The 144,179-nt window shown below is 43.3% G+C and overlaps 1 protein-coding gene across 1 annotated transcript; it reads right to left on the bottom strand.

Moving 5' to 3' along the window:
- Nucleotides 1–42,445: 42,445 nt before the first annotated feature.
- LOC147438080 (ribosomal RNA small subunit methyltransferase-like) lies at nucleotides 42,446–82,416 on the bottom strand. Its single transcript, XM_086487441.1, has 2 exons — nucleotides 81,780–82,416; nucleotides 42,446–43,569 (listed from the first exon to the last, which is right to left on the bottom strand). The coding sequence occupies exons 1-2, from the start codon at nucleotides 82,296–82,298 to the stop codon at nucleotides 42,835–42,837; spliced, it is 1,254 nt and encodes a 417-aa protein (XP_086343567.1). The 5' UTR covers nucleotides 82,299–82,416; the 3' UTR covers nucleotides 42,446–42,834.
- Between the last annotated feature and the right edge of the window lie 61,763 nt (nucleotides 82,417–144,179).

Raw genomic sequence — 144,179 nt, forward strand, 5'->3', positions numbered from 1 at the left:
CCAAAATCATTTGAGGAAGACCAAAGAAGGGAAACGAATCCGCATACACACCGCTATGCGATGAAGAAAATGCAGCAATCCCAAGGAAGCTTTACACGCTCAATGTCCTGATGCAGATGCTTAAGAAACTCTTTCGAAGCACAGTCTTTATCCACAAAGGCTCGTTGACGAGCACACATCTGCCATTTGTCAAGTTTCCGCTTGTCATTAAGTTGTATGCATACTCGAGCTGCACATAACTTCGACAATTCAGAGTCAGAGAACATCGCGGGTCAACCAGTTTCTCCAATTGTTGACGGACCTACTTGGCATCGTTAACATTGCTTCGAATCCGATGCATGTACTGTTTATCTCAATAGCACATTGCACTCGCATAACAAAGCAACACCAAGCAATATCAATATCAAGATGCATGTGAGCAAGCAAAGGGGGAACAAGTCCGTAGATCAAATCTCGAAAGGCTAAGATAAGCATTGTTAATATGCAACAGAAGCTTTCGAGAAAGAGGTCTATTACAAAGAGATTGCCCAAAGTACAAATTCAACAATACAAGGTGATGATCCAATAACTGCAAAGTGTAATCCATTCTCATATCACATACAAAATCCTCATACTACTGTGAGTTTAGTACCATCTATCCAATCGTGCGCGATAAGAGCAATGAGCAACATGTTGAAAAGTAAATCCCGAAACATGAGATCAAGCGTGTGCACACAACCGACGAGATGATCCCATGCTTGTTTCTCCACGAGCAACATATGTAAATTGCATGTTGTGCTATCATGCATATCAAGAGTATTATTAGCACTAGTTCTAGAATCGTACACTCAAGTGTCCTATTTTTCGAGCAACTTATCATAATTATTGGGTAAAGCTAGAAAAAACATTTATAGGTCACGCTCATACCTTAGGTCAGTTATGACGTGAAGAACATAGCCGAAATTTAATTTGCCAAAATTAATACCAAATTAAGATTATGGTGATAAGTTTTAAGATGAAAAAAACATAAAGTTTATTGCAATTTTAACAAAATTTCCATAAATTGAATATAACTTCTCAACAAAATAATATTTTTCATAGATTTCAGGTGTATGGATAGGAAAAAACTTATTATAACAAACAATCAAGCTTGATAACTTAGTTATGAGATTAGATTTTTTCATAATTCAAAAACGAAAATCATGAAAATGCTAACAAAGAGGAAAATTTTGGTCTTTCAAGGCCTCTTTCATTAAAATGATGAAGTTATGGGGTAAAACTTAAAGTCTATAATGTATCTATAGACATCAACTAAGCATTTTTCAAGGTTTCAAAGTCACAAACATCTTGTAATTTAAGCTCATTTTAAAAAAAAATTAGTGCGTAATTTCTTGCAAAAAAGCATTGCTATGAAAAACTAATGAAAGTGTGTATATAAATTTCCCGATTGTGTCCATACGAGTTATTGTATAGAAATAAGTGAGATGAATGACAAAATCCAAAAGTGTACTTTATTTTAAGACTAATCTTTTATAAATAAAAAATAAAAATTACAGCATGTGCAATTTTTGAAATACGAGATAAATCACCAAATGTGGCTTGCATAACCATCAAATAGTATCACCTTAATCGATGGAGTCGTAGGTATACTATATAGGCATCAAATGAACTAAACGTTCTGTGTGGTCATTAATTGAATTCATAAATGTTACATATTTGACCCATACGACTTTCTATGTTTAATTCTAGTCACAAAGAAAACAAAATCACATGACAATTGCAAAAAAGTCAAACATGTATATAAATAGTTACCATGGATTATTGCATGCACCCTCTTCATTTTTTTCTTAGACTAGAATACAAGTTTTAGTGAAACATTGACTACTATTTTGCATAGGTGTTTTTCACGAGTGTAGTTACTATTGAGGTTGTATACAAAAGCGATTGATTATAATTTTTATGGGTACATTTTAAAATTTACAAAAGCATTTGTTGAGATTTTTTTTAGATTTCATGTACCATTTTACTTAATTTCATGGAAAAAGGAAACTATAGTGTCCTTTTTGGTACCAAACTAGTGTTAAAATCCCCACAAAGGAGTGCATTGGAGGTCCATGGATAAGAAGAGATGTCCCGCCATGAGGCGGCCCTTTGCGCAGAGGCTGTATATGCATAGATGCCTCCAATTTCGTAAATCTGACCATTCAACAGACATTGTACAATCATCCAACGATTGAGTGGATCATTGCTCATAGGAACTGGCTGAAGCTCATGTCGAACCATCATCAAAACTCTAGAGTAACCATGCAAGCCATCATATGCTATTCAATAACCCGCAATATAGGAACATTGACCGGTAAACTCGTATTAATTGTGTTCTTGCAAAACAACTATATATGCCCTACATGTATTTAAATAGTACCAGGTTAGCCGCCATTTATCAAGGTTGCATAACCCATGCACATTGTATGAGATGCATCTAATGCGATTCTGCATGAGAAATCATATGTACAAGTGACAAAAAACACATGGAATTAGGTAGACATACCCATGTGTGCATCTTCTTCCACCACATCCGTGCCACAGCCAATCTATTGGTTCAGTGCAAGAAAGGTATCCACAAAATTTGCATGCGAGTTGGAAGCCTCACCAACAAGTACATCTTTATAAAAATGCATCGCTTTTTCCCATGCATCAATCAATGTACGATTATCATCACATGGAAGCTGCTTGAACTATGCATTCTTATTAGCATTGACATCTGGAACATACAGGGTGGAGTACGAATCTTCATCGTCTTCTTGGGTACCTCTGTAGCGCTAGAAACAAAGGACCCCACATTCTTACCCTTCACCACATTGCCATTACCAGGAACTGTAGACTAGGAAAGCTTGGCTTTCTCCTTTTCCACATTTTGAGCTATGGTAACCATTGAATATCCATTCTTCTTTGCCTCTCCAATAGGTTTGCCCGTAGGGATTGGAGCAACTAATGGAACGCTAAAGGATAGGGCTGCAATACAGGTTCAGGGCATTCAGATTGCATGTGCCCAAATCTACCACATCGGAAACATAAATTTGCAAACTTGTCCATTTGAGTTTGAATGGGTGTTTGCCCACCATTCATGGGTCTCCCGAATCAACCATAATGCCTTTTAAGGGTAGGTTTTTCAATATCCCAAAGGATGCAAACCTATTGGTCTTTGCATCCAATTTCGTGGGACAGATCACCTTTCCCAAGTGTGCAGCCAACAACGGTAGAAAATGTCTCCATGTGCGAGAGAAGTCCACTATTTCCACCCACACAGGGCATTTATGGCGGATAAGACTTTGATAATTTTTTTGATCTTTTGTCAATGCCCACGGAAAAGCATGAGTCGTCTACATGCTAAAGAAGAGTGGACACATCTCCAACAACAGATTTATAGCTTCAGTATCCGGCAACAAGACTTCATAAAATCAACGAGCACCAAAATAAACACCTCGGACAGCCTGTCGTTTGACAAAAAAATCAACCCATTGCCCTACATCCTCCGTAGTAGGCATTTTCCATAAAAAAACAAAATAACTACACTCATGGCATAGTGCGAAACAGGGTCCATGAGTTCCTACACGGGAATATGCACTTCAAGAGCAGGTGCCAGACCATTCTAAGCTTTCACGGCTTCCTCAAAATCCTCCTTCAGACAAGTTTTGATCTCAGAAGTGGCATCCGGGAAGCTTCCCATGACTTTCCGACGCTTAAATACACACAAAGATTCAGACATAAAGCAAGAACACCCTACCCAAAGGGAAAATACCTAGAGGAAAAAAATTGTGAATAGATTCAGATTTAAGAAACAGTAGCTCTGTACAAAGATCACAAAACTATGTACATAAATCCACAACTGACATACATCAAACATCACCCTCCACTAATCTGTACAATACCATTGTATTTCTAGCAGACCACCTTGCACTTTGATCCTATAGCGAATTTGAAGCTGACACTGAGGGATGACTGCTATAAACATACACACTCCAACCAGAACGTAAGATGACATATCTCTGCCGGTTACTGCACAATAACTTATGTGGTCATTTATCCCTCGAACCACTTGGATATTGTCCTAAACAAAATCTGCTGATTGCAAGACCACTGGTGACCCCTGAGGAAGCATGACCTTTTTTCCTATATCATCCCTCTTCCATCACTCTATCCCTCCCTCTGTCGGCACAGACACACACATGAGCATACATCAATACAAAGATTTGGGTACTGAGTTTCTGTCATAACTCTTAGATACACCAAGTGACAAGAACTAAAGGCCAACCTACAATCAAATCCATCAACCATTCATAAGAATAAGCTAGGCGAAAGCTACTGAATCTCTGTGTTACCACGAGTCCAATATCTCTCTGTTTACTCATACTATAGTCGCCTAACAATACAGAGCCCTAACCCTGTTATGAAGCAGCAAAGACCATTACAAACATAAACTTTAGCATCAAACTCATGGTCTCTACGACCCTCTGAAAATGTACAAGCAGCCTATGTCGCGCAGATTATTTCAGTCTACCACCATAGATTGGAGGTATGAGGAGCTCCCCCCCCCCCCCCCCCCTTTCCCCTAGCCTCGACCCGCCTCGCCTCGGCGCACCTGCAGGATTCTCGCCGACCACGTTTTTAGCTTCAGACTCTGATGGAGGTTCCTCTCGCCTCACCTCAGAGGGACTAGATGCACCCCCTCGCTCGCCCCAAAGGACGAACCCATCAGGCTCTCTCTTTCGCCAGAAGAGAAGCAAGCCTCGTAGCAGAGGTAGAGAGCCTCCACGCCCCCTCTACCTTCTGCATGATAGTTGGCACCCGCCCCAGTAGAGGGAAGCTCCGCGATCTACTTCATGCCTGCCTACTTGCCGATGTGGGCAAGATCGTGGCTGTGCAGCTCTTAGGACACGGGTACTACCAGATTGAGTTTTGAGACAGCTCAGTGTGTCTCGCAGGTGATTGCTATGATCCCTCTTGACATCAGAGGAGCTCGCGCCTTCTTCAGTCGCTGAGGTAGGGGAAGGCTGGCTTCATCAGAAGGTTGAGTACTTGGGGCTTCCAGGTCAGTGCTTTATTTGTTGACAACTTGGCCACCTGGCCAAGGCCTGTCCTCGCCATCGACCTCGACCCTAGCCCCAGACAAGGCAACAGTCTCAGCAGACTGCTGCTCAACAGGGACAGCAGCAGCAACCACCGCCTGCTCCAAGACAGGGGCAGCAGCAGTCGGAACCGGTATGAGCCTCTATAGCAAGAGACACCCGCGACAAGGGAGGACCATGAGGTGTCGGCACCGCCTCCTCCCTCTTCCCCTTCGGCCCCTCCCATCGCCCTTTCCACCCCCACACCCGTACCTTCGCCTCCTCCTCCTAAGGAGCCCTTACCCCATCCAACTAACGATGCTAGTCTCACCCTTGCCCCTGCCCCCACCTCCTCCCACACCAACCCCACATGTAGCATCATCCACTATCGTTCCCGCTCCCACTCACCCCATCGATGCCGGCAGTCTCCTGGCGCTCCCCAGCACTTCGACGCTCTCTGGGCAGAGAGTTCAGCAAAGGCGCCTCCTCGGTAGTGGCCATGCCGATCAGAGTCTCACATTTCTCGGCCATCCCATGACAGCTGGTTAATTTTGATGCCAAACGATGCTCTACGGCCTTCGACTTATTTGGGATCGAGGGTCCTCATGAACCAGCACCGATTTGAGTCATAGTTACCCAGGACGGGAAATTGGAACTGGAAACAAGGAACGGGCAACATGCATGAAATGCCATTCCGTGTTTCAAATACTCACGTCTGAAACATGGAACCGAAATCCGGAACGGGAAATTGAGATGGGAACGGGGAACGGAGTCTTGAAAATGGCGATTCCCTGTTACTATGATTTGAGTCCACGTGCTACTACATCCAGGGCAAGGAGAGGAGGCAGCTGACTCTTTGGTCGGATTCTCTTTTCCGCTGTGTGGTGCGAGCTCCAGAGAGTGGACCAATGGATCTAGCTCTGGAGTGCCTACAGACGCAAGCCATGGAGTTCTCCCATCACTTGGGCACCCTGGAGGTGACAGATGTGATAGCTCGCTTTTGGGAGCTAGCATGTTTTGACGTCACCACTTCAGTGGATAGGACGGGGTTCGTCACTTGGTGATCAGGATCGCGGCTTATCTTCTGCAGACACCCTTTATGTATGTATACATGAGGATCATATGGAAGAGGGTGATGCATTGCTGATGGCAAGAGGCCACTGGGATCTTATTAGCATAGTTACAGGGAATGGCCCTTTTCAGGTTGCTGTTCCCCGTTTCCAATCTAGCTTCCCAATCGGTGTTTCAAATGTGAGTGTTCGAAACAAGGAATGGCATTTTATACCGGTTGCCGTTCCTTGTTCCGGGTAACTATGCTTATTAGGAGCTCATGCAAGGCGGGGCTCCTTGCAGTCATACTCACAGTCGCTCGGATGCAGATTACTCCCCATCCAAGCCGCTTGCAAAGATTCGTCTCACAGCTGAGTCTTCAGCTTCTCTCCACTAAAGGGCACCATGAGGATTATCTCATGGAATGTCCAGGGGTTGGCAGGACCTCACTACAGACCTTGTCATGGATGGCTGACGGAGATGCCTCATTGGAGGTGGGATTGATATTTTGATGCTTCATGAGCACCATTTGAGTGAGAGCAGGATTCGTCAATATGGCTCGATATTGGCTGGCAGGTATGAGACTTTTTGATCGGCGGCATTTGGCCCTATAGGAGGGCAGGGACGAGTATGTATGACTATTGTGGAGACATGGCGGCAGGCCATTGTGGACAGAGGTATTATAGTTGCTAGTAGGGCACAATATATTACTTTGAGATGCATGGAGAGCACATGGGAGTGCTTAATGTTAATGCGTCCAACCAGCCCACTGCTCAGGCTGAGTTCTAGACTCAGATTGCAGATGCATTGCCTGCAATAGATCATTGGTGTGTTGGAGGTGACTTCAACATGCTTGAGGATCCTAGTGACAGAATGGGGGGCAGCCAGACCACCATTCCTGACAGTGAGCTAGCACCTTGGGAAAGATTATGTATGACTATGAGGCTTTCAGATGTATGGAAGCATGACATGGCAGTTTGGGTTTAGTTTCAATGTGGGGGATTTGCTTGGGGAGCACGGTGGCACTGTTGAGATCCTGACAAGGTCTTTCTGCTCTGACCACGTTGTCGTGCAGTAGGACGTACATAATGGGAACGGGTGATGAGCATCGTGATACCTGTATTTAGATACATGGGAACATTCTCCATAATGTACATAAGCACACAAAATATATAAGGTAGAATTATATACCTCATCTAATATATTATTCCGAGAGTCATTTTCTTACTTCACCTTATTTTCTTATAATATTTATTCCTCGTGCATGTTAAGTATGAGCCCATCACCACATAAGCCAATGCATTAGCTTGCCTTTTCCTTCCATGCATCATTTTAAATTCATATCATTCGCTTTAGTCAAAGGCTATATGGCATGCTTAAACTCACAAGTAGCAAGAAAAAGACGTCTAGCAGGACAAGTGGCAAGAAGAAGACTTCTAAAAAGACAAGTGTCATCACCAACAAGGAGACATTTTAAGACCAAAAGATTGGGGAAGCAAATAAACAAGTGCCACTCAAATTCTTCACATAATTGACACTTGTAACACAAATGGCTAAATACTTGTTTGAATACTACCAAATATCTTTTCCTTAAGGAGGCAACTTCACCTATAAATAGGGCCCTTCTTCCCTCACTTGGGCGTCACATTTCCACTCTACCAAGCTAAGCCCTAATCTCCCATTCACATTTCACTCTACCGCGCTTAGCCCTAATCTCCCATTCACATTTCACTCTACCGCGCTAGACCTGAAATCTCCCAAACACATTTCCACTCTACCACGACATAGTTATTTGGGGTATGAAGTCACATAAGACTTTGTTCATGACATTCATCATATGTGCACGACATAGTTATTTGGAGTATGAAGTCACATAAGACTTTGTTCATGACATTCATCATATGTGCAACCGAGTTGGTTGCTCCCTATGGTAAGGTACATATCCTTACCAAACCCAAAGGTGTCCTCATGGTAGTTAGGTCCCTACTTTCCATTGCTAGTTGGAACTGATCATACCCTAAGTACAAATCTTCCATAGAGTATATTACCCTTCCTGCAAATGCTTCTACGAATTCATCCACAATTGGCCTTGTACATACATTCCTGATTGTGACTTTGTTTACTCGTTGCATATCTTGGATAAAGCGCAAGGCTCCATTCTTCTTTGGCACAGTGAACCATCTATTTGAATATGGGGCACAAGAAGACTCCAAGATGCCTATTTTTTGTCTTTTCATTAAGCAAGTCAATCAACTCCGGCAAGTGAGCCTTTGGAAATGGAATTGACCACAAGTTCCAAGGTACATTAGGTATAGTGAAAATCACCATAGGTGCAACAATGCTTGGATCGACACACCCTATCTCACTTGGCTTAAATACAAAAGCCTTACCATGTCTAAAAAGCATCTCTTCAAAGCACTTCTTCTCAATAGGTGTTAAAAACTCATCACAACCAATTTGAAGCTCCTTCAAAGATTCCTGTGTAAACTTGTGCCCAATCTCTCTTAGATCCCTAAGGTTTGGCTGCAAAGAAGCCTACTCTATCTTCTCCTTGCAATCTAAAGGCACAATGTCCAAATCCTGAGTGTACTGATCTGCTTCAAAAAAATTATCTTTGGTGCTCAGAATAAGTGGAACCTTCTTAACACCCTAGATAATCTCAAATGATGCCTTCCCCATAGACGTATGAACCGTGTTGTTGTAGGCAAACTCCACCAAGGGAAAAGATTTCTCCATTGAGTTTTCTAATAAAAAATATACGACTTCAACAAGTCCAATACCACTGAATTCGCTATCTCCGATTGCCAGTCTGTTTATGGTGGAAAGAAGACGAGAACTATAGCCGTGTACCAATATTCTCCCAGATTGCCCTCCAAAACAAACTGGTAAAATGGGGATCTCTATCTGAAACTATAGACTTAGGCATACCATGTAGTCTAAAAACCTACGAGACAAACCGTTTAGCCAAATGATCAGGCTTAATTGTCTTCTTTATCGGAATGAAGTGAGCAAGTTTGTTGAATCTGTCGATGATTGTCCAAATGCCGTCATGCCCACTTTGAGTCTTGGGAAGATAAAAAAATGAATTCCATTGCTATACTTTCCCATGGTGGGCTAGGTATAGGTAAAGGTTGCAAAAGACATGGTCATGGTGCCTTATACCTGTCAAACTTAACCTTTTGGCATACTAAACAACTGCGATTAAACTCGTCCACATCCTTTTTGAGCCTTGGCCAATAGAAGAACTGCTCCACACCTTTCAAGGTGGTTTCTATGCCGCGATGGCCCAAAAAAGGTGGATAGTGGCACTCTATCAAAACCTTATTCGGGAAAGCTTCTGTAACACAGGACATAATTTTTTCCTCATCGAGTAACCCTCCTTGAGGGAATAGCCCGCAACCACTTCCCCACTTTGTAATCGGTCAAGGATCTTGTCACAAATGGGAGGGCATAACAATATAAAATACATTCGGATAAATAGAATTTATCACTTAGTACTGAAGCCATAGGATATAGAGAGAAATAGATGGTAAGAGAGAGATAGAGAGTGACAAAATCGACACAGAACTAGGGACCAGAAGATAGTATAGTCCCCCCCCCATAATAGTATCTTTATTACTGAGGAGAAATCTATACAAGCACTTGAACCGAACATATTCGTTCTAGAATAAGACTTGATGGTTCTCGGAAGCCTCGGTTTCCTGTTCCTAGGGCAAAGCCCTATTCTAAGGAACTTCCGTTCCTTATTCCAAATCCTCAAGAACCAAGGTTCTCGCCTCTGGATCTCACCTTCCAGACTCAGGGCATGACATCCCTGTAACTCTCTTTTCCAACTCCGTTTCCAGAATCCTCTTCCCGCAAAACAACTTTGCTTTCCCGGACACAAAGTCCTTACTTCGGAATCCCAACTTCCGGATCACAACTTCAGAGACTACCTCTCTCCGATCCGTGGATCTACTTCCCAAACTCAGGTACAAAACCCTTGGGCTAATCTGGCTCTAGTTCTTCAGAGCGCTTTTCTCCTGCAAAGGCTCATGCCTTCCTCTGCTCCTACTCCCTCACGAAGAGAAAGTACACCTGCAATCAAATACTCAGAGATCATAACATGAAAATCGTTACCTACAAAGTCTCGACGCTCGAAACGCAACTTGCTTCTCAAAAAGCAATTCCTCGGAAGAGATCTCTACATAGAAAATCCTCTCTTCCAATCCTACACACAAAAGAGGTGTGTTCTCGGGTTCCTTCTCGTAAATCAGCCCCGTCTATGACGTTTATGGGCTGAAAACAGAGAAAAACAGTAGCTTGTCGCAATGGAAACACACTCCGTAGGCACTTCTTCGCGAGGGAACTCGCGCACTGGGTCTTGGTGACATCGGGTACACTTGGGACGGTCATGGGCATCACCGGCAAACGTCTTCTTTGCGGGTGAACTCTGCAGCAGCATCTCCTTCTTGCAAAAACTGATCCTCCCTCCTGAGTGAGGGCATGTGATGCTTTTATATCTCCTAACCACGGCACGAATAGCTGCTCGCGTAGAGATCCCAGCCATTTTTTTATTTTTTTTTTTTTGCGCTGCTTTGCGGGAACAAGAGAGAGAAAACGTTGGCTGATATGTTGCCTTATTTATCAGATGGCTGCCCACTTATTAAGTGGCCGGCCGACATATTTTAAAAATAATCTGAATCTGCCCAAAAACTCAATAAAACCTTATTAAGTTAAAAACGATGCTTTCTCAGCACTTCCCAGGCATCCTTGGATGCAATCACATACACAGTTGCAATTCAGACATAAACTTCCTCGCGGGAAAGCGTCTGTCACCAACGTGTGACTACTATCTATCCTTTTTGTTGATTTCTTTCTTATTATTTATTTACTTTCACTTTTTGGAAACACCCCTCGGGAAATCTAACTGCCCTGCATTGCATAGCTAGTGTGGAACTGTCCAGAGGGAGTCCAAGCCTGAGGGCAAGAGAGCACTATAGTTGGACAAGGACTATGGTTAGCCAAGTGGGGTCATTGACTAGCCAAACTCGAATCCTTTGTTACAGAGGCTACATTTCAGTTCTGGGTGTGGCTGCAATGTACAAAGAGGGTCGGATGACCTAGAAAGATACAATGGCAGCATCTCCTAAAATTTAGGGAACTGCTATTTTGGGACCTGAAAATGTGTTTGCGTCATAACCTCCGGAATGACAAGGAGAACATTTTCTTACTCTGCCGTGAAGTCAACTGGGCAACCGGTTGGGAGATTTTTAGGCGGCAACCCCGAAACGGGAAATGCTTGTAAATGTGCCAAGTGGCACCTTCTGGTGCACTTTCCTCATGCAACAAGAAGTGGCGCTGAATTTTAAGCTGGGAGAGGCTCATTTTCAGTTTTTGTCACAGGTTGAGAGCTATGGAGTGCTTGCTTTCCCTCCTATGTACAGTGCGGTGCCAGCAGTGATGCCCTGCACGCTACGCACTGCCCTCTCTCTCCTCTATGGCAGTATGTTATGCCCCTCTCGTGGGCTTTTCATTTGACCAATGTACAGTTGTGTGGATTCATGCGCGATTGCCGAGGCAAGAGCCTCTTGCACAAGTGCTGGATTAGCTAGCGGCTAATCTTGCACAGGTACTGGATTAGCTAGCGGCTAATCCCCCGCAGGTACAGGTGAATTCGGAGAGGTTTCACGCCAGAAATCTCGTCCGATTCAAAGGGCAAGTAGGCCTACAGGTGCGGGAGCTCGAGGACTTGCTACGGATGCGACCGGCACGCGAAACGGAGCCCGAAACAGTAAATTACAGCCTGCTGTGTATTTTTGCAGGTTTAGGGTTTTGGCCCTAAGCGGTCCCTAATACCCCCAAGAGGTTCGGGGACGCGAGCGGACCGTTGTACAGGTGATCTGGCGCATTTACGGGGCTGAAAACAGAGAATTCAGCGTGCTGCAGATTCTCGCCAGGTTTTGCAAAGTGCCCGTATGTGTCGGGAAAGTCGTTCAATGCGTAGGAATACTGACTGTGAAGGGTCCTAGTACAGTTATGCTGCCGAAATCGGGCTGGAACAGTTGAAATTCAGCCGAGCTTGTACGGGGCAGCTTGTAGGGAACCACAGCGTTTATTCCCTCTTTTAAGCAATAAAGAAATACTGAAAGGGGCGCCTAAGTTAGGGGCCAATTTGGTGTCGGTCTACTCATACAGGTGCAATCTAGCAGCCTGTATCCCTCTCCCCTTTGTTGTGTCTTGAAAGTACAGGTAGAATAGACAACTAATAATGGGTGAAAGCTAAATCAAGGTTTGAAGTAAAGTCTATCGCCCTTTTTGGATTGAACAGGCCGGTTTCATGGTTCCATCGATGGGATGAAATCACTTTTTCCCATAGAAGTGAGCCTTGGACAGGGGATCATAGACCAGACACAGGGAATTGTAATTATGGCTGACAGACCAGATGATGTGACTGAAGAGGTTTTCTGTTCACAGGGTCAACAGACACATGAAGTGGGTGAGTCCTCAAGACCACCACAGACGGATGATGATATATTCAGGACCCAGTTGGCTACTGTTGTGGCTATGTTCACACAAGTAATGCAGAATCCGAGGTTTTTAGCCTTTCTGCAACCTCCTCTTCCGTCTCAGCAAGTTGGGTCACTGGATCATATTCAAAAGCCTGTTAAGGCTCAAGCACAGGTGATTCATACTGCACAGTCAATGGAAACACCTGTACACTTGACGAAGAACATGCAGTCTCCACAACCTGTGCCTAAGGTGCAAGAACAGGTGGCTGAGATGCCAGTTTCTGGGACACATTGTCTCAAAGGATGGTGTCAGAATGGATCCTGCAAAAGTTGAAGCGATCAAGTCATGGCCAGATTTGAAGACGGTGCATGATGTCCGAAGCTTCTTGGGACTATGCTCCTATTACAGAAGGTTTATCCAAAATTTCGTTGAGATTGCTTCACCTTTACATGCTCTTCAAAAGAAGGTAGTCACCTTTAGATGGACACAGAAAGAGATTTCAGCTTTTAATCTCTTAAAGGTAAAGATGACATCGGATCCAGTCATTGTGTTGCCAGATCTTAGGAAGTCATTTGTGGTCCAGTGTGACGCCTGTGGTAGTAGCATTGGTGCAGTGCTAATGCAAGATGGCAGGGTAGTAGCCTATGAGAGCAGAATTTTGCAAGGGCCAGAGATGACCATGCAGGTCTATGAGAAAGAGTTACTGGCTATGATTCATGCGCTCTTAAGTTGGAAACACTACTTGCTAGGTGCAGATTTCGTTGTCCAAACGGACCATCAGACCTTGCGATACTTCTTGACACAGACAAAGTTATCTGAGAAGCATATGCGATGGGCAAATATTTTGTCCATGTTCCATTTTCAGATTGTGCATGTGGAAGGCAAGAAGAACGTTGTGGTTGATGCCTTGTCAAGGAAGCCATAAATTTTAGCCGTGTCAATTCCTTATCATCATGAACTTGATGATATGAGGGAACAGTATGAAAATGATGAAGATTTTGCAAGGGTCTTCGAGCAGCTAATGGATGGACAACGTCATGAACACTATCTTCTTAAAGACGGGTTCATGATGATGCATGGCAGATTGTGTGTCACAAAGCCATTGCGAAGCAAAGTTATAGAAGAGATTCATGTCCCACCGTATGCAGGGCATCGTGGTATCGATTTTACAGTTAAAGCGATTGAGACATTATTCTATTGGCTTACATTGAGAAGAGATGTGGATGCCTTTGTGCGAGAATGCCTAATTTGCCAGAAGGTCAAGTTTGACAGGCAAAAGGCACCAGGGTTATTGCAACCACTACCTATTCCAGACAAACCATGGGAAAGTATTGCTATGGATTTTATCTTTGATCTTCCGAGAACGCAGACAGGAAACGATGGTATTTGGACTATTATTTGCAGATTCAGCAAGCAGGCTCATTTTATTCTTGTCAGGAAGAAGATAAAGCCAGATCAGATGGCACGCTTGTTTATGAGCAATATTTTCAAGTATCATGGCATGCCACAGTCGATTGTTAGCGACCGTGATCCACGCATGACAAGTTTGTTCTGAAGAGGCTTGTTTGAGAATATGGGCACAACGCTCAAATTCTCTTCGTCATTTCATCCTCAAACAGATGGGCAGTCAGAAGAGGCAAATTCTACTGTCCTAGATTTGCTGAAGTGTTATGTGTCAGAGCATAACGGAAAGTGGGAGCAGTATTTGCCATTGGTGGAGTATGCATACAATAATACAGTGCATTCATCAACTGGCAAGGCACCTTTTGAGATAGTTGAAGGTGGCAAGAAAGTTCCTCCCATACTGCATACAAAGGACAAGATATTTGAAGCAGATAAGTATGTTCAGGACATGGATGAAGTGTACAAGAAGGTCAAAGTGGCCTTGGAAAAGACTCAAGCAAAGCAAAAGAAAGCAGCTAATCGTCACCGTCGTGAAGTGGTATATTCACTTGGTGATTGGGTGCTTTTACGCTTTGAAAAGGCAAGGTTAAAGAAGATGAAGGGTAAGGAAAGACTCTTTCCAAAGCTCAGCATGCGTTACTATGGGCCTTTTCAAGTGTGCGACATAATCAATGATGTTGCATATAGGCTGAAATTGCCTGACAGTTGGAAGATTCACAATGCGTTTCATGTGAGTCTTCTCAAACCCTATGTGGGCGATGTGCCAGAAGATATGCCAGTTGAAGATCAGCCGGAAGTCGAGGAACTTGACGAGATCTTGGTCCCGGAACAGATTTTGGCACATAAGGAAAGAAAAGTGAAAGGCAAGGTTGCTAGGCGTTACTTGGTAAAGTTCAGAAACTATCCACCAATGGATGCTAAGTGGATGAAAGAAGGTGAACTTGCAGAGTCACCAACTGTGTTATCACTTTACCTGGAAGCCTTCGATTTGCAACCTACCTTGACCCCTTGAGTTTCAGAGCTACATGGATTGTCAGTGTGACAATGGCTTTTGAAACAAATGATGTACATGGTATTTAAAGTGAGCTCAAATGAAATACCTGTTACATGAATGTTAGAGCTGTACACATTGTCAGTTTGGCAATTGCTCTTATGGAATGTCCAAAAGTTTGGTTAGTGCTATAGAAGTGAGTATTTCTTGTCAGTTTGTCAAGGATACAGTAATTGCTTCTATTAAAGAGTACATGTGCAACTGCATTCTTAAACTGTCGGTTTGGGTATGCTCGAAAGTGTTACAGGATCCAACGTATACTATAAGACAGTGGCAAAATGTGCAGCTACCATTTTGTCATTGGAAAGTTAGTGACTCAAAGCAATGGCACAGTGCGAAGCTACCACTATGTCATTGGGACAGGGTTCACACGCAGGCAATACATGAGTCGACGAGGTGTTGAATACACCAGGGTTGACAATGAGCATGTATGTGTCGTACATGTGTCAACAGATGTTGAATACATCAGTGTTGACCGTGAGCATGTACGACATAGATGCAAACGAGGACGTTTGAGATTTGGGCAACCGGTTAGGAGATTTTTAAGCGGCAACCCCGAAACGGGAAATGCTTGTAAATGTGCCAAGTGGCACCTTCTGGTGCACTTTCCTCATGCAACAAGAAGTGGCGCTGAATTTTAAGCTGGGAGAGGCTCATTTTCAGTTTTTGTCACAGGTTGAGAGCTATGGAGTGCTTGCTTTCCCTCCTATGTACAGTGCGGTGCCAGGAGTGATGCCCTGCACGCTACGCACTGCCCTCTCTCTCCCCTATGGCAGTATGTTATGCCCCTCTCGTGGGCTTTTCATTTGACCAATGTACAGTTGTGTGGGTTCATGCGCGATTGCCGAGGCAAGAGCCTCTTGCACAGGTACTGGATTAGCTAGCGGCTAATCCCCCGCAGGTACAGGTGAATTCGGAGAGGTTTCACGCCAGAAATCTCGTCCGATTCAAAGGGCAAGTAGCCCTACAGGTGCGGGAGCTCGAGGACTTGCTACGGATGCGACCGGCACGCGAAACGGAGCCCGAAACAGTAAATGTCAGCCTGCTGTGTATTTTTGCAGGTTTAGGGTTTTGGCCCTAAACGGTCCCTAATACCCCCAAGAGGTTCGGGGATGTGAGGGGACCGCTGTACAAGTGATCTGGCGCATTTTCGGGGCAGAAAACAGAGAATTCAGCGTGCTGCAGATTCTCGCCAGGTTTTGCAAAGTGCCCGTATGTGTCGGGAAAGTCGTTCAATGCGTGGGAATACTGACTGTGAAGGGTCCTAGTACAGTTATGCTGCCGAAATCGGGCTGGAACAGTTGAAATTCAGCCAAGCTTGTGCGGGGCAGCTTGTAGGGAACCACAGCGTTTATTCCCTCTTTTAAGCAATAAAGAAATACTGAAAGAGGCGCCTAAGTTAGGGGCCAATCTGGTGTTGGTCTACTCATACAGGTGCAATCTAGCAACCTATATCCCTCTCCCCTTTGTTGTGTCTTGAAAGTACAGGTAGAATAGACGACTAATAATGGGTGAAAGCTAAATCAAGGTTTGACGTAAAGTCTACCGCCCTTTTTGGATTGAACAAGCCGGTTTCAGCGTCTGCTTTCCCAAAAAGCAATCCCGCTTTCTCAAAAAGCATCTATTGTTTCTCAAAGTTTCCTCTGAACCCATCTTCATTCAAGTGCTTGCTTTTCCTTGTGCACAATTCTAACACAGTTCGGAATTTCCTCCTGATTATGGATATCCCCTTTCCGATGCACCCGTCACCCACCTTGTGACGCATCAAGAATACCCATCACCTAGTCCTTTTCTACCGAACTTACTGTACAATCTCCTTCGCGATGCTCTATGTCACCCATCCTATGACGCATCAGAGATGTCCGTTCCCGGATGGTCGGATACTTCTTCCCGATGCTTCTTGTCACCCATCCGATGTGACGCATCAGAAGTACCCGCTCCTGGTGGCCTTATAGATATCCCCGTTCTCAGTGCTCCCGTCATTACTTTGAATGACGCACTAAGAATACTCTGTACTCGGATGTCTCCAGTGAGAAAAACCCTCTCACTTAAAATTTCAATAATTCATTAAGAATTAATTTTCCTTGGTGTTCCAAGCGAGAAAACCCTCTCACTTATAAATCCAATAATTCATTTAGAATTATTTTTTTGTAAGATAAAGCCAATTTAGCAACATCCCTCTCACTTATAAACAGTTGTCCTCAACTGTAGAGGTCCAACTGAACTGCCAAGGAGAAACCGGAAAGATTCCAAACCTTTTCCTGAACTGTAGAGGTCCAAGTGAACTGCCGAGGAGAAACCGGAAAGATTCCAAACCTTGCTCAATGGTGAGTTCAGCTAGTCCTTCTCAAAAGAGAACTTAAAAATTAAATTAAACAAAAATTCAATAATTCAATACTTACCTTACCGGTTCATGTCGTTCCTCTAGTACCTCGAGGATATCCTTCACCACTCATCAAACTAACGAGGCACGTAAGAACTCATCATTCACGTCTTTCCGAGAATCTGTTAACTTGATTCCGTCTTCTCAAATTCGAGAAGAATAATCTTCCTAGAAATCAATCTAGGTATCTGTCATTGCGCATAATCCTGTGTTGTTAGTCCAAAGGGTACGAGACCTCTTGCGTCCTCCCACATAGGGAATGCCAAGTCATAGAACATTAAGCTCGATGTCTTTCTTTCACAAACAAAGTTTGCGATCACCTTAAAAAAGGTTCTTGTTCCAGGCCGTCGCTCAACGTAGGCGGACGATTCCCATGAGAAGATTCTTTGTGCACGGCAACACTTCCTTACAATCTTTTCCTCCTGCGAGTTATTACCACCAGCACTTTATTTCGACGCCCATTAGCGTCTCTTCTTTACAAACTCATCAAAAATGATTCACCTTGCGAGCATCAATGACAACTTGCAAAATCTCAGGCAGATAGGATTCTAGCCATAGTTTTCTCCGAACGTACGTTCAAACCCGGTTCACAATAGAGCCAACCCTCTTTGATTCTCAAGGATGTTCTCCCATATGTAATTCTTATTATTTTGAAACGGTTGGCAACCTATATTCTTACGAACATAATGGTTAATTTATTCCAGCAACATGTAAATGCTACTTGACTTGCTCATGGAGAAATATATACCGCAACCAAAAGTTGCTACTGTAATGGTAAAAGCACATAGCGTACTCAATGATCAACGACCATCAGAAAACCTCTTCTCCGTAGAGAAATTCAAATTCCTTCTACCGAACACATCTCATATAGAGATTCTCGTGTCGGAATATCCTTGCGCGCAAAAAGGTGCTCAAGAGAGTATAAAAAACTCCCGTCCAGTTCTTGAAAAGGCAGTTGGTTCATCTCATTCCATTCAGCAGAAAAAAATTCAAATGGTAGATCACCCACCTTGGCATAGGTCTGCATCTTCGTGTGTTATCCATGTAGCCAAAGGTGTACATAATTCTTAAGTTGAGAGTTTTGGTGAACCTGGGAAATTACCTTCCCTTTGTAAGATCCTTAGAGCGAAGACGCTCAACCTCACGATCCCTTGGCTCGATCTTAGAGCAAAACCCGCTCATTAAATAAACTAGGATTTCAATCCTTGGATTCCTCGAGCACATGCCGTAGTCCTCACTTGTTCCTTCCCTCGTAAAGAGAGTAGTCATTCACTTGTGCAATAAGCACTACATGTCTTCCCTAATCGGGTAGGGGGTGTTGGTTCATAAGGTACTCAAGCTTAGTGAAAGCTTTTCTTGGTTGAAATCTCGAAATGGTCCCTTCCTTTCTGCCGTCCTACCCGCAATAGCAAGTAATTTGTTGGTGAACTATCGGATACAAGATCAATAGTTGACCTTCCGGATATTTGAGCAGACCAATCCATCGCATAAAGCCTTGTTTCAACTCAATTCTACTCTCATAAACACTCGAGAGTGATTGTTCTGGTTAGACACATGCATATCTCGTGCATAAAAAGCAATACGCATTTTATGAATTCCTCAAAGATTCAACTTTGATCAAAGGCCGGCCCTCTCACTTAAAGTTTGAGGGTCTTCTATTCAAAAAACTTAGGAGTTGGATTGAATTTCCTTACTCCAAACTTTCTCCGGATAACAACGTATCCTTGGAGGAGAGAGAACAAAATCTTGATGTTTCTCTGTTCAATGGTTCCCGTCCCACTACGGGGATTAAAGTCTATGTGCACTAAGGTGTACATTTTCAGCTTTTACTGCTGACTCCACCATCTGCTGCATGGTATCTTGCAGATGGGTTTACAAAATTCGGGCGAATGTCCTTCGTTAGATTTGTTCATCTTTCCTTCCTCAGAGAGGATCAAGAATGGAGCTACCTTGGCAAGAGTGAACCACTGCTTGCTTTGACTCGCTCGTGTTTCTATTGGGTAAACCGATCCCAATCTTCTTGGATGCCTTCCTCAAAGCGTAGAGGGGGGGGAAAAAATTTGTCGAAAAATTCAGCCTTGAATTGAATCCAAGTCTTGTTGTAAGTTCCTTGCACAGCTTTGGTGTACCACCAAGTACTTGCAATCCCCTTGAGGTGTTTGGTCACAATGCCTTACCTTCGACGCTTCTCAGAAATTACCGTTTGCAAAGGCAACTTCAAACAGTTGAATGAAAGCGGTAGCTTTCGGAACATCTTCCCTTCTGTCAAAAGTATGAAACTTGACCGGAGTGTTTTGAGATCTAAAGACCTTCTTCATATCCTTCCCAAATTTATCACGTAGTACTAAAGCCATAGGATATAGAGAGAAATAGATATATATATATATATATATATATATATATATAGAGAGAGAGAGAGAGAGAGAGAGAGAGAGAGAGTGAGAAGATCGACACAATACTGGGGACCAGAAGATGGTCTGTTCTCCCCCATAATAGTATCTTTATTACTGAGGAGAAGTCTATACAAGCACTTGAACTGAACATATTACCACGTTCGCTCTAGAATAAGACTTGATGGTTTCCGAAAGCCTCAGCTTCTTATTCCTAGGGCAAAGCCCTATTCCAAGGAACTTCCGTTCCTTATTCCAAATCCTCAAGAACCAAGGTTCTCAACTCTAGATCTCACCTTCCAGACTCAGGGCATGACATCCCTGCAACTCTCTTTTCCAACTCTGTTTCTAGAGTCCTCTTCCCGCAGAACAACTCTCCTTTCCCGGACACGAAGTCCTTACTTGGGAATTCCAACTTCCGGATCACAACTTGAGAGACTACCTCTCTCCGATCCGTGGATCTACTTCCCAAACTCGGGTACATAACCCTTGGGCTGATTTGGCTCTAGTTTCTCAGAGCGCTTTTCTCTTGCAAAGGCTCATGCCTTCCTCTACCCCTACTCCCTCACGAAGAGAAAGTACACCTGCAATCAAATACTCAGAGATCATAACATGAAAATCCTTACCTACAAAGTCTCGACGCTCGAAACGCAACTCGCTTCTCAAAAAGCAATTCCTCGGAAGAGATCTCTACATAGAAAATCCTCTCTTCCAATCCTACACACAAAAGAGGTGTGTTCTCGGGTTCCTTCTCGTAAATCAGCCCCGTCTATGGCGTTTATGTGCTGAAAACAGAGAAAAACAGTAGCTTGTCGCAATGGAAACACGCTCCGTAGGCACTTCTTCGCGAGGGAACTTGCGCACTGGGTCTTGGCGACATCGGGTACACTTGGGACAGTCATGGGCATCACCAGCAAACGTCTTCTTTGCGGGTGGACTCTGCAGCAGCATCTCCTTCTTGCAAAAACTGATCCTCCCTCCTGAGTGATAGCATGTGATGCTTTTATATCTCCTAACCACAGCACGAATAGCTGCTCGCGTAGATATCCCAACCGTTTTTTTTTTTGTTTTTTTTTTTTTACACTGGTTTGCGGGAACAAGAGAGAGAAAATGTTGGCTGATATGTTGCCTTATTTATCAGATGGCTGTCCACTTATTAGGTGACCAGCCAACATATTTTAAAAATAATCTGAATCTGCCCAAAAACTCAATAAAACCTTATAAGTTAAAAACAATGCTTTCACAGCACTTCCAAGGCATCCCTGGATGCAATCACATACACAGTTGCAATTCAGACATAAACTTCCTCACGGGAAAGCGTCTGCTTTCCCAAAAAGCAATCCCGCTTTCTCAGAAAACATCTATTGTTTCTCAAAGTTTCCTCTGAACCCATCTTCATTCAAGGGCTTGTTTTTCCTTGTGCACAATTCTAACACAATTCGGAATTTCCTCCTGATTATGGATATCCCCTTTCCGATGCACCCGTCACCCACCTTGTGACGCATCAAGAATACCCATCACCTAGTCCTTTTCTACCGAACTTACGGTACAATCTCCTTCGCGATGCTTTATGTCACCCATCCTATGACGCATCAGAGATGTCTGTTCCCGGATGGTCGGATACTTCTTCCCGATGCTCCCTGTCACCCATCCGATGTGACGCATCAGAAGTACTCGTTCCTGGTGGCCTTACAGATATCCCCGTTCTCAGTGCTCCCGTCATTACTTTGAATGAAGCACTAAGAATACTCTGTACTCGGATGTCTCCAATGAGAAAAACCCTCTCACTTAAAATTTCAATAATTCATTTAGAATTATTTTTCCTTGGTGTTCCAACCGAGAAAACCCTCTCACTTATACATCCAATGATTCATTTACAATTATTTTTCTGTAAGATAAAGCCAATTTAGCAACATCCCTCTCACTTATAAACAGTTGTCCTCAACTGTAGAGGTCCAACTGAACTGCCGAGGAGAAACCGGAAAGATTCCAAACCTTGCTCAATGGTGAGTTCAGCTAGTCCTTCTCAAAAGAGAACTTAAAATTAAATTAAACAAAAATTCAATAATTCAATACTTACCTTACCGGTTCATGTCGTTCCTCTAGTACCTCGAGGATATCCTTCACCACTCATCAAACTAACGAGGCACGTAAGAACTCATCTCTCAAGTCTTTCCGAGAATCTGTTAACTTGATTCCGTCTTCTCAAATTCGAGAAAAATAATCTTCCTAGAAATCAATCTAGGTATCTGTCCTTGCGCATAATCCTGTGCTGTTACTCCAAAGGGTATGAGACCTCTTGTGTCCTCCCACATAGGGAATGCCAAGTCATAGAACATTAAGCTCGATGTCTTTCTTGCACAAAAAGTTTGCGATCACCTTAAAAAAGGTTCTTGTTCCAGGCCGTCGCTCAACGTAGGCGGACGGTTCCCATCCGAAGATTCTTTGTGCACAGCAACACTTCCTTCCAATCTTTTTCCTCCTGCGAGTTATTACCACCAGCACTGTTTTCCGTCGCCCATTAGCGTCTCTTCTTTACAAAATCATCAAAAATGATTCACCTTGCGAGAATCAATGAAACCTTGCAAAATCTCAGGGAGATAGGATTCTAGCCATGGCGTTCTCTGAACGTACGTTCAAACCCGGTTGACAATAGAGCGAACCCTCTTTGATTCTCAGGGATGTTCCCCCATATGTAATTCTTATTATTTTGAAACGGTTGGCGAACTATATTCTTACGAACATAATGGTTAATTTATTCCAGCAACATGTAAATGCTACTTGACTTGCTCATGGAGAACATATACCGCAACCAAAAGTTGCTACTGTAATGGTAAAAGCACATAGCGTACTCAATGATCAACGACCATCAGAAAACCTCTTCTCCGTAGGGAAACTCAAATTGCTTCTACCGAACACATCTCATATAGAGATTCTCGTGTCGGAATATCCTTGCGCGCAAAAAGGTGCTCAAGAGAGTATAACAAACTCCCGTCTAGTTCTTGAAAAGGCAGTTGGTTCATCTCATTCCATTCAGCAGAAAAAAATTCAAATGGTAGATCACCCACCTTGGCATAGGTTTGCATCTTCGTGTGTTATCCATGTACCCAAAGATATACATAATTCTTAAGTTGAGAGTTTTGGTGAACCTGGGAAATTACCTTCCCTTCGTAAGATCCTTAGAGCGAAGACGCTCAACCTCACGATCCCTTGGCTCGATCTTAGAGCAAAACCCGCTCATTAAATAAACTAGGATTTCAATCCTTGGATTCCTCGAGCACAGGCCGTAGTCCTCACTTATTCCTTCCCTCGTAAAGAGAGTAGTCATTCACTTGTGCACAAGGCACTACATGTCTTCCCTGACCGGGTAGGGGGTGTTTGTTCATAAGGTACTCAAGCTTAGTGAAAGCTTTTCTTGGTTGAAATCTCGAAATGGTTCCTTCCTTTCTGCCATCCTACCCGCAATAGCAGGTAATTTGTTGGTGAACTATCGGATATGAGATCAATAGTTGACCTTCTGGATATTTCGACAAACCAATCCATCGCATAAAGCAATGTTTCAACTCAATTCTACTCTCATAAACACTCGAGAGTGATTGTTCTGGTTAGACACATGCATATCTCGTGCATAAAAAGCAATACGCATTTTATGAATTCCTCAAAGATTCAACTTTGATCAAAGACCTACCCTCTCACTTAAAGTTTGAGGGTCTTCTATTCAAAAAACTTAAGAGTTGGACTGAATTTCCTTACTCCAAACTTTCTCCGGATAACATCGTATCCTTCGAGGAGAGAGAACAAAATCTCGATGTTTCTCTGTTCAATGGTTCCCGTCCCACTACGGGGATTAAAGTCTATGTGCACTAAGGTGTACATTTTCAGCTTTTCCTGCTGACTCCACCATCTGCTGCATGGTATCCTGCAGATGGGTTTACATAATTCGAGCGGAAGTCCTTCGTTAAATTTGTTCATCTTTCCTTCCTCAGAGAGGATAACGAATGGAGCTACCTTGGCAAGAGTGAACCACTGCTTGCTTTGACTCGCTCGTGTTTCTATTGGGTAAACCGATCCCAATCTTCTTGGATGCCTTCCTCAAACCGTAGAGGGGGGGGAAAAAAAATTGTCGAAAAATTCAGCCTTGAATTGAATCCAAGTCTTGTTGTAAGTTCCTTACAAAGCTTTGGTGTACCACCAAGTACTTGCAATCCCCTTGAGGTGTTTGGTCACAATGCCTCACCTTCGACGCTTCTCAGAAATTGCCGTTTGCAAAGGCAACTTCAAACAGTCGAATGAGAGCGGTAGCTTTCGAAACATCTTCCCTTCTGTCAAAAATATGAAACTTGACCGGAGTGTTCTGAGATCTAAAGACCTTCTTCATATCCTTCCCAAATTTATCACTTAGTACTCAAGCCATAGGATATAGAGAGAAATAGATAGAGAGAGAGAGATAGAGAGTGAGAGGATCAACGCAGTACTGGGGACCAAAAGATGGTCTTGTCTCCCCCATAATAGTATCTTTGTTACTGAGGAGAAGTCTATACAAGCACTTGAACCGAACATATTACCACGTTCGCTCTAGAATAAGACTTGATGGTTCCCGAAAGCCTCAGCTTCTTATTCCTAGGGCAAAGCCCTATTCCAAGGAACTTCCGTTCCTTATTCCAAATCCTCAAGAACCAAGGTTCTCGCCTCTAGATCTCACCTTCCAGACTCAGGGCATGACATCCCTGCAACTCTCTTTTCCAACTCTGTTTCTAGAGTCCTCTTCCCGCAGAACAACTCTACTTTCCCGGACACGAAGTCCTTACTTGGGAATTCCAACTTCCGGATCACAACTTGAGAGACTACCTCTCTCCGATCCGTGGATCTACTTCCCAAACTCGGGTACGAAATTCTTGGGCTGATTTGGCTCTAGTTTCTCAGAGCGCTTTTCTCTTGCAAAGGCTCATGCCTTCCTCTGCTCCTACTCCCTCACGGAGAGGAAGTACACCTGCAATCAAATACTCAGAGATCATAACATGAAAATCGTTACCTACAAAGTCTCGACGCTCGAAATGCAACTCGCTTCTCAAAAAGCAATTCCTCGGAAGAGATCTCTACATAGAAAATCCTCTCTTCCAATCCTACACACAAAAGAGGTGTGTTCTCGGGTTCCTTCTCGTAAATCAGCCCCGTCTATGACGTTTATGTGCTGAAAACAGAGAAAAACAGTGGCTTGTCGCGATGGAAACACGCTCCGTAGGCACTTCTTCGCGAGGGAACTTGCGCACTGGGTCTTGGCGACATCGGGTACACTTGGGACAGTCATGGGCATCACCGGCAAACGTCTTCTTTGCGGGTGAACTCTGCAGCAGCATCTCCTTGCAAAAACTGATCCTCCCTCTTGAGTGAGGGCATGTGATGCGTTTATATCTCCTAACCACGGCAAGAATAGCTGCTCGCGTAGAGATCCCAGCCGTTTTTTTTTTTTTTTTTTTTGCGCTGCTTTGCGGGAACAAGAGAGAGAAAACGTTGGCTGATATGTTGCCTTATTTATCAGATGGCTGCCCACTTATTAAGTGGCTGGCCGGCATATTTTAAAAATAATCTGAATCTGCCCAAAAACTCAATAAAACCTTATAAGTTAAAAACAATGCTTTCACAGCACTTCCCAGGCATCCTGGGATGCAATCACATACACAGTTGCAATTCAGACATAAACTTCCTCGCGGGAAAGCGTCTGCTTTCCCGAAAAGCAATCCCGCTTTCTTAGAAAGCATCTATTTTTCCTCAAAGTTTCCTCTGAACCCATCTTTATTCACGTACTTGCTTTTCCTTGTGCACAATTCTAACACAGTTCAGAATTTCCTCCTGATTATGGATATCCCCTTTTCGATGCACCCGTCACCCACCTTGTGACGCATCAGGAATACCCATCACCTAGTCCATTCCTACCGAACTTACGGTACAATCTCCTTCGCGATGCTCTATGTCACCCATCCTATGACGCATCAGAGATGTCCGTTCCCGGATGGTCGGATACTTCTTCCCGATGCTCCTTGTCACCCATCCGATGTGACGCATCAGAAGTACCCGTTCGTGGTGGCCTTACAGATAATCCCGTTCTCAGTGCTCCCGTCATTACTTTGAATGAAGCACTAGGAATATTCTGTACTCGGATGTCTCCAATGAGAAAAACCCTCTCACTTAAAATTCCAATAATTCATTTAGAATTATTTTTCCTTGGTGTTCCAAGCGAAAAAACCCTCTCACTTATAAATCCAATAATTCATTTAGAATTATTTTTCTGTAAGATAAAGCCAATTTAGCAACAAATCTCTACGAAATCTCGATCAATGGCGTATTGGTCTACCATATCCTCAAAATTGAGTGATGAATCACCGAAATAGCCAAAACCAGTGGCTTACAAGATGATGCCGGAGTATTTGTGAAACCGAAAGGCATCACCAAATACACGTACAATCCAAAGGACGTCCTGAACGCGGTCTTGTATACATCTCCAAGAGCGATCTTAATCTGATGATAGCCACTTTTCAGGTCGATTCTACTGAAACATGTAGAACCTTGTAGCCTTTCCAATATATCATCGATCTTGGGTATTGAAAACCTGTTTTTGATGGTGATTTTGTTGAGAGCCATGTAGTCAATGCACATTCTCCAAGATCAAGGTGAAAAGGTACGGAGTGTACGGTACGTAATCAATACGTAAGGTATGTACTTCTGTACGGATCGGCCTTTAAGGTACGTGACCAGTACGTAACATTTGTAACAACAAAAAGAATAGTGACTTTAGCCTTTTTCACCCTATACATACTAGGAACTACATAGAGTCTAGACATAGATACTACTTCAAACATCCATTAGATACTGCTTCAATGTCCATTAGATACTGCTTCAAATGTTATCCGTACTTAACTCTTAGAATACATCACTTAGTCAAATTTCAATAGCACTAAACATGAGTCACGATTGCGAAAAGTTAAAATTTAAAACTTCAACATACCATGATACCGGAATCAAAATACATAAAACATCAAGAGTCAAGATTGAGGACTGATTATCAATCCTCATACAAAGATGGATACATCATACTATAGTGACCAGTCTAGACTCTACCATCAAAAAGACAGAAAAATGGGAATACACTATATAATACAATAAACTTTAGTCCATTGCCCAATGGCAAGATGCCCTTAAACAAAAAAAAAAACAAAAAAAAAACAAAAAAATTGTGAAAGAAAAAAAAACAAACAAAAAAACAATAAACAACGTACACTATCTATCCGTACGTACGGAACCGTACCGTACGGTTGTACCGTACCGTACGGTTGTACCGTACTGTACGGATCCGTACGTACGTACGGATGCAACCTTGTCCAAGATCCATCTTGCTTTAAGACCAAAAAAACTGGCGAACATTTAGGTGATGTATTGGGTTGAATGAGACCTTTCTCTAGCAGATCTTTCACTAGGTTCATAATTTCCTCTTTCTTTTCGGAAATCCTCTGATGAACTTGCATCTTGTTCTCTTAGTTCGTTGGAACCCTCAGATGCGCTACCATTTGATTTTCTTACTGCTCAGTAATCCTGTGATGAGTTGTAATCCGGTTCCCCTAATTCCTTCTCTTCACTGTAAGACTCTTGCCATGTTGAGGTGGATACTATCCTGTCTGTAGGATAAGTCAATGAGCTTGCATGCATCCCAAATCCTTGCTTAGCATGTCCCGTAAGTCTTGGAATTGAGTCAGACTTCTATTATAAACAATACTCTTGAATCTCTTTTGGCAAACCACAACAAAACCGCTTAATCTGGTCCCTCAAAAGTAATCTTCCAAAAGAAGGACTCCGGCGAATAAGTAGCCCAAAACCTCCAAAAGCTTCAATTCTAAAAGCACATTAGCCCAAAAGCATCTGCTCTCAAAAGCTAGCACTGGGCTCTCCAAAAGCAGCCAGCATAATTTGCAAAAGGCCGTACAACCTACCACATGGCATCAACAGCACAAAACGCGGAAAATCCATATTGTGATGCCACATCATCGTTCGTACGCACTGCCACGTCAGCATGTCGATGCATTTTATAGATTCCGTTTCTCTTGTACACTTAGCCATTTCTCTTCCAGTTGGGCATGCCATGTCATCACTTTGTGATAGAAGTGAAATGTGAATGGAAGATTAGGGCTTAGCTTGGTAGAATGAAATGTGAATAGGAGATTAGGGCTTAGCTTGGTAGAGTGGAAATGTGATTGGGAGATTAAGGTTTAGCGTGGTAGAGTGAAATGTGAATGGGAGATAAGGGCTTAGCTTGGTAGACTGAAATGTGAATGGGAGATTAGGGCTTAGCTTGGTAGAGTGGAAATGTGATGCCCAAGCGAGGGAAGAAGGGCCCTATTTATAGGTGAAGTTGCTTCTTTAAGGAGAAGATATTTGGTAGTATTCAAACAAGTGTTTGGCCATTTGTGTCACACGTGTCAATTATGTGAAAAATTTGAGTGACACTTGCTTATTTGCTTCCCCAATGTTTTGGTCTTAAAATATCTCCTTGTTGGTGATGACACTTGCCTTTTTAGAAATCTTCTTCTCGCCACTTGTCTTGCTAGAAGTCTTTTTCTTGCCACTTGTTCTTTCTCGTAGATGCTTCTAGTTCTAGAAGTCTTAGGCTTGCCTAAGTTGTCATTTGCTTCCAAGAGCAAACGCATCATGGTGGATGTAAGCATGCCATGCAGCCATTGACTAAAGCTAATAAGAGGATTGATATGAATTTAAAATGATGCATGGTAGGAAAAGACAAGCTAGTGCATTGGCTTATGTCGTGATGAACTCGTACTAAACATGCATGAGGAATAATTATCATAAAGAAAATAAGGCGAAGTAAGAAAATAAATCTCGGAATAATTTATTAGATGAGGTATATAATTTTACCTCATATATTATGCGTGCATATATACATTACGGAGAACGTTCTTGTCACGTGCAACCAAAGTGTTTAAGGATTTAGCTCGGATCTAGTACTCCGCACAAACACAAGGTTACTTTACTTGACTTGAAAGAGAGAAACTAAATCGAAAAAAGTGGGAGAGAGAGAGAGAGAGAGAGAGAGAGAGAGATGACACGGCATGTCGGGTCCCAACCACCCTCAAGGGCCCCTTTGCTCTGTTACCAGAGCAAGTACTTGCTTTATTACTTGCACAAATGCTGATACAATGATGCTAAATGCTGAGATGCTAAGATGCTAATGGGTGCTTGATGCAGATGCTTGGTACTACTGAGATACTGAAGGGTACTGCAGGTACTTGGTGCTTGGTACTACGGTTCTTGGTACTTGGTATTGTGGGTACTTTGGGAACTCTAGGTACTTGGGTGCTAAGGACACACAAGTCCTTATGATCCCCACGCTGAGCTAGGCAGGAGCCAAGTCAAAACGCAAGGGGTGCTACATGTTGGGGTACAGCTCGACAACGGCGACAACGACGACGAGGGGTACTTGTACTCCGGTGCTGCTGAGGTACTAATGGGTACTGCTGGAGATGCTTGGTGCACCGACGATGACGACGACAACGAGGCTGTGGGCTGATCTCCTATCGCCGAGGACGACAATGGGCTGAAAATTGAAAACGCTGAAGAGGATGATGGCTGAAATCTGAAAACGATGGTAGTATTGCAGCAAGGACTGCAGCCGGGGCGAGGCTAGGGTGGTATGCTGAAAACGCTGAGGGCTGAGAATACCCAAAATGTTGGTCCTGCTGGGTACTACTGAGAAGAGGTCTGTTGCGGATGCTACTCCTCTTGCCTCTTCTGCCTCCTCTAGCACCCAAAGGGCTTCTTTATAGGTCTTTTAGCCATTTGCCCTACCTACTTTTAATAAATGTCATGTCAAAGTCACTTATTAATAAATGACTTAAGTGACTGTTCATATGCCTATATGCTCAAGTGGCTTAGCTGTGCAAGTGAGGGTATGCAAGGCCTAGACATGTACATCGTGCTAGAGGCTCACAAAGGTGTCACGCTAGGTCCTAAGCTAAGACTGACGCTAGATTGTAGCAGAAGCTTGTCCACGCTGCGCAAGTGCGGTGCGCACGTGCCCCCCCCCCCCCCGGTTATAGGTGAGGCACAACTATTGAACTTCTACCTTGGATGCTTTCTGGACTTCTGATGTTGAATGCTTCTGATGCTTGTGGATGCATAAACTGACGAAAACTCCTCCAAACAGGTGGGTAGTCCGGATGTAGGGATTGTTGCGATGTAAACACCGACCATACGAGTTGCTAGGTAGCCTTACTACTGTCGCATAATATTAGCCTTGATGTTGACTCTACCTTGCGAGCGGGTACAACCACTTGAATAGTCCTGTCGTGAAAACATTGCGGGTGAAGATGAAAGGTAAGGGTGCTCGGAGGTAATTCCAAAGGTTCCATGTCGACATGGATGCACACTACATGCGAATGCAGAAGAGGGTTAGAGATCCTGTCTCCAACTCCTTCCATATCCGCATAGGAGGCAAGAAAATCTTGGTATTCAAGATCTCGGTTTTCATGTATCCGATGTCGATCTTCATTCAAACACATAGCGATGAAGACGGGAGCGCGCCCGATGCACGATGGACTAAGGGTGGGAGTGGCTAATAAGTCCGGGATCGGGACACGAGGATTCTTTGAGGAAAAAAATTGGGAGAGATTCTTTGGGTTCTTGGTTCTGCTTGGATTCTTGGTGGTTCCTCCCTTGAGTTCGCGAAGCCATAGCGCACACAGAGCTCTGATAGCAATGTCAGGTGCAGCCGAGTGTCTAAGGATTTAGCTCGAATCTAGTACTCCGCACAAACACAAGGTTACTTTACTTCACTTGAAAGAGAGAAACTGAACTGAAAACAATAACGACACAGAGAGAGAGAGAGAGAGAGAGAGACGACACAGCATGTATAACCGGCCTATACAACGTAAAGGGCGGTACTATTTCAATTACCTGTTAACTTTACACAGAGCACTGAGAAGGGAAGAGAACACAGTTGCGTCCAGCGACTAGAATGTCACTGCGCACACGAGACCGACACCCTGTAGGCTGGCGCCCCTTTCGGTATTTCTTTATTCAAATTAAGGTAGACGATCCGACCACTTCGCACAAGCTTTCACAAACCTGTCCAAACCTGGCGAGGGCTGAAAACGCACGTGTTCGACCTGATTTTGGCAACATAACGACGCAAAAACCGTTGTAGGTCAAAAGCACCTGTCTGGGATGGATTCCCTTGTTATCTGGAAGCTTTCTGGTGAGCTGTCACAGAAATTCAGCGGGCTGTAATTCCCTGTTTTTCATTGCCGGGTGCCCAAAAGCCTGTATACGCATCCCAAGGCTCTCACGAGGCTCCCCCGGTGTTCCCTTGCAGTTTAGGTGCAAAACCCTAAACCTGCAGAAAAACACAGCAGGCTGTAATTCGCTGTTTCGGATCGTTTTTAGCGGAGCGAACACACCTACGCGTGTCCCAAGGGCTCCCGCACGCAATGGGACAGTTCCCCTGTGAATTGGATGAGTTTTCACACGAGAAAACTCTTCGAACTCGCAATCTTTCGCGATGGAACTGTGCGTACCTGTGGGGGATTAGCAATTAGCTAATCCGGTTCCTGTTCAGAAGGCTCTTGCCTTGGCAAACGCGCATAAACCCCCAGAACTGTACATGTTCATCTGAGTAGCCCAACTAGTTGGGCATTACCATATGTGCCAAAAGGGAGAGAGAGATGCACGAGAGCAAATCATCGCGCTACATGAGACAGAGGAGAAGGCAAGCTTTCCATTAAAGCTGTAGACCTGCACCCACTACTCACACACACACTGTAGCTCACTTGTGTTCAAAAATCAGCCGCCTCTCTCAAATTGGGCGCCCCCTCTTCATGCTGGAAGTGGCAAAACTGCCTGGAGCCGCCATGTGTCCAGTTTGCCCCTTTTGAGTTAATTCTCTAGTTCCCATTGACTTATAAAGTTATAAGTGACTTTCCGAGTGGCCCAGACTTCATTTGGCGCACACAGGCTTCCATACTCATCAGAATTCAATGCTAACTGGCCTGACCAGTCCCAGAGTGACCGACCCAGACTCCCGCTGTGAGAAACCTATTCGGCCACAACCGTTTCACACTGGCCATGCAATGTCCACTTGCACCTTTTCAAGGGTTCCGGGGAAAACAAGTAAAAATAAAAATAAATAAAAATATATAGTACTTATCTACGGAAGGCAACAGGAAAAATACACCTCCTGGTGACACACCCCACCCTTGAAATACTGCAAGCGACCTCGCTTGCATGCCAATAATACATGCAATATCTCCTTATATCACATATATTCTATGATGGGAATCCAAGATATACATGCTTCCAGAAATGTAGCGTTGGACAATTAAACAATCCCACCAACCTGGCTACGACACATATATCAAGCATAGAAGTCTTCTAGTGTACTCTCAAGTACAAACTTCTCTAGCTAAATTCTGTATGGAAAGAGTAGATACAATTGCTTAACTACTCTCTTGAGCATCATGAACCATGCTCTTGCCTTGCTCCAGAAAAGGCTACATCAAGTCACTGTGGGTTCCATCTGAAAGGCTTCAAGATACAATAGCAATAGCTGAGGTGAATCAACCAATTCAGACTCTTCCATCCATTTGGCATCCAACGATGGATAGTTCTTGAACTTCACCAAATAGCGTCTTGCAACCTTTCCTCTAACCTTTCTTTCTTTATGTGCCAATATCTGTTCAGAAACAAGGATTTCATCCAATTCTTCCACTTCAGGTTGTTCCTCATCAAGCATATTCTCTGGCACATCACCAACAAAGGGTCTTAGAAGGCTGACATGAAAAGCATTATGTATTTTCCAGCCTTTGGGTAGCTTCAACCTGTAAGCTACATGGCTGATCTTTTTTGAAATCCGAAAAGGACCATAATATCGCATACTGAGCTTAGAAAACAAGCGTTCCTTGCCTTTCCTTTTCCTTAACCTGGCCTTTTCAAAGCGCAAAAGCACCCAATCACCAAGTGAAAATACAAGTTCACGACGGTGATGATCAGCAACTTTCTTTTGCTTAGCCTGAGTCTTCTCAAGAGCAATCTTTATCTTCCTGTATGTTTCATCCATATCTTGCACATACTTGTCTGCCTCAAAAATCTTGTCCTTCGTCTGCAAAATGGGTGGGACTTTCTTCCCTCCTTCCACTATCTCAAATGGTGCCTTACCTGTTCACGTATGCACAGTGTTATTGTAAGCATATTCAACCAATGGAAGATGGTGTTCCCAAGTTGCCTTGTGCTCTGACACATAACATTTGAGCAGGTCCAGAACAATAGAATTTGCCTCTTCTGGCTGTCCATTAGTTTGCGGATGAAACGAAGAAGAGAACTTTAGCGTAGTGCCCATGTTCTCAAACAATGCCTTCCAGAAAAGACTCGTCATACGTGGATCCTTGTCACTTACAATTGACTGAGGCATCCCGTGATATTTAAAGATATTGCTCATAAATATCTTGACCATGTGTTCTGGTTTTATCTTCTTTCTCACCGGAATGAAATGGGCCTGCTTACTGAACCTACAAATGATAGTCCAAATCCCATCATTGCTTGTTTGCGTCCTTGGAAGATCAAAGATAAAGTCCATTGCTATGCTTTCCCATGGCCTATCTGGGATCGGCAATGGCTGCAACAATCCCGGTTGCTTTTGTCTGTCAAATTTGACGTTTTGGCATACTAAACATGATCTTACAAATGTGTCAACATCTTGGCGCAAAGCTAGCCAATAGAAGAATGCCTCAACCCCTTTCACTGTCGCATCAATTCCACGATGCCCAGCATAAGGTGGAGCATGACTTTCCATCAAAATCTTGGGCCGTAACTGTTTGGTAACGCATAACTTTCCATGCATCATGAGAAAGTCATTCTTATGAATATAGTGCTCATGATGTTTCCCATCAACAAGCTATCATAGATCCTTGCAAAATCTGAATCTTCAGCATATTGTGTCTTCATTTCGTCTAGTTCACAATGGTACAGAAATGACACTGCTGAAATTTGGGGCTTTCGTGATAACGCATTAGCCACCACGTTCTTTTTCCCTTGAACATGCACAATCTGAAAATGGAACATTGACAAGATGTTTGCCCAGCGCATGTGCTTCTCAGACAACTTCGTCTGTGTGAGAAAATATCGCAAGGTTTGATGATCCGTTTGGACAACAAAATCAGCCCCTAGCAGATAGTGTTTCCAACTAGTGAGAGCATGAATTACTGCCAGCAATTCTTTCTCATAGACTTGCAAGTTCCTTTCAGTCTTCAAAAGAATTCTGCTCTCATATGCGACTACTCAGCCATTCTGCATTAGAACTGCACCAAGACTATGTCCACACGCATCACACTGAACGACAAAAGGTTTCGAAAGATCTGGCAAAATAATTACCGGATCTGAAGTCAGCTTCTCTTTCAAGTGTTTGAACGCTAAAATTTCCTTGGCTGTCCACTTGAAAGTAACTCCTTTTCCTTGTAGTGCATGGAGTGGAGAAGCAATCTCAGCAAAATTTCGGATGAACCTCCTGTAGTAGGAACATAAGCCTAGAAAGCTTCGCATGTCATGTACGGACTTCAAGTCTGGCCATGACCTAATTGCTTCCACTTTAGCGGGGTCCATGCGTACCCCATCCTTTGAAACAATGTGCCCAAGGAAGTGAATTTCTTGCAAAAAGAATTCACTCTTCTTCGCATTAATGAGTAGCCTGTTCTTACGTAACTCATTGAAAACTGCAATCAAGTGATCCCTATGTTCCTCTTCAGACTTTGAATAGACAATCATGTCATCAAAGAAGGTACCCACGAAGTTTCTATGTGGTCTAAAAATTATGTCCATCATTCTATTAAACGTGGCAGGAGCATTTGAACACATTCCCTGCATATAACCTGTGGAAGGTCCACCCATAACTTGAAACACTGAATCACCTCCAAAATAACCAGGTTAAGTATTAGGTAATGGAAGGGTCTGACGCATAGCGTGTTCATTACTCCCTTGACCATTCACAAACGGTTCCTGTCCAGCTAAAGCAAGTTGCTTTGGATCATTGGACACCGCTAGTTGCTCAACCACATGGGCTTTCCCTCGAGCATCATGAGTCCTCTGCGCATTGGAAATCTCCTTTTCCTGCAACGGCTCAGCCATGCCCGATGTAGGAGGCTGAAAACCCTGTGTTGGAGCCTGTAAGAACTCCTGCATCCTTGGGTTGTTAGCCAACTGCTGAAACATGTCCATACAACAACGCAGTTGAGTTCTAAACAACCTGTCCTCTTCTTGAAGAGTTGAAGGAACTTTCGCCGTGCCATGTGAGGAAGATCCCTCTTCACGTACTTGGTCTCTCTTCTCTGCCATATCGACAAGCTTTGTGTTGCTTACAACAATCCACGCTGCACTTTTTGAAGAAAAAGTGACTATCCCGTCGATGGAACCATATAACCGGCCTGTACAACGTAAAGGGCGGTACTATTTCAATTACCTGTTAACTTTACACAGAGCACTGAGAAGGGAAGAGAACACAGTTGCGTCCAGCGACTAGAATGTCACTGCGTACACGAGACCGACACCCTGTAGGCCCCAAAGACTGGCGCCCCTTTCGGTATTTCTTTATTCAAATAAAGGTAGACGATCCGACCACTTCGCACAAGCTTTCACAAAGCTGTCCAAACTTGGTGAGGGCTGAAAACGAAGGTGTTCGACCTGATTTTGGCAGCATAACGACGCAAAAACCCTTGTAGGTCAAAAGCGCCTGTCTAGGACGGATTCCCTCGCTATCTGGAAGCTTTCTGGTGAGCTGTCACAGAAATTCAGCGGGCTGTAATTCCCTGTTTTTCACTGCCGGGTGCCCAAAAGCCTGTATACGCATCCCAAGGCTCTCACGAGGCTCCCCCGGTGTTCCCTTGCAGTTTAGGTGCAAAACCCTAAACCTGCAGAAAAACACAGCAGGCTGTGATTCGCTGTTTCGGATCATTTTTAGCGGAGCGAACACGCCTACGCGTGTTCCAAGGGCTCCCGCACGCAATGGGACAGTTCCCCTGTGAATTGGACGAGTTTTCACGCGAGAAAACTCTCCGAACTCGCAATCTTTCGCGATGGAACTGTGCGTACCTGTGGGGGATTAGCAATTAGCTAATCCGGTTCCTGTTCAGAAGGCTCTTGCCTTGGCAAACGCGCATAAACCCCCAGAACTGTACATGTTCATCTGAGTAGCCCAACTAGTGGGGCATTACCATACGTGCCAAAAGAGAGAGAGAGATGCACGAGAGCAAATCATCGCGCTACATGAGACAGAGGAGAAGGCAAGCTTTCCATTAAAGCTGTAGACCTGCACCCACTACTCACACATACACTGTAGCTCACTTGTGTTCAAAAATCAGCCTCCTCTCTCAAATTGGGCGCCCCCTCTTCATGCTGGAAGCGGCAAAACTGCCTGGAGCCGCCATGTGTCCAGTTTGCCCCTTTTGAGTTAATTCTCTAGTTCCCACTGACTTATACAGTTATAAGTGACTTTCCGAGTGGCCAAGACTTCATTTGGCGCACACAGGCTTCCATACTCATCAGAATTCAGTGCTAACTGGCCCGACCAGTCCCAGACTGACCGACGAAGACTCCCGCTGTGAAAAACCTATTCGGCCACAGCCGTTTCACACTGGCCATGCAATGTCCACTTGCACCTTTTCAAGGGTTCCGGAGAAAACAAGTAAAAATAAAAATAAATAAGAATATATAGTACTTATTTACAGAAGGCAACAAGAAAAATACACCTCCTAGTGACAGCATGTCGGGTCCCAACCACCCTCAAGGATCACCCTTGCCCTGTTGCCAGAGCAAGTACTTGCCTTATTACTTGCACAAATGTTGATACAATGATGCTAAATGTTGAGATGTTGAGATGCTAATGGGTACTTGATGTAGATGCTTGGTACTACTGAGATACTGAAGGGTGCTTCGGGTACTTGGTGCTTGGTACTGCGAGTTCTTGGTACTTGGTATTGCGGGTACTTTGGGTATTGTAGACACTTGGGTGCTAAGGACACGCAGGAAGAGGTCCTCATGATCCCCACGCTAAGCTAGGCAAGAGCCAAGCCAAAACGCAAGGAGTGCTAGATGCTAGGGTACTGCGTCGTCGTCGTCGTCGACGATGGGCACTTGCACTACGGTGCTACTGAGGTATTAATGGGTACTGCTGGAGATGCTTGGTATTGCGATGACGACGACGAGGCTGTGGGCTGATCTGCTATCGCCGAAGACAACGATGGGCTGAAAACTGAAAACACTAAAGAGGATGATGGCTGAAATCTGAAAACTCTGGTAATACTACGGCAAGGACTACAGCCGCGACGAGGCTAGGACGCTATGCTGAAAACGCTGAGGTCTGAGATCCCAAAAACGTTGGTCCTGCTAGGTACTACTGAGAAGAGGTCTGCTGCGAATGCTACTCCTTCTACCTCTTCTGCCTTCTCTAGCGCCCAAAGGGCTTCTTTTCTAGGTCTTTTAGCCATTTTCCCTACCTACTTTTAATAAATGTCATGTCAAAGTCACTTATTAACAAATGATTTAAGTGAATGTTCATATGCCTATATGCTTGAGTGACTTAACTGTGCAAGTGAGGGTATGCAACTATCACTGGCTTGGACATGCACGTCCTGCTAGAGGCTCACAAAGGTGCCAGGCTAGGTCCTAAGCTAAGACTGACACTAGACTGTAGCAGAAGCTTGTCCACACGGCGCAAGTGCAATGCGCATGTTGTCACATGCATCTAGATACATGAATCACGGTGCTCATGACCCGTTCCCGTTATGTACGTGCTACTGCACGACAATGCGCTTGTGGTGTTGGTCCTGGAGGAGCAGACTGCCAGGACGGCAGCTACGGATACCCGAGCGGGTTATTGCAGATAGCATTCTAATGGACATGATAGAGAGGATTTGGGAGATTGTCTTAGCTTCAGATGCCGACATTGCTGCTCAATGTGCACAGGGGATTGCAGGAATCAGCACTTTTCTACATGAGATGGCACTTGAATGGCTACGAGAGACCCAAAGAGAGGGAGCGCAGGCTGCGCCGAGGATTAGCATCTTTGCAGAGACTCCAGGAACATCAGCCGCAGCGTGGCTGGATAGAGGAGCAGACGAGCCAGGCTCGGTAAGGGATCCACGAGGTAGAGAAGAGCCATTATGAGTTCTACTATCACAGACAGGCGGATTCATGCATCACAGACTGGATTTGTCAAGGAGCGCAGCATCCTTGACAACATCTTCACATTCTGGTAGGCTACTGCATTGGCATGGCTTTGGGGTGAGAATTGGTAATACTCCTCGATTTTGAGAAGGCATAGACAGAGTGGACTAGGGATTTTTGGAGGGCACGATGCTCCGCTTAGGCTTTGAGGCTAGCTGGATACGAGGGATTGCAGCGCTTCATAGCACAGCTCGGTGTTACTTGCAAGAGAGCGAGGCCCCAGCTTTGCTTTGACCAGATTGGTTTGTCAGGCATGCCCGCTAGCCCCTTTCCTCTTCTTGTTCTTTAGGGAGGCCATAAGTATGTATCTTCCAGCAGGGGAGATGGGTATCAAAGAATTGCAATTACCTATACAAGGAGAGGATCTCCTGGATGTAGAGTTTGCTGATGATACTGGGTTGTATTTGCATGGCCAGGAGGCCAATTTGTAGAGAGCAGAGGAGTCTTTGGAGACATTTTATTTGCTTCTGGGGCGCTGATCAATTGGCGCAAGACAGTTGTTTTTTGGATCAGCGAGTCCCCTACGCCAGCATGGCGGCCAGACCCTGGCTTTTGATAGATTCCTCCAGGCACCCAGTGAGATACTTGGGATGCTAGGTAGGACTTGATTTGTCACCTGAGCAGTAGATTGCCCCGTTTCTTCTGTGTATCAGGAGAGGCTTATTCATTGGAGCTCAGCACGACTCTCTCTGGCTGGGCGGATAGTGGTGGCAAATCAGGTCCTACTTGCAACTCTGTGGTACATCACCTGCTGCTTGATATTCTCTAGTTCCTGCATCAGCCAAGTCCAGCAGTCGATCAGGAATTTTCTATGGTCAGGGCGGGCCTTGTCAGTTGTTGGGGAAAACATAGTTCGCAAGCTTCTTCCAAGGGGCAAGCCCTGGAAGGAGCTCCTATTCCAGCGCATGCTAGAGAGCCCCCGACAGGAGTCACTTGGGCCCCGAAGGTGAGATGGATTTCTACAGAGATGAGGAGGACAGGGCTGAGCTGAGGCTGGGAGGACAGATTTTCCATGAGTATCCTTCGTGCCTGGGAGCTATTGTGGCCAGGACTTTCCCAGCGCTACCTGACATGCGACGAGAAGAGGGCACGCCAGCCACTGATTTGGAACCCTGCAGTGCGCATGGAGCAGGGACATATGCTTGACACTCAATCACATCTTGCTTGGGGTCCCTTAGCGGCTCGCCCTGCCCGGAGCTTTCGAGAGTGGCATGACTTTTGCAGCTTATCAAAGGAGGCTCAGCAGGAGCAGCTGGCCAGTTCAGAGGCCAGCCATGAGAGAGGAGATCTTGGGAGCTCTCACAGGGGAGAAGTGGCAGACACCTTTTGAGCTTCAGGCCCCGAGACGGATGGGAGCCTTTACCCAGTTAGAGGTGCTGATCACGGTTAGAACTTGCATCTAGGAAGGGAGATGTCTCTTCTTTCTAATGGAGGATTAGTCCCCTTTGGTAGCAGAGTGCATTTTCCAGAGGGTCGGCTTCGGTCTCTCAGAGATGGCTGATTGATCCTGATCCGGCCAGGATTGATGATGAATGGAGGCTCTAGGCATACGGCACCCGTCCACTAGCGCAACTACAGTGGGACCAGGGGAGTGGCTATGGCAAGTTCCTTTAGAGTCCCTTGACTCTCTAGACATTTCCTTCTTCCAGTACATAGTTCGATTGGGCAGACATATTCTCACGGCTCACCGGACGTTCATTCCAGCCGCTGCAGAGCACTGGCGATGCCAAAGCCTCTCTCAGGAATTTTTGCTCGACTTCTGGAAGAGGCTTTGGTCCAGCAGACAGGCCTGTCAGATTTCCACTTTCCCGTGGCTGGTGGCTCATAGAGAAGTAGCTGTGGGATCATGGCTTATCTACAGTGGACATCCTGCGACTTGCCCCTGCTGTGGACACCCCATGGAGACGCTGCGTCACTGCTTATGGGATTGCCCTCATGCGCAGCAGATTTGGCTGAGGAACCTGCGACTCGTCATCTTCTCGTGGGAGGGGACTTACACTTGGGGTGCAGAAGCGTGGTCTACATCATCAGGCCGAGCCCTTGGATACGAGTCAAAGCCATGCAGCTTGAGTATTGGGCTTCACACTCCATCCAGGACTACACTGCAACACCTTGGACCCAGGAGAGGGAAGCTTCTTAGCAGTCTCACCCTCTGGTTCATCTGGAGGGCTCGCTGTCACAGGATCTTTGAGGGACGACTGGAGTCCCCCTGCAAGACTACTCGTGCAATATGTTTGGAGCTGATTCACACTCTGCGGGGGCAATATGACCACTTGCAGGGCATCTCTGATCGAGCTATCCAGGCTCGCCGGGCATTCCACTGCAACACCTGGCGGGCAGGACCATTCTACACTGAGCAGCCTCAAGCGCTTAGCTGGCACTACAGGCCACCAGTGTGGCTCTTCCCTCCACCTATTGTATGACATAGCCCATTCTTGAGCTAGATGTTGTATATACCCAGCGCTGGGGAGAGTCTCCCCCCGCTATGGTGTACTTCCCTGATACACGGTGTTTGTAGCTCATCAGGCAGATTTTTGATTAACTAATGAAAAGATCTCTTTGTCGGGGGAAAAAAAGAAGGACTGGAGGTGCGAGGACCACTTTCCCATGCATACTATCGAGGGCCTCTCTCAACTATCTTGCCCCACAAGACCTTTCGTCAGCTCTCAAAGCCTCATGAGGCAAGATAGTTGATAGAGGTCCCTGCTAGTAGGCACGGGAAAGGAATCCTCACAGGAGACAATAAATTATAAATAGTAATTATACATAACCAGGACCCACCTTGATAAAAGTATGGTCAAGTACAGAAGCAAATACATGAGTCAGCTCAACAACTCCCAGTGTCAGCCAACAGAATATTACACAAGGAGTAACACCAGCATCAAGAAACCCACCACCACTTTAAAGGGTAAATCTCCCTTACTGAATACCTATATCAATCTACCAATCAAAGAAGCAGCCAGAGATCAAAAACCCTATCTTATTCAAAGCAAAGTATCATACTCAACTACAAAGTAAGGTAATCTTTCATTAGTGCTAAGGCATGGGGCATAAAAACCATTGTCTCTACTTAGCAGAGGTACTCATTACAAATTTGAGGGGAATAAAAGTTAAAACCCAGAATTTTATCAGTACAGTGCTACCACAAGCCTTCGAGCGGAGATCCGAAGTAATATTTACTTGGCCAAGGAGCATCTGAATTACGCGTCAGGTCAAATTAGTGAATCTCAACCTAGTGTGCCAACCAGCTTTTATTCTACAGTATAAGATCTCATATTTACTTGGCCAAGGAGCATCTGAGGTCAAATTAATGAATCTCAAAAGCCTACTGTGCCAACTGCATTTTTTCTACAGTATTAGACCAAGAAAACTCCCAAAATATACTTAGAACACCTTAGCAAATTATCAAAGGATTCTTTTAATGCTAAAATTATTGTGAGATACAGCACCCAGCAATAGTCTCATGGAAATAAATCCGCAATAGTTTCAAACATAAGTACTTGTAAAAAATCAGTCGGAACCAGTTAATTTTTTATAAACACACCATCCTCAGTGGGAATAAAGTATGAGTGCGCAACAAAAGCTTAAGCTACCACAAGACTAAATGAGCAAGAAAATCTTGCTCACCTATTTATATCAAAGTCCGAGAGGAGCTGGACCATCTTTAGAATGTAATGCCTTGGCCTTCTACATTCATGATATCCTAAGATACGTGGTCACAAGCAGCCAGAGTGCAACAGAGGCAGTAAGGGACAGAGCAGAGATATTGAAATACAATGGGACAAATCCCGAGTTCACAAGGTTTCAGATTGAGCGCTAGTCCAAAATAGGGCATGAGAAATTTTTAGAACCCCACAAAAAATCATACCAGACGTAGGTTATAAGGTAATAGATAAAGGCTCAGGATAACTTTAAAAAAATAATTCATTAGGTATCCCAGCAATTAGTTCATCAGCTGAGTACCCGGAGAGAATAGCCTGAAATTAAACCGACGCTTTCTAGGGTTGTACACATGCTTTTGCCCGAGTAAAAGACCAAATTAGCATTCATAGGTTACGATTTTCAGTGAGTCGAGACCTACAGACCCCTACTAGATTAGGTAGCCGTGGACAAAATTAACAAGGTGAGAAGGTTAAGGGGACTGTGTAGCTTGCTAACGCACAGATGTGTGATGTGTAGTATTTTTTAAGAAACCACGCTAGTAGCCATACTAATAAAACGGCACTCCATTATCTTAACATCTTTGCATAAAACCTGCTCTTGTACCATATCCTTCCCATTCATGGAAAGCAATGTCACGACACTTAGAAAAGAGAAATGATACTAGAGAAAAGAATTTATTTTTAACCTGTTAAAATTATCTCATGAAGAAAGATCCCAAGCATATAGCTTCTGAAAACGATTCAGCAATCGCGAACAGTGAGTGCCCAATCTGCTTGCAATCTCAATGGTAACCAAGTGTGACATGTGCTTGGAAGCTATTATGTAGGGCAGAAAACCACCATGATAGGATGTTATGCTTTGCCAGCCAACAACCATTGCAGCTTTGTTAAACAGAAGCTTCTACTCTACACAGGAGAGGCTTCGTTAAGCTCTCAGCTACAATTAACTTTCAAGCTGTCCAGCAGTAAATCTGTACAAGCGCCATCTGATAGCTAACATAAACTTCACTGCCTCGCTAACAACCCAAAACCATTTGAGGAGGACAAGCAATCAAGCCGGTCGAGCCGTGCGAGCATTTCCAAAATTGATTCCTGCCTCATTGAAGGATGCCAGCAGCTTCAAAAATTCAGGTTGCGTAAGCTTGACAGATCTCCGTTCCGCAAAACCTAGACAGCCCAAAACATCTAGAGCTGTCTCCTTCAATTCACCCAAATCCACCTGACTGCAGAGTTCAGTATTTCTGGGTTCAACTTCTTGATCCTCTTGTTGAGAGTAATCTACTGCTAAGTCCTTACATTCTATATCCTCACTGTCTTCCTCATCAGGACCAGAAAAACCTTGGGAAGAATGTCCTGCTAGAAGAGAGAGAATATGCTTCTGTCGAAATATGGCTCCCAAAGTTTTGTTTTTTCTACTAAAACATACTCGGATGAAGTTATTCCATTCTTGCAAATCCACTGGTGGAGGTGACAAGTGGGGGCTAATGCAGACAACAGTTGAGTCAACTTTCGGAGGAGGTGAAAAGTTTGCCTTACTAACTTCCATCAAGATGCTTACACTTGCTAAAAGCTGGGTATTGGCAGAAAGGCGGCTGAAAAGCGGATCACCAGCAGTGGCCATTAGCCGTTTGGCAAACTCCCGTTGCAGCATCATAACTGCAGCCCGATATTTTGAGGTGCAGCTAAGCAGCTTGAAAGTGAGGGGAGAACTGATTTTGTATGGAATATTGGCTACACATAGGTCGAATTCAGGGAACTCCATTCTCATAATATCACCTTTAATAACCTGCATCAATCAATGAATATGCTGTTAAAGGTGCAGAAACTTGGGCAAGTTTCTCAAACATATCTCTTTGAGCCATAAAACATTCATAGACACAGCAGAACAAAATAGATACAAGGACAAAGTGGGAAAACGATTTCTCGAGACTCGTGCAATACAAAATGCTAAAGCTCACAGTCAAAAGTAAATGTCAAGCAGAGTATTAAGCACACTATAACAAAGGTTGCAAGCCCCAAACATACCATTATGAAGTCTTTCAAAGCGCAGTAAATTCACTTGCAGGATTGATCTTGATCTCACAGTGCCCTGTAGTGGACTCTCTTACCAGCATTTTGAAAAGGAGACTCCATGTAGGGGTCGTGCAGATGTTGGTCCTCAGTAATATGATTTGGTCGAGCATGACATATTCAAAGCAACAAAGGGACACTTCTAGGCTACGGGCCTGCAGGTGTCACAAAATGATGACGTGGCAAAACTGCCCACACACACACACACACACACACACACACACACACACACACACACGTGGCTGACAGGCTGTACGGACTGCATCACACGTGGCAGCAGTACGAAATCCCGCAAAATGTGCTGGCAGGCTGACGTGGCAGATTGTACAGATTTCCACTTTCCACGCTGGCTGCTGATGTGGCAAGGCTGTACGGATTTCCGCAATTTGCGCTGATGCTTTTTGACAGTTTTTGAAGACCGGTTGCTTTTGGGACAGTTAGCTTTTGAGTTTAACTGCTTCTGGGGCTCTACTTTTGGCATCCCTTGTAAGAATAAAAGGCGCCCAAGGCCTTCACTCTTCAGAGCATCTGGACGCAGAATCTGAGAGCCGGGAGTTGTACTTTGATCAAGCATTAATATAAAAGAAGTACCAAAAGGGGCACCAATCTGTGGGGCCAATCTCTCTGGGCATGGAACTACGCCGGGCGTGTCGACTCAAGTTTTAAAGTTGTGAAGTATTTTAAGTGATTCTCTTGTGTGTCATGTCTGATTCTCGACTTGGGGTGCCCAAGACTGTGACAGTGGTATCAGAGTATCAGACGTGTGCTTTTCTCAAAGCATACCAATTCTATCAAATTACAGACAGGGCACTTGGGCACTTTGGAATTTGATATTAAAGAATCTCCGAGCCCCAACCCCGGACTTATTAGCCACCCCCATCCTTACTTCATCGCGCATCGGACGCGCTCCCGTCTTCATTTAATCCCATCAAATCAATCCTCAAGAAACCTCCTGTTCCACGAATGTTTACTGAAGATGAACTAGAGGACGTTGTTGAAAAACGAGTCAACCAACTATTGGGGTCAAAAGAAAAGCAACTAAAGAAACGTAACAAGGGAATTAATTTTGCCGGTTACTTGCGCCAAAAATCCTCTTTTGAAAACGCCAGAAAACAGAAGAAGCGCGTACGCTTCAAAGGATTCCCAGTTCGTCCTCATTTCCTTTTGACAGCTCGGACAGCTCATCTTCTTCTGACTCGAGTGATGAGGATAAAAAGGGCAAGAAACGACGGAAAGATCCTATGTTTTATGCAAAGAGGAAGCACTTTTACAAAGCCAATCAGTATGATTTTCTCGATGACAAGGGCAAAAAGGAGAGGGAGGACAAGCAGTAAAGTTTGAGTACTTTTCAGGGTTTCGAGATGCTCCTAAGGCTTTAGCCTTTTTATCCAACAGTTTGATATAGCATTTTCCGAGCACTCCAAGATCAGACGGGCAGCATCCTTTTCGAAAGGCAATGCACAGACATGGTGGTCCACTCTTTTCTTAAGGAAACAAGCACCAACAAAGTGGTTGAAATTCAAGAAACTCTTTATTTCTTCATGACTCACACAAGCATACATACGAGATGTGATTACTGACTGGAACCACATTCGGATGGTCAAGACAGAGTCTTTGGATTCTTACTATGAGAGGTTTTGGGATTTCTTTCTACCTGCTTCATCCATTAAGAAGATCAGTTTTAAGGAACAGATTGAATGGTTCTGCTTTGGACTTCCTAAAGAGATCCGGGACTATTGTCTTGAAAAGAAGTTCGAGTCTATACAACAGTTGATGGGACATGCGAAGCGGGGATTTGCTATACATTCGGATAACTTGATTTGCCCACCAGATGAACCTTATACAAGTCAGAACAGAAACAGACGACAAAGAGATAGACGATCTCCATTGACAGAAGACCAAAGAGATGAATATTTCAAAGCAGGAAAGTGTTTTGAATGTGGAGAACAAGGACACATCGCTACACGGTGCCCCAAATAGGCACAAGAATCAAGACAACTGACAGATTGAAAGGACAGCAGGATGAGGTGATACTCATTCCATAATAGATGTTAGATAGAAAATTATGGATAAATTAGCATTATTTTGCTTTATGGATTTATAAGACTTTTTAAAAGATGATTTTGAATTTTCAATGAAACTAATGTTTTATGAAAGAACCTGCTATTTGTGAGCAGATAACAGGAATAAGAATGAGATGATGATGATTTTGGAGTATTGATAGCTCCCAAATGAACCCGATAGCATTCTCTCTCTCTTTCTCATATTGTAGAGAAAAAGCAAGATTTGAGTCGCTCATCATTTTCACAAAAAAAAAAATCTTAATAGCCTCCGCGATTTCCGAAAATTAGGGTTTCGGGCAGAAATTATGGCTTTTGTTGTCCGTAGCCACGTCATCACTTTGTGACATATCCCCCTCTTGAAAACATTGTAATCGACCGCGATTACACCTGCAAAACCGACAAAAGCCATAAACCGTCTTAGCAGACACTGACTGTTAGTACCTACGTACTAGGAACACACATCTAGCACATATACAAAATCAACAGTCACATCACACGACATCACAAGACATCACCAGACATCACAGGACATTACATGACATTCAACATTCATTCGGATCTTAGACCATGATTTATCGGCAATGTAGCTAGCAATCACATCTAGGTCCAATCGGGACCTCAACGATGTTCGATTGACTAACCCCTATTGCAACCATGTCTATTCGAGATCAATCAGACCAAAATGCTGCAATCATTTCGTCTATCAGTTCCTGCACTCACAAGAAGTCAAGAACAAATCAGTATCATTATCAGGAATTCCATTTCATAAAGTCATCCAGTAGAATACTGTCAGCTCTCAGTATCCCTGAAGCTCAAAGAGACATCAGTGACACAAAGTGATGACGTGGCTACGGACAGCAAAAACCCTAATTTTTGCCAGAAACCCTAATTTCCAGAAATCGTGGAGGCTATTAAGAAAAAAAAATCTTAATAGCCTCCGCGATTTCCGGAAATTAGGGTTTCTGCTGTCCGTAGCCACGTCATCACTTTGTGACAACCTACTCACACACAATAGTGCTTGAGTGAAAAATCTCTATAGAGATGATCGAAATAAGGATTAGTTAATTCGACATCAATAAGGTCCGGGATAGATCTAGATGCGATTACTAAATATGTTGCTAACCGTCAAGGTTTGAGATTTGGAATGAATTTTTCTGTGATTGATTTGATATGTCATGTGATGTGATTTGGATGAGATCTGAATGTGATCTAACTGTGACGTGATTGTCGTCTTTGTACAAGTGTTGGATTTGTGTCGACTAGTGCGTCAGTAGTTAAAGAGTCATTGGTTTATGGCTTATGTCTAATTTTGCACGCGTAATCGAAGGCAATTACAATTCTTTCAAAAGGGGGTTATGTCACAAAATGATGACGTGGCAAAACTACCTGGACACACACATGTGGATGACAAGCTATACGAACAGCATGACACGTAGCAGCAGTACGAAATCCCACAATACACGTTGGCGAGCTGACGTGGTAGATTGTACAGATTTCCGCTTTTCATGCTGGCTGCTAATGTGGTAGGGCTGTACCGTTTTTTGCAATTTGCGTTGATGCTTTTTGGCAGTTTTTGAAGACCAGTTGCTTTTGGGACAGTTTGCTTTAGAGTTTAACTGCTTTTGGGGCTCGCTTTGGCATCCCTTGTAAGAATAAAAGGAGCCCAAGGGCCTCACTCTTCAGAGCATTTGGACAAAGAGTCTGAGAGCCGAGTACCCGCGGGAGTTGTACTTTGATCAAGCATTAATATGAAAAAAAAACCAAAAGGGGCGTCAATCTTTGGGGCCAATCTCGAGCATGGAACTACGTCGGGCCGTGTAGACTCAAGTTGTGAAGTTGTGAAGTACTTTAAGTGATTCTCTTGGGTGTCGTGTCGGATTCCCGACTTGGGGTACCCAAGGCAGTGATAGCAGGGGCCACAGAGCTAGACTAGGCATCGAGTCTACTCACACGCGTGCAGGCAGCTAGGTTCAAGAGTGAGGGTGCCCACGACGGAGATCCGCAGGTGGCCTAGGCTAGTGTGGGCAGGCAAACAATCATATGTAGCCCAGGAGTGAGCTTGTAGGATTTCTCCCTCTATGGCAGGGCGGTGTCTACAGTTGCCACCTCCTTGTGTGTGATCGTCGTTCCATGGAGAGTAAGATGGATATTAGAGCCAAGGTTGTGTGTCAAAAAGTGAAGATGTGGAATGATCTGACCTGACTGAAAGAAAGGATAAAGAAACAAGCCGTACCAAAAACGAAGCAAAGAACCCATCTTTGACGCAGGGCATGCGCAAATTGCTTCGTGAACCGCGCAATGATTCAAAGGACCATACGGTACGGTGGTGATAGGGCAAGCCATGTGGTACATTGTCACAAACTCTTGATGTGGCAACCCTGAAGCTCTGACCAACTTACTCACGACGTGAGAGGGGCCTAAATCCTTCAGCTGAAGACTTAGGGGTTAGGATTAAAATTCTAACCCTACCAACTTACAAGAACTGATCGAGGGGCCTAAAAGAACCAATAGAACCATCAACATTGTATGAGATGCTGACATGGCATCCCGTGCGGCAATTTCCGAATTTTCCGTTGACACATTGTATAGAATTTCCGCAATTTGCACTAGCAGGTTTGGGGCGCCAGATTTTGGACGTATTGCATTTAGATGCAGTTGCTTTTCATGTGAGACGATTTTGGGGGCCAAGGATCTTTAAAAATGGAGAAGGGGCTCTCTCTTTGGCATCCCAAGTTGTAAAGGAGCACAGCAGAGTCCCGGATCTTGTGATTCTTGTTGAAGAAATACTAAAAGGGGCGCCAGGGTTTGGGGCCAATGCCGTCTGGGAGTGGAACTCCGCCACTCCATGTCTCTCGCGTGGATTCTCTCTCTCTCTCTCTCTCTCTCTCTCTCTCTCTCTCTCTCTCTCTCTCTCTCTCTCTCTCTCTCTCTCTCTCTCTCTCTCTGTTGAGTTGTTTTGAAGTGCTAAAAGTTTAAATTAGATTGTCCTTTTCAGTTGGCACATGGTGCCATCCTGTTATAGTGGTATCAAAGCTTCACGCGTGTGCTTTTCTGGAAGCATACCGGTCCCTCCATGAACAAACAGAGCAACTAGATGAGTCCAAGAGCGCTGCAGAGCACTTGTCGTTGTTCGTAGGTACTTTGTCGCAGTTACAGAATTCATGCTTGCCTCCTTTTGATGATAAGCTGAAAGCTATCTTCTTGCTTATGACCTTACCTAAGTCATGGGAAACATTGGTGGTTTCATTATCCAATAACCCCAATTTGACCTTTGATGGTGTTAGGGGTTCTATCTTGAATGAGGAAATCAAGAGGAAAGCAAGTGGAGAGGGAGGCAGCTCTACCAACATGATTAGAGGCAGGACAGAAAAGAAGAATGCTTATGCACAAAGGAGTAAGAGTAAGAGTAAGGAAAGGGGAAATGCCAGCAAAGGCAAGGGTGATGTGACTTGCTATCAATGTGGCAAGAAAGGTCACAAGAAACCCGATTGCAGGTACTACAAAGACGATTTATGGCTAATCCAGGTAGGTTGCATTGGGATGCAGTGAAGTCCATTATGAGGTACTTGAAAGGGACTAAAAATAAATGCCTCTGCTATGGTAAAGGACCAATGGAGTTGAAGGGATTTTGTGACTCTGACATGGCTGGTGATGTGGATACACGGAAATCCACAAGTGGCTATGTGTTTACTCTTGCGGGAGGTGCTGTTTCATGGTGTTCTAGATTGCAAAAGATTGTTGCATTGTCTACGACAGAGACTGAATATATTTCAGCCACTGAGGCTTCTAAAGAAGCTATTTGGTTAGCACGCCTATGCAGTGAGTTTGGTTTGCCTGCCAAGGCACCTATGTTTGGTTGTGATAGCCAAAGTGCCACATGCCTGGCAAAGAATGCCATGTTTCATGCACGCACAAAGCATATTTATGTGCGGTATCACTTCATACGAGAAGTGCTTGAGGATGGCCTTAATTATTACATTGGTTAAGGTCCATACATCACAAAATCCAGCTGATGCTCTCACTAAGTGCTTATGGTTAGCATGCCTATGCAGTGAGTTTGGTTTGCCTGCCAAGGCACCTATGTTTGGTTGTGATAGCCAAAGTGCCCCATGCCTGGCAAAGAATGCCATGTTTCATGCACGCACAAAGCATATTGATGTGCGGTATCACTTCATACGAGAAGTGCTTGAGGATGGCCTTATTACATTGGTTAAGGTCCATACATCACAAAATCCAGCTGATGCTCTCACTAAGTGCTTATCCAAAGCACAACATCATCTATACATAGAGATGGTGGGAGTCACGTAGCTTAAAGGCGCCATTTATGCCTTTAAGTGGGAGGTTGTTGGGTTAAAGGCCCAAATGGCCCCCTTTGATGTATATTTGAAAGGTTACTAACCTTTGGCCAAGTTCACATTGAACTTGGCCACTAACTTATAAATTGGTCATATACCTTTTAATAAAGGGAATGTGATTTCATTAAAAACTCACTCACTTATTCCCTCCAACTAACGAGTAGCGCTTACTCTCTCTCCCTCTTCGTTCTGCTAGCGCCCTGCTTCCTGCTTGCACTCGTCCCTCTCCAAGGTGCACACCCTGCACTTCTTCGCGTGCTCTTTCACTTGCACACACCGCTCCGTGCTCATCATATAAGAGCCGAAGGCTCAATACGGATGAACGAGTCTTGGGCATTTATACATGCCCTAGACACATGAAAGCACTACTTACTTGGGACTCCATTCATTCTACAAACCGATCACCAAAGTCTCAAGTATTTCATGACGCAAACCAAGCTCTCCGACAAACAAATGAGGTGGACAAATTTTCTTTCGCAATTTAATTTTCATATTGCTCACATTGCTGATAAGCACAATCAAGTGGCCGATGCACTTTCACGACGACCAAAAGTTAATGTTGTATCTATAGCTACTCACAATGATCTATCTTCTATGATAGATGAGTATGCTATTGACCCTTAGAGACATAATGTCACCCCTTGCTTTGGGAAAGAAAGAGGAACCATTCACCTTGCAGGATGGTTTTCTTCTCCACGGCAATAGGCTATGTGTTACCCATTCCCTTCGTGAGAAAGTTATATATGAATCCCATGCTCCTCCCTATGCGGGGCATAGAGGTATTCAACCTACTCTCCGAGGAGTAGAGACGTATATCTATTGGCCTACCATGAAAGTGGACATACAAGAGTATGTTTCAAAATGTGTAGTATGCCAAAAGACCAAATATGATAGAGGGAAGCAACCTAGATTACTCCAGCCATTGCCTATCCCAAATTCACCATGGGAGAGTATATCCATGGATTTCATCTTTGGATTACCCAAGTATATCCATGGGAATATGGAAATATGGACAATAGTCGACAGGTTTAGCAAACAAGCACACTTTATTCCTGTGAAAAAGACTATTAAGACACACCAAATGGCAACTCTCTTCATATCTCAGATTTTCAAGCATCATGGACTACCAACATCCATCGTGTCAGATAGAGATCCTAGAATGACCAGTAATTTCTAGAAAGATCTCTTTGAAAAGAACAAGATTGAATTTCTCTTCGGCCTATCACCCACAAACGGATGGTCAAAGTGAGAACCAATCTTACGATACTCGATCTACTCAAAACTTATGTTATCGAAGAAGATAAACGCTCATAATGGAAAAAGTACTTACCTCTTGTAGAGTATGCCTACAATAATATTGTACATACTTCTACGGGAAAAGCACCTTTTGAGATCATTGAGGAATGACCTAAAAGTCCCTTGCTACTCAAAGTACATGGGAGGATCTTCGCCGCTAATGAATATAGTCGTCACCTACAAGAATCTTTTCAAAAGATTAAGGAGGCTATATCCATCTCTCAACAAAGGCAAAAAGTTGATGTTGACAAGCACAGAAGGGCCTTAACGTTCAAAGAAAATGATTGGGTCTTACTTAAGTTTCCTAAGGCTCGATTAAGGCAAACGACGGGCAAAAATCCTATGGGCCATCAAAAGTATTATGCTAAGCTAGCAAAAAGATACTATGGTCCTTTCCAAATCTTGAAGCCCATCAATGAGATGGCTTACCAACTCAAATTGCCCAACCATTGACTCATACACAATGCTTTTCATGTGAGCCTACTCAAGCCCTACAAAGGAGAGCCACCAAGTGAACCAATTATTGAAGACCCTCCCGAAGTTGAAGACCAAGAAGAGGTGCTACAACCCGAAGCTATCCTACGGCAAGAAGACAAGGTACTACGACATGGTAAGATTATCCGACGGTATCTTATTAAATTCAAAAATTATCCTTTTGAAGATGCTAGATGGATGCAAGGAATACAGATTAAGGATAGTATGAACCTTGTCAATGCTTACAATGCTACATTAGAGTAAGCAAATGTACAAATTTCTTTTAAATGGCTCATGTTTTTGTCTTATAAAACTAGTTCTCTTTTTAATTGTGCACAAATTTAACTAGTATGCATGCTTAGAATCATGTTTGTGATGACGACGTCTCTCAAATACCAAGTAGAATTTGTCACTATTTTAGGAGAATGAAATGGACTAAAGAGTAGACATGCTTGCGGCAACTATGTCTCTCAAGCACCAAATGGATTAGTCATCCATCTTGGAAAGAAGTCGTAGGGTAACAAGGGATCCTCTACCCGCTAAGTAAGATTGACTAATGACTAAGGCTTTATCTCTTCTACCTCATGGTCGAGGACGACTATGATTTCAAGAGAGAGGTAATGTCATAAAAACTAATATCTAACCACCCCATATGATTTTCTCATATTAAACTAATCACTTAATGTGGGAGAATAAACGGGAACAAGGGTTAAGATATTGACATGTGCTTATAGATCTATCTCAACACGGGGCCAATGGTAAAGGGGCCCAAATGAGAGATGGTCTATCAAAGAGCAAGGCTAACCAATGGAGCATAAAACCTTAGGGTTAGCTTCATTGAAGACCTTCAATAGTTAGTGTAAAAGTCCTTTGACCTTAGGTAAGCTAAGGCTGAGCTTGAGGTGGGAACCCGGCCCAAGCTTGAGGTGCTTGAGGTGGGAACCCGGCCCAAGCTTAAGGTGCTTGAGGTGCTTGATGATTGAGGTGCTTGAGATGCTTGTCATGCTTGAGATGCTAGGATTGCACTTGAGGTCAAAACGCAGCCCAAGCTTAAAGTGCTTAAGGGCCAAGCTTGTGGTGGAAACTGGGCCTATGCGTGAGGAGCTCGAGGTGTCAAAAGGTCAAGATTCAATCCCTACAAGGAGGGGGCGAGCCCTACAAGAGGGGGGATGAGAGAGAACACCCACACACTCACACAAGGCATGCATGGTACAAAGAAAGCAAAAGCGACACTTGTCAAGTTCCTCCTCGTGTTACCTTCATGGTGTGCCTAAAGCCTATTGGTTGGCCACCCAAGGGGTCCAATGATAATTTAGGAGATTTATTTAATTGATTTTGCATTTATCAAGTCCTTTCTCTCAAAGGGGAAAGGGGGACACTTGTCCCAAGGCTACCCTTGTTGCTTGTAATGCCTCCTGCTTGTGATTGGCTAGGCCTGGAGGGGTCCAATGAGCTTCAAGCATGAGCTACAAGGGGAGGTCGACCCAAGCAAGCTAGGGGGTTCCTTAGGGGGTATACTCACCCACACACACTCACCAACACTCTCATTGTGTGCTATGCAAAGTGCAAGAGCTCCATCTGCTTCTCCAAGCTCTTTGAGAAGTTGAGAGCCTACACCAACACTCTTGGCTATGGAGTGCAAATCCAACCAAGAGCCATGCTTCAATGCTTGAGCTTGCCATCTTCTCTAGCTTCATTACTATGCTATTATGTATGCTAACAAGAAGAGTTATGATAAGTGAGGAACTAATTCTTTCTCTTATGAAATGTTTCTTCTCTCTCTTCCCTACCCTCATTCTTTGCTAGCTCTCTCCACCTTTGAAGGTGTTTGAGGTCTTGGGGCTGAGGCTTGGGATAGTTAAAGCTTTCTTCAAGTTTATGTTATGCTTGTGATGCATGAAGCTTTCCATCTTCATTGCATCACCTAGGTCACAAGGAACGCAAAGATTGTATTGTAACAAGTCTCTCTTAATGGGGGAAATCATAATACAAATGCCTATTGGAGGGGGGACTGGCTCCACATAAAGCCGGTCCTCAAATGTTGTCATGTTCTCTAAATTCTCTCTCCAAAAGTATTGTTCATGCCAAGTTAACTAATTGCTATGATTGTGCTGCTATCTTCAATTATGTTCACCCGCTATGCTCACAAAGTCATTTCTCAAAAGTACTCTCATTAATTTCCGCTACTCTCAAGTTAAATAGCCCAATTTCATTACAGAGGTAACTCTCCAAGAAAACCCTCAGAGAAATAATCAACTTGAGCTTGCAAAAAGTATTGCCATTCCTTCTCTAGGTCCAACATATTTGACCTTTTATTATCATTTAGTTCATTTAAGTAGATCAAGTAGACAAAATGACTGGATTTCATTAATTTTGAAACAGTTGAAGCCCATACAAGTGGGACGAACTCCCCTTTGATTTTACATCAAGAATAATGTCTCTACCCTTCTCGTTCTTCAACGTTGCCTTTTCTGCATTGTAGTCGACCACGACGCCGTTCTTGTGGTACCACGGGTTTCCCTAAAGGACATCACACCCCTCCAAAGGCATGATGTAGAAGTTCTCGTGCCCTACATACCCCTCACAATACAACCAAAGTTTGCCTATGACATGTGTAATGGCAATGTTTTATTAGGACACTTGGCAAGAACGCTTTATTAGGACACTTGGCAAGAACGTGCCCCTGCTCCCCGCATCCATAGCATTTGCCCTCTTTGTGGTATTCAGCTTGCTGCTCAGCTGACAGTCTAGGGCCAATTGGTTTCTTCTTTTGTTGCTTCACCTTCTCATTGTTACCGTTGGGTTCGTTTGGCCCCTATTGAGCAGACTCTAGCCTATCCATTGGGTACGTCGACATATATACCAAATCCTTGCTTGGCGTAACCCATGAGCCAATGAATGGAGTCCACCTTTTGCTAACGGTATCGCCGGATCTCCTTGGGCAAACTGCAACAAAACCACTCAACTTGCTGCTTAAAGGTAATTTTCTTGAAGGACGAAGTTGGTAGAAAGATATCCCAAAACCTTTGGCAAAAATTGTCCAGGTATCTTCTTTGGTCATCAGAAGATAATTCCATGTTGTGATAACATCCTCTTCATATTCTTCAGTGAGCCATGCGGAGGTGAAAACTTGTTTGAACTTTATTCATGATGTGGGTGCTTCTTTTTGCAAAAGTAGGGTCGACCACCAAGTATGGACATTGTCTTTAAATAGGAAGAGGCTCTTCCTACTTCAAAGTGTTCAAAGAAGCATCCTCCTTAGAAAACAATGTGGAACTGTTGTATGAAAGCAAGAGCTCTGTGGGTATCTTTATATCCTATAAAGGTATCAAATTTGAATGCTTGCCCACACATTGTAAAGCCTTTGGTTTTCCCATCCTTTTGTTCAAGCTGATCAAACCAATTCAATCGGTAATCTTACCTCCGCCTCGTTCCAAACATTAACTCGTCCAAATCACAACTATACAAGGATGACATATCCTCATCAGAACTATAAGAATGTTTGTTGTGTTTCCAAGATCCTTTACAAGATCTGCTCTTCTTGGGTCGTTTGTCCTTCCTGTTCAACTTGTTCTTCAGAGTCTTTCTCTGCTTCTGGTGCTTCCCGTCCTCCCCGCTGGAGTAGGAGAAAGAGGAACTCTCAGAGCTATATGAAGACGAAGATGAATAGTTCATGCTCAAAGCGTACACACTTCTTGGATCTGCTGATTGCTTCGAATGTAGATTTCCGACCTAGGTAGCTGGGGTAATCTGCTCCGTGACTTTTCTTTCAAGAGCTGTCGAAGACTTCATGACTTTGTTGACCTGTTGCTCTACTGCATTGTCAAACTTATCCTGCAAATACGGTCTTCACTTATCTGCACCCGGCTTAGAATTCTGTTTCATTGCCGAATTGAGAGGGGAGTGAATGGGCACTTGCCATCCCGAATGAATCTCATCAATAAGGTGATTCTTCGAAAACGTATTTGAGCATCTGGTTGGCATAAATATCTGTAACAGACTTGGACACTCCAAGTCAAGAATCAACCGCGACAGCACCAAATAACCACTTCAAAACAATTCACAGATCACAATAGATTTGCATTGGCCCGGTGGAGTTCCGCGCCTAGAGATATTGGCCCCAAAGACTGGGTGCCCCTTTCGGTATTTCTTTTTGTATTAATCAATCATCAAAGTACAAGAGAGCGGTAGGGTTTCACTCTCAGACTCTGCGTCCAGATGCTCTGAGAACTGAGGCCCTCACCACTAATTTAAAGGTTACAAGGGATGCCCAAAAGCAGAGCCCCAAAAGCTTTCAAAATCAAAAGCATGAGTTCTATCTCTTAGAGAGAGTCTCTTTTTTTTAAATTTAAAAAAAAAGCAAGTTCTCTCTCTTTCATGCAAAAAGCAACGCCCAAAAGCTGCCAGTGCAAATTGCAACGCAATTTCCGGAAAATCCGTACAACCCTGCCACGTGGCACTCGCGCCAGAAATTAGGGTTTCAGCTAATAGTTAGGGTTTCCAGCAGTTAGGGTTTGCTGCGAATTAGGGTTTCTGGCATAATTTTAGGGTTTGCAGAAATTAGGGTTTCTGCTGTCCTCGACGTCATCACTTTGTGACATACCCCCCTCTTGAAAACATTGTAATCGACCGCGATTACGCCTGCAAAACCGACAAAAGCCATAAACCGTCTTAGCAGACACTGACTGTTAGTACCTACGTACTAGGAACACACATCTAGCACATGTACAAAATCGACAGTCACATCACACGACATCACAGGACATCACCAGACATCACAGGACATCACATGACATTCAACATTCATTCGGATCTTAGACCATGATTTATTGGCAATGTAGCTAGCAATCAAATCTGGGTCCAATCGGGACCTCAACGATGTCCGATTGACTAACCCCTATTGCAACCATGTCTATTCGAGATCAATCAGACCAAAATGCTGCAGCCATTTCGTCTATCAGTTCCTGCACTCACAAGAAGTCAAGAACAAATCAGTATCATAATCAGGAATTCCATTTCATAAAGTCATCCAGCAAAATACTGTCAGCTCTCAGTATCCCTCAAGCTCAAAGAGACATCAGTGACTTTAGTATCAAAATCGAGGCATCTGTTGACAAAGGAGTGGAGTAACTCCCCTCTTGTGCATCCCACTGCACCAGATCTCCGGCCAAGCTGAATTCTGGGTTCCATTTGGAGTAGACTATGCTAAACCAAAAGCATCAAGGTAAAGTTCACAATCTGAGGAGTATCTGCTAGGTCCTCCTCCTCCATCCACTTCGCATCAAGTGCAGGATAATTCTTGAACTTAACCAAGAACTGCCTTCGGACTTTACCCTTATTCTTCGTATCCTTATGTGCCAAAATCTGTTCAGGAACAAGAATCTCCTCGTTTTCTTCCACTTCGGGTTGCTCATCAGGCTCCCCATCATCAGGCACATCACCTTTAAAAGGTTTCAAGAGACTCACATGCAATGCATTGTGAATCCTCCAAGTATCTGGCAGTTTCAATCGGGAGGAGACATCATTTATCTTTTCAGTAATCTGGAAAGGTCCGTAGTATCACATACTAAGCTTTGGAAAAAGCCTCTCCTTTCCCTTTTTCTTTCTTAGGCGTGCCTTCTCAAAAGTAAGAGCACCCAATCATCCTCCTTCAGTTTCCAGTCGCGACGATGGCGATCCGCTGCCTTTTTCTGTCGTTCTTGAGACTTCTGCAAAGTCTCGCAAACCTTGGCAAAAGCCGTATCCAAGTCTCGCGAATATTCATCCGCTTCAAATTTCTAATCTTTCGTGCTCAGGAAGGATGGAACCTTCGCAGCAGTTTCAACAATCTCACATGGCGTCTTCCCCGTCAAAGAGTGTATCGTGTTATTGTAGGCAAATTCCACCAAAGGTAAGTTCTTTTCCCATTGAGTCTTCTGATGCGAGATACAAGACTTCCATAAATCTAAAATCACTGAATTGGCAATCTCAGATTGCCCGTCAGTCTCCAAGTGGAACGATGACGAGAACTGCAACCGCGTGCCAATGTTCTCCCAAATTGCCTTCCAAAACAAACTCATAAATCTGGGGTCTCTGTCGGAGACAATCATCTCAGACGTGCCATGTAATCGGAAAATCATCGTGATCATTCTGTATTCTCGGGAGATTAAAAAAAATGAAATCCATTTCAATATTTTCCCACGGGCGGGTGGGTATGGGTAAAGGCTGTAACAATCCCTGTGCCTTATGCCTATCAAACTTGACCTTCTGGCATACCAAGCAACTGCGCACAAACTCTTCCACATCCTTTTTGAGTCTCTGCCCAAAGAAGTATCTCTCTACCCCCTTCATGGTGGTAGCAATGCCGCGGTGACCCATGAAAGGTGGATAGTGGCATTCAGTCATAACCTTATCCCTCAACGGCTGTGTAACGCACAACATAGTCTTTCTCATCAAGTAGCCTTCCCGAAGGGAGTATCCCGCTATTGTCTCCCCATCTCGTATCCGTGTGAAAATATCTGCAAAATCTGTATCTGTGGCACACTGATCGACCATATCCTCGAAGCTCCTATGATGTATCGCGGAAATAGCCAGAACCAACGGTTTCCGAGACAAAGCATCTGCCACGACATTCTTCTGTCCCTGCACATGGACAATCTCGAAGCTGGAACTGTGACAAGATGTTCACCCACCACATCTGCTTTTCCGAAAGCTGCTTCTGTGACAAGAAGTAGCGCAAGACAGTAAAATCCGCTCCGAGTAGGTAATGCCGCCACTGAGTAAGAGCATGGATAGCCGCCAAAAGCTCTTTCTCATAGATCTGTGGTGTCATCTCCGGCCTAGAGAACAAACGGCTCTCGTAAGCTATGACATGGCCTTCTTGCATCAAGACCGCACCCAGACTACGACCACAAGCATCACAATACACTTCAAATGACTTCTGCAAGTCCGGCAAAGTCAAAACAGGTCCCGTAGTCAATTTCTCTTTCAATGTCCGAAAGGCAGTCACCTCTGTGGGTCCCCACGAAAAAGGTACTCCTTTCTGTGTCAAGGTATGCAAAGGGGAAGCAACCTCTGCAAACTTTCGTATTAACCGCCTGTAGTACGAACACAGTCCCAAGAAGCTTCTAACTTCATGGACATTCCTCAAATCGGGCCAATCACGGATAGTCTCTATCTTGGCCGGGTCCATTTGCACTCCTGCTGCTGACACAATGTGTCCCAAAAAGTGTATCCATGGTAGGAAAAATTCACTTTTCTTTGCATTAATCACTAGCGTGTGATCTCGTAATGCCTGAAAGACTTGAAGCAGATGATCTCTGTGTTATGCCTCATTCTTGGAGAAAACAATGATGTCGTCAAAGAAAGTGCCAACACATAGCCTGTACTCTCGAAAAATCCTGTACATCATCCGATTAAATGTCGCAGGAGCAATGGTTAAGCCAAAAGGCATCACCAAAAACTCAAATAATCCAAAAGTCGTCCGAAAAGCTGTCTTGTAGACATCTCCTGGCGCGATCCTGATCTGATGATATCCACTCTTCAAGTCAATCCTGCTAGAGCACGAGGATCCCTGTAACTTGTCGAGTATATCATCGATCCTACAAATCGGAAATCTGTTCTTGATGGTGATTTCGTTGAGAGTGCTATAATCGATGCACATTCTCCAAGATCCGTCTTTCTTCAAAAACCAACAACACTGGAGAGCAATACAGTGAAGTACTAGGCTGGACAAGACCCTTTTCCAAGAGGTCGTTCACTGGGTTCATAATCTTTCCATTCTGTACTTGGCTCACACGGTAAGGTGGCCGATTCGGTGGCGTGCTTCCAGATATCATATCAATGGTATGATCTTCAGGCCCTCTCAAAAGCAATCGACATGAGCGTGGAGAAAAAAAAAAAAAATCTTGGCGTTCTTTTCTTCAGGTCAAAACATATTCAACCTTTATCCATCGTTCAGTTCTCCCAAAAGAATGAGTAAGAAAACTGAAGTTCATCAAGTACAATCTCTAAGCCCTTCATTTATCAAAGTCGCTTTCTCGGCCCGGTAGTCAACCACGGCGTAGTTCTTGTGGTACCAAGGGATCCCGAGTAGAACGTCACTCGCGTGCCCTGAACACCCCTGTCATTGCAAACGAAGTTTGCCAATGCTCGGTGTAATGGCAACATCCCATCCGGGTGCCAGTCGAACTACCTCCGCCTGTGGCGTCAGTCTGTCGGGCGTAGTTCCAAATCTAGCCGCCAATTCCAAGTGAAAAGAAGTTGGCCTTGGCTCCTTCAAAAGAGCTTCTTGATCCTTCACTTTGCCCCGAAAGCGGCAAAGTTTGTACTTTCATTCATTAGATTTGGTGCAGGTCCCACGCCATGTGGTACCAGTTCAGCTTTTCTATCTGCCTTTTCTGCCACATTCCTCAGCTGCTCTCAAACTCTCAGACCTGTCGTCGTCTTTATCATTCTGTTCTTTCTGTGCCTTATTAGGGCACTTCGCGGAGATATGTCCCTGTTCCCCGCATCCAAAGCACTTCCCCTCTCTAATGAAGCGAGCTCTCTCCTCAGGAGTAAGCTTGGGTCGTGCATCCTTTTTCTCTGGGTTGCTCCTTTTTTCTTTCTACTTTCATTCCCAAAAGTCTGTTCGGCTCGTTGTGTCATGGCCTTATCTGTAAAAGACAAAGCCTTCGAAGCATCTGAGTATCCTGAAAAGTATCAAACTTGATCGAGTGGCCACCTTCCTTAAACTCTCGGACTTTCTTGCTTTTATCTTCGAGAAAGTCATATTGGTTGGCTTTGTAAAAATTCTTCTTGTTCGCATAAAACTTTCCGTCATCGGAATTTGAGCTGTCTATAGACGAGTCCTCAGTAGAACTGTCAGTCTCTGGGCGAGATTTAGCCTTCTTTGCCTTTCTCTTGCCCTTTCCAAAGCGTTGCTTCTTGCTTCGCTTTTTACCTTTTCTGTCTTCTTCGCTTGAATCCGAGGAGCTAGAAGAACTGTCAGAAGAAGAAGAAGAAGAAGAACTGGGTAGGTCTTCAAACTTGACACGCTTCTTCAATTTCTTTGCCTTGTCAAATGTCGACCGACGACCTAAATATCCCGGGAAGTCAGTGCCTTTCTTCTGCTTTTTGCCATGCTTTTTGGCTTTCTTTTGCGTGTCAAAAAGCTGAGCAATCCGTGCAACAACCACGTTCTCTAGTTCCTTCTCCGTATATTTCTTGGAGGCAGAAGGTTTCTTGAGAGCGGGTTTCGGTAGTGGTGTTGTGGTTCTCTGCCACTCTATCTGTACCTCTTCCAAAGAGGTCTGGTTCATATATTTTGCCATCTTCGGGTCCTTGGCAAAATTGAGCATCATCTTTGTTGCATCGCCGATCAACTGGCGACGCTCTATCTCTCGCCGCTCCGCCTAAGTAGGCCAAGGCGGGCCATACTCTCTGCCTGAATCTTCGTTGTGATCCCAGCCCGCATCTCCAGATGCAGAGGGAGTCGACTGATCATTGCCTGAAGCCATAGGTGCCGCGGAAAAAAAAGTTCGGGGATCGGATTTCCCGTAGCAGAGAAATCGACTGTGCTCTGATACCACTGTAACAGACTTGGACACTCCAAGTCAAGAATCAACCGCGACAGCACCAAATAACCACTTCAAAACAATTCACAGATCACAATAGATTTGCACTGGCCCGGCGGAGTTCCGTGCCTAGAGATATTGGCCCCAAAGACTGGCGCCCCTTCCGGTATTTCTTTTTGTATTAATCAATCATCAAAGTACAAGAGAGCAGTAGGGTTTCACTCTCAAACTCTGCGTCCAGATGCTCTGAGAACTGAGGCCCTCACCACTAATTTAAAGGTTACAAGGGATGCCCAAAACCAGAGCCCCAAAAGCTTTCAAAATCAAAAGCATCAGTTCTCTCTCTTAGAGAGAGTCTTTTTTTTTTAATTTTAAAAAAAAAGCAAGTTCTCTCTCTTTCATGCAAAAAGCAACGCCCAAAAGCTGCAAGCGCAAATTGCGGCGCAATTTCCGGAAAATCCGTACAATGTAACAGACTTGGACACTCCAAGTCAAGAATCAACCGCGACAGCACCAAATAACCACTTCAAAACAATTCACAGATCACAATAGATTTGCACTGGCCCGGCGGAGTTCCGTGCCTAGAGATATTGGCCCCAAAGACTGGCGCCCCTTTCGGTATTTCTTTTTGTATTAATCAATCATCAAAGTACATGAGAGCGGTTAGGGTTTCACTCTCAGGCTCTGCGTCCAGATGCTCTGAGAAGTGAGGCCCTCACCACTAATTTAAAGGTTACAAGGGATGCCCAAAAGCAGAGCCCCAAAAGCTTTTAAAATCAAAAGCATCAGTTCTCTCTCTCTCTTTGTCTTTTCTCTTTTTTTTAAAAAAAAAAGCAAAAGCAAAATTCGCGTCGCTCATCATTTTCCCAAAAAAAAAAAAAAAAATTAATAATCCGCCTCCGCGATTTCCGGAATTTAGGGTTTGTGGCAAAAATTAGGGTTTGCAAGAATTTTAGGGTTTCTGGCAGAAATTAGGGTTTCTGTTGTCCGCCACGTCATCACTTTGTGACATACCCCCCTCTTGAAAGCATTGTAATCGACCGCGATTACGCCTGCAAAACCGACAAAAGCCATAAACCGTCTTAGCAGACACTGACTGTTAGTACCTACATACTAGGAACGCACATCTAGCACATGTACAAAATCGACAGTCACATCACACGACATCACAGGACATCACCAGACATCACAGGACATCTCATGACATTCAACATTCATTCGGATCTTAGACCATGATTTATCGGCAATGTAGCTAGCAATCACATCTAGGTCCAATCGGGACCTCATCGATGTCCGATTGACTAACCCCTATTGCAACCATGTCTATTCGAGATCAATCAGACCAAAATGCTGCAGTCATTTCGGCTATCAGTTCCTGCACTCACAAGAAGTCAAGAACAAATCAGTATCATAATCAAGAATTCCATTTCATAAAGTCATCCAGCAGAATATTGTCAGCTCTCAGTATCCTTGAAGCTCAAAGAGACATCAGTGACTTTAGTATCAAAATCGAGGCATCTGTTGACAAAGGAGTGGAGTGACTCCCCTCTTGTGCATCCCACTGCACCAGATCTCCGGCCAAGCTGAATTCTGGGTTCCGTTTGGAGTAGACTATGCTAAACCAAAACATCGAGGTAAAGTTTCACAATCCGAGGAGTATCTGCTAGGTCCTCCTCCTCCATCCTCTTCGCATCAAGTGCAGGATAATTCTTGAACTTAACCAAGAACCGCCTTCGGACTTTACCCTTATTCTTCGTATCCTTATGTGCCAAAATCTGTTCAGGAACAAGGATCTCCTCGTTTTCTTCCACTTCGGGTTGCTCATCAGGCTCCCCATCATCAGGCACATCACCTTTAAAAGGTTTCAAGAGATTCACATGAAATGCAGTGTGAATCCTCCAAGTATCTGGCAGTTTCAGTCGGAAGGAGACTTCATTTATCTTTTCAGTAATCTGGAAAGGGCCGTAGTATCGCATACTAAGCTTTGGAAAAAGCCTCTCCTTTCCCTTGTTCTTTCGTAGGCGTGCCTTCTCAAAACGTAAGAGCACCCAATCATCCTCCTTCAATTTCATGTCGCGACGATGGCGATCCGCTGCCTTTTTCTGTCGTTCTTGAGACTTCTGCAAAGTCTCGCGAACCTTGGCAAAAGCCGTATCCAAATCTCGCGTATATTCATCCGCTTCAAAGATCTTATCTTTCGTGCTCAGGAAGGGTGGAACCTTTGCAGCACCTTCAACAATCTCAAATGGCGCCTTTCCTGTCGACGAGTGTATCGTGTTATTGTAGGCAAATTCCACCAAAGGTAAATATCTTTCCCATTGAGTCTTCTGATCTGAGATATAAGACTTCAATAAATCTAGAACCACTGAATTGGCAATCTCGGATTACCCATCAGTCTGCGGGTGGAGCGATGACGAGAACTGCAACCGCGTGCCAATGTTCTCCCAAATTGCCTTCCACAACAAACTCGTAAATCTGGGGTCTCTGTCGGAGACAATTGTCTCAGGCATGTCATGTAATCTGAAAATCTGGGCCACAAACAGTCTCGCTAAGTGATCCGGCTTGACTGTTTTCTTCACTGGAATGAAATGAGCCTGTTTGCTAAATCTGTCAATAACAGTCCATATACCATCGTGACCACTCTGTGTTCTCGGGAGATCAAAAATGAAATCCATCGCTATACTCTCCCAGGGGCGGGTGGGTATGGGTAAAGGCTGTAACAATCCCTCTGCTTTATGCCTGTTAAACTTCACCTTCTGGCATACCAAGCAACTGCACACAAACTCTTCCACATCTTTCTTGAGTCTCGGCCAAAAGAAATATCTCTCTACCCCTTTCATGGTGGTAGCAATGCCGCGGTGACCCGTAAAAGGTGGACAATGGCATTCAGTCATAACCTTTTCCCTCAACGGTTGTGTAACGCACAACATAGTCTTTTTCATCAAGTAGCCTTCCCGAAGGGAGTATCTAGCTACTATCTCCCCATCCCGTATCCGTGTGAAAATATCTGCAAAATCTGTATCTGCGGCATACTGATCGGCCATATCCTCGAAGCTCCTATGATGTATCGCGGAAATAGCCAGAACCAACGGTTTCCGAGACAAAGCATCTGCCACCACATTCTTCTGTCCCTGCACATGGACAATCTGGAAGTGGAACTGTGACAAGATGTTCGCCCACCGCCTTTTTTTTTCGAAAGCTGCTTCTGTGACAAGAAGTAGTGCAAACTCTGATGGTCTGTAAAGACAGTAAAATCCGCTCCGAGTAGGTAATGCCTCCACTGAGTAAGAGCATGGATAACCGCCAAAAGCTCTTTCTATAGATCCGTGCTGTCATCTAAGCATCACAAAATACTTCAAATGACTTCTGCAAGTCCGGCAAAGTCAAAATAGGTCCCGTAGTCAATTTCTCTTTCAACGTCTGAAAGGCAGTCACCTTTGGGAGTCCCCACGAAAAAGGTACTCCTTTCTGTGTCAAGATATGCAAAGGGGAAGCAACCTCTGCAAACTTTCATATGAACCGCCTGTAGTACGAACACAGTCCCAAGAAGCTTTTAACTTCATGGACATTCTTCAAGTCGGGCCAATTACGGATAGTCTCTATCTTGGCCGGATCCATTTGCACTCCTGCGGCTGACACAATGTGTCCCAAAAAGTGTATCTCTGGTAGGAAAAATTCACTTTTCTTTGCATTAATCACTAACTTGTGATCTCGTAATGCCTGAAAGACCTGAAGCAGATGATCTCTGTGTTCTGCCTCATTCTTGGAGAAAACAATGATGTCGTCAAAGAAAGTGCCAACAAATAGCCTGTACTCTCGAAAAATCCTATCCATCATCCGGTTAAATGTCACAGGAGCATTGGTTAAGCCAAAAGGCATCACCAAAAACTCAAATAACCCAAAAGTCGTCCGAAAAGCTGTCTTGTAGACGTCTCCCGGTGCTATTCTGATCTGATGATATCCACTCTTCAAGTCAATCCTACTAAAGCATGAAGATCCCTGTAACCTGTCGAGTATATCATCGATCCTAGGAATCGAAAATCTGTTCTTGATGGTGATTTTGTTGAGAGCTCTATAATCGATGCACATTCTCTAAGATCCGTCTTTCTTCAAAACCAACAATACTGGAGAGCAATACGGTGAAGTACTAGGCTGGACAAGACCCTTTTCCAAGAGGTCTTTCACTTGGTTCATAATCTCTTCATTCTGTGCTCGGCTCACACGGTAGGGTGGCCGGTTCGGTTGTGTACTACCAGGTATCAGATCAATGGTATGATCTTCAGGACGAGCAGGTGGTAACTCTCCTGGCAGACCTTCTGAGAAGCAATCGGCGTGAGAGTGTAGAAAATCTTGGCGTTCTTTATCAAGTTTAGACATATTTGTCCTATCATCATCACTCAACTCTTTCATAAAGATCGAGTAAACAAACAGACTGGATTTCATTAATTTTGAAATGGCCGAAGCCGATATAATAGGGACAGACTCGCCCTTCAGTTTAATATCAAGTACAATTGTTCTGCCCTTTTCTGTAGTCAAAGTCGCTTTTCTCGCCCGATAATCGACCACGGCGTTGTTCTTGTGGTACCAGGGAATCCCTAAGAGAACATCACAACCCTCCAAAGGCATTATGAAGAAGTCCTCATGCCCCAAATACCCCTGACAATGCAACCGAAGTTTGCCAATGACAGGTGTAATGGCTACGTCCCTGCCGGGTGCCGCTAGAACTGCCTCTGCAAGTGGTCCCATCCGATCGGGAGTAATCTCGAGCCGCGCCGCCAATTCCGGTGAAATGAAGTTGGCCTTGGCTCCTCCATCAAAGAAAATTAGGGCCTCTTGATCTTTCACTTTGCCCCAAGCTCGGCAAAGTTCTATACTCTCATCCATGGTGTCGGGATCAGTACCCACACAATCTGGAACCAGTCCTGTTTTCATCTTGCCTTTTCGTACACGGTCCTCAGCTGCTCTCGAACTCTCAGGCCTTTCGTCGTCCTTGTCATTCTGTTCTTTCTGTGTCTTTTTAGGGCACTTCGCGGAGATATGTCCAGTTTCCCCGCATCCAAAGCACTTCCCCTCCCTGATGTAGCGAGTCCGCTCCTGAGGAGTAAGTCGGGGTCGTGCATCCTTTTTCTCTGGGTTGCTCTTTCTTTTTCTACTTTCATTCCCAGAAGTCTGTCCGGTTCGTTGTGTCGTGACCTCATCTGTGGGGTAGGTCAGACTGCCAGAGTGAATTGCAAAGCCCCGCTTCGCATGACTCATCAACTCCTGAATAGAAGCTGACTTCTGTTCCAAGCAGTGGTCTCGGATCTCTGTAGGTAGACCCAATGTAAACCGCTCAATCTGTTCTCTGAACGAGATCTTCTTGAATGAAGAGGCAGGTAGAAAAGAGTTCCAAAATCTTTCACAGTAAGAATTCACTGTATCGCTCTTGGTCATCCGGAGATGGTTCCAAGCAACTCGTATATCTCGCTCAAACTCTTGAGTCAACCAAGAAGAAATAAAAAGCCTCTTGAATTTCAGCCATGTAATTGGCACAGTCTTGCTTAATAGAAGCATGGACCACCAAGTGCGAGCATTCCCCTTAAAATAAGAGGCAGCTCTCCGAATCTTGGAGTGCTCTGAATAGCGTCCTCCCGCGAAAGCAATGTCAAACTGCTGTATAAAAGACAAAGCCTTTGAAGCATCGGAGTATCCCGAAAAAGTATCAAACTTAAGTGCTTGGCCACCTTCCTTAAACTCTCGGACTTTCTTGCTTTTATCTTCGAGAAAGTCATACTGGTTGGCTTTGTAAAAATTCCTCTTGTTTGCATAAAAGTTTCCGTTGTCAGAGTCTGAACTGTCCGTAGACGAGTCCTCTATAGAAGTGTCACTCAATGGGCGAGACCTAGATTTCCTTGCCTTTTTCTTGCCCTTTCCGAAGCGTTGTTTCTTGCTTCGCTTTTTGCTTTTCCTGTCTTCTTCGCTCGAGTCTGAAGAGCTAGAAGAACTGTCACAAGAAGAAGAAGAACTGGGTAGGCCTTCAAACTTGACGCGCTTCTTCAGTTTCTTTGCTTTGTCGAATGTCGACTGACGACCCAAATATCCCGGGAAGTCAGTACCTTTGTTCTGCTTTTTGCCGTGCTTTTTGCCTTTCTTTTGCACGTCGAAAAGCTAAGCAATCCGTGCATCAACCACGTTCTCCAGTTCCTTCTCCGTATATTTCTTGGAGGCAGAAGGTTTCTTGAGAGCGGGTTTCGGGAGTGGTGTTGTGGTTCTCTGCCACTCCCTATGTACCTCTTTCAAAGAGGTCTGGTTCATATATTTTGCCATCTTCGGGTCCTTGGCAAAATTGAGCATCATCTTTGTTGCATCGCCAATCAATTGACGACGCTCCATCTTTCTTTGCTCCGCCTGAGTAGGCCGAGACGGGCCATACTCTCTGCCTGAATCTTCGTTGTGATCCCAGCCCGCATCTCCAGATGCAGAGGGAGTCGACTGATCATTGCCTGAAGCCATAGGTGCCGCGGAAAAAAAAATTCGGGGATCGGATTTCCCGTAGAAGAGAAATCAGCCGTGCTCTGATACCATTGTAACAGACTTGGACACTCCAAGTCAAGAATCAACCGTGACAGCACCAAATAACCACTTCAAAACAATTCACAGATCACAATAGATTTGCACTGGCCCGGCGGAGTTCCGTGCCTAGAGATATTGGCCCCAAAGACTGGCGCCCCTTTCGGTATTTCTTTTTGTATTAATCAATCATCAAAGTACAAGAGAGCGGTTAGGGTTTCACTCTCAGACTCTGCATCCAGATGCTCTGAGAAGTGAGGCCCTCACCACTAATTTAAAGGTTACAAGGGATGCCCAAAAGCAGAGCCCCAAAAGCTTTTAAAATCAAAAGCATCAGTTCTCTCTCTCTCTCTTAGAGTCTTTTCTCTTTTTTTTATAAAAAAAAGCAAAAGCAAAATTCGCGTCGCTCATCATTTTCCACAAAAAAAAAAAAATTAATAATCCGCCTCCGCGATTTCCGGAATTTAGGGTTTTTGGCAAAAATTAGGGTTTGCAGGAATTTTAGGGTTTTTGGCAGAAATTAGGGTTTTTGCTGTCCGCCACGTCATCACTTTGTGACATACAACCTTGCCACGTGGCACTGGCGCCAGAAATTAGGGTTTCAGCCAGCAGTTAGGGTTTCCAGCAATTAGGGTTTGCTGCGAATTAGGGTTTCTGACAGTTTTAAGGGTTTGCAAGAATTTTAGGGTTTCTGGCAGAAATTAGGGTTTCTACTGTCCGCCACATCATCACTTTGTGACAATATCAACCTGAAGTTGTCGTTGGGCTTCCATCTTTTCGAGGTCGCTTGGCGGAAGAGGGCCGTACTCGGCTCTTGAATGCTCTGGAGAAAGTCCAGCTCCTGCTACAACCTCGGTTGGTTTCCTCACTCAAGCGAATAGGTATAATCGTTTCCCCCCTACTAGATTCACTGTCGAAATCGAAAAAAGGGATCAGATCCTTCGTAGAAGAAGGAGAATCGCCCGAGCTATGATACCCACTTAGACACTCCAAGCCGAACATCTACAGCAACACACGTGAGAAAAACTAGAAGGCACTGAACGGAACTAAAAATAGAAAAAGAGAGAAGAGGAGAGACGACATGGCACCCAAACGCACTCGCCCCAAAGACTGGTGCCCCTTCTCAGTATTTCTTTACTCTTATGCATCTCAAAGTACATGTCAGAGGGTGCTCCTCCTCTCAATGCTCCCAAGTAAATCTGAGCCGAGGTGAGACCCTGGGCACACTTATAAAGGCCCTTGGCCAAACTCAAAAGCAGTTACATGAAAATCACTAATGCTACAAAAGATCCAGGCTCCAAAAGCAAGCTCCCCATGGCTGTCTGTACAAGCTGCCACATCAACAATTTTTACGCTAGGGGGGTTCCTGCTTTATTTTACAAGGTTTAGGCCCCTCGGTCGGGTTCCATAAGTTGGGACTAGTTAGGTTTTTTAACCTAACCCTTTCTGGGCCTCTCGGCCATAATCTACAAGTTGGTAAAACTTCTACTTCTTTCACTAGGGTTTTGGCCCCTTCTATCCACGCTTTGTCCTTTAGGCCATGCCACGTCATCACTTTGTGACAATGACAAAGAGCATTGAGAAGAAGTATTCGACCATCCGGAATGGACATCTCTGATACATCATGGATGGGCGACAAAGCACCGCGAAGGAGTTGTTCCTTTAGTTCGGTGAGAAACGACTAAGTAATAGGTATTCCTGATGCGGCATAGGGTGAGTGACGATGTAAGGTGCAGCGGAAGTGAATGTTGAACTTTGCTCAAGATGAGTGCTCCGGACTGTGCTCAAGGGTTCCCAAGGTGCAGCGGAATGAATGTTTGAACTTGGCTCAAGATGAGTGCTCCGAATTGTGCTCAAGGTTCCTTTTTGTTCTTATGGAAGAGAGAGTCTTCCATTCTTAATGAGAGAGTGCAATGATCACAACAAAGTGAATGGACACTGTGCGTGCAAGTGTATGAGACTGAGAGATAGAGAGAGAAGAGAATACGACACCAAAGACGTTGTAAAATCCTCGTCCGAAGGCCCCACTCTCGTCGACGAGAGTGGTCTACTATTGATTGCACAAACTAATAGCACAAACTCGTACAAACTGAATGCATGTGACTAATGCAAGTCTAGGCTAGATCGATAACGACGACGAGGATGGCGAGACCGATCTAAGGGCTAAAATTTGACGCTTATGTAATCCTGTCCAAAAACACAAATGGCTGAATTCTACGGCTGATTTGCTGCTGTACCAAAAACGCTACTGGCTGAAATTCACCGGGACCAAAATCGTTGATGGGTGCCGATCTATGATGGCTGAAAACTGCTGGTCTTTATGGTGGTCAAGGCTGAAATCTGTTGTTGCTTATCTGCTGAAAATCGCCATGCAAAAAGGGGGCAACTTGTGGCGATGATGCTGGGAAAAGAAAACACTAGGCCATGAGGTGGTATGGTGATGCAACTGGATCAAAACGCTAGGGCTGAAGTCTTCTGGGCGATGAAGCTTGCTGATGAAAACGCTAGGGCTAGGAGGTCTGTGCTTGGAGGCAAATCGCCACCAAGGGAGGTTCTTGCTGAGAAGTTGCCTATTGAGCGATGGTGCTCTTGCTGCCTCTTCTGCCAATTAGTGCTTGTTTAGGTTTGCTTATATACAAACTTACTCAATTTGCCCTACCTGCTTTCCAACAAAAGTCACTTAAAAATAATAAGTGAAAAATGTCAAAAATAGGGAAAATAGGCTAAATGCGCTGGAAAATTCCCTTGAAGGATTCTGATGGATTCTGATGGGAATGCTTATGATCATGATGTGTGCAACCAGAGGATATGCATCTACACTAAGTGCCTGGGCATGCACGGTCTGTGAACAGACTCACAAAAGTGCAAGAACACTTGCTAATCTAGACTGACAAGACTGACGGAACCCTTGTCGTGCTGTAGCTTGTCCACGGACACTTAGGGTTGGATGTGTCACGTGACATCCCCTCCTTTTCAAAGTGAGGTACTGGTACCGAACTGTATGGCGTCGAGGGTGATCGCCAATAGCATTCGGAATCCTGGAAGGGACTCTTCGCCGGCCCACTCTGATGTGTGGGTCGTGCGGTACTTGAACTTCATAAAGGTCTGCAATGCTTGCTTCTTTGGGCCGCGCAGAAGGCGACACAAAGTCTTCTGTGGCTCCTTCAATACTTCAACTTCGTCGAGAGTCAAACTTCTTTCTTCTTCAAAAATCTCTATGGCTGAAAATTCTTGAAACCATTTTCAACACAAAAACATGAACATACCCATTCCATGTAAAGTGACGGAAAAAATCTCGTCTTCCTAAAAGACTGTGCATGCAATGTAGATGAACAAATAGACGGAGTCCAAACCGTTCACCACACACACACAAACAATGAGATCGAATCTTTCTCTTATAATCTAGAGCAATCAACTGTGGCAATTCACAACGGAAATGCCCATGCTTGGTGCTCGTACTTTCATGTGCTCTTTCTACAAATGTGTCATGCCAAGGAGACATGGAATGTGACTTCCTTGAATGCATACTTTTCAGCTTTTCATGAACAAACCGCATACATTAGTGCTCATTCATGAGTGAAACGTGCTCAACGTACAATATGTCATGCCTAGGAAAAGGGATCACATGAAGACGCTAACTAAAATACAAGAAACGATCACAAATGAAACATTCGTACAATGCGTGCTGACAAATCATTCGAACACATAGTACTTCTTGTGAGGGTTCTTTGGACCTAGGCTCGAGAGCCAAGATTGGTTTTTCCTGAGGGGGTTCTTGGACCTAGGCTCAAGAGCCAAGATCGGTTCTTCGTGATTGATCGGATCTACAATGAGGTTAGCTTCACTAGAGAAAGTATCAACTAAACCACCATCCTGATGAACAATCACATCATCGTCATGTAAATCATCATGCTTGTGAGAAATCACATCTTGATCATCATGCAAATCATCATGCTTGTCATTGTCATCCAAACCATCATGCTTGTCATTGTCATGCAATTCTTCATGCTTGTCATTGTCATTCAAACCATCATGCAAATCATGTGTGTCATGCTTAGGAGAAGAAGAGACTGAGAGAGTCCTTTTCCCGAATCTCTTCCATCTGTGCCTGAACTTGAGAAAAGAGTCGCAACATCTCTTCCATGTGTCGGTCGTTCATTGCTTGTCTTGCTTTGTTCTCGCAATCAAATTCTCCTTCTCTTTCGTTGTTCTCGTGATTCAATTTAGCTTGACTTTCTTTGTTCTCACGATCCAATTTGGCTTGACTTTCTTTGGCTTCCAATAGTACTTACGCTCTATGGCTGCCACGCTTTCTTCGTAGTCACGATCTATGGCTGCCATGCTTTCTTCGTAGACCTTTCTTTCTGCTTCTCTTTCTTCGCGTTCTAACTTTCTTTCCATAAACAACTACTTCAACTCCTCCATAAGAGTTAGTGCATTCCTTGGCGTAGATGGCGAAGGGGAGGGTCGGAAAAACCTCCTGGTGGGGAAAATTCTTCTTTGCCTCTCTCATGCTCATCACCTCTAAGCGAAGTATCCATTCCGCTTCGAGTGATGACCATCCACTCAAGTCGTGGGTTCTTGTGGGTTCTTGTGGTATTGGGTTCTTAAGTTCACAAGGAACTTGGATTCTTGAGGGTCTTGGTTCCTGGGATTCTTGAGTTCTTGAGGTTCTTGCGCTTCTTGAGGTTCTTGAGGTTCTTGGGTTCTTCTTTAGCTTGCAATCTGTGTTAGAGAAGGATCTTCTCTCCACCCGAGTTCTTCTCTTTCCTGCGGGCACCCCTTGGCGGCCTTGCACTCACACCAAGGTTGCTTTTTCCCACCTCACGTCAATTGGCCGGCCGCTAAGTGCACGGTCCGCTCTCAATGAGTGAAAAGAGGCACAAGGGGAGGCTGGACCAACCCTTCTTTCCTGGGATTCCTGCCACTCTTCAAAAACACGATTAGGAATCCACACGCCCAAGCAAACTTGGGTTCGTGCGACCTCAACAAGCAAAAAAAAAAAAAAATATGGTTCTTGTGGTTCTTTCCTTGAGTGATACAAAACACTGTCAAAGCTCTGATACCAATGTAAGGTGCAGCGGAATGACTAATTGAACTTCGCTCAAGATGAGTGCTCCGAACTGTGCTCAAGGTTCCTTTTTGTTCTTATGGAAGGGAGAGCCTTCCGTTCTTAATGAGAGAGTGCAATGATCACAACAAAGTGAATGGACACTGTGCGTGCAAGTGTATGATAATGAGAGAGAGAGAGAAGAGAATACGACACCAGAGACGTTGTAAACCCCTCCTCCGAAGGCCCCACTCTTGTCGGCGAGAGTGGTCTACTATTGATTGCACAAACTGGTACAAACTGAATGCATGTGATTGATGCAAGTCTAAGCTAGATCGATGACGACGACGGGGATGGCGAGACCGATCTAAGGGCTGAAATCTGACACTTATGTATTGTTGTCCTGTCAGGACAAGGATCTTAAGCCTAGGGGGTCAGGGACCTGAGCCAGGGGCTCGGACTGGACCAGTGTGGACTGGGGATCCATATGATGGCTAGGACTAGGAGCCGGTCTATACATAGGGTGGTAGGGTGATAGATCTGGTATCACAGTCTCCTAGGTCTTATATTGGTATCAGAGCTCAGGGATGGAAGAGGGAGGAAGGAGATAGGCATGCATAGTCTCTCTCTCTCTCTCTCTCTCTCTCTCTCTCTCTCTCTCTCTCTCTCTCTCTCTCTCTCTCTCTCTCTCTCTGGTTGAGCCATCGGGTCGTGGAGACAGGAGCTCGTGCAGATTCGGCAGGGCAGATCCGTGGGCAAGGTCCCTTGGCAGTCGAGGACGGTTGTTCCGTGTGCACACCCGCTTAAGGGAGAAAGAAGGCCGTCATGGACCTGCATGAAATCGCTGGTTTGCGGGCTCGAAGGGTGCGCGTTGAGCAAGAGAGCAGAACTCGTTTCTGTTGCATTTCGAACCAAGGCTTGTTGCATGCGCGATCTCCTTCCCTTGCCTCTGCGCAGCGGCCGCCATAGCTGTTGAAGTTATTTTCATTTATTTTTTTTATGTTTCTCTCAATTGCCAGCCCTAAGGCCATCCAAAGGGCGCCTTCCCACCAAGACTTTGAGTTGCAAGCTTATACCAGGACGCGCCGTAGAATTTGAGCTACGAGCTTATACCATGATGCGCTGCAGCATTCAAGATGCGTGCTTATGCCATGATGCGTTACAGAATTCGAGATGCGAGCTTATGCCATGCACCACGGAATTCATTTTTTGTGACCTCGATAACGGGCCATGATTGTTACACAAAGTAAGGGCGTAGTACTCCACCACGTTGCACTCGACGGCCATGAAAGCATTGGCGCATCAAGGAAGGCTCTATGGTCATGCTTTCGATTTGCCCACAAGTCGATAGTGGCAGTTATATGGTCATGTTTTCGAGTTTCCCAAGAATCGATGGTGAAGAAAGTGCTTGACCTCGGACAGGCACACGAACGGATTCTCAGGTTTGCAATTTCACGTTCTTGCAATTTTCATAGCTTTATGTATACAATTGAATTGCAGGAGTATGTTCTTATGTTAATCTCAACCATGGTGCCCTGAGCGATTACCTACGGGTCCAGTATGATCAAGGTCAACCTATTCCATCCAATTTTGGTAGTCATTACCATGATTTGGACTAAGGAGCATGGCTCTGATAGAGATCACCTCTACATGGGTTTCTACAAGGCACAGTTGTCTAGTAGTAGCGGTAACTCAGGCATGGCCTGTGCCTTCTAAGGCAACAATGATTGGCACGTCCGATCATTAATTCAATCCTAAGAAGCAGGCAATCTGAAATGGTGAATTTGAATCCACTAGCAGCCATGTCTATTGAACCAACCATCAGTATCTGGAAAATCATTTCTTGGTTTTCTTCTTGCTGGCAACTCATCTGATTCTTACGACGGCAAGCTTCGTCGACAAGTGTACTTAATGAGGTACGCAATTAATATTTGTTTACTGAGTATGTGCTTGATAACTATGGTATGCAATGGGAGTCTATGATTGCTCTTGGCTATCATTCATAGACTCAAGTATGTACGAGATGCATATACTTTGCACATATAATTATGTTTTTCCAGCAGATCTACAAGTAGACAAGGTCTATTTTTTGTGAATGATCGACACGGTCGACTTTCTTTTGTTGTTGAGGGAAGCCTTGCTTCCAGTTCGGCATCTTGCATTGCGATTTTCCCATCTTTATGTCAATAGCCGCATCAATTGGCTATTAGCACTAACAGACTTTGGTAATAGGCTTGCCAGTTATTTTATTTTGTGCCCGACGGGCATATACGGCGCAAGAGGGCTAGTTGTGTATACGACAACTTCCACTCGTCATGTATACCACCACTCCCACTCGCACAGCAGATATGGCTATGAGCAATCTATGGGACAGCCAATATGGCTATGAGCCATCTGTGAGCAAGTTTCTCCTACGAACTCTCGGGACAACTGGTTACAACAACGGCCAGTTTTACACGAAGCACAGCTTCTCCCTTGTGCCAAGGTACTACCAAATGACTTGGCATCAAGGGTAGTGGCACACAAGTTTGAAAAAACTGGCAAAATAGGGAATATCACCTTACCGAATCCCTACCAGTTTAGATTGTGCAAGGCACTGCTGGTTTTGGTTCTCATGTTTGAGGCCATCACTTTTGCCAAGGGCTTAAAATTATATATGCACGGCATGCTAACTAGGTGGATTCAATTCTACCGCCTCATGAAACACGCTTCCACTATAACACCAGACACTTTGTCAAGGACAAGATAAGTTCTGGATTGTTTAACATGATTTTTGGGTCGTCGTCAAAACACAACAACACTAAAAGAACCTAAAACTCGAACTTAATTCAAAGGCAAAGTGCTATCATTAAGTCACACTGGTGTCGTCACAACCACATACACGGTAGGTGGGTCAGTCTGTGACTTGTTTGTGTTTTTCTATTACCTCTTTCGATGAGAGTCATAGCAGAAAACTCTTGCATGCTTATAGGATAAGCTACACAAGAGCATGGCAATCAACTATACACGTCATAGTCGTTCAAGGAAAGTTCCTCAACCCAGCATGCTCTTCTTTTCTCTCTTTCTTATTTCTCTCAAAGAATAATGAAAACTTTTTAAGAATATTTTGATACATGTTTTGCTCGTGAGTCAGCCTGAGCCAAGGTGCCCTAACTCTCAGCTAGTAAGTGGCCAAGACGCCACTCCAATTAGTCTTCATCGGTTTCTCGATTGAATACTAATTTGTTATTGGCATAAGAACTATGAGCCACACAGGCTAAGAGCCATTGTCAGACCTAGGGTAAGACCCAATGCTGGTATTTCTTGGGTGATTGTTCTCCAACTTGAACAGATCTATCCCATGGAGTTCCCATTGATGTTAATGGCCAAGCAAGAGTCTTGCCATTATAGATCTTTTAGGTGTTCTGTACGCACTACATGTTTTTATTCCGATGCTTGAATTGAGTTTCTGATAATCTTAAGCTCACATCAGCTGATCTCTACCACGGAGTATAGATGCAGCAATCAATTGAGACAGCATGGCTATCCATAAGAGCTAGGCATCTCCCTTGTGTAGATCTCTTACTCTCTCTATAGCACTACGCATGTCTATGGCAGCACAGTTTGGGGTAAGACCCAGCGGGTGATTTAGTTTGATCTATTCCCGTTATATTTTCAAGGAAAGAAGTCCACAATTAACTACCACGCGGTAGAGGACAAAATTCAACTTTTTAAGTTGATTCCAATCGTTCTCAACACGGTTGACTATGTTGGTTACCATTACCTGCTCGTTGAGCAATTTCTACAAAGGGTCTTACTAAGGGGTTAGACTACGTAGATTCTAACCAACGGGTTTGAGTTACGAAGGCAACACCCAAGGTTTCCAGTGCAATGTTGCTTGGTTTTTTCTTAGGTGGGCGACGTGCTCCTTTGCATTTGAATACGGGTAAGTGACCATTAAATTCAAATCTCCAGGTATGCATCTATTGATTTGGTGTTACTCCATTTTTTAGAATGCTTTGCTTGATTTCTTCAAGTCGTATAAATCTGCTTGAATATTTCTGAGCCATGCCAAGGGTATGTCGGAACAAAGTATTTTGGGCCGTAGTGTCCAATATACATTATGCTGTTATGAACCTACTTGTCGAGTTCGATTTGAAACATGTTGTCACATGGGATACAACATGGTCTAGGAACTCAAGGAGTTCAGTTTAGCAAATGTGAAGCAATGATAATGAGGGTCCCTCTCACTCTTGTCGCGGAGTGTTTTGCAGTTACCTCCACACACAAGTACATCTTATACTTGACGGATGTCGCTTTTTCGGCCATCCTTATTTGAGACATATTCCACATGTGCAGAATATGAGTCTCTGGGACTGAAACTGGCGCCAAATTCCTAATGATGTGTCGCGACGAGGTCCCTACGTGCTGGTTGCATCCGTTTATTAGACCATTTGGAGCGCACCGTATCAGGAACAATTTCAGTGGCCAAAAATTGTCGGATACTAAGTACAGACTTGTTCCGATTACAAATGATGTGAAACCACCTTAACGGAGGGTCGTTTCTACATATAGCCAAGTATGCTATGTTCATGAGAATGTCTCATGGTTGGTACCTAGGTGTGACTGGGTTGTCACATTCTGTTATGGTCCAACTTTTGTTGCCAGGCTTTTCCGTGTGTACCGTGGAAAGTCTCGTCATGGAATTGCGGTTCGGATATGTTTGTGTTAAATGCATGCACACTAGGTGTTATGGGCCCTAGTGTTTAACACAAATTTATTTGGAGCGGCATGCGAATTCATGGACTTTATTCTTCTGCACTCTTTTGCACTGCCCGTGCAATCTCTCTTGCAGATCTAGTATGTGTTTCCACCCTGCCATACAAGACAATGGCTCAGTATGGGTGCCTAGGGTTGGATAGTCTAGACTCTATGAGCTTACTCCACTCCAACTCGCTTTCAACCTAGTTGGTTGTCTCCACTCCATATCAAATATATACTCAATGGTTGAGTCCTAGTTTATCATCAGTCGTGGAAGACTGCCTGTAAGTGATTGGAGAAAAGCACCTCACTCTTACTACTGCTATTTTTTTTAATGGGCGATTCTCTCCCTATTCTAGAATTTGCTTACGTAAGGTTTTCAACTTTGAACACCTGTTGTGGTGGGGTTGGATACCGTTTCCATAGTTTCATAAGTCAAGGACTTAATAGGTGTGCTGACAAAGTATGTTGGCAAGTAACCTTCATTAGGGGTGAGCATGTAGTTCTGTGTGTTCCAAAATGTTCAAAAGTCTGACATAAGGACACACCCTATTCTACTTCTCAGTAGCTATGAGCTTTTTAAGATACTCACGCAAGTTGGAAATCTGGCTCACAACTTCATGGAAAGTTGCGGCAAGGTTTTCTTGCATTATCCAGTACCTTCAGAAGATCTGAAAACTGGTTATGCCTTTGGACAACTCTTAGTTGTGGTTACTCCTTTACAGTACTCAAGTGAGTTATAAATGAAGTTATCATTTAGACCCGAGTGCTTGCAAAAGGACAACAATGTTGAAAATCAAGATGTTCCTCTTGGTTTCATTGAACCTCCTCACTGCATCAAGTATCAGTTGGCTCGCGTATGGGACGCCAACACGGAAAATATCATTGTTTTTACGAACTTGTGTTTTAGAGGACAAAAACGCTTCTCCAAGGGGGGAGTAATGTCAGGACAAGGATCCTAAGCTTAGCAGGTCAGGGACATGAGCCAGGGGCTCGGACTGGACCAGTGTGGACTGGAGATCCATATGATGGCTAGGGCTAGGAGCCGGTCTATACATAGGGTGGTAGGGCGGTGGATCCGGTATCACAGTCTCCTAGGTCTTATATGTCCAAAAACGCAAATGGCTGAATTCTGCGGCTGATTTGCTGTTGTACTAAAAACGCTACTGGCTGAAATTCACCGGGACCAAAAACGTTGATGGGTGTTGATCTTTGATGGCTGAAAACTGCTGGACTTTATGGTAGTCAAGGCTGAAATCTGTTGTTGCTTATCTGCTGAAAATCGCCATGCAAAAGGGGGCAACTTGTGGCGATGATGCTGGGAAAAGAAAACACTAGGCCATGAGGTGGTATGGCGATGCAACTGGATCAAAACGCTAGGGCTGAGGTCTCTGGGCGATGAAGCTTGCTGATGAAAACGCTAGGGCTAGGAGGTCTCTGTTCTTGCTGAGAAGTTGCCTGTTGAGCGATGGTGCTCCTACTGCCTCTTCTGCCAATTAGTGCTAGTTTAGGTTTGCTTATATACAAACTTATTCAATTTGCCCTACCTGCTTTCCAACAAAAGTCACTTAAAAATAATAAGTGAAAAATGTCAAAAATAGGCTAAATGCACTGGAAAATTCCCCTAAAGGATTCTGATGGGAATGCTTATGATCATGATGTGTGCAACCAGAGGCTATGCATCTACACTAAGTGCCTGGGCATGCACGGTCCGCGAATAGACTCACAAAAGTGCCAGAACACTTGCTAATCTAGACTGACTAGAATGACGGAACCCTTGTCGTGCTGTAGCTTGTCCACGGACACATAGAATTGGATGTGTCACGTGACATCCCTTTACTTACGGAAGGGAGAGCCTTCCATTCCTTTAGTGAGAGAGTGCAATGGACACAAACAAAGTGGTGAACACTGTGAATGAAGGTGCATGAGACTCAGAGATAGAGAGAAGAGAAAACGACACCAGAATATTGCCAAACCCTCCTCCAAAGGCCCCACTCTCTATGGCAAGAGCAGTCTACTTATGATTGCACAAATCTCTACAATGCTTTGGACTTGCCGACGATGTCGACGACGACGAGACGGGCTGAAATCTGAAAATGCTAAGGGCTAAAATCTGCAAATCTTTATCTGTTGAATTCTGACTCTATGTCGATGACAACGATGCGACGACGACGCACTGAAAACGCAGATGCTGAAATCTGCATTTTCCGGGCTGAAACTGCAAACTTCGCGGAATCTGACCATGTGGCGAGGATCTGCTGCGGGAAGGTGAGATCTGCGAGGTTTGGGGGTTCTACTATGGAAACTGAGTGCTAAAAACTGAAAACGCTGAGTATGGGGCTGATTCCGTCGCGAAGATCTGCAAAAACACTCAGGTTGATCTGCAAACCAAAAACGCTAGGGGCTGAATTCTTGTCCTTGTTGCAAAAACGCTATGTCCTTGTTGCAAAAACGCTAAGGATCTGCTGGACTGCTGTTGTCGGGCTGCTCTGCCATGCAAAACGCTGGCTGATTTGTCTTCTGCTGAAAACGCTAGGCCTTGCCTGCTGCAAAATGCTAGGGTTCCTCTGTTGGGGGTCCTACTAAGAAGGTGCCTGTTGAGCAAGTGCTACTACCTCTTCTGCCTGAAAGTGCTAGCGCTAGGTTTCTATACATACAAACTTAGCAAAATTGCCCTACCTAGTTCCCAACAAAAGTCACTTAAAAATAATAAATGTAAAATATCAAAAATAGGAAAAATAGGTCTATGCACTGTAAAAATGCTCCTGATGGGATCTGACTGTAATCTGATGATCATTCTGTGTGCAACCAAAGGATATGCATCTAATCTAAGTGTCTGGACATGCACGGTCTGCGAACAGACTCACAAAAGTACCAAATCACTTCCTATTCTAGACTGACTTGATTGAACTGAACCCTGGTGGTGCTGTAGCTTGTCCACGGACACATAGGGTTGGATGTGTCACGTGACAGACGAGAGCATCGAAAAGGGAATATTCCATGGTCAGCAAGAATTCCGAACTAAGCTAGAGTTGTGCACAAGAAACACGAGAAGCACTTGAATGAAGATGGGTTCTGAGTAAGCTATGAGGACATGCAGTTGCTTTCTGAAAAAGCGAGTTGCTTTTCGAGAAAGCAAACTTTCCCATAAAGGAGTCTTATGTTAGCATTACATTTGTGCACAAGATTGTAGCCAAGGACGCCTAGGTAGTGATTGTGTAAGCATGGTTTTCAGCTTATAAGTTTAGTCTGAGTTTTTGGCAGGTTCGGACCCTTTTTAAAAGTGTCTGGCCACCCACTTAATAAGTGGGCAACCACTAATAACAAAAAGCAGCAAAAACAGGGCACCCCCTTCTGATTGCTATTTCTCGCACCATCGACCCCTCACTCCCTCTTTTCTGGCGTGGGCAGCAAGCCAAGGAACATCCCCCTCTCTAGGTGCCCCTGCACCTCTATTCTTGCCCAGCCAACACTCCTCTATTTTTGTGAGCCCCTATGCCTATAAAAGCACCTATTGGCACACCAGTTCGAAGAGACTTGCACATGAGGCAAGAACACAAGGCAAATGGAAGGTCCACGGATGAGATAGAACCATCAACAACAGCTAAAGTGGACACTAAAGAGACATTTTTTATTTGCAGGCGTGTGTAGTATGTAGCTCATCCTACGGGAGAGTCTTTTATTTTGTTGGATCAACTTTTTTCAGTCTATTGCCATTCATGGCACCCTGAAGTGTAACATAGTAAAAAGCTATGTACCCTATTAGCCAACTTTGGCCTCCACCGGACGTTATTATAACACTCTCTCTCTCTCTCTCTCTCTCTCTCTCTCTCTCTCTCTCTCTCTCTCTCTCTCTAGCATACCTCTAACTTGTGTGCAAGATCAGTCAGCTGAACCCGCCGTTGAAGTTCTTCAATCATTCGAGGATCAACCTCTACTGCAATGACCTTTTTGGCTACCTGAAGAAGTTTAAGGGTCAGGTTTCCAGTGCCAGGGCCAATCTCAAGAACAGTATCAGTGCTGCGAACACCGGCCTTTTCAACAATGACATCTGCAATGTGTGAATTCTTAAGCAGGTGCTGGCCCTTGCCTCTTCTACACTCGACAGGCAAGGCTGGAGGCAGTGCAACATCTCCTTTTAAGTTACGAAGCCTCCATAGCTCATTCTCGCGCTCTATCTTTTGCATCTGGTCGTCTTCATGGTTCCTACCTCCAGTTTTGTTGTTCGGCCTTGTCCTAACCCTGCTGGCGCCGCTAGACAAGGCCCTTGCAGTTGCAATCCATGCCTGCTTGCTGCTCGGTCTTACCCCATCAAATTGGCGAAGGCAGTGTTTAAGAGCCGAGTAAGAGGATTGCAGTCTTGGAGAAAAGAGAACTCTCATTGCCTGCGTTGTCTTAAGTTGCTACTACACCTTGCGCAGCATGAAAAGCTTCGTCCCACCAGAAAACGACCGATCAGACCCAAAAATGGTCATTGGGACCTTACCTGTCTGGCCCAGCCTCATGACTAAATGACACGGAGCATTTAAGAGGGGGAGTTGAAGGGATCAAGGAACGGGAAGTCCACGTGCAGCCGTCGAGGCGATGTTCGTTGTAGATCTCCTATTAAAACTAAACCCAGCCAAGAACTAAACTCGGAGATAGATCTTGTCCGGGTTTAGTTCTATGCGAATCCAGGTTTAGTGTTTATAAGACCATGAAAAATGGCATTGATGTCGCATGCACACGAACGGGCGTTGTGGTTAGCTCAAGCCTCAAAAGGCATTTGGACGCCAAGTTGTGGGTTCTAATCTAGCCTCCTCACCTGCACCCCAATTTTTTGAGAGGGGTCACCCACCTCGGGATGCCCGCCACCTTCCTCCACCGTCGATCCCCTTACCCACCCCCACGTGCGCAGCCGTGTTACTTAGTGGCGTGGCTAGCCGAGCAATGTTGCATTGGGGTATTCAACAGGAAAGCATAAAAGGACTAAGAGCCGAGTCCCACTATGTATCAACAATATTAGTGGTATTTAAAAAGTATTGCAAAACCTTTTCTTGGCATTGTTTGCTTGCATGCAAAGAGTGATATGAGTGTGGTGGCTATCAAATGTTGTACACATTTTTAAGGCTTTTAGAAGTTATTTTAAGCTACTTTTCAACCTTTGTTGCAGTGATGTTTGTAATAAAATAGTGTTTTAAGGCTTTTTTTAAGCTCTTTTGCCTCTTACAACTCTCGGCATACTCTCCATACTTTGTGCTCTGCAAAGCCCTCTATTCGTGTCTTCTCACCTGCTTATCTTTTTTATGTGCACACACTCTCTACTTTCACACTCAATTATTCTCTGCACTGTCCTCTCTGTTATTGTGATTTCCACCTAATATTCTCCTTCTTTGCGGAGCAAATCATCATGGCAGGTGGAGCATTTATGAAGGCACTGACCCCTACAACCAGCTCACACAGTAGATGAAGCTATGATGGAGGAGCGGTGTAGATTGTCGGTTGCAGGCGGAAGCTATATGGGTGGAGCAGTTGTCACACTCTCAATTATTCTCTGCACGGCCCTCTCTACTATTGAACTCTCTTCCCAGTTTCCACCTATATTTCTTCTTCTCTGCGATCAAATTATCATGGCAGGCACAACATCTATGAAGGCACTAATCACTCTCAAGGACCAGCTCACAGAGTAGATAGCTATGGTGGAGTCACCTCTCCCTCTTTCTCTCTCTTTCTCTTAGTGTGTGTAAGCAGATCTCTCTCTCTCTCTCTCTCTCTCTCTCTCTCTCTCTCTCTCTCCAGGCAGTGCTGCTATTGGCAAGTTAGTGACGGCCTTGTTTAAGTGATATTAAAGGAACAAACCCCTTAAACATAGTAGTGCTAGTGATACTCACTTTTTCTTGTGTATTACTAGGATTTCGATGTTCTCAACAAATGGAAAAGAGAATAGCTTCCTAGAATAAGGGAGAAAAATGGGGAGGATTTCATCCCACCAATCATTTCCAAGCTTTCAAGTTCTCATATGTGATAGTGGTACACCAATCGTTTAGTTTTTGAGGTAAATGCCACTAATCTTACTATGTCTAGGGAGAGCCATCACTAAATCATGTAGAAACATGCTTAGCACTATTGTAAGAATTTTTCAAAATCGACAAGTGGTCTTTCCAATTTATTTACTTTTCACTAACATAAGCTCATAGCATGTCTTTCAATACCTGATTTACATTCTCAGTTTGTCTATCTGTCTAAGGATGATCATTGTACTTAAATTAACAGTAGTGCCGAGTTTACGGAATATTCCTCTGCAAAAATGGCCATTAAATTCCTTATCTCTATTGCTAATGGTATTAGATGGAAGCCCATATGATTTATATATTTTTTCCACGAATAGCTTTGCTATATCTGGAGCCTTTGAATGTAGTCTTTGTGCTCATCTCCTCTACCATGCTAATTACTAAGCTAAGTTGTGCTAATATGAGTGATTATGTGAGGAGATGTACATCTTTCTCGTAAGAATACTCCTTCTTTCTTTCAATCTACTCTCATACCCCACTAGCTCTCACCATCTTCGAAGGTGTGTGAGGTCTTGGGTCTGAGACTGTGAGGGAATTGATGTTGTGTTTGATAAGTGTTTTGCTTAGTGCATGAAGTTTCCATCTTCATTGCACTAGCTAGTATTGAAGGAACACAAGAAAAATTGTATTGTAAAATGTCTCCCTTGATGGGAGAAATGGTTGGCAATAGTAAAGAGAGTGAAATTAATGTTGATAACTTTGATTTTGCTAAATAGCAAGCTACTAATGATGCCCCGATGCTTGTTAACTATCTTATTTCTAGGCTTCAACAAGCCATGGGCAATCCATCCCTCCAAAGTGAAGTGCAACGGTAGCTTCGTGCTCATGGGATTCTCCAAGCTCCCCACCATGACAAGAGAACACCTAGGAAGCCTCCTTGCAAGACTTCCAAAAGAGGTCTCTCTCCGATTCGGGAAGAAGAAGAGGATTCCTATGAAGGGCTCTGAAATTTGCATCTTCATGATGCATCTCCTTCTCAAAGGAGAATTCAAGAGCCTCCACCGAAGGAACGAGAAATAAGTGAGTCTCCCGCCACCTCGACGGAGATGGCTCCACGAAGACGGCAGGCTAAACGCTCTGCATCACCTCCAAAACGGAGAAGACCATCGCATACTTCTCCACACCATACTTCAAAGAGGGATGACAAAAGCAAGAGAAGAAAAAGGCAAGAAAGAGGACACCCTCTTCTCCATCTTCTTCATCCTCTTCCTCTTATGAAAGTGATGGTGAAGACAAAGAAGATCAAGGAAAGAAAAAGGCGAGAAAGAGGTCACCCTCTTCTCCATCTTCCTCAAATTCTTCATCTTCTGAAGAAAGTGATGGTGCAACCTTTGAACCATAAAAAAGAAGAGGCCATAGGAAATCCTATGCCGCATGGAAGAGGTCATCCAAGCTCAAGAAATTCAAAGAGGGAGGGAAGAGCATCTCTTTCCTTACCTATGATGGCACTTTTGGTGCTACGGACAAAGTCTTGGCCTTTATCCAACAATTTGATGCGACGTTCGGAGATGAGGGCTTTACGGAGTCCTCTAAGCTACGCCATGTAGCTATGCACTTTCAAAAGTCCGCCAGACAATGGTGGTCTAGCCTACGGGCCAATAGTGAAGCTCCACGAACATGGAAAGTTTTAAGAGCTTCCATTATGAAACATTTTGGCCACCGATGCCAAAGACAAAGTATTCACCAAATGGCGAAGCTTGAAGCTCTCTCCCTATGAATCCATCCACAAATATGTAGACAAGTTTTGGGACCTACAACTCAAAGCCACTGTCTTCAAAAGGTTGGATTTTGGAGAGCAAAAGCAGCAATTTTTTGCGGGCTTAACCGAAGAAATGGCGGAGTATGTCAACTCCCAAAGTCCACGCACCATATCGGCAGTAATACATCATACTATGGTGGCCTCTTGAATCAATTTCCAAACAGGGGCTAAGAGGAATTCTAAGCCCCCTAAAAATAAGGGTTCCAATGAGCTGAAGGGGAAGGACAATGTCCAAAAGTCTCCTAAGGGCAATTCCAAAAAAGCTAAGGAGAAGGGAGTTTACAAAGGAAAAAATAAACTCTCTCCCAAAAAGCTTGAGCATTATCACAAGGATAACCGGTGTTTCAAGTGCGGCGAACAAGGGCATGCATACTGCGCTTGTCCCCAAAAGAACAACCGTCATGATCCTCCTAGAGCTACCTTGGTCAAAATCCAAGAGGAGGAAACTCACCACAAAGGATCTCCTCTATGCCATGCTTGGGGAAAGGTAAGAGAAGATGATGCTTTTATTCTCTTTCACCCCAGTTCTACTCATAACTTTATATCTATAGAGTTGGCCACCAAGCTAGGCATACAAACCTATGAGATGGGAGATGTGCTACCCGCAGACGGTGCTTTCAAGGGGCAAGAAGCTTCAGTCACTCCCTTAATTGGGAAATTGAGGCTCCATGTCCAAAGCTATGTGGACAAAGAGGACTTCTTTATCTCTCCTCTCAAGCATGAGGTTGTAATCCTAGGGGCACCATGGTTTGATTGCATGGCTACCAATGTTAAATTCCTTGAAAGGAGAATCTCCTTTAAGTTCAGGGGAAAAAATATGTATATAGATGCTAAGGAAATGGGTAACACTATACCCATTGTACATACACAAGCTCTCAACAAGTCAATAAAGAGCTCTATTTCCATGTACATGATTTTTGTTAAAGATTCTCAAAATGAACCTAATGTTTTAGCAAAAGAAAATATACACAATCAAAAGGAATTAGAGTTATCCAATTTTCTCAAAGGGTTTCAAGATGTCTTTGTCGACGACATCCCTTGTGAGCTACCTCCTAAACGAGGCAATGATGACCATGCAATTGAGCTTCTTCCAAGAAGTTCACCGCCTAACAAACCTCCTTATAGAGTTTCCCAAGCTCAACAAGAGGAGATTATGCGGCAAGTGCATGAGTTAGTTGAGAAGGGCATGGTCATGCCTAGCTCATCTCCATTTTGTTCTCATGTGCTTCTAGTGCAAAAGAAAGATGGCACATACCGTATGTGTGTCGACTATAGAGCACTAAGTAGGATCACTATCAAAAATAGGTTTCCCATTCCACGGGTAGAAGACCTATTTGATAAGCTACAAGGCTCCACCTACTTCAGTAGGATTGACCTAAAAAGTGGCTATCATCAAATAAGGATAGTTGATCAAGACATTGTAAAGACCGCATTTTGCACTACGTTTGGTTTTTATGAATACATTGTCATGCCTTTTCGCTTGACCAACGCACCAACCACATCAACCGCTTGATGGAGAAGCTATTCAGGCCTCACTGAACCTTTATTGGAGTGTTCTTTGATGATATCATCATCTACTCTAATTCATTAGACGAACACAAGCGACACCTCCAGGTAATATTTCAAGTTCTAAGAGAGAATAAACTTTATGTTAATCGAAAGAAAAGTGAATTTTTCTTACAAGAGATTCAGTATTTAGGTCACATTATCTCTCAAGATGGCATCCAAATGGATCCATCAAAGTTAGAGGTACTAAAAGGATGGCCTAAACCAAGAAATCTTCATGAATTAAGAAGCTTTATAGGTATGTGTGCATACTATAGACGCTTCATAGAAAAGTTATCACTAATAGTAGGACCATTACATGACCTAAAAAAGAAAAACGTCAGGTACAGAGAACAATGCTTTCGAAAAGCTTATCTCTCAACTTGTGCTTACACTATCGAATCTCTCAAAGCCATTTGAGGTCCAATGTGATGCTTGTGGTGATTGCCTTGGAGCTGTTTTGCTTCAAGAAGGGCACGCCATAGGCTATGAAAGTCAAAGGCTCGACCCTGTTGAGCAAGCTCTAGGTATATATGAAAAGGAACTCCTTGCAGTTCTACATGCCTTAGACTCATGGAAGCACTATTTATTGGGGACTCCTTTCCTTCTGCGAACGAATCACCAAAGTCTTAAGTACTTCATGACGCTCTCCGACAAACAAATGAGGTGGGAAAATTTTCTTTTGCAATTTCATTTTCATATTGCTCACATTGCTGGCAAGCATAATCAAGTAGCCGATGCACTCTCAAGACGGCCGAGAGTGAATGCGGTTTCCATAGCAACTTACAATGATCTATCTTCTATGATAGATGAGTATGCTATTGATCCCGATTTTAGATATGTGATTTCATCCCTTGCACTAGGGAAGAAAGAGGAACCATTTACTTTACAAGATGGTTATCTTCTCTATGGAAATAGACTATGCATTACTAGTTCACTACGTGAGAAAGTAATGTATGAATCTCATGCTCCTCCTTATGCAGGGCATAAAGGGATTTAGTCTACTCTAAAGGGGATTGAAACATATTTCGATTGGCCTACCATGAAAGCAAACATACAAGATCATGTTTCTAAATGTGTGGTATGCCAAAAGACAAAGTTTGATAGAGGGAAGCAACCTGGCTTGCTTCAACCTTTGCCAATCCCTAATTCACCATGGGAGAGCATATCCATGGATTTTATCTTTGGATTGCCTAAGTCTATCCATGGGAATACGGGAATATGGACGATAGTAGACAGGTTTAGTAAACAAGCTCATTTTATACCTGTCAAAAAGACTATCAAAGCCCATCAAATGGCAACCCTCTTCATTTCACAAATCTTCAAGTACCATGGCTTGCCAATGTCCATAGTGTCAGATAGAGATCTTAGAATGACCAGTAATTTCTAGAAGGGTCTCTTTGAGAATTTAGGAACAAGGCTAAACTTCTCTTTGGCCTATCACCCACAAACGGATGGCCAAAGTGAAATAGCTAACCTAACAATTCTCGATCTACTAAAAGCCTATGTAACGGAAGTAGATCAAAGATCCCAATGGGAGAAGTACTTACCCTTAGTGGAGTATGCGTACAATAACACTGTACATACTTCCACGGGAAAAGCACATTTTGAGGTAATTGAGAGAAGATCAAAAAGTCCCTTGCTACTTAAGGTACACGGGAAGATCTTCGCTGCAGATGAGTATAGTCGAGACCTACAGGAATCTTTCCAAAAGATTAAGGATGCTATCTCTATCTCACAGCAAAGGCAAAAGGCTGCTGTTGACAAGCACAAAAGAGCTCAAGCCTTTAAAGAAAACGATTGGGTCTTATTAAAATTTCCCAAGGCTCAAATTAAGTCACACGACAGGTAGGAATCCTATGGGACACCAAAAGTACTATGCTAAGTTAGAAAAAAGGTACTATGGTCCCTTCCAGATTCTTAGGCCAATCAATGAGATGGCCTATCAACTCAAGTTGTCCAACCATTCGCTCATACAGAATTCTTTCCATGTGAGCCTACTAAAGCCTTACAAAGGAGAGCCACCTCAAGAACCAGCTATTGAAGACCCACCGGAGATCGAGGACCAAGAAGAGGTGTTGCAGCCCGATTCCATTCTCCGACATGAAGACAAGGTACTAAGAGGCGGTAAGACTATCCGATGATATCTTCTTAAATTTAAAAATTATCCTTTTGAAGATGCTAGATGGATGCAAGGCATACAATTAAAGGATAACCTAAACCTTGTCAATGCTTACAATGCTTCCCAAGAGTAAGCAAATGTACAAATGTTAAAAATGAACGAATTTTTTGTCTTATAAGACTCTCTTTTTTCTTTATTGTGCACAAAAATAAAGTAGTATGCATGCTTAGATCAAGTTTGCGGAGACGACGTCTCTCGAACACCAAGTAGAGCTTGTCACTCTACTATGGAAGATGATAGGACTAATGTGCAGACATGCTTGCGGCAGCCTGAGGCTCTCAAGCGCCAAATGGACTAGTCATCCATTGTGGAATGATGTCGTAGGGTAACATAGGGATCCTCTACCCGCTAGGAAAAATGACTAATGAATATGCTTTATCTTCTCTACCCCATAGTCGAGGATGACTATGATTTCAAGAGAGAGGTAATGTCATAATAATCAATATCTAATTCTCCTAAATGATTTTCTCATGTTAAACTGATCATTTAGTATGGGGAAGTGCCAGGGGAGAAAAAGCTTGGTTAAGCTAGCAGACCGGGCCATAGTAGGGATCCAAATGAGGGGCCATTTGCAAAAGAGCAATGTGCAAAAATGGGCATAAAAGACCCTAAGGTTCAGCCCATTAAGACTTCCAAAATGCTAAGGTTCCAAAATTCAAAGGTTGTGTCCAAAGGCCAAACACTAGGGAAATTGGATGCTTAGTATGTGTCACAAAAAGTCTTTGTCAATCCCTACATAGGAGGGGGCAAGCCCAAGTAGGGGATGAGAGAGGAAAAAAAAACACACACACACACACACAAGCTCCCTTTACACAAAGGGAATGAGGGACACATGTCAGCTCCCTAGCCCAGATGCCCACAAGGTGTACCCAATTCCTATTGGATGGCCTTGGAGGTGGACCAATGAGAATTAGGCTAGAGTAAATCTAGTTTAATCATTAAAAAAACACTTAATAAAAGAACCAATAAGAATTAATCTCTCTAAAAGACTATTGGACAGTCTCCCAAGGGGACCGACGAGCATTGAGTAGCCCAATGGCTTGCATGATTCCTATTGGCCAAGAGGCAAAGGGGTCCAATGAGAGTTTAGTTGAATTAAATAATTACCTAAAGCTCTCACAAAAGGGGAAAGGGGGACACATGTCAGAAGGCTATCACTTATGCTGCTTAATTACCATTGGCTAAGCCTGGGGAGGTCCAAAAGGATGCTAGCAAGAGAAAATAGCAAGAGGGGTCGACCAAGAGAGAGAGGGGGCTGATTTTTCAAAGGCAGTATCACCTACACACTCACACTAGCTCATGTGTGAAGTAAAGAAGATTCTCTCTCCTTCTCAAGCTTTAATGGAAAGCTTATCACCTACTCCAAGCTTGTGAGAAGGAAGGCCTACACCAACAACTCTTGGCTTTGTGATGCAAATCCAACCAAGAGCCAAGCTTCAATGTATGCTCATCTCCTCTACCATGCTAATTACTAAGCTAATCTATGCTAATATGAGTGATTATGTGAGGAGATGTACATCTTTCTCGTAAGAATACTCCTTCTTTCTCTCAATCTACTCTCATACCCCGACAGCTCTCACCATCTTCGAAGGTGTGTGAGGTCTTGGGTCTGAGACTGTGAGGGAATTGATGTTGTGTTTGATAAGTGTTTTGCTTAGTGCATGAAGTTTCCATCTTCATTGCACTAGCTAGTATTGAAGGAACACAAGAAATTGTATTGTAAAATGTCTCCCTTGATGGGAGAAACCGTAATACAAAGCCTTTTGGAAGGGGGACCGACTCCATGCAAATCCGGTCCTCAACTGTTGTCAATAGCTTAATTTCTCTCTCTTTTGAAGTATTGTTCATGCTATCTAACTAGGTGTTATGCTTTTTGTTTCTTTCTCCACCCAAGTACTCTTGTTAATCTCATTAGGAATCTATTCTAATGAAATGCTCACTATGTTCATGCTATTTTTCGCTACACACAAGTTACTAGGCCATTAAATGTTACAAATTGCAACTTTCTGTCAAGCCACAGATTCCTTGTTTGCAACCTGATTCCTCTACAAACTTGATCAAGTTAGCTATCCTTCTATAAATACAATAGAGTTTTTGCTAACTCTCATGATTGGTCTCTGTGTATCACTTCAAACGAGCTCTGAGAGTCAAAACTTGACTTTCCAATTCGACTTTAGCAAAAAATCAAAGGTCTAATCTGTAATTTGTAAACTGAGTGTAAATGTATCAATTTTGATCCGATTGAACCCAAAATTGCCCTGTGGCTTTATATTATGTTGGTCTATCACTGTGTAAGTTCAAAAGTCAAAATTGATGTCTCTAGATAGCAAAAGTAAATTATCGCGATTATTTACTTTTGTCAATTTTTTGCACTTTTTTAATTGGTTTGGCAAGTATACAACTTGTTAAAGTCTTTGGACAAGTTCCAACAAGTTTGAACAAAATCTAATCAAGTTTATCAACTGTTTGGTGTCCGCAGACTCTGATTTCGAGAAGCTGGCTTAAGTCTTACTTTTTGTAACAATTACTGGTCTATAAAGCTTGTAAATAGCGGAAAATAACTTAACATAGTGAGCATTTCATTAAGAGCAAATTCCTAATGAGCATACAAGAGTGCTTGGTTGGAGATAACAACATGAGCATAACACCTAATTAGTTTGGCATAACAATACTTGAAAGAGGGAGAGAAATAGAACAATTGACAACTATTGAGGACCGGATTTACATGGACCGGTCCCCCCTCCATTAGGCATTTGTATTATAACTTCTCCCATTAAGAGAGACTTTGTACATTACAATTCTTTGTGTTCCTTGGTAAAAACTCGTCAGTGCTATGAAGTTGGAAGCTTCAAGCACCAAACTTACACGTGATAACACATAACATCAATTACTCGTTGGTCTCAGACCCAAAACCTCACACACCTTCGAAGATGGTGAGAGCTAGCGGGGTATGAGAGTAGATCTATAGGAAGAAGGAGTATTCTTACGAGAAAGAAGTATTTCCTCACTTAATTACTCTTGTAGCTTTGCTTAGCTTAGTAATTCGATAATAGAGGAGAGAAGCATGGCATTGAAGCTTAGCTCTTGGTTGGATTTGCATTCCATATCCAAGAGTTGTTGGTGTAGGCCTCCATTCTCAAACTTGGAGAAGAAGATAAGCTTTCCATTAAAGCTTGGAGAAGGAGATGATTTTCTTGCTCTACACATAAGTTGTGTGAGTGTGTGTGGAATAATGCCCTTCAAAACAGCCCCCTCTCTCCTCTTGGTTGACCCCCCTTGCCAATTACTCATGATGCATTCCTATTGGCCCTTGAAAAGCCTAGCCAATAGTATTTGAGTATGAGTTTTACTCTTGCTGGCTTCCTATTGGCCCGTAAATAATTTGGCCAATAGCCTTTGAGAGGCCCAATCAAGAGCCTTGTGACAAGTGTCCATCCTTTTTTTCATTTTGTAAATACCAAATAATTAATTTAATTATCTTCTTTGCTATTGGACCTTTTAGTCCTTTGGCCAATAAGAATTAAGCAATTTTAGGAACTGCTTAATTATCATTGGACCTTTTGACTATCCAATAGTCTTTTAGGGATACTATTTCTTATTGGTTATTTTTTGAGCATTTATAAAAATAAAATTTTAGTTTACACTAGCTAACTTCTCATTGGCCCACCTCTGTGCCCATCCAATAGGATTCAGGCAAGAATTGGGGGTTTCTTTGCATGCTTGACATGTGTCCTCTTTACTTTGTGGAAAGAGTAAGCTTAGGTGTATAGTGTGTGTGTGTGTATGTAGTCACTTATTAAGCTTTGTCATCTTCCCAAAACGTTTTTGCTTTTGTCCTCTAGCTTATTGGCCTTTTGCACACACACAAAGCATCCAATTCCATTTACAATTGACCATTGGACTTTACACTTTGAAATTTTGGAACTTAACCTTTTGGAAGTCTTAATGGGCTGAACCCTAAGGTCTTTGGAGCCCATTCATTGCACATTGCACATTGCTCTTGTGTAGATGGTACCCCTTTGGATCCCTACTGTGGGCCCCCTGCTGTGACCAGTCTGCTAGCTTTACTAATAATCTAGCTTTTTCTCCCTTGGTACTTCCCCATATTAAATGATCAGTTTAACATGAGAAAATCATTTAGGAGAATTAGATATTAGTTATTATGACACTTTTGGCATCCAAATTTCACCAAAATGGATTTGTGAGGTCTACTTGTTGTGCTTGACCTTGTGGTCTACTCAAACTTGGAAAATCATCAAGTTTTGAAGCAGATGTAAATAATCACGATTATTTACTCCAACTATATTTTTGTCAATTTTTACCCCAACTTTGACACAGATTTGTTAAGCACCTTTAGTTAAGGTCACTAGCCAAGTTTCATCAAGTTTGGACAATCTTTGGTCAAATGTCATCAATTATCTGTCCGCAGACTAACTTTGCAATTTTAGTCACAATTTTCAATCCAGTGATCCAAATCTTACCAAATTTGGTTTGTGGGCTTATTACAACATGGTAAAACTAGTGGTATCTTGACTTGGTGTAAGAAGTTGAAAAATGGGGCAGATGTAAATAATTGCGATTATTTACTTCTGATAATTTTTTACAAATTTTTGGTTAACTAAGCATGTACACATGTTTATCACATCCACATAATCCTATGAATCAAATTTCAACAAGTTTGGACAAAATTTTCCCCCATTTACCCTCAAGACTCAGAAAGTCAGTAAAACTTTAGTTTTTACCTAGTTTTTTGCCAGTTTAGTGATCCAAATCTCTTGGGCCTTTACAGAAGTTGTTTGTACACATGCAATGAGTCAATGGTATGAACCTTGGACAATTTAGAGCAGAAAGTTAATAATCGCGATTATTAACTTTAGGCTTGAAATGAGCACTTCTTTGCAATTTTTTCAAAGACGGTCATTATATGAGCTATTTTAAGCCTATGAATCAAGTTAAAACTTAATTTGGCCTAAAATGTCAAGAAAAAGTAAATAATCTGAGTTTTGGCCAACTCTTGAAATGTTTACCGCGAAGTGTCTTTGAGCTTACCAACTGGTTCACACAACTCTTAGGATTACTCTCCAGTCGGATTGAGTGGATTCGAGTCTTTTCGAGCTATTTCTAGCCGTAGACTTGAATTTTGCAACTTCCAATAACAACTCACATTTGATCCTTTCAGAGAGAGCAATGTTCTGAAATTCACCTCGGATCCTACTTACTCTACTCCTAGATTCTCATGCAATGGGGTTGTAAAAAGTGTCCACAAACACTCTTTTTCTTGTGTTTTTAATGTTTTTTAGAGCCTTGACCTTAAGACTTGTCTCGTCTACCAATCATTCTCCAAATCCTAACCTAAATCTACAATCGTACAATCCTAAAGGTACGTAGCAAGTACGATTACTTCCAAGCTACCTCTACACAGCCAAAGACAAGAATCTTAAGCTATGCGGTTTGTAAAAGAAAGTTTTGAACTCTAGGCGAACCTAGAAAAAGTTAAAGGACAACTACACAAGATGCTCGTGTTTTTTCCTAGTTTACGTCTCTTTGATCCCCAACAACGGCTCCAAATGTGGGACTCATGTTTAACCTCACTATCCTATCTTATTGCAATATTAGCGGGAACCACGATTAATTTGTCAAACCATGGGATGAAGCTGACTCGACTAGTACATAGTGGCTATAAGAGGTTGTCAATCTCTCAGAAAACAACTAACAACTCGCATCTAGCTCAAGCTACACTCAAGTGACTGAAATCACCAAGAGCCAATCGCCATCGGCAAGCAAATCACATCCATTACAACATCAAATGACATCCAAACGTAACAAAACTTCTAGGACAAGTTTATAAGATCTAAGCACACATACTTATGGTCTCAAACCCCACTTTAAGTCAAGTTCCAAAATCGTGATTATTAACAGCAGTGGATTTTTGACCTAGTCGTTTTCGACCCAGAATGCATCTAAATGCTTAGCAATGATGTCCCAATATCCCGCCTATGCTTAGTTTTTGATTTAAAAGTGTAAATTCCTAGTTATGATGAAATTAGGCCGCGGGTCGGCGATGCCAAAATCTACGAAATACTGTGAATGGCTTATGTCAATGCGTAGAGCTCTTACCTGCGGTTGTAATGCAACAAACACAATCGCAATGTGACAACCGGAGAGGGAGTAGGAAGCGCGACAAGGAAAGAAGTGAGCGTCATTAGCTTACGCTGTGTATTTCTTATTCAAAAACTTATTAAAAACTTACAAAAATTGGCTTTTATACCTTAGCCAAGGTTTTTGGGTGGTCAAAACTGATAATCCGGAGTTCTACCAAAGCTAGGTAATTACTGGCTGATACAATCTGGAAGCTTGTAGCCCCAGCTCATTAATTACAGAGTTTATTCGAGAAAATATGAGTTACAATATTTCTGATTTATCAAAATAATAAATGTTTTACAAAGAGAACTCCCAAAAATGGTGTCCGTGTTAGCTTGCTACTAACAACAATGTGCATCACTGGAGCTTAAAAGACCTAAGCTTCAACTCCATTAAGACTTCCATAGGCTAAGGTTCCAAAATTTTAATTGAAAAGTCCAAATGGTCAAAGCTGGGAAAATTGGATGGTGGAGGGAAGACTCAAAAGTCTTTCCTCCATAACTATCAAGGAGGGGATGAGCCCTAAGAGTAGGGGAGGAGAGAGAAACACACATAACTATCAAGGAGGGGACGAGTCCTAAGAGTAGGATTGGATGGTGGAGGGAAGACTCAAAAGTCTTTCCACATAACTATCAAGGAGGGGACTAGTCCTAAGAGTAGGGGAGGAGAGAGAAACACACACACACACACACACACTCACACTCCAAAGCTTCCCCCAGAGGGAATACTGGACACATGGCAGACTGCTAGGCCAATTGCCCCCCATCCTCCCTCAAATCCTATTGGATGGCCATAGAGGTGGACCAATGAGAATTAGGCTAGAGTAAAATTAGTCTAATTTATTCTAAAATGCTTGATAAAAGAACCAATAGAAATTAAGCTTCCGAGGAGATTATTGGACAATCAACCAAGGGGTCCAATGAGCATCAAGCAGCCCAATGGCTTGCTTGATTCCTATTGGCCAGAAGACTAAAAGGTCCAATGAGAGTTTAATAACTTATTTTAATTACCTAAAGCTCTCACAAAAGGGGAAAGGGGGACACATGTTACAAGGCTATCAATTATGCTCCTTATTTGTGATTGCCTGAGCCCTACAGGAGCCAATGGGAGGTTAGTAAGAGTAAATGGCAAGAGGGGTCGACCAAGTATAGAGAGAGGGCTGCATTTTTGTCTAACACAATGCTACACACACACACACACACACACACACAACTCATGATGCAAGAAGAACTCCATATCCTTGTCCAAGCATTGAGAAGTTAAGGCCTACACCAACAACTCTTGGCTATGGAAAAATCCAACCAAGAGCCAAGCTTCAATGGCATGTTCACCTCCTCTACCATGCTAATTACTAAGCTAAGGTATGATATTAGAGTAATTACGTGAGGAGAATACTTCTTTCTCTTAAGATACATCTTCTTCCTCTCAATCTTTCCTCATTCCCTGCTAGCTCTCACCCTTTTTGAAGGTGTGTGAGGTCTTGGGATTGAGGCTAGGGACACTAGGTGTGTTTTTCAAGCATAACTTGGTGCATGAAGCTTCCATCTTCATTGCACCAATGAATTTTGTCAAGGAACACAAGAATTGTATTGTACAAAAGTCTCCTTTGATGGGAGAAGCTATAATACAAAGCCTTTATGAAGGGGGGACTGGCTCCATGTAAATCCGGTCCTCAAGTGTTGTCAATTTTTCTATTTCTCTCTCTTTTCAAGTATTGTCAATGCCAAATTAGCTAGATGTAAATTGTTATGTTGCTTTCTCAAATTAAGTACTCTCTCCCCCCTTGGGATAAAACAAGCCAAGATGTAAAGTGCCACTAAGGTAGCGGAAAATCCTCTTGACATCCTGCCAATGCTTAAACCCTAGGCTATGCATAAATCTGCTGACCTGTGAGACTGCAAACTGAATATCTGGCCTCGTGTTGCATACATAAATGAGGCAGCCAACAGCAGTTTGGTAAAGAGTGACATCAGCAGGATTTCCAGCATCATGTAGACTCAACTTCAAACCTGTTTCCATGGGAGTGGCAATAGGTTTGCAATCCTCAAGTCCAAACTTACATATGTAACTTTTCTGACACAAGGCAATACCACCATTACACTGCTTAAACTGTATACCCAAGTAATGATGCAACATCCCCAAATCTTTCATCTTGAAAGTAGCATTCAAATCAGCTTTAAATTCAATAATATGTCTCTCATTTGGTCCAGTGATCAGCAAATCATCGACATAAAGAACCACAATGAGAAGTACATCTTCCTCACGCTTTACATACAATGTGCTTTCTGTTGGACTGTTATGAAAGACTCGTTTAACCAAATGAGTGTCAGCTTTCTCATACCAAGCACGAGGAGATTGCTTCAACCCATACAAAGCCTTCTTACATCTGCACACTTTGTCCTCTTGTCCTTTTATGACAAAACCACGAGGCTGCATTACATAAACTTCCTCAAATATGTCACCATTCAAGAAAGCAGTAACAATGTCTGATTGATGTACATCCGAACCAAAATGAGTTGCCAATGCACATAGAAAACGCACAATAGTCATACGACAGGTGGGAGAAAAAGTCTCTTCATAATCTATGCCTTTTGGTTGTGCATAACCCTTTGCAACAAGTCGAGCCTTATGGCAATCGATCTCACCATCCGGCTTGCGTTTCAACTTGTAAACCCACTTCGTACCAATGGCCTTTTTGCCATGAGGCAAATCACATAAAGTCCATGTGTCATCTTCTATAAGTGCATCATATTCTGATTGCATGGCAGCCATCCATTTTTCTGAATTCTGTGCTTCATCAAAAGACAGAGGCTCCTCAACATAATGTAAGCTAGACACAGCCAAAGTATAACAATTTGATGCATAAGATTATGGCAAGAGCCTGAACGAGTACGACTAGACAAAGGTGCATCCAATTTACTGTCACGCAAAGTGTGCACCAGCCATTTTGGCATACCTCTAGCCTGCTCATTTTCAGCCCTTTCCTCATCAAGTACATCATGTACATCTACATCAGTAATAGGCTGATCTGCAACATTTTTAGAAACCCCCATAGGCTGTACATTTGCCTCATTGGAACTTACATTCGTATTTCCACCACTGAAAAGAGGCAACAAAGTGTCATAAATGTCATGTGAGCTTACATTACTGTCTCTAGTACATGACAGCAAGGGCTGAACAGAATCTTCCACAAACACTACATCCCGAGAAACCAGAATACGTTTTGTTTGCGGGTGATATAACCTGTAACCTTTGCTTTCAGCACTATAACCAACAAAAATACATTTGACAGCCTTATCATCCAATTTTTTGCGTTGTGTTTGTGGCACCAAAGCATATGCCAAACAGCCAAAAACACGCATGTGCTCAATAGAAGGCTTTCTATCATGCGATGCTTCATATGGAGAAATAGACTGCAAAGCTTCCATAGGACACCTGTTAAGTACATAAGTGGCACACATGATGGCCTCAAGCCAAAAAGAATGCGGCAAAGCTTGAATTTTGACCATACATCGTGCCATTTCCATCAGTGACCTGTTTTTCCTCTCAGCAACACCATTTTGATGAGGTGTATACGGCACTGTACATTGGTGTTTTATCCCACGACTAGCCAGAAATGCATTGAATTCATGAGACATATACTCCCCCCCTCGATCAGAACGGAGGGTGCCCATAGTACATTTTGAGACATTTTCAACCATAGTCAGAAATTGAAGCACATAAAAACTTTGGACTTCGCTTTAAGCGAAAATACCCATGCATGCCTAGACTAATCATCAATGAAAGTCATGAGTAAAGGTAATTGCCCAAGGACGGAGTTTGCATGGGCCCACAAACATCACTATGCACAAGTTGCAAACTGCATGTGGCCCGAACTGAACCATCCTTTGGAAACTTAGAACGCTGCATCTTACCCGAAATACAGCCTTCATAAACATGTTTGACAGGTGCTTCAAGAGGCGGCAAAGAAGCAACCATATAAGATTTTTGCAAACGCAACAAACGCAACAAAATTCAGATGACCAAAACGTGCATGCCAAAGTTTTGCATCTGAAATAGCCCTTGAATTTGCAACAACATTTGCAAAATTTTGTCCACACTTGTCATACAAAATGAGCTTATACAGCCCACGACACAAAAGGCCAGATGCAACAATTTCATCACCAAAACTGAGATCATGAACTATACATCTGTCATCCACAAATTTGACTACAAGTCCAAGTCTAGCAAGTGCGGATACAGACAAGAGGCATAAAGTGCATCAACAAGTGTGAAGGAACTGCCATTTCTAGCAGTAAGCACAATCTTTCCAACTCCCTGAACCGGATAAGAGGCATTGTTGGCAAAAGTGACTTAATTCCCATGAGGGACAGACTCGAGGGAGGTAAACAATTCACGATGTGAGGTAATGTGCTTTGTAGCACCACTGTCAAAATACCACACATGTGAATCTGCAGCAACTGACAAGCATGCATCATGGACAACAGGATTATAAGTGCACTCTGCGCTAAAAGCCCATTATGCATCAACATCAGCATCACAGTCTCCTTTCACAGAAGACTCTACAATGGCTGCATTTGTAGTGGAACCAGCATTTGCAGTGGAACCACCCTCTTTCTTCTTAGCCTCTTTGGCCTTCAACTTAGGACACGACTTGATCAAGTGATCATTAGCTTTACAATAATGGCAACGCATCTTCTTTTCGCCCTTGTCACCAGAATTGCCCGACGAAGTGCTGCCAGCAGAAGCATTGGGAACATAAGTTTTGCCACTCGAACCATAAGAGGTGGCTGCATTGCTGTTACCACCCTTTCTTTGAGAAGGAATAAAATCCTATTCAACTGCATGATGTCTAGTCCTGTTTTTTCTGGAAAGTGACTCTTGCAACAGCAAACATCTTGAACACTTCTGTGTTGTTGTTGCCCAAAAATAGGAGAAACGGAGCGGGAACAACACGTGCTATATAGCACAAACCGTAGAAGATTGTAAGGCACCTGTTATGCAAAAAACGGCACTGACAGAAATTCTGCACAAAATGATGAAATTGCCTGTGTAGACCTGCCTGTAGTGGAAATGGAGGCCGAAATGAGCCTAAATCAAAAATCTGAGCAGACCAAGCTCTACAAGCTGTCCCAAAATATTTGTGACCTGAGAACGCTCGCCAAACCTCATTGTAATGGGAGAAAGTGAGCAGGCGTGTGCTGGAGCAGTTGGCGACTAAGCCCGGGAGGACGTAACCTGCTCTGATACCAATTGTTGGAATTAGGGTTGCAGAGAAACGCACACAGCTTGGAGAAGACGAAGGAAGCTCAAGGCACACAATAGAGAGTGTGTTACTTAGTTATGGAAGGATAGATAGCCCTAGAGTGATGGGCGTATATACAATGCTCGGGGGAAAAAACCTCCTAAAGAGGGAAAAAATGCCCTGGAGATCCTAGTGTGTTCACACACATCACTACCACATGTATATGGTAACATTAAACTCCTACTTATGATGAAATGAGACCGTGGGTTGGCGACACTAAAATCTACGGATTACCATGAAATGTTTATGTCAACGCGTAGGGCTCTTACCTGCGGTTGCAACACAACAAATGCCACTGCAATGTGACAATTGATAAGGGAGTAGGAAGCACGAGAAGGAGAAAACCGTTAGCTCACACTGTGTTTCTATTATCTAAAACTTGAAATTAACTAACAAAAATTGGCCTTTATACCTTAGCCAAGGTTTCGTTGGTCAAAAACTAATAATCTAGGAGCTCTAACTAAATAAAAAGTTGATACAATTTGAAAGCTTGGAGCCTTGACTCTTCGATTACACTATCCACTTGGAAAATAGGAGTTACAACATTCTCGATTTATCAAAATAATAAGTGTTTTTACAATTAAAGCTCTAAAAAAATGTTATTTGAGCTAGCTTGCTGCTAACATTTCCCCCTCCTCGACTGTGTCGTCCTTGACACAGCTTCATGGACTGAAGTAGTCTTTGGATTGACGGCGGATGGCGAGGCTGTCTTTAAGGGCATGTAGGGATTTTTCATATCTGATTCGTCTTTCTTTGTCTGGGACTTGCAAAAATTGCATGGTGACTTTGTTCTTAAGTTCGATGGCTGAATAGCCAACAAACCTTGATGTGAGGTTGCTGATCACCGACCCAAATATCTTCGTCCGTCATGTGAAGAATCCTGTATAGAATGCCTCTTTAAATGCCAACAAATTGCTTGATGGCAAAAACATGCATCTGGCGTAGAAGCCGTAGAGGAATTCTTCTGAGGGCTGTCCACTTAAATCATAACATAGACCTTTGCTGCCTTCGAGAAAAGACATCCATGGTTCTCCCGCTTGCTTAGGCTCATAAAAATTTTGAATGCATGTAATCAACATTCTGCAGATTTTACAGAGCATTGCACATGAGAGGTCAGGGAGGTTCTTGAAGAAGTTGATGGCACCCATTAGTTTTCACCATGTATTCTTCCATTGTGGTTCCCTGCTCTGGAGCTGGCAGTCTTGGGTAGTTGAGCCATGTTGGTCTCTTCTTCTTCAACGCATCGTGTGTCTGCCATGTTCTTACCCTTGTGGTACTGGACAAAATGTGGGGTCCTTTTGTAGTGCTGCAGGTGCTCGTGTAAATAGAATGAGGTATTTGGAATTCTTGTTGAGCCAGTTCTTTCTCCATTTGGGGTGGAGAGCATCTGAGCCTTCTGCCTGCATATCTTTGTTAAGTCTTTATTTAACCTGCAGTATCTCCACCTTTATCAATGGGTAGGGCAGTGATTGCTGATGCCATTGAGCATTGATTTGGTTGGGAGTGAGCTGAGTACATTTACTGAGTGGAGAACTCTCAACTCCCAATCCATTGCTACTTTCCATGCAGCATCTATTTCCCGGACAATTTGCTCTTTTAGAGGCATCTTCTTCATCTTTAGAATGCTAGACCATTGGCATTTGCTCGCCTTCAGTGATTGGCACTTGCTCCCCTTTAGTGATTGGCACTTGAAACTCTACCTCTCCTGATAACCCTTTAGATAGTTGTGTTTCCATATCAGCAAAAGATACAGATGGCAAGTCTATCAGTGGGCTGATCATCTGAGGTTCCTGTCTCCTCTTGAGCTTTTGGATGTCCTTCTCTTAGTAGTTGATTGGCTCTTTTCAAATCTTCTATTTCCTTGAGCAGTTGCTCCTCTCTTTGTATCCGCATCAATGCAAGGTCTCGTCTTTGTGCTTGTTCAAGCTTCAACTCAAGTTTGAGGTCTTCGTTCCTCTTTTCTAAAGTCTTTTAGACTCTATTTGGTCCCTTGATTGAGGCTACAACAAGGTTTTCTCTTATCTGTCTTAGAAATACCACTTGATCATTTATTCTTTGCTCAGAGTACTGCAAGGAGGCATTGGCTACATCTAACTACACTTGGATCTTTTGGATTGAGAGAGTAGTGGTTAAAATTAAAAGTTCATTGGTTACTTCATTCAGTTGTTGATCCTTGCTTTTGCATGCATCAAACAGCTTTGTCAGGAGCTCCCCCAGATCTTCCATCTCTTTTTGATGTTTCTCTGCAGCAGTCTAGTGTTGTTCAGCTTTATTTTTTAGCTCTTTAATGTACCTTTGAAGATCTTCAATGATGTTTATTCTATCTTTTAGCTCACCTTGTAGAGCATCCATGACTTGTTCCAGTTCTTTAGCCTTGGCACTGCGGCTAAGTGCTGTTGTTCTCATCTTTTTTGTCATCAGCTGCATTTGCTTTGCATACTCATCTACCTGCATGATGACTTTATCTGTGGTTTCCCAGTCTTTAGGTTCTACCTGGGGTTGCTTAGAAGTTTTTGTTGTTTTGGTTTGTGACACTGTTGTTAGTGCAACGGTTTTTGCTTGCGGTCCGGTAGGTGGTTCCACTGTTTCTTCTTGAGGCTTTGTTAATGCCTCAACTGCTTTTGCTTGAGTTATTGTAGAAGAAGGTCCTGCTTCAACTTTTTTTGGTTTCCTTGGGTTGCTCAAAATTTCATGCTTCTGTTGCTCAGGCTCTTTTTCCTTTGCTTCCTTGCCTTCATTGGATTTATCTGTTGGTGAAGGCCTTGGACTTGGCATGGGCTGATCTTCTTGTTTTGTGGTTGGTAAAGAGGGTCTTGGAGACATCTCCCCTTGTACAGGATGTGACTCACTTTGTTGTGCAGCTTGGCGGCTTTATTCATATGCTTGCTTTTCTCTTCCAAATCTAGCTCTTTTTTTCTGAGGTTCCTCTTGGTGAGCTGCCACTGCTTTCTTATTTGTTGCTTCTCTCCTTGCCCTGGATTCTTCATTGTTAGAGCTTTCACTGCTATGGGCTTCATGCAAGCTTTTTGCAGATTCCTCATCTAATTTATATACTCTTTTTGTCGATCTAGTGGTTTGTGGAGATGGTTGAGCTGAGATAATCCATGTGTTCTGATCTGGGACTGGTGGACCATTCCAATAGCATGGTATGCTATTCTTGTTAGTAATTCTAGAGCACCCAGATATGTTATGTTTCCCTCTTTCTTTGTTCCCTTCAGTGTTGTAAGCACATACTGTGCGTGATCTATAGCTTACCTTGTTGTTGACTTCAAAACTTGAGTGAAAGTAATTGTTAGAAGCTGGACACACCCCACGGCATCTAACTATTCGGACGATTCTTCTTTTTGTAATTATTCATTCATTGAGGAAAACCTGATTTTTCACCTTGTAATTATTGGGACTTACAGAAGTTTCCAGATTGTATCCCAGTTTTGATAGTTAGATTGAGTAGATGGTTGATTTTGGAACTTTAGGGTTTGAGAAATTGTAAGGTATATATACCACTTTTTGATCTTAATGAAAAACCTTTTGTCATTTTAAAAAGAAGTTTGAAGTTTGTGAGTGAGCGTACTGTGTACGAGAGAGAGAGAGAGAGTGTGAGCTTCATCTTGATGCTACGTGTGCTCCGGTGGTTGGAATCTAGTGCGAAAAAGTGCAGCGTGTTGCTCTCGATGAGAGCTACGCACCGATACCTACATTGCGCGCGTACGGTCCGGTTTTGCGAGCTCCTTCTACGAGCTTCATCGGGTGTTTGGGTGAGCATACGTTGTCCGATTTTGCATTGCAGCATATCCACGTGTTCACATTGAGTAGAAATACACATTAGGCACTTTAGATTTCAAAAACGAAGACCTGTAGATTTCGACCTGACATCCTACGTGTTTCTGCACCAGGTGTTTTGGGTTGGGATTTTGGTTCATAGACCTTAGGGAGAGCGACCTATTGGTATTAGTAGGGTCTCCTTCAAGTTCTATGGCGTTTCGAGATTGTTTGATGGGTGTTCGACTCTAGACAGCGTTGTAGGAAGTTTCCTCTTATGCACTCTTGAAGGCTGGACTTAGACAATTGGTAGAGACCTCTGTAGGAATTAGTTAGGAGTCGGTCGAGTGTAGGTTGACACCTTATGCTTGCTTCCACGCGCCTGCGGGTCGAGCTTCGTCCTTAGCTGACATTACATGTTAGGTGAATTCTCGCTGTGCTGACGTCCGTCGCGGCGTATCAATCCAACATTGGCGCCGCTGCCGGGGACGAAAACCTTAGGTAGGTGACCGAGACTAATCCTTGAGGATTGGGATTTTTGGCTTGCCAAGAGTCTCGCTTTACATTTAGTTAGGATCAGAGGGTGGAGGACTCTCTAGGACTTAGAGGGAGTTTAGGAAGCGTGTGTTTGGCCTAGATCCTTCGACTTAGGTAGATGAGGTAGACTTAGGTAGTTTTAGGTAGTAGTCGAGTTCTAGAGTAGGAGTTGGAGTGGTAGAAGCGGTGAGAGGAGAGCTTGAGAGTCCGGAGAGGCCAAAAAGCAACCAAAAACACCATTATCACCATTTCACATGATAGGTAGGAGTAGAGTAAGTAGGACATCATGATTCAGGATCTAGAGCATTTCATGCATGAACACTTGCTTGGTAAAGTCATTACAAGTTTGTAAAAAACGCAAAAAGACGCAAAAGTGTGTTTGGAAGCCTAATTGAAGTCCAAAAGTTACTGTGAGTGTTTCTGATAGATCTACAGAGCATTAAGAGCATTTCTGTCAGAATTTTTTTTAAAATTTCAAGCCAAGAGACATCCTACGCGTAGGATGTCTACAGGCTAATCTGGAAGGAATTTTGGGATTTTGAGTTGACCAGTGTGTTTAGAAGGTAGGGTTTACCCTAATTTCAACTGGAAAGTGGAAATTTGGCCATATCTTGACAGGATAAGACCAGATAGAATGAAATTGCCGGACATCCTACCCAAATAGTGCCAAAACATTATTTTGAGACCAAAACCATAAGATGGATGCATGAGCATGTCTTGCATGATATATTGAGTGACTGAAAGGGGTTTCACCTCATTTGGGTGAGAAGATTGGGTTCAAAGCGGACTTTAGCACTTTTGACTGAAAAAGGCAAGAACAACTAAAATTGGGGACTTTTGAAATCCAAACCAAAATCTAAGCATACCACTAGGTTACTGACATCAAGGGGAAGCTGTGGGACAAGTCTGGGGTCAAACAAGCCAAAAAGACATCCTACGCGTAGGATTTCTTCTGAGTGATTTTGGAGTCCAAACCAAATTTTGAGTATACCAAAGTGATCAGCAACTCAAGGGAAGCCTGGGCTTTGAGTTTGAAGCCATTCTGATGAAAAAGACATCCTACGCGTAGGATGTCTAATGCAAGAAAATGAAGCGAGACTTTGACTTTGAGCATAGTAAGGTGTTATATAGCCTAAGGCAAGCCTCCTAGTCAATTTTGGTCCAATTTGGAGTTGATTAGACTGACCAATATCAACAACAGGCTGTCGGAATAGATTTCTGACTCATTGACCAGCTCATAGGTGTCCAAATCAAAAAGTAAAAGCAGCTGTAGACTCAACACAACAAGGGGAAACAACAATGCAAAAATCCAGGCAAAACACAGCAGGAGACATCCTACGCGTAAGATGTCTATTGGGGCATACTGCAAAGAAAATTTGACCTGGCATAGAGAGTGAGATTCTATTTGGCTTAGGGGTTCCAGAACTTCTTTCAGAAGTGAATTTGGACCTTGTTTGCCCATTTGACGAAGCAAAAACCGAATTCAGACTTTTTCGTGTAAATTGACCAACATCTAAGGGTAGTACTGTTTCAGATTAGCAAACCTAATCTAGAACATCAGCAGTGTATAAAATATAGTAGTGGTTGAGATTAACTCTCCAGTTATACCAATCATTACTAAGATAACCTCTAGCAGATAAATGCTTTGATTCAATTGCCGAAATTAAAACGCTTGTGTACAGGTATATTCAACAACAAAGCAAGAAGTTGTGCAGAAATTGACCCTTTGCGAGGTGAGTGGTTGGATTTGTGATAAATTGCATTGATAAGTTTAATGAATTTAAGATCAGGAAGATACATTGTTAGAGACCAGAAGGTGGCAGGTGACCAAGGTAGCTTAGTGTCCACCGAAGAGAGTGTAACTCAGGCAAGGATAGACCCGCTAGCATCGATTATTGAGGAAGGTAGTGATACTGACACTTCTTCAGACAAATATTTCTTCATGATGGGTACTCAACAGCCAGGAGGTTTCACCTATGATGGACCTATGCGAGGAGGAAGCACCTCCCAAAATCCTTTGAATGATTCCAAGCTCACGGTGATCTTCTTAGAGGGAACAAACTCTAGAGGAGCCCTAGTCTATGCTGACTATCGAGGCCGTAAGTGCATTTGTATCAAAGAGAGGCCAGCTCAAAGATTGGAGATAATCGAGTGTATGATGATGGAGATAGATTCCAAGACGAAAAGGGGAACCACTATTTAATAGTTAGTAACCCTGAAGATTACAACAGATACGGAGATAACATGGCGAAAGGGAAAATGGTTTCAGAAACGCAAGAACCGCCACCAAACATTGATCGGCCCGGAGCTATTTTTATGTATGGTAAGAAAACAACTAGGGTTCCAACTTATAACGAGAACGTGGGAATCTACAAACATGAGAGTGAGGGTATAGTCTCTTACTTTCGCAGCAAAGAACCATACGTAAACAAATTAAGCAAAGACAAGGTTCTTTACTTATTCTCTTATGAAACTGTTACGGGGAAGGGTATAGTTTTTGTTGATAGCTACGGGCGAGAATACCAACGTATTCTCCCAGAGGAGGTAGAAAGGGCAACAGGTCCAGGAGCATCAGCATATGCACCTGAGGAAGTGCCAAGAGCCACCTACACCCCAAGCAAGTCAACGAATCCTTTTTCAAATGAGTATGACGCTACCTCACATTCCACCCGACCGCAAGCATTCAACAACCAAGACCAACCAGCAAACCAGCCCATCATTGTAGGCATGGCTTCGACAGAGTGCAACAATGGAACCAGACCGAAACCGAGATGGTTATCAAGCCGCACGAGGGCTAAGGGATTTGCAAGAACCACCACTCTATTCAAGGTATCAGGCAGAGAGTAAGCCAAAGACTCAAGGGTCAACAGAGCCTGGAGGACCACCCATAGAACGAGTTCGAAGAGAAGAACCACCTCAGCAAGAACCGTTAGAAATTATGGCCTAGGAGCACCACTGGGAGAGGAACCAACTTATTACAGAAGGCCTGAGGAGTTATATCGACTAGGACGGGGGGATCCAATGATGAGGTTTGTAGACCATCAAAGAATTAGACCTTCACAAGTGCAAAAATGGGTAAACAAGAAATACACAGGAAGCAGAGACCCAAGAGATTATGTAGCAGCCTTTGTGCGTGTAATTAGAGCTGAAGAGGTGTTAGATTTTCCTACCCAATTTGAAGGGGTTTGGACTAACCCTAGAGGATGATGCTGCCACTTGGTTTGACTCTGTAGAGCGTAGAGACTTTGAGTCTATGGAGGAAGTGTTTGACGAGTTTATCGAGGAATTCTCACAAAGGGGAATAGCTCATAATACCGTCTCACAGGTCCATAAATTCAAATAGAAAGATGGAGAATCTGTACAAAAGGCAGTCCTAAGACTAAAAAGATAAGTTATGTTCGGTTGAAGAACTGCCAACTCAGTCCAGACTTATGCTGATATTCATCCAAGGACTAAGGAATGCGGATCTCCAGAAAGACTTACATATGAAGAGGAGCACGACGTTGAATGAGTTGACCAAGGAGGCTCTTTACCTGGTGGACAATTGTGCGGTCTACAAAGAGGGGGAGTTCAAGGACCTTGATGACGATTCGTCTTCACAACAAAGTGGAAGCAAGTCTTCTAAGACAACACCGAAAGGAGAAGTAGCTGTAAACCAAGAGCAGCTTGTAGATGAAGTGCTAAAAAAGATCAACTTGTACGCCAAACCCCAGGCTAAACAGCCCAAGTGGTGTGCTATTGAATAAAAATGGACAAACCATGGGACTGAGGAATGTTATTATAACAAGGGGTATGTGAGAGAGAGACCTTACGCTCCCCAAGCTCCAGTAGCTTCCCCTCAAGTTCCACCGATGCCTAGATATCAAGCAGGCAACTTACCAGGACATGTAGGTGTAGAAAGACCACAACCGGTGTTGGGGCAACAACCACCCCTACCAGGATTACGACTAGTTGGTATAAGATACATACCAACAGTAACTGAATCAGAGGATAAGGCTTTGGTGCCTATGCATGCATATTATGAAGATCCCAATGGATATGTGGCAAACCCTGTCTATTATCCACCGGGAGAATCCTCGACACCAGAACCATGGAGCATGATAGGAAATCAAGGACCACCAACTGTTACACAGGCAGCAGGAGAAGGAAGATATAGCTTAGATGAACGAACACTGATGTTCATAGCCAATGGAGGCATGGGCGGACAGAGGCATGCTTACCAACAAAGAAGAGCTCAAGGAGCACCTCAACAACCCAAGGGACCTTGCTACAAGTGTGGTGGAGACCATTGGCTGAGAGACTGTCCTCATGATGAAATCTTTAGAGTCAATGCGTATTGCCCAGAATGTGGAATTAATCATTTGATTCTCGATTGCCCTAAAAACCCGAGCAAAGGAGCAAAAACCACCTTGAACATGTTAGAAGCAGTACCTTCCAGAGGAGGATCGGAAAATGAAACAATCATACCTATTCAGGCAGTAACACGAGCCCAAGCTCAAAGAAGGACTAATGAACCCATAGTTGAAGAACCAAAAACCGATGCCCAAAGTTCAGAGACGAAAAATCAGAGAAGCACTTGGAAATCTAGAAAGGTGCGTAGGAAATCTAGGAAAGAACGAGAGCAAACAGCCCTATCCGAAGAGTGAAACATACAAAGGACAGATTGGAGCGGTTAGAGGATCTAGCTAGCTTAAGCTCACACACCACAGCAACTATAGCAACCAAGGAAATAGCAAAGCCCAAAAGTGCAGGATCAGGAGGATCTGTACTGGCAGACAAGGTAAATGAGCAGTTGGATGCGCTTCTAAAAGCTTATGAAGCTCGACTTAAAAAGAACCAAACCCAGGAGAAAAGGTGGATGACTTATCCATATGCAGAAATAGAAAAACAGAGGTTGGATATGTGTAAAAAGATGATCGAGACGGCTCAATCGTTGATGGAAGACCTGCCGGGTAAACCTGCAACTTGGCATAAGGCACCAGCCCCAACCCCTATCCAACCAACTTTAGAGAAACATGTGGAAACAAAGGAAAGATTCACTAATGCCTATGAGTCTAGAGGAGAGCCTATCATAGTGCCGAATACCACCAATGGGGCAAGTGACGGGTTCCAGCCTAAAATATTAGCAAAAATGGGTAAGGACTGTAATGGTCTAGACGATCTGTGGAAGCAAATCCGTAAGGCCTACGAAGCTAATAGGATGAGTAACCACCTGAATAGCACAAGAAAAGAAAATAATGTGATCTTACCTCCTATTGAAGAATTTGAGACAAGGTCGCAAATGAACTTTGAGATACATTCACAAGGGGGAGACCAAGGATCAATTAGTTCGGGGCATAGCCAACCAGACTCGTTGAGAACTTTACCCTCTTACCTTGGAGAGTATGAAGCTAAGTCGGAAGTGAGAGCAATCCCATCTCAAAGACTTTCTTCTAACAAGGTGATGGATTCACAAGGATTGATTGAGTTGTTATCCACTGCTGACCGCTGGGTCAACAACACAACATAACTCAAGTTTCGTACCAAAGTCTTATATTTTGCGAGTTATGAAATGCTGCGGATTATGGCTATAAACGTCATTTGTAATGAGTAGTTATTCTAGTTTCAGAAGCCGGGGTGCAATGGCACTTCCAGATTGTAAATACAAAGCCATTTGACCCTTTCAACCCCATTTTTGGTTAAACCTAAGGTACCCTTAGTATATAAGGTACCTAGGTCATTTTGTAAAAGAGACTTTTAATCATAATTAAAACTTAGCGCTGCCGTCTACTGTGTGTGAGGGAGAAAGAGAGTAAGCGTGAGCTTCATCCTCTCACTACGCCCAGCTCGCTCAACACATTGGAGATCCGACTGCACCATTGTTGTAGGCTCGAGGAGTGCTACGCGACGACGCCAAGCATTCCATGCGAGACGAAGCGCACACGCCTACGCATCTACGAGCTATTTGTGGCCGTAAGTGTATCAAACGATGTTTGTTTTCTGCGTGCTAGTAGTCTATAGAATCGTGGCGACATAAGCTACGCATAGGTACTCATAAATTTTAGTTTTGGACACTTTCAAAATTCTGTTATGTCATCCTACGCGTTTTCTGCAGATGGGTTTAGAGTGAGGGTTTTGAGTGTAGAAGCTTAGGGACAGGTGTATCCTAGTGAGGGGATGGTGTTCCTTAAGTTTCGTACGAATCTGGCATGATTAGGTGAGTTACCTTCCGTATGTGTGTATGTGGCTAGGTGGTGTAGTTGAGAGCAGTGAGGTTCTTGATTGTGGTTTAGTTGGCCTTCCAGAGTGTTGTATGTGTAGGATGGTCTCAACATGACAAGCTTAAGAGATTTCCTCCGTGTGCCTATCGTGTCATCGGTGTCCTCGATTGACATTATGTTGATCTAGGTAGTGTTTGCATGCACTTCATGGGTGTGTGAGTCTCCCCCGTCCAACATTGGCGCCGTTGCCGGGGACACAAGGACCTAAGTAGGTTTCCTACTAACACTCGTGTGATGGTTGCTTGATTTAGTTTCGGCTAAAGAAAGCATTTTTCTTAAGTGGATCCGGAAGAGGATATTCCGCGATCAAGTGGATAGCCAGGAAGTGTGTGTCTTGCCGAGGGTCTACGACTAGATAGGTTTAGTTAGGATCTGTTGATTACAGTAGTTGTTGGTGGTCGAGTGATTTGTGAGGTGATAAAAGCGTTTACTAGTCCGTGTGTGGCAGTGAAGCGTTTTTCTACTCATAGATGCAAAACCCCATATGATTTGTAGGAGTAGCTTTAGGTAAGTGATCCGATTCTGATCTAGAGCTATTCAGCACTGAATGATTTGCTAAAGTGTTTATTACATTTGAAATCACGGAAAAGTGTGCTTTTGAGGGTTAAAATGCATTAAACAAGATTTTGTGGATATTTTTGTATGACTGACTGATGTGTGCATATAAAAGAGCATTTGCAAGGGTTCTGTGAAGAAAACCTACAATTCTGTAAACATAGACATCCTACGCGTAGGATGTCTCAAGGGGGTTCTGGAGACCAAATTTGAAAATTCTGACTGTACCAGTGGGTTCAGAGGGTAGGTTTTACCCTAGTAACATATTGACTTGGGTGTTTTTCCCTATTTTTGTTGACCAAAAGCCAAAAGGCGGAGTCAGAAAACGTAAAATTTTAGAAAAGGCTTAAATTGAGTGATTTTTGCATGTTTTTGCAATTGTGAAGCATACTTGCACTTGCTGAGAGCATAAGGAAGCATCAGGGACACTTCAGTCTCAAAAAATCAGCAGTAGACATCCTACGCGTAGGATGTCTACATGGTGATCTGGGCACTTTTTTGAAAATCTGAGTTTACCAGTGTGTTTAGAAGGTAGGTTTTACCCTATTTTCACATGGAAAGTGGAAATTTGACCATATCTTAACAGGATAAGACCAAAAGACGAAAATTGCCAGACATCCTACCCAAATTGTGCCCAAGGCATAATTTTTTAGACCAAACCATAGGATGGCTTCATGTGCATGTTATACATGATGTTTTGAGTGCATGTGAGAGTTTTCAGCTCATTTGGGTGAGAAAATTGGGTTTTAAGCAGACTTTAGTATTTTTGACTGAAAAAAGCTAGAACAGCTAGTTTTGGGGTCTTTTGACATCCAAATTAAAATCTAAGCATAGCATTGGGTTGCTGACATCAAGGGGAAGCTGTGGGACAAGTCTAGGGTCAAACAGGCCAAAAAGACATCCTACGCGTAGGATATCTTCTTTGTGATTTTGGACTCTAAACAAAATTCTGAGCATACCACAGTGATCAGCACCTTTAGGAGAGTCTGTGGTCCAAGTTTGGGTTCATTCTGAGCAAAAAGACATCCTACGCGTAGGATGTCTAATGCATAATTCTGAAACCAAAGTTCTATTGTGACCATACCATGCTGTCATATAGCCTTAGGCAAGCCTCCTAGTCAATTTTGGTCCAATTTGGAGTTGATTTGACTTAGGAATTCATCAGACCAGACATCAAGCTTCTGAACCAGATTCTTGATCATTGGACCAACCTATAGGTGTCAGAATCAAAAAAGCAAAAATAGCTGTGAGTTTAGCACATCAAGGGGAAGCTACAGTGCAAGTTTGAGCTGAAATAGAGCAAAAAGACATCCTACGCGTAGGATGTCTCCAGGGGCATAAAGTGGTCAAAATTCTACTTTGGCCATATAGGGAGGTTCTAAGTGCCTCAAGGATTCCAGAACTTTTTTCAAAAGTGAATTTGGACCTTGTTTGGCCTATTTACCAAGCAAAGACAAGAATTGTCAAACATCCTACTCTTGGAGTGCACTAGAAGCTCTTGCAACCTAAATCTTGATCTATTGGCATCCAAATTCAAATCTAAGCATACCATTGGGTTGCTGAGCACTAGGAGAATCTTGGGATCAAGTTTGGACAAAATATGAGCAGTTAGACATCCTACGCGTAGGATGTCTCCAGCTTGATTTAGGACTCCAAACCAACCTATGAGCACACCACTGTGACAGCACATCAAGGAGAAGCTGGGATGAAAATTTCAAGTCATTCTGAGCAAAAAGACATCCTACGCGAAGGATGTCTCAAGGCCATTTTTTGGTCCAAATTAAAATCTGAGCATACCATTGTGTTGCTGGACTCAAGGGGAGTCTCTGGACCAAATTTTGTTAAATTTTGAGCATATAGACATCCTACGCGCAAGAAGTCTCTAGGCCAGTTTTAGGGTCCAACTATACTTTTGAGCATACAGAAGTGTTCACAGTGTCACAGAGATCCCAAATGTTTCAAAATTGAATTTGGACTCATTTTGACCAGTTTAAACTACATTTCACGGTTTTGGCCATAACTTTCACAAACGGTATCGGATCGGAAAAGTTTTTATATCAAAACGTAGCCTGAGAGCGGCTCTACAGATCTTAGAGCGAAACTTGGAACAAATAAATGCCCACGGCAACCACTTAGTTCAACTTTGAAAAAAACGTCGTTTGAGGCCTCAAAATTCATCTGCAAGTTAGGGGTGTCTGAAAGCGACAATTTGCGAGAATTGTGACGAAACGGTTGCGGTTTTGGACATAGTTTCGACTTTTCCAGAACCAAAGCACTTGAACACAGTGGACTAAGTCTACTTGAACCAAGCAAAAGCTCTTAACCCCAGAAATCACGTCTACCCTAGATTCAAACGCAGCTTACACAAGCTTGGAGATCCCGACGATAGAGGAATATCCTCCCACAATGGATCTTCCAAACTTGCAATTGATAAAGACCCATCTTGTTGAGAGAGTTTGGATGATTGGTCATGAGAGTGAAGGACTATATAGGTACATTGACGACAATGAGGTCAATCTTTATAGGTGCTCAGATCCATACCTAGAAGAGATAACGGATTACAAGCTCTTATATGTCTACACATACGGAGTCGACTACCAATGGAGATCTATAGTTGTCGACAAGTATGGACGAGAATACAAAGTTGTAGAAAGCACAAATCCACAGACTGTACTAGAAAGAGGTGGATATTTGGTCAATGAAGGACCACAAATGCCTCCACCAAACACGAGAATTCCTATAGGAATTCCAAGAAGAGAGCCACCAGGATTCCCTTCAAGAGCGATAACGAAAGAAGGATTGGGAGAGTCTCTGGTTAGACTTGTAGACAATCGACGAGTAAGACCATCCCAAGTCCAGAAATGGGTAAACAGAAAATACTATGGAGATAAAGATTCGAGAGATCACTTAGCTTCTTTTAGAAGAGTGATTAGAGCAGAGGAAGTTTCAGATTTTGCGACACAGTTTGCGGGATTTGGATTGACTCTAGAAGATGATGCAGCTACATGGTTCAACTCGGTGGAAAAATGGGATTTTGAGACCCTAGATAGCCTGTTTGAGGAGTTTATTGAAGAATTCTCACCAAAAGGCATTGCTTACAACACGGTCTTGCAAATCCATAGATTCAAGTAGAAAGAGAATGAATCAGTACGCAAAGCATCATTACGGCTCAAGAGATATGTTAAGCTCTGTCTGAGAGCGGAATTACCTATGCAAGCACGACTGATGCTGATCTTTATCCAGGGAATGAGACATGCGGGCCTTCAGAAGGATCTGCATATGATAAGGAGGATGACGCTAAACGAGTTGATCAAAGAAGCTCTTTATCTAGTGGATAACTGTGAGGCATACAAAGAAAAGGACTTAAAGAGTCAAGGAGATGACACATCCTCTCAGCACAATGTTTCACAGATAAGTGAGTCCATGGCCAAGCCAACGGCACCTATTGATCAAGAAAAGCTTATCGACGACTTGGTCAAGAGGTTGATTCCTCTTGTAAGGTCTGATTCGGGAGAGCCGAAGTGGTGTGAAATTGAGAGAAAATAGACGAACCATACGGGGGAAGAGTGCTATTATAGCATGGACAATGCTAGGGAGAGGTATGTACAACGTGTTCCAGAAGCACCTACTCCACCTAGATACATTACGGGGAATGCGCCAGGACCAGTAGGAGTTTTAAGGCCACAGCTTGTCTTAGGAAAACAACCTCGACTGCCAGTACCAGCTACAATGTGGTATAGCAACCAAAGTGAGTACTACCCTTCGGAGAAACAAAATGCGAGAGAAACACATGGAGTGGTGAGGCCGATACAACCTCCACCTCCTTGGTTTCAGTCGAAAGAAAGAATGTATGAAATGGACGAAAGGACATTGCGATTCATTGCAAATAGCGGCTTATCTAGGTCAAAGCTTGCTTATAGCCAAGAGGAAATGCTAAAAGAATCTCCTCAACCAGAGACATATTGGCACAAAAGACGTGACAACGACTTGGTCAAACAATGTCCTCATACGGAGATCACTGAAGTAAATACTTATTGTCTTGAGTGTGGCATCACTCAGTTGATCCCTGATTGCCCGAAAAAACCAAACCAAATCAGGAAAATCACGACAAATGTATCAGGGATTGTTCAACTCCCTAGTAGCTCAGAAAATGAAAATGTCGTACCAGTTCAAGTAGTTACGAGAGCACAAGCTCAAAAGAAAGCTGATGAGAATCCAGAGACAAAGAACGCGGAAAGTGACACGAGTCCAAAGATAGATGATGGACCAAAGTCAGACGCACCTAGTCAGAAAACCAAGAGCAAACGAAATAGTTGGAAAGCTAGAAAGACTAGGATGAAAGCACGTAGGGAACGAGAGCAAAAATCCCTAGCTGAGAAGCTTATCGAAGCTGAGGAGAAGATAAAACAACATGAGGAAAAGGAGGCACCTTCTCTTACACAGATGGTTAAACCTCTAGAAGAACCATCCACGGATGAGAAACCGAGAAGTGCGAGTTCAGGAGGATCTGTGTTGGCAGAGAAGGTTAATGAGACATTAGATGCCCTCTTGAAAGCCTATGATGTGAGGCTCAAAAACAACCAAACCCAAGAACACAGGTGGATGACATATCCCTATGCGGAACTAGAAAAGCAAAGGTTTGAACTGTGCAAGAAAATGATTCAAACAGCCCAAGATTTACTAGAACCACCAGCTGCAAAACCTCAGGATGTGATCCGCGTCATGCCTACACAAGTAATCCCACCAAACCAGGAACTAAAAGAGCCAGACTCTAGTCATGAGCACAGACCAAACCTCAAAGACCCAGCATTAGAACCAAGGATAGTACTGAATACCATGGATAACTCTTCCGAGGGATTTCACCAAGCTATACCTGAGGATTGTAAAGAGATAGATGGTCTTGACGAATTGTGGAAAAAAGTCAGAGAGGCAAATGAAGCCGATGACTTAAGAAGACGAGTAGACAAGACTGGTGATGAACGAGGAGTGTTTCTATCACCAATAGAGTAATTTGAGACTGGATCTCAAATGAATCTAGACGTGCGATCGTATTGGGGCGACAAAGGATCTATACAATCTATGGATAGTCAACCCCATTCTCTAAGAACACTACCATCCTACATGGGAGAGTACAAGACCAAGTCACATGTGGTTGCAGTCCCATCACAGAGACTGTCTCCCAACAAGGCCATCGATTCAAAGGGGCTAGTAGATATTCTATCTACCCCAGTCACCTGTACAATAATGTTAGCCGAGTTGCTAAGAATAAGACCAAACATGTGGGTAAATGTCTAGAGAAATTTGGTGTAAAAACCCCAATGACTCAAATCGAGGAAGGCACCAAAGAGCTTGAAATGCCTCAACTAAATGCTAGGCCAGTGCCATTAAACAAGGTAGGCGAGTATTACGAGGGAGAAGATGGAAACACCACCCTTCCTTTGGAATTCAATGGTGTAAAAACCATGGCAATCCTTGACAGTGGAGTTGGTGTGGCCATTGCAACCAAAGAGGTTTGGAAAAAGTGGGGAAAACCTGCCTTGAGATCCACACGAATGACCGTGCAGCTTGCAAACGGACACAAGGAAAAGCCCCTAGGACTGCTAGAAAAAGTACTTGTTACTTCTTGTGGCATTGAATATGAACACACTTTTGCTGTTGTTGACTTTGGCAAGAAGAACAACTATGACATCATTCTGGGAAGACCATTCATGCGACAATTGAAAATGGTCCAAGATTGGGGTTATGACCATATATACCTGAGACATATGGAAACCATAACAAAGATAAACTTGGGGGACCATAGCTATAGGGATGTGACGAGAACACCGGTTGAGGAGTTTGATTCCGCCATAGTAGCAGGATCAGAACTTCCAGCTTGGTTAGGTAAGCCTAAAAAACTGTGGATGTGTGGAGCTTCACAATGTGGTAGCTTGAAACGTGAGGAATGTATCAGAGAGCGGGTTATAGAGGATATGGACTATATCCCAGAACCATTTCTTGATAAAGAGTTAGAGCCTTTTGGATGGGAACACATCTTGGCTACTCTGGATGTGTGCGCCGTGGAGGATGCTCCCACAACAAAGTTTTGTGATGAAAATGGCTATAATGTCGTTCCTTATTTTGCAGTGAGTGTAATCCAGGAAAATGAAGAGAACCAGACATCAACAAGCTCTCGACATAAGGAGCAAACAAAGAAATGTGGAGAATCAAAAGATGAAGAAGACGACGAGTTCTATGACTCTGTAGAACACTTCGAGCTTCAAGAAGATCAACGACCCGGGAATCAATGTCATCGCTATACGAATAAAGTGCATCAAAAGTGGATTCCAAAGTCTTCGGTGAAGACACAGCCACCACAAGCATCCTCATACAGGGCTCCTAATAAGGATGCAAAGACTCAGCTAGGAGGAATACGACCAGAGCAATGAGCTAACAATGCTCTAATGAATGGGCTAGAAAAGTACTCCAAGAAACTACCACCCACGAGCAAACAGACAGTAACTTTCCACTACCAGCCAAAAAATCAAGGGAAAGTACAAGAAGTCAACCTTGCTGAGGATAGTAGCGATAGTGATGAATCTTACGACATCCCGTATCATCAACTCAGACCATCACTCTCACCAACCCCTTCAGCAACAACCATGACAGGTCAAAAGAACAGGACAATAAGTCAAAGCCAAAAAGCTCGACAAATCTGGATACCAAAAAGCCAAATCGGCCAAAAACAGATATGGATCAAGAAGACAAAGATCTCTAATGACAAATCACAAGATCCAACACCAAAACAAAAACAAGGAAAGCGTGCACGAACGGGTAAGAATATCACAAAGTCGCAAGCTTTCAAAACTCAGGTTTGGGCTCCAAAGAAGTTGATTCAAGCACAAAAAAGTCAGGAATTCATTTGGATTTCAAAACAACCACAGTATCAACTTTCAAAGCCTGAATCTCGTCACCAACCAAGCGTACAAGGGCTGAAGCAAAGACCACTGTTGACTCACACAACAAAAAGGTGGATCCCAAAGAAGTCTCTTCAAACACAAACGAAGCACGGGCAAGTATGGGTTCCCAAACGAGAGTCAGCAACAAAACAGCCAATAATCGCAAAGAAATGGGTCCCAAAGAAGAACAAAAAAACTGTTGTCAGTGCATCGCCGCTTGAGAATTCTTACAATTCTTCCTACGATTACAATACAGTTAGAAGAGAGCAAGTCGCTTCAATCAAGCAACGATACAGGAGCTTTAAAGACCATTACATTGCTTAGAATAGGAAGCCTCGCCAACAAATGTCAATAAGCAAATTGCTTATACCCACATCTTGCACAACATAAATCTTTTCCATGCATTGACTGTGTATGCATAATAGGGCTACATTACAAGGCCTGCATAGGCACAACTTTTAATTGCCCAAGCACAACACATACCCTTTGCGGTACCCTGTCGTAAAGGATGACTCCAAATAGGAAGGGGGGAGGCATTTTGAATGCGGACCTAACATTATGACTATTAGAGGGCAATGTTTTGTGAGATGCATTGAATTTTTGCGTTTTATTGTGATAATTTTTTGAAGAAATTTAGAGTATATGCCCTCATAGTAGTGTTACAGAGGAGTATGGGGACAAAATCCATATATGAGTCCCTAGGGACATGTGTATAGTGTACATAGCATTTAGATTTCTATTTGAATGATTTTTCTTTTGTTGAGTTGTTTTAAGATTTTCTTTGTTTATTATTAAAAAATAAAAAATAAAAAATCCATAATCCACATGAAGAAAAGACTGACGAGAGGCCTGAGCACTACAAAGAGAAGAAGGTACACGAAAACGATGAAACTTCACGAAGTATGTCTCAGCAGCCACTACAACAACCGAAGAACTTGTCACAAAGCAGTGTCAACAGGCAACCGACAAGTCATACAAGTGAGAGTCGAGTAGCTAAGCCACAAAATGAGTGAGGTGTTAGTCCCAAAGCTTCAAGTAATATTCTCTATGGTCTAAGCGTCTTAGCTATTCTAGGTACTGCTCAAGCTGGAAGAGTTGAGCATATTTACGTTGTGTCGCTCATGCTGGTATAGGTGAGCAAAAGAGTCGAAGTCTAAGTACTTAAGTCTGGTGAAGTGAAGGAGAAGGTCCAAAAGACACTCACGTACTGAGCACAGTGAGATACGAGTGGAGAAACTTCTACATTGAAAACCCTTCTTGGAAAGGTGGAAGCTATTGAGACTTCTTTTGATGTCACATGTGCTACATTTATTCCTCGAAACACCCATCATCTCCTTCTTTCACATTGCATGCTTTTGTTGACAAATTTCTCATATGCATATAGAGTGTCCCATAATTGGCACTTGCATCAGGCACTCTTTCCGTGTTTCACCCAAGCACTCACCTTTCATGAACATGTACTTCACGTCAACTGCTCAACTCCAATAAGAGCGTATACCAAAGGCATTTTTTGCCCACCGGGTTTTTTCCCTTTGGTCATCCAAGTTTTAGACCCTAATCTAAAGACACCTATCACCATCCTCTTGTACATATTCCTTCTACATCAACAATAAGGAAATGCTACCCAAATCAATTGACAAATGAATTGGAGCACCAATTTCAGATCATAGCATACTTCTCCTCAATCTATGATCTACATGTCGAGCTCTTTTCATAGATACGTTATATGATATGGTTTTACTTGCTAGAATTTAAATTTCATCTTGAAGAGAAAATTTGAAGTCAAATACTAAAGGTTTGACTCCCTTAAATTGCCTTGTGGGGGGGGGGGTGTCTATATATAAAACCTATATATTGCGTGCGCTCAAGGACTATTTATAAAACCCCTTAGTTATGAATTTTTCACCACACTAATCCTTTTTCTATTCAATTTGTAAATTTTTTTCAAGATCATTTTTTCAACACCCTCGTGTATTATGTGAGAATGTGAAAAATTATAGAATAAAATAATCCCTACTATTGAACCCACATAATAGGCATTTTTCTTATTGTAGAGAACCCCCCCCCCCCCCCTCCCCCCCTTTTGAGTAAACTGGCAATAAAGAGGCCCTGCTAAACCCCATTCTTTCCTAATGCACAATCTCCAAAGTTGTGCCTCCTCTATGGTGAAAATAGGGTCAACACAATTGCGCCTCTCTAAAGATCACACCACTTTAACATACTGCCAATGAGCATCCAATTGCTGTTCAAGATGTATCTCACCCAGAAACTCCAATATGATGTGATAGCCATGATGGCCAATCCCGACATGCAATGTCAAACACCAGATTCCCCTGATGTGGAACAATTGGGTCTCCATACTTCAAAAACCTTTTAAAAAATTCAATTTACCTCTTGAATTATCCATGTGTAGGCCTTCCATGTTTTTAGAAAAAAAGTTTACTTCAAGCATTGATATGTATGCACTCCACAAAACCTTCATATGACACTTTTCTAATGGGTAGCCTCTATGAGTTGGATCTACTACATAGTAGACTCCATCATTGGTTGAAGATGTCTCTACACTACAAGTTGCAAGCACCATTTTCCTTTTTCCTGATGATGTTGGGTCTTGTCATTTCACTAGGGCACTATAACTGGGAGTATCATTAGCACTATCTAGAACATTGGGACCCAATATGTTCCCTCACATATACAAGATCTGGCATACGGTATCCATTTCTTCATGTCGTGTTTAAAAGACAAGGATATCACCTTCTGCCTCAATCAAATGTATTTGCATAACAATAATAAGTGCAATGTCTAGATAGTCGCTCGCTTGTTGCTTTTCAAATTAAATTTCCACAAGAAACATTCTTCCTATATAATAGTGAAAATGTTATAATAAAAAAATTACCCAAAAAACTTCTTAGCATCAAGTATAGCTAAGGTGACTACAAGATGCAAATCTTTTCGAGATTTACTTCTTGTCACAATTGCATTTAGTCTATTTAGCTAGCTCCTCATTTCTGTAACAACCTTTCTCAATGTTGCTATTTGTTCTTCTAGTTGACAAACCTGTACGTCTGCTACATTGACTTACTACTCATCTACAGACTTTTTTATAGACTCTATCAAAATATAGACACAAGTCCTGAATGTTTCATTCCCGTCCACTACAAGAGGTTGTGTGCACTTGTGACGTTTTAGCGACGGAAATACATTGGGTTTTTATACTCCCCGGTGTCACTAAGACCGTCGCTACGGGAACATTGCTATGAGAATCACTATAACCGTCGCTATATGTGCCGCTATACCCATTGCTATATAGTGATGCATATAGCGATGCTTATAACGATGGTTTACAGGCTACCTATAGCGACGCTCATAGCGACGTTGCAGAGCCTTATATAGCGACGCCCGAGAGTAAAACTTTTTGGGTGGCAGGGTATCCACCCATCAACTATATTGAATGTTTCAATAATAGAGTAAACCTAAATGAATCCAAGATAAGCCCAGATTCACCTTTGAAAGAAAGTGCAAGGTATAGACCCAAAGTAGTCACCCACAAGACAATATAACCATTAACTCCATCATCCATAGTATTGTTTGCAGAATAAAGATACAAAACTAACAAAATTAAATTAATGAAATTAAATCAATGACAATTGTACACATCATAGGCAAAATCACTTGATTGCTAAGCTTTGCAAATCTAATAGTTACAACACCATTGTCATTATTGAGAAAATATACATGGTTTTCCAATAGTTACAAAAAAGACGTATACATGTCATCTCATTATACATGCTATGACAAAAGGAAACTAATGCTATCTAGATACTGTTAGATTGACGTCGTCCAATCAGACGTCTCATCGCATCCAAGCGGAGTATCTGTCGGATTCTGCAAAAAAAACAATAAGACAGCTTTCTGTAAGTATAAACATATAATTTACCAAACAATCAACAAATAGAAAAGAGTAAACCCTAATACTAACCATGTCGCCACGAGAACTCAGAATGTCCATCATGGTGTTTAAACCCTTTCTGCCTGCGTACTTGCACTCGTACGGTGTGGGATCACGTCCTATCATCGACCACTGTTCAAAACATACAAAGAATCCATTATGGTATAATTTAGAAGTACAAATAGACGTAACTACCAAACCTAAAGAGCAATGCAAAAACATTTACAAAATTAGCCTCAAATGATGCCCACCTATCGCTCCCCAAGTGGTGCGAGCTTGCTGCCTCTACTCGCGCTTTGTCTGCCTCCTTTTGTTGCTTCCACTTGTCAGGATTCTCGTGCGCTGCTCGCTTCGCATTCTTCCAATCTTCTTTGGCCAACCAATCTAGTCTATTCCACCCAGGCTTTATTGCTTTTTGCACTTCACAAAACTTGTGCTTGCAGTATTCACGCATTCAAACCTTCATCGGGTCTTCATTGAAGTGCTCAACACGGGAAACTCGTCACGTAGCATGCTGATGACTCTATCTTTTAATTCACTTTGCACTTCACTCCAGGTGTTTAGTATGTAGTGTCTAAACACCTGAGAGCAAAGACTGCGCATGCGTGAGATCACCTTCTTGCCTTCATCATCCAAGATGATGCCTTCGCTGATGTCGATGGAGTACGGCAAGCCCTCTTGCCTGTGATGCGTGAATTTGGGTGTCTCGTCAGGAGTCTCTAGTGGCATGTCAATGGGGGTACGGACGTCAAGTGTCTCCACTGGAGTCTGGGCCCCGAAGGGAGGAGTGTCGATTGGGGTGACTCCAGAGGAGTAGGTAGTGATGTGTAGCCAGGAACAGCTGATAGCCGCACAAAACGTGGCATAGATGGCGATGCCTTGGCTAGTGTGGGGGCGAGCAAAGAAGTGGAAGGCAAAGAGCCTCGTCGATCACAAGGCGGTGTCGAGGCATCAGCGGTGGCATCCCCACAACAACCGCCATCGCCACCACTAGAGCGTCGGTGCCTAGACGAGTGTGAAGATCATCTCGTCGACACTGAAGCTTTGGAGCACGTTGAATGCTCCAAAACAGAGGGAGATGCTGAAGGAGTAGAACGACGTGATAGTGCTTCTTAGCATCTCTTTCATCCGATCAACTAGATCTAGCGGAGGGACGAGCAGCATCTATGAGCAGAAACGGATCACCTCCTTCGCGATTACAGTCTCAGTCTCCATCGCAAAACGAGCGCAGTGCTCGCCGGCATATCAAACTTTCACGACACATTGAGGAGTGTCCTTGCTTGTGAGAACATACCTGGAGCATACGTACCTGGAGTGGACGCAATGAGATTAAACACAATTTAAATTTCTCAAGTATAGCCATGTGAATACAATATATATTATAAAAGGAGTAAAATTGTTCAAATATAATTTTTATGGCTTTAAGAGGTCTCTCTCTCATCCTCGCATAGCTTAGCATAACTCCCTATATCTATATAGAGCTCTTCGTTTAGGCAAATGTCCTCCGCTTCATTTTGTAGATCCTCTGCATGCACCTCATAGAGAGTAGCAGCTTGATGCTCATCTAGCACCACCTCAACGGCTTTTGACTGAGCATCTTCTCCAATCTCCTCCATTGATGCCGCTATGATTGGCACATGGTAGCCCTCATAACGAGGGGCTACCTCTATGACGTACCACCAATTTGATGCAGACTTTGTAGGATGAAATATCACCTGCCAGAGCCACATAACTTACATGAGAGCTTCCAAGCATATAACTTCTAAAATTGGACGTTAACTATTTACATGCTTACTTGTTCACAATGCTCGGGTAGTACGAAAGTGTCTCTTAGGTCGGTCCATTTTTTAGTTGAATCCACCTCAAAAAAACCAGACTCTCCTCTGTGCACAGTAGCGTTGCAAACCTCCATGTTTATTTTGAACCATTGCACATCGAACAAGTCGACAAAAAATCCTCTATAATCGATCCTTAAAATCTCTTGTAGTGTTCCCAAGTAAGTGAGTGAACCACCACCACAGAATCTACATCAGAGGACCGTCGTCAACTAGAATGTTCAGACTTTGCCGTGATTCCACAATCTTGAGTAAAACGCTTTTTGTCAATCCGTTCCACCCTAAAATGTCGACCTTTACACCATGCTATTGTGTATGATTTATACTACAACCAACAAAGATTATGAGTGGCCATTCAAACATCTAGAAAGTCACTAGTCTTACATTGCAAACTTACCTTGGTCGCGCAACCCCGAGAGTACTCCCACTCCTCCTCAGTCACGTCTTCACCGCACTGTTGTGCGCTTTTCAATTGGTTGTGCAACCATCTTAAGCTCATGAATGTTGGTAGGCTCTCCAAACCCACTGGATAATGCATAGGTGGTCGTCTTCCCCGTCTCCACTCGATCCGTTCCCTTTGTCACTCTTGCTTTGCATCCTCGTATTGTGAAATCCACTTTTGTATCACTAGATTGTGAAGCATGAAAAATCGTTTGAATTTAGCCTCTAGATCTTCCGTCATCTTCTTCTCAACACCGAGATTGCACATGACAATCCCATATATGCGCTCATCATCTATGCTTCGCCATAGCGTGTCCTGGGCTTTATCAAATCCGTCTAGCCACTCTCCAATGTAAACTAGGGACTCTAATACTATCCAACCTTCTGCCATTCTACCCTCCGGACGTGCCTTCTGACACACATATCCCTTAAGTGTTTTCATGAAACGTTCTAAAAAGAACATCCATATCGAATATACTGTGCCAGCTATTCCCACCTCATCAACTATGTGAACAAGAAGATGCACCTGAACGGTTAGCATGGTAGTAGGAAAGTGTTTCTCAAACATGCACACAACCTCCACAATGTTTAGTTTGGAGAATGGTATGGATTCTACATTGATCTCCTTTTGTGAGATCCAGTGCACCAACTTTGCAAGTTTGTAGATTGTGTTACGGACGTCAGCAGATATCCCTCAATGGCCACCAATAAAATAAACTGCAAAACACGTCTAGCAATGACATTAAAGTCCACACACAAATTTGTTACACAATTCCCACTATGATATATTCCACTTCAAACTTACCTCACACATTTTATGATAGTCGTGTGACTTCAAACCAGTAAGCTTTTCTTCTTTAGTGAAACACGTTCGAAGCGAGTGCATTATGCCAGTGGGGGTCCGTACAAATCAAATGGTCTCTTTTACTTTGCGTTCTTGGGCTCCTGTCAAAATCCATGGCGCTTTAGGGAGTTTTATTGATCCATCGAATGTTGTCTACGGCCAATATTGCTCCATACGATCCACATTTCTAAGGTCAACCCTGGCTCCCAAAGTATCTTTCTTGCCGGTCACATGGTCCCATAGCAGATTACCCACATTCTTGAAGATGTGCATTGGATTGAGCAAGTGATTGATTATGAGTCTGGGGCAATATGGTAACTCGTACCATAGAGAGAGTCTCTTCATCCCTAGGGACAAACCGTCATCACACATCTCCTTCTGCTCTAATCATGCTTGTGCAAACATCCTCGATGGCTCTCTTCCCAAAAATACATCGCGTAACACATGATTCTCTGGAAGATACACTTGATGACCTTTGTTGATTTTCTTCTTCAATGAGGGCGCCCGACGTGCATTAAGTCTAGGTCCACATGTGACACATGCTCTGTATCCACTTGTTTGAAGCCCTGCATGTATACACATGACAATAGATAAGCTTGCAAAAAACCAAGATTTACCGTGTTTGAGTTTGAGTGTAAATCACCTGAGCATTTTGTTAGTCTGGGATAGTCATGCATGGTCCACATTAGAATGCCTCTGATCAAAGCATTCCTGTTAGGAAATAAGACGTAGCTAAATAGATAATTGAGTAGATTACTTAATGGAGAGAGACAGATTTATATACACGAGATTAGAGAGAGAGAGAGAGAGAGAGAGAGAGAGAGAGAGAGAGAGAGAGAGAGAGAGAGAGAGAGAGAGAGAGTACACATGATATATGTGGTTCACCCAATGTGGGCTACGTCCACGGGAAAGCAGCCACTCAATGGCTTTAGTACTTCAAAACAAGAAGTAGTTTACAAAGGGATTATACCCTTAATGGAGCTCCCGCCTTGCTTCACTCTCACCACCTCACAATCACCTTGTTGCATCAACTTCACACTATAAAATGTATGTAGAAATGGCCTCCATTTATAGGCCAAAAGGGCTACCCTCTCTTATGAGAGACAGCCATGTGTAGCCGCCCTTGTGCGAATAAGTCCAAATTGGACCCTCCAATCCGCCCATGTGTGGCCGCCCTTGAGAAGACAAGTCCGCTTTTGAATTCGGCCACCGGCCATTGAATTCGGCCACCGGCCACCGGCCATTGACTTCCGACCACCGGCCATCGGCCATTGACTACCGGCCACCGGCCAACTGACCGGTTGTTTTCCGACCACTTTTCGGCCGCCGTCCAGCCATAATATTCCGGCGAAAAAGAATATTCTGGCGAAAAAAAGTCTTTAAAGTTGCCCCTGATTCTTGTCCGTGAAAATTTTGGTTTCTAGTGAGTGATTTTCCTTCACGCACGATGGCTTCTTCTCATAATGGGGGCCTTACAAATGTGCGCTTTTACCACAGAAAATTACAAGGGTAAATCAGGCTCCATACTTAACAATCTCCCACTTGGAGACTGATCTCCAAACCAAACCTGTGACTGCTTTCCATTCTGGCTTCTTATCCTTGAATGCCGATTGAAGATGAGCAAAAACTCAACTTCTCCTTGTTGACCACCTTTGTAAACATGTCTGCAGGATTTTCACTTGTATGCACCTTTCCTAGCTTTAGTTGTCCCTCTTCCAAAAGAGTGCGTATGAAGTGATATCTCACCTCAATGTGCTTTGTCCTTGAATGAAAGGCTGAGTTCTTCGCAAGATGGATAGCGCTTTGGCTATCACTGTACAAGACACAATTGTCTTGTTTGAATCCAAGCTCTTTTAAGAATCTGTGAAGCCACATAATTTCTTTGCTTGCCTCCGTCATTGCTACATACTCTACTTCCGTGGTAGAAAGTGAAACCACTTTCTGCAGCTTTGAAGCCCAGCTTACTGCTCTGCCTCCAACCGTGAACACATAGCCAGTAGTGCTCCTTCGAGTATCTTTGTCACCTGCCATATCTGCATCAGCATACCCTTCTATAAAAATATAAGTTCCTCCAAAATACAAAGCATTTGTTGTTGTCCATTTTAGATACCTAAGTATCCACTTCACAGCTTGCCAATGCTCTTTACCTGGGTTGTCCATGAACCTACTCACAACTCCCAGTGCATGTGCAATGTCTGGCCTTGTCTAGACCATAGCATACATTAGAGAACCTACCGCTGCAACATATGGAAATTTAGACATATAGGCTATCTCCTCTTGTGTCTTTGGACACATATCCTTCGTTAGTTTAAAATGACCAGCCAAAGGTGTAGAAACTGGTTTTGCATTTTGCATTGCAAACCTTGCTAGTACCTTCTTGATGTAATCTTCTTGAGATAGCTTTATTGTCTTCTTCGTCCTGTCCCTTGATATTTTCATACCAAGTATCCTCTTTGCAGCACCTAAATCTTTCATTGAAAAAGATTTGGACAGCTCCTCTTTTAGGTCTTTGATGTCCTGCATGTTAGCACTTGCAATCAACATGTCATCAACATACAACATTAGGATGATGAATTTCCCATCTCCCAAATTCTTCGTGTAGACGCAGTGATCCGAGTTGCATCTTGTGAATCCATGATCCAACATCCATCGATCAAACTTCAAGTACCATTGTCTTGATGCTTGCTTTAAACCATACAAGCTCTTCTTTAATCTGCAAACCATTTTCTCCTTACTTTTTACTTCATACCCCTTTGGTTGAAGCATGTAGATTTCCTCCTCTAAGTCACCGTGAGGGAATGCCGTATTTACATCCATTTGCTCGAGATTTAGATCATGAGCAACCACAAGGCTTAAGAAAAGCCTAATTGAGTTCATTTTTACAACAGGAGAAAATATTTCATTGAAGTCAATACCTTTCTTTTGAGAAAAACCTTTTACCACAAGCCTAGACTTGTACCTTTTCTTCCCACCTTCTTCTTCCTTTAGCTTGTACACCCATTTGTTTTGAAGTGCCCGCTTACCTTTAGGCAACTCAACCAACTCCCATGTTTGGTTGCGATGTAGTGAGTCCATCTCCACTTGCATGCTCTTCGTCCATTCTTCTTTGGATTCATGTTGCATAGCTTCTTCATATGATTCCGGCTCTCAAGAATCTGAGATCAAGAGATGGTTGAAGGAAGGAACAAACCTTTTTGGAGGTCTACTTGCTCTTGTAGATCTTCGGGGAATAGGTTGAGGCTCCTCATTTGGTTGACGTTGTTGCACATTGTCACCGTTTGCAGTCCTTGAGTCTTCACCGTCCTCAAGCTCCATGTACTCATCACCTGTTTCTTTTGTTTGTTTTCTTTCCAAGTAATCTTTGTACATATTTTGTTCGTTAAAAATTACATTCCTACTCCTTAAGATTTTACCATCTTCAGGATTCCATAGGCGATACCCAAAGTCTCCTTCTCCATAGCTAATGAAGAAACACTTTTTGGACTTTGCATCTAACTTTGATCTTAGGCTTCTATCTACATGCATGAAAGCCTCACACCCAAACACTTTGAGAAATGCATAATTCACCGGTTTACCTGTCCATGCCTCTTCTGGAACTCCCCCATCCAATGCCGTTGAGGGTGACCGATTGATTAAGTACACAGACGTACTTACAGCTTCCACCCAAAGCTCAAGCGGTAGGCCTGCATGTAGCCGCATGCTTCGTTCTCGTTCCATGATTGTCCTGTTTATCCTTTCCGAAATCCCATTTTGTTGAGGTGTCCTTGGGGTTGTCCTTTGCCTCCGAATGCCATTGCTAGCATAGAAGCTTTCAAAAGCTTGGCTGCAATATTCGCCTCCATTGTCTGATCTGAGGCATTTAACCTTGGTACCTGTTTCATTCTCCACAAAGGCTTTCCACCTTTGAAATATGGAAAATACATCGGATTTATTCTTCATGACATAAACCCATGTTTTTCTAGTCGCATCGTCTATGAATGTTACATAGTACAATGAGCCACCAAGTGATGGTGTACTTGCAGGACCCCAAACATCAGAATGAACCAACTCAAGTTTTTTATTTTTTCTTTCATTTCCTGATTTTTGAAATTTTACCCTCTTTTGTTTACCATAAACACAATCTTCACAAAACTCCAAGTCCACTTCTTTCAAACCTGGTAGAAGCTTCTTTGTTTGAAGGATTTGCATTCCTTTGGCACTCATATGCCCAAGTCGGTAGTGCCACACCGCACTGTCAACTTCTGTAGTTGTTGCACAAGCTGAAGGTTACGTGCTAACAGTACACAAGTAAAGTGTACCGACTTTTTCACCCTTGGCAACCACCAAAGATCCCTTTGAGATCTTCCACCGTTTGTTTCCGAATGCAATGTTGTGACCTTCATCGTCCAATTGTCCTGTAGAGATCAAATTTTTGCGAAGAGAAGGAACATGCCTAACATCTTTAAGCTTCCATTCATTTCTGTTAGCAGTTTTGACAGAAACTGTACCTTTGCCGACAATCTCACAAGCTTCATCATCTCCCAAGTATACATACCCAAAATTACCTTTGGTGTAGTCTTGGAAACGTTGCTTGTGTGGTGTCGCATGGAATGAAGCCTCGGAATCTACTATCCAGGAATTAGACACATTGTCTAATGAGAGAATTAGAGCATCTTGCTCTACTTTACCTGCCACATTGGCCTCCGATGTTGGCTTGTTGTCTTGAGACTCTGTCTCCTTCTTCTTCTTGGACCAGCAATCCTTCTTGACGTGGCCCTTCTTGCCGCAGTTCCAACATTCAAGAACTGACTTTGTGCGTGACTTGCTCCGCCTTGAGCGATCACAACCCATTTGGTTTTTGAACCTCTCCTTAAGCCTTCCTCTTGTTTCCACTGATAGTGCAGCACTTGATGATTCTCCTGTGCTTCTTCTTCGCATTTCCTTGTTTAGGAGAACACCCACAACATCATCAAACTTAAGAGTATTTGTGCCAGAGATAGAATTACTTACAGCCATCACAAGGATGTCCCAACTATCCGGTAGAGATGATAGTATAAGGAGAGCTCGCACTTCGTCATCGAAAGTGATTTTCACTGATCGAAGTTGACTTATGTTTGTGTTAAACTCATTTAGGTGTTCTGCAACTGAACCATTCTCTGCCATCTTTAGATTGAAGAAGCGCTTCATAAGAAATACCTTATTGGATGCCGATGGTTTCTCGTAGAAGTAGTCAAGTGACTTCATCAAGTCCTCCGTGGTCTTCATCTCCGAAACATTGAAGGCCACCGTTGATGCCAAGCATAACCGGATTGTTCCCAGTGCCTTTCGATCAAGGACAATCCATGCTTCATCTGCCATTGTTGCGGGCTTCTTCGCAAGACCGCCTAGTGGCAAATAGAGGTCCTTCTGGTAGAGATAGTCTTCAATATGCATCTTCCAATGTTGGTAGTTTTTGCCGTTGAACTTCTCAATCTTGAGCTTCCCTTCCTCCGCCATAACTCCCACTCAATTCAAGGAATCCTTTCCTTGAGATAATTTAGCTACGAGCAAACCTTGCTCTGATAGCAGTTGTTAGGAAATAAGACGTAGCTAAATAGATAATTGAGTAGATTACTTAATGGAGAGAGACAGATTTATATACACGAGATTATAGAGTAGAGAGAGAGTACACACGATATACGTGGTTCACCCAATGTGGGCTACGTCCACGGGAAAGCAGCCACTCAATGGCTTTAGTACTTCAAAACAAGATGTAGTTTACAAAGGGATTATACCCTTAATGGAGCTCCCGCCTTGCTTCACTCTCACCACCTCACAATCACCTTGTTGCATCAACTTCACACTATAAAATGTGTGTAGAAATGGCCTTCTTTTTTAGGCCAAATGGGCTGCCCTCTCTTATGAGAGACAGCCATGTGTAGCCGCCCTTGTGCGAATAAGTCCAAATCGGACCCTCCAATCCGCCCATGTGTGGCCGCCCTTGAGAAGACAAGTCCTCTTTTGAATTCGGCCACCGGCCACCGGCCATTGACTTCCGACCACCGGCCATCGGCCATTGACTACCGGCCACCGGCCAACCGACCGGTTGTTTTCTGACCACTTTCCGGCCACCGTCCGGTCATAATATTCCAGCGAAAAAGAATATTCCGGCAAAGAAAAAGTCTTTAAAGTTGCCCCTGATTCTTGTCCGTGAAAATTTTGGTTTCCGGTGAGTGATTTTCCTTCACGCACGATGGCTTCTCCTCATAATGGGGGCCTTACAAATGTGCGCTTTTCCCACAGAAAATTACAAGGGTAAATCAGGCTCCATACTTAACAATTCCGTCGACCTGTGTATCGGCTCATATCTACCACTTCTATGCCAATCCAAAATTTTTGTAACTCTTCCAATAGTGGACGAAGATACACATCCATATTCTTCACTTTATACCGCCCGGCACAATCAAGCTTAGCCGCAGGTGCCCCTTCTTCGTAGTCAACCACGGGGGAATGTTGTAGTTGACGATGACAATCGGCCATACACTGTAAGATATTGATCTCTGACCAAATGGATTTACACCATCCATAGCCAGGCCTAGGCGCAAATTTCAAGCTTCCCTGTCAAAATACTGCCATGTTTCATCTATATGTTTCGAGGCTACGCAATCTGCAAGAATCCGTAGCACACCATCTGAAGATTTATTCTTCTCATGCCATGATGCTAGGGCAGCCATGGACTTACATTCGAATAAATTCTTGATGTGAGGAAGCAAAGGAACATGTCACAAAACCTTTTGTGGAATTTTTGTTCCGTGGAGATCTACTCGATATCTCTCGGAATCACATTTCGGACACTTCTCCATGTCTATGTATTCCCCTCTGAAAAGAATACAGTCGTTAGGACAAGCGCGAATCGAATTGTAATCCATGCCCAAGTTTTGCAAGATCTTTCTTGCTTTCTCTTTGGAATCTGGCATCACATTATTAGCTGGTAGTATGTGCTCTTTAAGCAATCTAAACAACGAAAAAAATACGGTACACTTGTGTAAGTAATCTATCAGATCATTATACATCTAGAGTTTTTTATTAAACACATTGTAATAGATCACCTAAAAAGCACTGTGATGCTAGTGTCACTCCATTCAAACTTTGCCTGCATGTTGAGAAGAACCAAGAGCGCCTTCAATCTAGACACACGTGGTCCATCATATAATGGCATATCGGCTTCACTTTTCATATCATCATAGATAAGTCTTTCTAAATCCATGATCGTCTCGATCATTTCATCGATCTCGGGCTCAAACATTGCCTCGTTGAGAATGTGGTATGCATGATCATCCTCCGAGCTGTCAGATGCTACATCTTGTGGCCTCACGTATGCTGCTTGACCAAAGTGCCGAACACGTCTATTGGGTTGCAAGATTGTTGCCTGCTGGACAGCGTCAAAGTCCGACGAGTTATAATTGGCAACAACTCGATCTATAATAGATGGATCAAACTCGCCAAATTTGCATAGAAACGCGTCTTGTCCGTCGCACATCATGCTTGCATTGATTACAAGGACATAAGATCCTTGTTGAGAGATAGGTGTTTCGATTGGACGGCCCTACATCCTCGTCACTACTCATAATGAAGGTAAAAACCTTATAACCTTGACACAAATTTAATCTTCTATTGGCATCCTCCGTCTTTTCTCTCTGTGTGTGTGTGTGTGTGTGTGTGTGTGTGTTCACACTGTAAACTATCTCACATTTTTTAGTCATGTCTAATCTCCGCGCACCTCTGTCTAGAGGTGCACGGAGATCAGAACCACCGGGTTATAATATCGTCTTTATCGGTCAATGCCTATATTTGTGGGTACAAGAAATCTACACACCCAAGTCTACATGATAGTGCATGTAGTAGACAAAACCTCTTTGCCTCTTCTCTAGCTGTAGCAATTCACAGCATCTTAACATCTCTTCACAGCAGATCTTTGTTCGAGGGATTACTTAGCACATTACATGTTGGCCTCCAATCTGAGTATCATGTTGTTGAAAGCTTTCCAGCTTAAGGTCACATCCGTAGAGAGGAAGAGAGGGATCACCGTTCGCCTAACTCTAATTTTTTTCGGTAATCCTGAAGGTAGACTTTAATATAAAAACTAAATCCAAAATCTAATTTTAAATCTAACCTAATTGAACATATGGTGATTCACCGCTAATTGAATATGGTTAGTGTGTGAATTAATAGGTATCACATTTTGATGGGAATATACATATTGTTGTGTGACTAGTGTTTGCTCTTTGGGCAAAGCGCGCCTTCATTGACATGCACTAAATCTAACCTAAATTTAATATAATCTTAAATCGAACATAAATCTAGATTTAATCTAATCTTAAACTCAAAATAAACCTAAATCTAATCTAATCTTAAATCTAACATAAACTTAAATGTAATCTAAATTTAATTTAGTTAATTTTAAATCTTGTCTTAATCTTAAATCTAAATCTAATCTAATCTTAAACTCAACATAAACCTAAATCTAATCCAATTTGAAATCCTAAACCTAAATTAAATCTAACATAGTTAGGTAATCTTAAATCTTACCTAATTTTAATCTAACGTAAATTAACATCTAACGTAATTTTAAACTCAACATAAACATAAATCTAAATGTAATCTAACTTAATCTTAAATCTAATGTAAATCTTAACATAATCTCTCTATCTTTGTTTTCTCCCCTTACCTCTCTCTTTCGTCTTCTCCCCCTCTCTCTCTCTTTGGTTTTTTATTCTCTCTCTCTCTCTTTCTCCCTCTTTCTCTTTCTCTTTGTTTTCTCCTCTCTCTCTCTCTCTATCTCACACACACACACACACACACACACACACACACAATGTGTGTGTGTGTGTATGCATTCTTTGTTTATGCATGTGTGTGTATGTGTTTTTTTGTTTATGCATGTTCTCTCTCTCTCTCTCTCAAAGACACAATGTGTGTGTGTGTGTGAGAGAGAGAGAGAGAGAGAGAGAAAGAGGGGAAGGGAACATGAGAGAGAGGAGAGTGAAGGAGCATACCTGGATCTCCTTCCTCTCCTCGTGTGTGTGTGTGTATGTGTGTGTGTGTGTGTGTGTGTGTGTGTGTTGGGGGGGGGGGGGGGGGGGGAGAAAGAGAGAGAGAGAGAGAGGGAGAGCCCGGGTTACCTCTTTCGCTTGAGCGTCGAAAACTCAGATCTGAGATCTGAGCTTGTGGCGCTCTCAGTTTATTTTTTACCCCTATCGGCGTTGCTATGCAACAAATAGAATAGCGACGCTCATAGCGATGACGTGGATTTTCACTTTTGAGCGTCGCACTGCGAGCGTCGCTAATGTGAAGTATCTCTTGTAGTGGTCTGCAGTAGAATCTCGTAGTTCCATCCAAATCTGCCTGATGATATCCCCTAATCTCTCAAACATTGCATCGCTTGAACCATTGGCTAGCCTCTCGCTAGCCCCTCCGTCTGTGTATCATCAAGATCACCTGGTTGGTTCCATTGTTCACCTGCAATGCATACATAGGTACTGCTACATCAAATATACAACACATAAAACTCAATTGCTAACACTATGTATACATCACAATGCAATATTGGTCGCCTAAGTTTGATGCAATAACGGCATAAATTCATCGCCTATCTCTGGTAGTCTTTCGTCATTCTCGACGCTCATATTGTCGCTTGCCACCTCTTTGTTAATAGTTTTCTCGATTGTGGGGCTCGTATCAATTATTTTTTCACTTAAATATTGGCGCTCACTTACCTCTCTATGTCTTTCTAACCAGACGTGAATCAATTTATTCTTGGTTGGCTATTTTGGTACAAATCATCTACCACAAAGATTGCCGCCACATCTTGGTAGGTCCTTGCAGAAGGAAATGCCATGCACATCCAAAGGGCTTTTGTGATAATAATCAATATCTAATTCTCCTAAATGATTTTCTCATATTAAACTGATCATTTAATGTGGGGAAGTGCCAAGGGAGAAAAGGCTAGAATATTGGTTAAGCTAGCAGACCGGCCACAGTAGGGATCCAAAGGGGGTGCCATCTGCAAAAGAGCCATGTGCAACAATGGGCTAAAAAGACCCTAAGGTTCAGCCCATTAAGACTTCCAAAATGCTAAGGTTCCAAAATTCAAAGGTTGTGTCCAAAGGTCAACCCTAGGGGAAATTGGATGCTTTGTGTGTGACCAAAAAGTCTTTTCAAATCCCTACATAGGAGGGGGCGAGCCTTGGGAGTAGGGGATGAGAGAGAAAGTCACACACACACACACAGGCTCCCTTTACACAAAGGGAATTAGGGACACATGTCAGCTCCCTAGGCCAGATGCCCACAAGGTGTGCCCAGTTTCTATTGGATGACCCTTGAAGTGGACCAATGAGAATTAAGCTAGAGTAAATCTAGTTTAATTAATTTAAAAACATTTAATAAAAGAAACCAATGAGAATTAAGTCTCCTAGAAGACTATTGGGCAGTCTCCCAAGGGGTCCAATGAGCATTCAGGAGCCCAATGGCTTGCCTGATTCCTATTGGCCAGGAGGCAAAGGGGTCCAATGAGAGTTTAGTTTAATTATTTAATTACCTAAAGCTCTCACAAAAGGGGAAAGGGCGACACATGTCAGAAGGCTATCACTTATGCTGCTTAATAGTCATTGGCTTGACTTGGGGAGAGCCAATGAGGGCTCAGCAAGAGCAAATAGCAAGAGGGATCGCCCAAGAGAGAGAGAGAGGGGGCTGATTTTTGCAAGGCATTATCACACACACACTCACACAATCTCATGTGTGAAGAAAGAGAAGACTATCTCTTCCCAAGCTTTAATGGAGAGCTCATCACCTACTCCAAGCTTGTGAGATAGAAGCCTACATCAACACACTCTTGGCATGTGGATACAAATCCAACCAAGAGCCAAGCTTCAATGCATGCTCATCTCCTCTACCAAGCTAATTACTAAGCTAAGCTATGCTAATATGAGTGATTATGTGAGGAGATGTACATCTTTCTCGTAAGATACTCCTTCTTCCTCTCAATCTACTCTCATACCCTGCTAGCTCTCACCATCTTCGAAGGTGTGTGAGGTCTTGGGTCTGAGAACGGGGATAATTCAAGTTGTGTTTGCTAAGTGTTTTGCTTAGTGCATGAAGCTTTCATCTTCATTGCACTAGCTAGTCTTGAAGGAACACAAAGAATTGTATTGTACAATGTCTCTCTTGATGGGAGAAACCATAATACAAACCCTTTTGGAGGGGGGACCGGCTCCATGCAAATCCGGTCCTCAACTGTTGTCATTAGCTTAATTTCTCTCTCTTTTGAAAGTATTGTCGATGCTATCTAACTAGGTGTTATGCTTTTTGTTGCTCTCTCCATCCAAGCACTCTTGTAATTCTCATTAGGAATCTATTCTAATGAAATGGCCACTATGTTCATGCTCATTTCCGCTACACACAAGTTATTAGGCCATTAAATGTTACATTGGTATCAGAGCACAAGGTTTCTCTTGTCTTGCTTAAGAAGGGAGGTCCTCAAGCTAGCTACAAATGGTTGGTATTATTAATTGCCTGTGAGTAAGTAGAATAGGGATTTTTCAGCCTTGCACAGCGCCTGCCTTTGTGCAGTTAACGGGGCATCACCGTCGAGAGCTATGGTCTTAATAGTGGAGTCCTACGGGGCTTGCCTATGGCTTAACCACTATTGAGCTATTAGAAGCTTGACAGGAGCCGGTGTTGTTTTGGTGTCGAAAGACCCTCTCTTCTATTTCTTGCAATTAATGGTATTCGAGCCGCGGGTACAGTAGCTTGAGTGCTTTTTCTAAAGGGGTAAAGAGGAGTAGCAACTAGGGCTTGAAGTGCCAAAGTACACCTAAAAAGTTTACACCTAAAAGTTGTTAGAATGGCTGACAATAGTAAAGAGAGTGAAATTAATGTTGATAACTTTGATTTTGCTCATGAGCAAGCTACTAATGATGCTTCAATGCTTGTTAACTATCTTGTTTCTAGGCTTCAACAAGCCATGGGCAATCCATCTCTCCAAAGTGAAGTGCAACGGTAGCACCGTGCTCACGGGATTCTCCAAGCTCATCACCATGACGAGAGAACACCTAGGAAACCTCCTTGTGAGACTACCAAAAGAGGTCTCTCTCCGATTCGGAAAGAAGAAGAGAATCCATACGAAGGGCTCAAGAATTTACTTCATGACGATGCATCTCCTTCCCAAAGGAGAACTCAAGAGCCTCCACTGAAGGAACGAGAAAGAAGCGAGTCTCCCGCCGCCTCGGCGGAGATGGCTCCACGAAGACGGCGGGCTAAACGCTCTCCATCACCACCAAAGCGGAGAAGACCATCGTATTCTTCTGCTCATCATAATTCAAAGTGGGATGATAAAAAGCAAGAGAAGAAAAAGGCGAGAAAGAGGACACCCTCTTCTCCATTTTCTTCATCCTCTTCCTCTTATGAAAGTGATGGTGAAGACGACAAAGATCAAGATAAGAAAAAGGCGAGAAAGAGGTCACCCTCTTCTCCACCTTCTTCAAATTCTTCACCTTCTGAAGAAAGTGATGGTGCAACCTTTAAACCATAAAAAAGAAGAGGTCATAGGAAATCCTATGCCGCATGGAAGAGGTCGTCCAAGCTGAAGAAATTCAAAGAGGGAGGGAAGAGCATCTCTTTCCTTACTTATGATGGCACCTTTGGTGCTACGGACAAAGTCTTGGCCTTTATCCAGCAATTTGATGCAGCGTTTGGAGATGAGGGCTTCACGGAGTCCTCTAAGCTACGCCATGTATCTATGCACTTTCAAAAGTCCGCCAAGCAATGGTGGTCTAGCCTAAGAGCCAACGGTGAAGCTCCACCGATGACAAAGTACTCACCGAATGGCGAAGCTTAAAGCTCTCTCCCAATGAATCCATCCACAAATATGTAGACAAGTTTTGGGACCTACAACTCAAAGCCACTGTCTTCAAAAAGTTGGATTTTGGAGAGCAAAAGCAACAATTTTGTGCGGGCTTAACCGAAGAAATGGCGGAGTATGTCAACTCCCAAAGGCCACGTACCATATCGGCGGTAATACACCATACTATGGTGGCATCTTGAATCAATTTCCAAACAGGGGCTAAAAGAAATAATAAGCCCCCGGAAAACAAGGGTTCCAATGAGCCTAAGGGGAAGGACAATGTACAAAAGTCTCCTAAGGGCAACTCCAACAAAGCTAAAGAGAAGGGAGTTTACAAAGGTAAGAATAAACGCTCTCCTGAAGAGCTTGAGCGTTATCGTAAGGATAACCGGTGTTTCAAGTGCGGTGAACAAGGGCATGCGTACCGCGCTTGTCCCCAAAAGAAGAACCGCCAAGATCCTCCTAGAGCTTCCTTGGTTGAAATCCAAGAGGAGGAGACTCACCAAACTCACCACAAAGGATCTCCTCTATGCCATGCTTGGGGAAAGGTAAGAGAACATGATGCTTTTATTCTCTTTGACCCTGGTTCTACTCACAATTTCATATCTATGGAGTTAGCCACCAAGCTAGGCATACAATCCTACGAGATGGGAGATGTCCTACCCGCAGACAGTGCCTTCAAGGGGCAAGAAGCTTCAGTCACACCCTTAATCGGGAAATTGAGGCTTCATGTCCAAGGCTATGTGGACAAAGAGGACTTCTTTATCTCTCCTCTCAAGCATGAGGATGTAATCCTAGGGGCACCATGGTTTGACCGCCTGGCTGCCGATGTTAAGTTTCCTGAAAGGAGAATCTCCTTTAAGTTCAGGGAAAAAGACATGTATATAGATGCTAAGGAAATGGGTAACACTATCCCCATTGTACATACACCAGCTTTCAACAAGTCAATAAAGAGCTCTATTTCCGTGTACATGATTTTTATTAAAGATTCTCAAAAAGAACCTAATGCTTTAGCAAAAGAAAATAATAGCAACCAAAAGGAATTAGAGTTATCCAATTTTCTCAAGGGGTTTCAAGATGTTTTTATTGACGACATCCCTTTTGAGCTACCTCCTAAACGAGGTAATGATGACCATGCAATTGAACTTCTTCCAGGAAGTTCACCACCTAACAAACCTCCTTATAGAGTTTCTCAAGCTCAACAAGAGGAGATTATGCGGCAAGTGCATGAGTTAGTTGAGAAGGGTATGGTTAGGACAAGCTCATCTCCATTTTGCTCACCTGTGCTATTAGTTCAAAGAAAAGACGGCACATATCGTATGTGTGTCGACTATAGAGCACTAAATAGGATCACTATCAAGAATAGGTTTTCCGTTCCACGGGTAGAAGACCTATTTGATAAGCTACAAGGATCGACCTACTTCAGGTGGATTGACCTAAAAAGTGGCTATCATCAAATAAGGATAGTTGATCAAGACATTGTAAAGACCGCATTTCGCACCACATTTGGTCTTTACGAATACATTGTCATGCCTTTTGTCTTGACCAATGCACCAGCTACATTCAACCGCTTGATGGAGAAGCTGTTCAGGCCTCATCGAACCTTCACTGGAGTGTTCTTTGATGATATTATCATCTACTCTAATTCATTAGATGAACACAAGCAACACCTCCAGGTAATATTTCAAGTTTTGAGAGAGAATAAACTTTATGTTAATCGAAAGAAAAGTGAATTTTTCTTGCAAGAGATTCAGTATTTAGGTCACATTATCTCTCAAGATGGCATCCAAATGGATCCATCAAAGTTAGAGGTAATAAAAGGATGGCCTAAACCAAGGAATCTTCATGAACTAAGAAGCTTTATAGGTATGTGTGCATACTATAGACGCTTCATAGAAAAGTTCTCACAAATTGCGGGACCATTACATGACCTAACAAAGAAAAGCGTTAGGTATACATGGTTTACAAAGGAGAACAATGCTTTCGAAAAGCTTAAAGAAAAGCTTATCTCTCAACCTGTGCTTACACTACCGGATCTCTCAAAACCATTTGAGGTCCAATGTGATGCTTGTGGTGATTGCCTTGGAGCTGTTTTACTCCAAGAAGGGCATGCCATAGGCTAGGAGAGTCGAAGGCTCGACCCTGTTGAGCAAGCTCTAGGCATATATGCAATTAACTCCTTGCAGTTCTACATGCCTTAGACTCATGGAAGCACTATTTATTGGGGACTCCTTTCATTCTGCGAACGGATCACCAAAGTCTTAAGTACTTCATGACGCAGACCAAGCTCTCCGATAAACAAATGAGGTGGGAAAATTTCCTTTAGCAATTTCATTTTCATATTGCTCACATTGTTGGCAAGCATAATCAAGTAGCTGATGCACTCTCAAGACAGCCGAGAGTGAATGTGGTTTCCATAGCAACTCACAATTATCTTCAATGATAGATGAGTACGCTATTGATCTCGATTTTAGAGATGTGATTTCAGCCCTTGCATTAGGGAAGAAAGAAGAACCATTTACCTTACAAGATGGTTATCTTCTCTATGGCAATAGACTATGCGTTACTAACTCACTACGTGAGAAAGTAATGTATGAATCTCATGCTCCACCTTATGCGGGGCATAGAGGGATTCAGTCTACCTTAAAGGGAATTGAAACATATTTCTATTGGCCTACCATGAAAGTGAACATACAAGAGTATGTTTCTAAATGTGTGGTATGCCAAAAGACAAAATTTGATAGAGGGAAGCAACTTGGATTGCTTCAACCCTTGCCAATCCCTAATTCACCATGGGAGAGCATATCCATGGATTTTATCTTTGGATTGCCTAAGTCTATCCATGGGAATACGGGAATATGGACGATAGTAGACAGGTTCAGTAAACAAGCTCATTTTATACTTGTCAAAAAGTCTATCAAAGCCCATCAAATGGCAACCCTCTTCATTTCACAAATTTTCAAGTACCATGGCTTGCCGAGATTGTTGATGGGACACCACCAACTATAAACATAGCACCAGTGAATGCGCTCACACGGTCGATGCTCCAAAAGCAAAATTACATACTCGAAGAGAGAGATGCTGCATCCATTGGCCGAGCGAGAAAGAAGAAAACACGAAGAAAGAAATCCCTTAATGCTTCTAGCTCAAAACCTAGTTCAAAGACTAACATAGGGACAGGTGAGGATCCCGTGTATATGAATGACCCTGAGGATGACTCAGATTCGATAGAGACCACGGAGACCAAAACTGTTACTACAAAGGAAAAAGCCAGTGAGGAGGATCACGAGAGGGAATTACGACGTACACCAAAAGAGTATTAAAAGTTAAACCACCCAGTTGCGAACCCCCAAGATAAGCCACGAGAGACAAAAAATGAGGATTGCAAGAGAAAGATTGGAACCTATCCAAACCCAACAGTGGAAATTGAACGAGTCCAACAACTGAGGGGTTTGGTGGAAGAAACTCAACGAACATTAGAACCTGAACCCAAACATATCCAGATGTCGGACACAGTGTTTCCCACACAAATTCAACCTCACAAGAACTACAGACCGTTAGCTACACCCAGTATCATTCGGGAAGAGAGTGAGGGTAGGACATCTGAAAGTGGACACACACCTTTCCTACTAGAGAGAATGTTTGGTGAGGGAATGCCCGACCCCCTTGAGGAAGTGGAGATTCCATCTTCACCATTCTCTTGTCAGGGTCCTACGTCCCACAAGATGCCATTAAATGTTGCCAAGTTGATGGATTTCATGTCTTCAGAAGTTAGAACCACCATCATGTCCAAACTATATAAAGACCCCGAGCTAGTCTCAGCTCTTCGAGCCTTCCTCAATGGAGAATTACAGGCCGGATTACCACAGTTTGCACATATGAACAAACCTGACTCGGTAATGAATGATGAGGAACATTTAGCACCACCATCTGACCTAGCGGGACATGAATCTGTAATTGAAGTACCCGTTAACAAGTTGGGGCAATACTTTGAAGGTGATGAATCTAATGCTACTCTACCAATCACTACTAAAGGATTAACTGTAAAGGGGGTCCTTGACGGTGGTGCGGGAGTCAGCATGGTGACAAAGAGTTGTTGGGAGTCTATGGGGAGACCTCCCCTTGAAGCCACAAGCGTAGTGGTAAAAATGGCTAATGGATCTATTGTTACGCCTATTGGAATGCTAAAGGATCTCAGGATCAAGGTCTTGGGACACAAGGTAAGGCAGACTTTCATTGTTATGGATTTTTCCAAGAATCCTATGTCATTTGAGATGATCTTAGGGCGTCCATTCATGAGGGAAGCAAAAATGGTGCATGACTGGTCCAAAAACCACGTCTACTTACAGTTCCAAGACTCTATCATTCGAGTTGATCTTTTAAGTGGTCGAACGCATCCTCTAGGAAATAAATTCATCATTGATAATCGATCAGACACAACAATTCACTCAGCTCCATTACAGTATTGTTACACATGTAACGAAGACACGGATATTGGGGAGAACTCTCCTTATATGGATATCCTACCCGGAATGGCTGAGTGAGACAATGTCGATTGGGTACACCTAGCGGCAACTATAGATACATGGGGAGCTAGAGGAACAACTTGGGTAACACCAGATGGGGAAGAGATACCACACATTGCACCAGTAAACATGTTAGGTGTAGCGCATGTAACATCCGATGATAAGAAAGAGGCACACCTACCTGAGAGTGAAACTGATGATTGCTCAAAGGCTGCAGGCCAATACACATCAGAAACGGAATCTCAGGGAGAAATGGATTCGGAACCTGAGGAAACATCGAGTGAGCCAAGTATAGAAACTGAACACTCAAGGCCTAGTACGACCATCTATGGTAATTTATATGAGAGTGAAGAAGATACAAGCGAAGACCTATCAGGCCAGTCGAGTTCAAATATTAACCAAAATCAAAACCTTAACAAGAAACAAAGGTCATATAAGAGACGACGATATCGAGCAAATGTGAGAGCTAGGATAAACAAGGAAAGATCTACTGCAGAATGGCTTAGCTATCTAGGGGCATGTGATGCTCATCGAAAGCTAGTAGACAATTGGGGTGAACATCTCCAGAGTGTCATGTGGTGCATCCCGTGACCCATTGACCTCGCTCAATTGGAGGTTACAGAGCCGAAATTGAGTCGAACTATAAGAAGACGTCAAAACCGAGAGTTAGCTCAACAACAAAAGGAGGCAGAACTAAAAGAAAGGTCTCTGTCAGGACAAGAGCCTGCTGAGTTACATACGACTCCTGAACATTTTAAATCTTATACCACGGGGGAGC

Source organism: Adiantum capillus-veneris, chromosome 17 (genome assembly GCF_014529385.1).
Source record: "Adiantum capillus-veneris isolate H3 chromosome 17, ASM1452938v2, whole genome shotgun sequence".
Lineage (NCBI taxonomy): Eukaryota > Viridiplantae > Streptophyta > Polypodiopsida > Polypodiales > Pteridaceae > Adiantum > Adiantum capillus-veneris.

What these genes read in the sequence shown, in the direction of transcription:
- LOC147438080 (XM_086487441.1), bottom strand. Translation starts at nt 82,298, where the DNA reads ATGAGAGTTCTCTTTTCTCCAAGACTGCAATCCTCTTACTCGGCTCTT. An exon ending in ATCTTGCACACAAGTTAGAG is followed by an intron (nt 43,570 to 81,779) that starts GTATGCTAGAGA and finishes TGATTGATGCAG; the next exon opens with GTTATTAAAGGTGATATTAT.